Below are 108,215 nucleotides of genomic sequence, written 5' to 3'. Positions count from 1 at the left end.
GGGGGTGACAATAGTGGTAGGTGGATCAGTGGTAGGTGGATCGTTGGTCCAGATCTGCAATAGGCTAACTAATACCTCACATACAATTATTCAAACTGCATCAATTGTCTATATGAAGTCACAAGAACAAATAGGAATAGCTGATAGGCCAGGTGCATCATTGCGCATGAAAGAACAGTGAAGACATGCAGTTTAAAAAGCTCCCTATTGATCTTGTTTAGGAACAATACAATTATTCTACCTAGACTAGCTTACAACACCACAATGCAATGAATAATTGCATTATTGTTTTCAAGTGAGTACAAAATTGGCTAGTACAAATTGAGTACAAAATGGCGCAAAAGCCATGTGATTTGAATGTTTAATTCAAAATGTATTGCCTTTTATATGTGGCATAAACACAACCAGTGACAATGCTTTAGTTTGATTAGGCTACTTCAAAAGTCTCCTGTAAGCATGCACACGATCGTCCAAAATTTTATTTCAATTACCATCCAACCTTTTTATGTGAGTGAAGTACATGTTGGATAAAAAATGTAATGACATCATGAAAAGCATGCAGCTTATTACATATTAAATAAATTATGGTTAACTTCACAGGATGGTGAAAGTACACAGTGATGAGATTGATGCTCCTTTCAATAAATATTGAGAGTCTTATTTTGGTGACATGATGATCGATGCTTGGCTGCCGTTTGACAAATAAAAATAATGTCACACTGTTGTACATGATAATCTCATCATCTCGGCTATACTCAAGGGCGTAACTTTGTCATATTAGGTGGGTCTGGGTCAGTGGGTTTCAGGGTCAGCAACCGTCTAGGGCGGTCCAGGGGCATTACTTTTTTTAAAAGAAATGTGAAAATGTTGTTTCTGGTGAATTTTTAAGGGAAATTACATCCCAAACTTTCCTGATAATTGGTCAGTATATCCCAACCGCAACTGAAATATCAATCATTTCTGTATTACTGTAAACTAACTCTATCAGTTCAGAAAGTAACCACGCTTGGTCATTTCTTTGTAGAACAACTATGAGAAAGTCAGTTCTGGGGTTTGTTCGGTTCAATTGAACGTTTGCTATGTTGCATAACGGGTTGTACTAAATGACACGTTTCCCAAAAGTATCATTCAGCGTTCTTAAACAAACTTTCAGGTAGTCTACGTTTCCTCTGTTTGATGGGTGTGGCGGGTTGTAGCTTGAAGCAATGAGTGGTGTATTTTCAAGAGCAGTGGTGCATTTTGAGCCCACAACCCAACCCCTCCCCATTTTTCAACTGGTCGTTCAGAGCAGCTGTAAAAAAAAAAAAAGACCTTCTGAACCTGACTGGCCTTCAGATCTGTCACCTATCTCATTTCCTACCAATCATTGCACTTGGACGTACTCCACGGCTCCACCCCGTGCACCTCAAGTCAGAGACACCTCAAGGAGACTCCCTGTCCAGTCGTGGAGCCACAGTCAGTCGCTGCCATGGGAACTGTTCTGGCTGCCGTTTCAGAGTAGTCCTCTACTCCCTTTGAGGAGTCCCTGCTAGTTGAGGCAGATGCCCAAGGTTCAACTGTCTGCTATCCTGGAACTTTCAGCCACAAAGACGCCACCTGTTATCCCTCAGGAGCCCCTCCCTGTTCCTTGCCCAGAGCCCAAGCCCCCCAGGTTGGAGCCACAGCCTGCAGCTAAAGCAGAGGTCTAACACAGTTCCCTTCCTCCCTGGCAGGTCCAGAGTCAGTTTCCCTGTTGGGTCCAGAGTCGCTTTCTCTGTCAGGTCCAAAGTTTTCAGCACTAGGCTTCCAACCCTATAGTTTCGCTGTCTCCAACTCTAGTCGGCCCTCAGTTCACTGCTCCATCAAGCTATACGTTCACTGCCCAACTAGGTCAGCAGCCTCTGGCCTCAGTTGATCAGTCGGCAAGCAGTCAGCTCCTTCAGGGCTACACATCAAACCTCCTGCCCTAGTTCTAGGCCCTGGGTCTCCTGTCCCACTAGGCACCCAGTCACCTGGCTATAGCGCTTAGCTATAAGTTCCCTGCTCAGCTAGGTTTACAGCCTCCCGCCATACCTGGCTTGCAGTCTTCAGTCTTAGTAGTGGGTTCCAAATCCGCTGCCCTGTCAGGCCCTTTCCAGGCCTGCTAGGCCCTCAGCCCCCTGTCCTGGGGGACCCACCATTCCCTGCCACTGAAAAACATCCCCACAGCATGATGTTGCCACCACCATGCTTCACCATAGGGATGGTGCCAGGTTTCCTCCAGACGTGACATTTGGCATTCATGCCAAAGAGTTCAATCTTGGTTTCATCAGACCAGAGAATCTTGTTTCTCATGGTCGAAGAGTCTTTAGGTGCCTTTTGGCAAACTCCAAGTGGGCTGTCATGTGCTTTTTACTGAGGAGTGGGATCCGTCTGGCCACTCTACCATAAAGGCCTGGTTGGTGGAGTGCTGCAGAAATTGTTGTCCTTCTGAAAGGTTCTCCCATCTCTACAGAGGAACTCTGGAGCTCTGTCAGAGTTACCATCGGATTCTTGGTCATCCCCGTGACCAAGGCCCTTCTCCCTCGATTGCTCAGTTTAGCTGGACGGACAGCTCTAGGAAGAGTCTTGGTGGTTCCAAACGTCTTCCATTTAAGAATGGAGGCCACTGTGTTCTTCGGGACCTTCAGTGCTGCAGACATTTTTTTGGTACCCTTCCACAGATCTGTGCTTTGACACAATCCTGTCTCGGAGCTCTACGTACATTTCCTTTGACCTCATGGCATGGTTTTTGATCTGACATGCACTGTCAACTGTGGGGCCTTATATTGACAGGTGTATCCCTTTCCAAATCAGGTCCAATCAATTGAATTTACCACAGGTGGAGTTGTAGAAACATTTCAAGGATGATCAATGGAAACAGGATGCCAGTTCTGAGTCAATGTGCAGGGGTACAAGGTTGTTGAGGTAATTGAGGTAATACAGTATGTACATGTGGGTAAAAGTGACTAGGCAATTAGGATAGATAATAAAAATAGTAACATCAGCGTATGTAGAGTTTGTCTATGTGTGTGTGTGTGGCGTCAATATGCATGTGTGTGTCAGTGTTGTATGTGTGAGTGTGTGGGTCTAGTGAGTGTGCATAGACCCAGTGTTGTATGTGTGAGTGTGTGAGTCTAGTGAGTGTGCATAGACCCAGTACAAAACACTTAATATCAATAAATAAATAATAAAGGGGTTTAATGTAAATTGTCCGGGTAGCCATTTGACTAATTGTTCAGCAGTCTTATGGATTGGGGGTATAAGCTGTTCAGATGCCTTTTAGTTACAGACTTGGTGCTCCGCCACCACTTGCTGTGTGGTAGCAGAGAGAACAGTCTATGACTTGGGTGGCTGGAGTCTTTGACCATTTTTAGGGCCTTCCTCTTACACCACCTGGTATAGAGGTCCTGGATGGCAGGGAGTTCGGCCCCAGATGCCGAGCAGTTGTCATACCAAGTGGTGATGCAGTCAGGCAAGATGCTCTCAATGGTGCAGCTGTAGAACACATAGTTGTGTTCTGTGGGTGCCACTGTGTAGGCTGATACCCCATTTCATGGGTGCGCAATCCATAGGTAAGGCTGTAGAGTTCAATATGAATGTTCAATAACCACAATAGACTGACTAGAAAAGTGATTTTCCGCAGTCGAAGTCCTGCAATAATAGCTAAGACATTAATATTTGTGTAAACTCTACATAGTTATGTTCTGTGAGTGTCACTGAGTAGGCTGATACCCCCATTTACATTGTTGCACAATACATAGGTTAGGCTGTACAGTGCAATATGAATATTTAATACGCACAAAATACAGTACTGCAATAAGAGCCATTTTTTCAGTTTAATGTCGAACTAATTCATTATTGTATTCCATTAAAAATTAGGTAACAACATCCCAAACTTGTTTAACATTATCTAGTCCAAATATGGCATGATTCCACTATTTGTATCCGTTTACATCACAATTAATGAGGGACTTTAATTTTGAAGGCGAACCGCACATTCCTGGAAAGCCCCACGATTGAAAACTTTTTTTCGGCAGGGTCAGCACACGCCGACCCCTCCCACCGCTGACCCCGCCCTGTTTCTCCAGACATTTCTGCTCTTGGGTTCTATTTTAAATTGGTCGTACTTACTGTGTGATTCGTGGGTTACCTCATGTTGATAATTCACTCATTTTTAAATAATGTGCAAGTTTTGGTAGGCAGAGACGGTATAGAATGTATTGAATTCCTTCAAAATCTCTGTTACAAGGTAGCCTAGCATAGCCTATTAGCCTAAATACAGTACCAGTCAAAAGTTTGGACACACCTACTCATTCTCGGGTTTTTCTTAATTTGTACTATTTTCTACATTGTAGAATAATAGTGAAGACATCAAAACTCTAAAATAACACATATGGAATCATGTAATAACCAAAAAAGTGTTAAACAAATCAAAATATGTTTTATATTTTAGATTCTTGATTTTAGAGGCTTTATTACTGCCACATTTAGTGAGTTTGGTACACATCCGGTGGATAGAGATCCGCTTATTATGTTCAACATAGGAGGGCCAAGCACAGGAAGCAGCTCTTTCAGTAGTTTAGTTGGAATAGGGTCCAGTATACAGCTTGAAGGTTTAGAGGCCATGATTATTTTCATCATTGTGTCAAGAGATATAGTACTAAAATACTTGAGTGTCTCTCTTGATCCTAGGTCCTGGCATAGTTGTGTAGACTCAGGACAACTGAGCTTTGGAGGAATAAGCAGATTTAAAGAGGAGTCTGTAATTTGCTTCAAATGATCATGATCTTTTCCTCAAAAAAGATAATAAATGTATCACTGCTGAAGTGAAAGCCATCCTCTCTTGGGGAATGCTGCTTTTTAGTTAGCTTTGCGACAGTATCAAAAATAAATTTAGGATTGTTCTTATTTTCCTCAATTAAGTTGGAAAAATAGGATGATCGAGCAGCAGTGAGGGCTCTTCGATACTGCACGGTACCGTCTTTCCAAGCTAGTTGGAAGACTTCCAGTTTGGTGTGGCCCCATTTCCGTTCCAATTTTCTTGAAGCTTGCTTCAGAGCTCAGGTATTTTCTGTGTACCAGGGAGCTAGTTTCTTATGACAAATGTTTTTTGTTTTTATGGGTGCTACTGCATCAAGGGTATTGTGCAATGTTAAATTGAGTTCTTCAGTTAGGTGGTTAACTGATTTTTGTACTCTGACATCCTTGGGTAGGCAGAGGGAGTCTGGAAGGGCATCTAGGAATCTTTGTGTTGTTCGAGAATTTATAGCACAACTTTTGATGATCCTTGGTTGGGGTCTGAGCAGATTATTTGTTGCGATTGCAAACGTAATGAAATGGTGGTCAAAAAGTTGAATGAAAAAAAGTTGAGTAAGGGAAAAACTAAAAATATAAACGGCAATGAAAAAGTAAAAACCGTAAAGTTGTCAGGTAGCAAAGTAAGGTTATTTGTCAAATGATAGTCAAGCATCGATCATCATGTCACCAAGATCAGACCCTCAATATTTATTGGAAAAGAGCATCAAGATCACTGTGCGCTTTCACCACCCTGTGAAGTTCATCATAAGTTATTTCCACTGTAGTTTAAAAAATATATGTTTTTAACCTTTATTTAACTAGGCAAGTCAGTTAAGAACAAATTCTTATTTTTAATGACGGCCTAGGAACAGTGGGTTAACTGCCTGTTCAGGGGCAGAATGACAGATTTGTACCTCGTCAGCTCAGGGATTTGAACTTGCAACCTTTCAGTTACCAGTCCAACACTCTAACCACTAGGTTACCCTGCCGCCCCAATGAAGACATATATATATTTAAGGGTGACAACACAACACTACATAAAGAGAGACCTAAGACAGCAACATAGCAAGGAAGCAACACATGACAACACAGCATGGCAGAAATGCAACATGACAACTACATGGTAGCAACACAACACACAGCACAGACAACAGCACAAAGGGCAAGAAGGTAGAGACAACAATACATCATGCAAAGTAACCACAACTGTCAGTAAGAGTGTCCATGATTGAGTCTTTGAATGAAGAGATTGAGATTAAACCGTCCAGTTTGAATGTTTGTTGCAGCTTGTTCCAGTCACTAGCTGCAGCGAACTGAAAAGACAAGCGACCCAGGGATGTGTGTGCTTTGGGGACCTTTAAAAGAAAGTGACTGGCAGAACGGGTGTTGTATGAGGAGGATGAGGGCTGCAGTAGATATCTGCAGTAGATTTGAATGGTCAAAACCATTCATCTTGAGGTAACGGGGGAGTGGAGTTCCAAAATGCAATAATATGGCACGCAATTTGACCATTTATAAAATGGTAATATCTTTTTTTTCATACAGACTATCTCAAAAAGAAGTTAAACTTGACCTATTAACCTATTTTAGGTCACAACTCTTGAAGAGGAAGAAACTTGCAGGTGTGTCTGATTAATAAACAATGCAATACTGATGGGTGGTAACATTTAAATAAAACCTAGCCCTGAAAAGAAATTTAGACTTAAAAGTATTTGCACATCAACTTGTAATATTTGATATCCACTTAGTGTACAAAACATTAGGAACACCCCACTAATATTGAGTTGCACCCCCTTTTGCCCTCAGAACAGCCTCAATTCATCAGGGTGTTGAAAGCGTACCACAGGGATGCTGACTGATGTTGACTCCAATGACTCCCAGAGTTGTGTCAAGTTGGCAGGATGTGTTTGGGTGGTGGACCATTCTTGATACACATGGGAAACTGTCGAGCATGAAAAACCCAGCAGTCTTGCACTTCTTACTTCCTACCATACCCCGTTCAAAGGCACTTAAATATTTTGTCTTGCCCATTCACTCTCTGAATGGCATACATACACAATCCATGTCTTAATCGTTTTAAGGCTTAATAATCTTTCTTTAACCTGTCTCCTCCCCTTCATCTACACACAGATTGAAGTGGATGTAACAGGTGACATCAACATGGGATCATAGCTTTCACCTGGATTCACCTGGTCAGTCAAAATGTGTAGAATTACAGGACATTTGCTTAAAAACAGCAAAATTCTCTCTCAGTCTCATTCTCCCTCACCCAACCTGTTTTCTTAAAGGGGGGTGGGGGGGAGCCCCCTGGAGGTTGGTGCCCTGGGTCCCCAAATGCGGTAGTCCAGCCCTGCAGCAAATGCATTCATATGTTCTAACTGCCATCTTATTCTGATTAGGCCTATCTTCACCAAAGCTTTATACAGAAGATAATTATTTTGATTTAAAGTTAGCCAAGGGCGTCCATTGAACTCCTCTACACACCCCGTTCAGCTCTGGCCCTCTGGCCCTGTTTCTGTAATGATCTGCAGCCTTAGTATATAACTGTACCAATCGGCTTTGTTTGGCCGACTGAATGCCAATAATGTCTGTCTTCACCCAGCAGGTGTCAGTAAAGTTCCAGTTGTGTTTTGAATTGATGCACAAACAGTGCCTTCAGAAAGTATTCACACCCCTTGACTTTTTCCACATTTTGTTGTCTTACAGCCTGAATTTAACATTTATTAAATACATATTTTGTGTCACTGGTCTACATACAATACACCATAATGTCAAAGTAGAATTATGTTTTTAGAATTTTTTTACTAATTAATTAAAAATGAAAAGCTAAAAATGTCTTGAGTCATTAAGTATTCAACCCCTTTTGTTATTGCCTAAATAAGTTCAGGAGTAAAAATTAGTTAAACAGGTTATATAAGTTGCATGGACTCTGTTATATACGTTGCATGGACCCACTCTGTGTGGAATAATAGTGTTTAACATGATTTTTGAATGACTACCTCATCTCTGTACTCCAAACATACAATTATCTTTAAGGTCCCTCATTCGGGCAGTGAATTTCAAACACAGATTCAACCACAAAGACTAATGAGGTTTTCAAATACCTCACAAAGAAGGGCACCTTTTGGTAGATGGATCTTTAAAAAGCAGACATTAAATATCCCTTTGAGCTTACTAAAGTTAATAATTACACTTTGGATGGTGTTTCAATACACCCAGTCACAACAAAGATACAGTCGTCCTTCCTAACTCAGTTGCTGGAGAGGAAGGAAACTGCTCATGGATTTCACCACGAGGCCAATGGTGACTTTAAAACGGCTGAAACAGAGTTTAATGCCTGTGATAGGAGAAAACTGAGGATGGATCAAGAACATTGTAGTTACTCCACAATACTAACCTAAATGACAGAGTGAAAAGAAGGAAGCCTGTACAGAATACAAATATTAAAAAACATGCATACTAAAGTTAAACTGCAGAAAATGTGGCAAAGAAATTAACTTCATGTCCTGAAAACAAAATGTTATGTTTGGGGCAAATCCAACACAATACATCACGGGAGAGACGAAGGTTGAAAGTCATGCGTCCTCCGATACACAACCCAACCAAGCCGCACTGCTTCTTAACACGCGCATCCAACCCGGAAGCCAGCCGCACCAATGTGTCAGAGGAAACACCGTGCACCTGGCAACCTTGGTTAGCGTGCACTGCGCCCGGCCCGCCACAGGAGTCGCTGGTGCGCGATGAGACAAGGACATCCCTACCAGCCAAGCCGTCCCTAACCCGGAAGACGCTAGGGCAATTGTGCGTCGCCCCACGAACCTCCCGGTCGCGGCCGGTTACGACAGAGCCTGGGCGCGAACCCAGAGTCTCTGATGTCACAGCTGGCGCTGCAGTACAGCACCCTCAGAGGAATCCCGAAAGTCCCTATTGTCTCCATTACCAAGAGAATCTGAGGTTACCCGAGTTCCCTCGGGAATCACCGAGGTCTGCTGACTCACCTCCTCCGGAGCCTATGTAACTTGGCAGAGCTAGATTGTCTCCTGCTGAACATTTAAGCAGACTGAACGCCAAGAGATGTCTGTATTGTGGTTCTACCGGTCATTTAATTTCTACCTGTCAACTAAAAGACCAGGCTCATCAGTAATACCTGAGGTACCTGAGGTACCTCTACCTCAGCCTCTAATGTGTTAGTGATGGCTATTGAACCGTCTGATGGCTTGAGATAGAAGCTATTTCTCAGTCACTCAGTCCCAGCTTTGATGCACCTGTACTGACCTCACCTTTTTGATGATAACAGGGTAAACAGGCAGTGGCTCGGGTGGTTGTTGTCCTTGATGATATTTTTGGCCTTCCTGTGGCATCGGGTGCTGTAGATGTCCTGGAGGGCAGGTAGTTTGCCCCCAGTGATGCGTTGAGCAGACCGCACCACCCTCTGGAGAGCACTGCAGTTGCGGGCGGTGCAGTTGCCATACCAGGTGGTGATACAGCCCGACAGGAGGCTCTCGATTGTGCATCTGTAAAGGTTTTTGAGGGTTTTAGGTGCCAATCCATATTTCTTCAGCTTCCTTAGGATGAAGAGGCGCTGTTGTTCCTTCCTCACCACACTGTCTGTGTGGATGGACCATTTCAGTTTGTCAGTGATGTGTACGCAGATTAACTTTAAGCTTTCCACCTTCTCCACTGCAGTCCCGTTGCTGTGGATAGGGGGTTGCTCCCTCTACTGTTTCCTGAAGTCCACGATGATCTCTTTTATTTTGTTGACATTGAATGAGAGGTTATTTTCTTGGCACAACACTCCCAGAGCCTCGCCTCCTCCCTGTAAGCTGTATCGTTATTGTTAGCAATCAATCCTACTACTGTTGTGTCGTCTGCAAACTTGATAATTGAGTTGGAGGCGTGCGTGGCCATGCAGTCATGGGTGAACAGGGAATACATCAGGGGGCTGAGTACACACCCTTGTGAGGCCCCAGTGTTGAGGATCAGTGAAATGGAGATGTTGTTTCCTACCTTCACCACCTGGGGGCGGCCCGTCAGGAAGTCCAGGACCCAATTGCATAGGGCAGGGTTCAGACCCAAGGTGTCGCGCTTAATGATGAGCTTGGAGGGTACTATGGTGTTGAATGCTGAGCTACAGGCAATGAACACACTTCTTACATAGGTATTCCTCTAGTCCAGATTGGATAGGGCAGTGTGCAGTGCGATGGAGATTGCATCGTCTGTGGATCTATTGGGGCAGTAAGCAAATTGAAGTGGGTCTAGGGTGTCAGGTAAGGTCGAGGTGATATGATCCTTAACTAGCCTCTCAAAGCACTTCATGATGACAGAAGTGAATGCTACGGGGCGATAGTCATTTAGTTCAGTTACCTTAGCTTTCTTGGGTACAGGAACAATGATGGACATCTTGATGTGTGTGGGGACAACAGACTGGGATAGGGAGAGATTGAATATGTGCGTAAACACTCCAGCCAGCTGGTCTGCGCATAGGGATGCAGTCTCGGCCGGCAGTCTTGCGAGGGTTAACACGCTTAAATGTCTTACTCACGTCGGCTATGGAGAAGGAGAGCCCACAGTCCTTGGGAGCGGGCCGCGTCAGTGGCACTGTGTTATCCTCAATGCGGGAAAATAAGGTGTTTAGCTTGTCCAGAAGCAAGGCGTCTGTGTTTGTGTCAGACCCTGCCACATACGACTTGTGTCAGAGCCATTGAATTGCGACTCCACTTTGTCTCTATACTGATGTTTTGCCTGTTTGATTGCCTTACGGAGGGAATAACTACACTGTTTGTATTCTGCCAAAATCCCAGTCACCTTTCCATGGTAAATGCAGTGGTTCGAGCTTTCAGTTTTGCCAGAATGCTGCCATCTATCCACAGTTTCTGTTAAGGGTAGGTTTTAATAGTCACAGTGGGTACAACATCTCCTATACACTTTCTGATAAACTTAGTCACCGTATCAGTATACTCATCAGTGTTATTCTCAGATACAACCCGGAACATATCTCAGCCCGTGTGATCCAAACAATCTTGAAGCATGGATTTCGATTGGTCAGACACCAGCATAGAATAGTCCCTAGCATGGGTACTTCCTGTTTGAGTTTCTGCCTACAGGAAGGGAGGAGCAAAATGGAGTCGTGATCAGATTTGGGGGAGGGGCTTGTAGGCATCCAGGAAGTTGGAGTAGCAGTGATCGAGTGTTTTAGCAGCGCGAGTACTGCAGTCAATATGTTGGTTGCGTTTTCCTCAAATTTGCTTTGTTCAAATCCCCAGCTACAATAAATGCGGCCTCAGGATATGTGGTTTCCAGTTGGCATAAAGTCCAGTGAAGTACTTTGAGGGCCGTTGCAGTAATATACACGGCTGTGACTATAACCGAAGAGAAGTCTCTTGGGAGGTAATATGGTCGCAATTTGATTGTGAGGTATTCTAGGCCAGGTGAACACAAGGACTTGAGTTCCTGTATGTTATCACAATCACACCATGAGTACTGTGATTGCTAGCACAGACTGAAGTATGTTCCAGGATTCCTCCAATTGCATTGAGGAGTACACAACATCAGTCATTGGCTTCATCAATAAGTGCATCGATGACCCCGTCATCCGCTCAGTGACCATACGTACACCCCAACCAGAAGCAATGGATTACAGGCAACATCCGCACTGAGCTTAAGGCCAGAGCTGCCACTTTCAAGGAGCGGGACTCTGACCCGGAAGCTTATAAGAAATCCCGCTATGCCTGCCAACGAATCATCAAACAGGCAAAGCGTCAATACAGGACTAAGATTGAATAGTACTACACCGGCTCTAACGCTTGTCGGATGTGGCAGGGCTTGCAGACCATTACATACTACAAAGGGAAGCACAGCTGAGAGCTGCTCAGTGACACAAGCCTACCAGATGAGCTAAACTATTTCTATGCTCGCTTCGAGGCAAATAACACTGAAACATGCATGAGAGCACCAGCTGTTCCAGAAGACTATGTGATCAAGCTCTCCGCAGCCAATGTGAGTAAGACCTTTAAACAGGTCAACATTCACAAGGCCGCAGGGCTAGACGGATTACTAGGAGGTGTACTGCGAGCATGCACTGACCAACTGGCAAGTGTCTTCACTGACATTTTCAACCTCTCCCTGTCTGAGTCTGTAATACCAACATGTTTCAAGCAGACCACCATAGTGCCTGTGCCCAAGAACTCTAAGGTAACCTGCCTAAATGACTACCGACCAGTAGCACTCACGTCTGTAGCCATGAAGTGGTTTCAAAGGCTGGTCATGGCTCACATCAACACCATTATCCCAGAAACCAAAGACCCACCCCAATTTGCATACCGCCCCAACAGATCCATAGGTGATGCCATCTCTATTGCACTCCACACTACACTTTCCCACCTGGTCAAAAAAAACACCTATGTTAGAATGCTATTCATTGACTACAGCTCAGCGTTCAATGCCATAGTGCCCTCAAAGCTCGTCAATAAGCTAAGGACCCTGGGACTAAACATTTCCCTCTGCAATTCGATCCTGGACTTCCTGATGGGCCGCCCCCAGGTGGTAAGGGTAGCATACAACATATCCACCACACTGATCCTCAACACAGGGGCCCCTCAGGGGTGCGTGCTCAGTCCGCTCCTGTATTCCCTGTTCACCCATGACTGCACGGCCAGGCACGACTCCAAGACCATCATTAAGTTTGCTGATTACCTGATCACCAACAACGACGAGACAGCCTATAGGGAGGAGGTAAGAGACCTGGTTGTGTGGTCCACTTCCCCAACAAACTAACGTGGTCGAAGCACACCAAGACAGTCGTGAAGAGGGTACGACAAAACCTATTCCTCCTCAGGAGACTGAAAAGATTTTGCATGGGTCCTCAGAACCTCAAAAGGTTCTACAGCTGCATCATCGAGAGCATTCTGACTGGTTGCATCACTGCCTGGTATGTCAACTGCTCGGCCTCCGACCACAAGGCACCTCAGAGGGTAGTGCGAACCGCCCAGTACATCACTGGGGCAAAGCTTCTTACCATCCAGGACCTCTGTACCAGGCAGTGTCAGAGGAAGGCCCTAAAAATTGTCAAAGACACCAGCCACCCTAGTTATAGACTGTTCTCTCTGCTACTACATGGTAAGCGATACCGGAGCTCCAAGTCTTGGTCCATGAGGCTTCTAAACAGCTTCTACCCCCAAGCATTAAGACTCCTGAACACCTAATCAAATGGCTACCCAGACTATTTGCATTGCTCCCCCCCCCCCCCTTTTTACACCGCTGCTACTCTCTGTTATTATTGTCTATAGTAATTTGAATAACTCCACCTACATGTACATATTACCCCACACATTGACTCTGTACTGGTACCCCCCTTTATATAGTATCGCTATTGTTATTTTACTGCTGCTCTTTAATTACTTGTTACATTTATTTATTGTTCTTATCTGTATTTTTTAAAACTGCATTATTGGTTAGGTGCTCATAAGTAAGCATTTCACTGCAAGGTCTAAAATTAGATTTACAGTGCCTTGCGAAAGTATTCGGCCCCCTTGAACTTTGCGACCTTTTGCCACATTTCAGGCTTCAAACATAAAGATATTAAATTGTATTTTTTTGTGAAGAATCAACAACAAGTGGGACACAATCATGAAGTGGAACGACATTTATTGGATATTTCAAACTTTTTTAACAAATCAAAAACTGAAAAATTGGGCGTGCAAAATTATTCAGCCCCCTTAAGTTAATACTTTGTAGCGCCACCTTTTGCTGCGATTACAGCTGTAAGTCGCTTGGGGTATGTCTCTATCAGTTTTGCACATCGAGAGACTGACATTTTTTCCCATTCCTCCTTGCAAAACAGCTCGAGCTCAGTGAGGTTGGATGGAGAGCATTTGTGAACAGCACTTTTCAGTTCTTTCCACAGATTCTCGATTGGATTCAGGTCTGGACTTTGACTTGGCCATTCTAACACCTGGATATGGTTATTTTTGAACCATTCCATTGTAGATTTTGCTTTATGTTTTGGATCATTGTCTTGTTGGAAGACAAATCTCCGTCCCAGTCTCAGGTTTTTTGCAGACTCCATCAGGTTTTCTTCCAGAATGGTCCTGTATTTGGCTCCATCCATCTTCCCATCAATTTTAACCATCTTCCCTGTCCCTGCTGAAGAAAAGCAGGCCCAACCATGATGCTGCCACCACCATGTTTGACAGTGGGGATGGTGTGTTCAGCTGTGTTGCTTTTACGCCAAACATAACGTTTTGCATTGTTGCCAAAAAGTAAAATTTTGGTTTCATCTGACCAGAGCACCTTCTTCCACATGTTTGGTGTGTCTCCCAGGTGGCTTGTGGCAAACTTTAAACAACACTTTTTATGGATATCTTTAAGAAATGGCTTTCTTCTTGCCACTCTTCCATAAAGGCCAGATTTGTGCAATATACGACTGATTGTTGTCCTATGGACAGAGTCTCCCACCTCAGCTGTAGATCTCTGCAGTTCATCCAGAGTGATCATGGGCCTCTTGGCTGCATCTCTGATCAGTCTTCTCCTTGTATGAGCTGAAAGTTTAGAGGGACGGCCAGGTCTTGGTAGATTTGCAGTGGTCTGATACTCCTTCCATTTCAATATTATCGCTTGCACAGTGCTCCTTGGGATGTTTAAAGCTTGGGAAATCTTTTTGTATCCAAATCCGGCTTTAAACTTCTTCACAACAGTATCTCGGACCTGCCTGGTGTGTTCCTTGTTCTTCATGATGCTCTCTGCGCTTTTAACGGACCTCTGAGACTATCTGAGTGCAGGTGCATTTATACGGAGACTTGATTACACACAGGTGGATTGTATTTATCATCATTAGTCATTTAGGTCAACATTGGATCATTTAGAGATCCTCACTGAACTTCTGGAGAGAGTTTGCTGCACTGAAAGTAAAGGGGCTGAATAATTTTGCACGCCCAATTTTTCAGTTTTTGATTTGTTAAAAAAGTTTGAAATATCCAATAAATGTCGTTCCACTTCATGATTGTGTCCCACTTGTTGTTGATTCTTCACAAAAAAATAAAGTTTTATATCTTTATGTTTGAAGCCTGAAATGTGGCAAAAGGTCGCAAAGTTCAAGGGGGCCGAATACTTTCGCAAGGCACTGTAAGTAGTTAATCATGAAACACACCCACACCCTTCTTCTTCCCGGATTGATATTTATTGGTGAACAAACCATGGTTCCTGAAGTCTCTGCGTATGTCACCGCCTGTGCTGCGGCAAGCTCCGGCTGGCCTCCTTTAACCACTCCCTGTTCATCAGCGCCCTTGGTCCCATATATCCCTGGACTTCGTCACTGGTCTCACTCCATCAGATGGCAACACCCCTATCCTTTACGGTGGTGGATAGGTTTTCCAAAGCCTCCCATTATATTCCCCTTCCAAAGTTACCCTCCGCCAAGGAGATGGCCCAGCTCATGGTGCAGCATGTTTTCTGGATCCATGGAATGCCGGTAGACATGGAATGCCGGTAGACATGGTCTCCGATCGCGGTCCTCAGTTCTCGTCCCGGTTCTGGTGGTGTTCTGCACCCTCATTGAGTTGTAGGCCAGCCTGTCCTCCAATTTTCACCCCCAGTCCAACGGCCAGTCGGAGCGAGCCAATCAGGACCTGGAGACAGCTCTTCATTGCCTTGTCTCCGCCAACCCCACCACCTGGAGCCAGCAACTCGTGTGGGTGGAATGCGCAAAAAAAAACACTCTCCCTGCTCGGCCACTGGTCTCTCGCCTTTCGAGTGTTCCATGGGATATCAGCTCCTGCTCTTCCCTGAGGCAGAGATCAGCATACCCTGGGCCCAGATATTCATCTGCCACTTTCGCCGTACCTAGAAGAGAGCCCAGTACGCTCCTCCCAAGACCACTTCCACAAATCGGCAACAGGCAGACCGCCACCAGACCCCTCCTCCCCGCTATCGTCTCGGGCGGAGTCCCGTACACTTTCCCCCCGTTTTATCGTCCCTTTCCCCATCTCTAAGATTCTTAGCCCCTCTGCTGTTTGTCTTCTGTTGCCCTGCACCCTCCGTATACATCTTCACTTTTCATGTGTCTAGGATCAAACCTCTGTCTCACAGACCCCTGTCCCTGTTTGTTCACTGTCTTGTATTACTGACCTCTGCCTGCCCTGATCCTGAGTGTGCCTGCCGTTCTGTCCCTTATTGAAGCTGTCTTGTATTACCGACCTCTGCCTGCCCTGGACCTGCCACTTGCCTGCCCCCTCTTTTGTAATAAACATCTGAGATTCTAACTGTTTGCCTCTAGGTCTTATCCTGAGTCGTGTTATTACCCAGAAAGACTCACAGCTGTAATCGCTGCCAAAGGTTATTACAACATGTATTGACTCAGGGTGTGAATACCTGTGTAAATCAGATATTTACATTTATTTAATTTCAGTAAATGTGGCAAAATTTATAGATGGATGATAAAAAAATGTTTTAGTACATTTTGATTTCAGGCTGTAACACAACAAAATGTGGAATAAATCAAAGGATATGAATACTTTGTGAAGGCACTGTAAGTACATAGTAGGTGTACAGCTAAGCTAAGGAAGGACACACTGCTGTTTTTTAAATTAATTTACACAGACACCGTTCTGAATGATTATTGATCAAATGTACCCATTGATATCTTCTTATTTCAGCTGTCAACTTCCATGAAACTCATGGAGAGAAAATGTAATGGAAGAATGGAAAAAGCCAGAAAAAAATCAAGAACTACATGCTAAATTTAGAGAAAGGAATATAATTAATTTGATGATATTTTCTAGCATTCTGTCAAACTTAAGTTTTGTCTTACTGATAGAGTTTTAGTTTATTCCTGAACATTCACGAAGAGGCGTGGTCACCTGTGACGAAGGTTCCACACCTCTTGTTTGTCAGGCTGCCACAGTTTGCTGTGGGTGAAAGTCCACTGTAGATTACAAACACACCGCATTGGGATTTTTTTACACCGAACACCGTATCTTCAAGGAATCCCCCCATAATTTCAGGTAAAACAGAATGACTTTATCTCCGTGTACTGCGGCTCTTTGTGACTGTATGATTAATTTATCTGCGTTTTGGATAGGCTACCTGCTGCTTTACAGTAGCCTACAGCATGAGTGTACGGCAGATGCGGAAAAAGATCGAGACAATGGACAAATGACGATACTGGTGTTCAATAAAAAGTAGTAGGCTATATAGGCTATACCTAACTGCATAGACGCTGACAGAAAATCAGTTGTTTATCATTGATAGGCTATGCCTATGTAGAAATATAGCCTACTTACAGCAAACGAACTCAAATTGATTACATGCTAGTTGATTTAGTATAGGCTAAACGCTTTTTATAGGAGCTCTGTTAGATGAATTTCCTACCCTGTCACAGAAAAGCGCGTTTGGGACTTCTGTCTAAATAACCGGTGAAAGGCTATCCACTCAAGACAGTTGATCATAATCAATTTAGTGTCTACCTGTTATTCTATTACCAAGACATGTATAGTGGAGTTTAAATGACCATTCTGAGAGGCAAATAGACAAGCCGCCTATGTCAACCTGGTGTCAGAGTGTTTCGTATTATTCTGTACTTAAATCCGAGATACTCCATTTAGTATATGTTACGTTTCATATCATATGTATTAATTTGTGGATATCCATCAACCATTTTGTAAGATATGTTACGAATTACAATTCATGTTATATGTTATGAATTTTCAAAATGTACAATATATTACGAATTTGAAAAACGTATGATATGTTACGAATTCTAGCTAGGTGGCTAACGTAATCTAGCTGGTTAACGTTAGCTAGGCTATGAGTTACTGCATCTTTATGTAATACATGTATCACTAGCCACTTTAAACTATGCCACTTTGTTTACATACTCATCTCATATGTATATACTGTACTCAATACCATCTACTGCATCTTGCCTATGCCGTTCTGTACCATCACTCATTCACATATCTTTATGTACATATTCTTTATCCCTTTACACTTGTGTGTATAAGGTAGTAGTTTTGGAATTGTTAGTTAGATTACTCGTTGGTTATTACTGCATTGTCGGAACTAGAAGCACAAGCATTTCGCTACACTCGCATTAACATCTGCTAACCATGTGTATGTGACAAATAACATTTGATTTGATTTGAGTTAGGGTTAAATTTAGGAGTTAGGTTAAAGGGTTAGGGGAAGGGTTAGCTAACATGCTAAGTAGTTGCAAAGTAGGTAAAAGTAGTAAGTAGTTGAAAAGTTGCTAAAATGCTGAAGTTGGCCGTGATGAGATTCGAACTTGCAAATGTTGGGTTGCTAGACGTTTGTTTCATATACCCACCCACGAGACCAGATAACAGATTAGTGTTTTGTTCATTGTTGTTTATGGGTTACAATGATTTGTGAGTCATAATCAGCCAGCATTGTTAGCATGGGATACCAGGGAACCTCGCATGAGAATCACATCAGAGCACCAGGGACCACAGGTAGATCACATTGATTCAGATTAAATGGACAGGGAGGACCTGATCCCAGCTCAGGACTCCTATTCTGAGACACTTGATACATAGGCCCCAGATCTAACATTACTGGAAAGGTGACAGCAAGGTACCACTTCAAATGCATTCCCACCATTACAGTCATAGAAGATCAAGGATTAGGCCTACCTCAAGGAAGGGAGGAGGAAATTGTACATTTTAGAAATGGAACAAGGGCCATTGTATCATCTAAAAACACAGTGATGAGATTGGTAATGATCAGATTATTACTACTCTCTTCCATACTGAAGGTATCAATGACATCAAGTGCAATCAATGCTACAATTCCCAATTTGATTGGAGAATGTGAAGATAATAATGTTGGGTACTGACTCCATAAATGTTTAACAAATCATTTATTCATTATAAGCAGTGTGTAACTGGTCTTAAAGTTATTCTTTATTCTAGAGGAGGAATAAATCATATCAAATCTAATACTCCAAACACAAGAGGTGTAGACTTTACAGTGAAATGCTTACTTACACGAACGAGCCCGTTCCCATCAATGCAGAGTTAAAAAGTAAGAAATATTTAGAAATATTTTCTAAACAAAAAGGAGATATTAACACAATAAAAACAAAAACAAGGCCATATACAAGGAGTACCAGTACCGAGTCAGTGTCTTGTTGTCTTTTTTGTGTCTCTTCTCTGTTAGCTGCATTCAATAACTTTAATTCATACTTCCTCTTTTGTGTTATCCTCTTCTTTATTTTATACTGTAGAGACCATCAGTGTCATACACAGATTTGTTCCTACTCTTTATTCCATTGAATAAAGGGAAACTATTATTAGTGAATGGTGTTATAGATTTCCATGTTCCAGCTGGGGGAGTGTATTGTTGTGAGAGAAAAACAGTTTACATTCATTAAATTGTTCCCATATATTTTTATTTGACCAAAAACACTGTCTCTCTGCCTCTATGTAAATTCAATGGCAACGACTGTCATCTTTTTCACTAATTGTCACTACACATTTTCACTACACATGTGACACGAGCGCACACACAAGGATTTTATTTGAACTTTTAGAGAAGGAAGGATCATAAATGAAAAAGGATTATAGATAAGAGATGTAGAACTAATCAGGAAGGCTGACACACACACACACACACACACACACAAAGACTGTCTGTGTAATATGGCTTTATACCAAGATGTGAAAGGGGGCTGGATATATTTGTCATTATAAGTTATCTAGCCATCGTTGGTCCTTCATAAAGAGTTCTTACATTCATAATAAAAGGCTTTATATTGAGATGTGAACGAGGGCATCTCGGATGGAGCTGCCTTAGTCATCCAATCTGCCATATCCTCATTAGACAGAGCTCATTGACACACAGTAATTGCCTAATACTCTAAACTCGGTTTAGTGGATGAGTTCTAAGGAATCTCACAGTGGGTCATAGTCAGAATCTACTGTAAATGATGAGTCCCGTAAGCTAATCGCTAATACCCTATGGAAAGGACTGGGGACCCACTCTGACAACCACTGGATTAGCGCGAGGGTAAGAAGCAGCATGGGGTATGTTTTGGGCTGGCAGACTGGCAAACAGGGCAAAGGGTTGATGGGATTATCTTCTGTAGAGAAGTGTAGATGTCTCACCCCTCCCCGATTTTGCCTGTGGTTGCATCATTGAGATTGATCAATTGATGTATTTTTCTCATGAAGCAGTTTACAGGTCAGTAGCCCAATATTATCCACACATCTTGCTGTATGTGTGCAGCATGCAAGTTTGTGTCTGCGCACACATGTGTACTCAATAAAGATTCTTCATACACTTGACTGTCAGAACTAAGACATTGTGTGCTTTATGGACACTTCTTTACACTACCCTGTTTGTCCGTCTGTCTGATGATCCTGGATCCCTCCAGACAGTGAGGAACTGATGAAGACGTTTTCTCCTCCTCTGTCACATCTTTAAGAGTTTTTTTTTTGACAGGCCATCTGAATGCTGGATGGCATTTCCATGTAAAAAGCCCTATGAGCACTAAAGTGAAGTTCATAGGAGCACATCAAATTTGGTGTTAAATGAAAGCTGAGTCTATATTTTTGAGAAATGAAGACATATACATTTTTAACACATTTCCATCCTAAAAATGAGGAATAAGTAAAGGCTTTGATTTATGGTCAAACAGATGGAGAAGGGGTCTTAGAAGTTTGGACAGTACAAATCAAATTGTATTGGTCACATATACATATTTAGCAGATGTTATTGCTGGTGTAGGGACACAAGCATTTCGCTATCTCCAACAGTGCAGTAGTATCTAACAATACACACATCTAAAATGAAAATAATGGAATTAAGAAATATTTTAATATTAGGTTTGGGCATTGTCGGAGTGGCATTGACTAAAATACAGTAGAATACAGTATAACACAAATTAAATGAGTAAACGTTATTAAAGTGAATTGTGTTCATCATTAAAGTGACCAGTGATTCCATGTCTATGTACATAGGGCAGCAGCCTCTAAGGTGCAGGGTTGAATAACCGGGTGGTTGCCGACTAGTGATGGCTATCTAACAGTCTGATGGCCTTGAGATGGAAGCTGTTTTTCAGTCTCTCGGTCCCAGCTTTGATGCACCTTTACTGACCTCACCTTCTGGATGGTAGCGGGGTGAAGAGGCAGTGGCTCATATGGCTGTTGTCCTTGATCTTTTTGGCCTTGTGACATTGGGTGCTGTAGGTGTCCTGGAGGGCAGGCAGTTTTCCCCCAGTGATGTGTTGGGCAGACTGCACAACACTCTGGAGAGCCTTGCGGTTGTGGGCGGTGCAGTTGCCGTACCAAGCGGTGATACAGCCCAACAGGATGCTCTCAATTCTGCATCTGTAAAAGTTTGTGAGGTTCTAAGGGGCCAATACAAATTTCTTCAGCCTCCTGAGTTTGAAGAGGCACTGTTGGTCCTTCTTCACCTCCACTGTCTGTGTGGGTGGACCATTTCAGATTGTCAATGATGTGTACGCCGAGGAACTTGAAGCTTTCACCTTCTCTACTGCGTGCTCCCTCTGCTGTATCCGGAAGTCCACGATCAGCTCCTTCAATTTATTGACGTTGAGGGAGAGGTTATTAACCTGACACCACCCCGCCCAGTCCCTCACCTCCTCACTGTAGGCTGTCTTGTCATTGTTGGTAATCTGGCCTACTGCTGTTGTGCCATCTGCAAACTTGATGATTGAGTTGGAGGCGTGCGTGGCCACACAGTCATGGCTCAACATGGAGTACAGAAGGGGGCTGAGCATAAACCATTGTGGGGACCCTTTGTTGAAGATCAGTATAGTGGAGGTGTTTTTTCCTACCTTCACCACCTAGGGGTGGCCCGTCAGGAAGTCCAGTTACACAGGGCGGGGTTCATACCCAGGGCCCCAAGCTTAATGATGAGCTTGGAGGGTACTATGGTGTTGAAGGCTCATCTATAGTTAATGAACATCATTCTTCCGTCTGGGCTGGCAGCCTTGAGAGGGTTAACACATTTAAATGTCTTACTCACATCTGCCACGGAGAACGAGAGGCCACAGTCCTTGTGTGCATGCCGTGTCAGTGGCACTGTGTTATCCTCAAAGTGGGCATAGAAGATGTTTAGCTTGTCCAGGAGCAAGATGTTGGTGTCAGCAACGTGGCTGGTTTTCCCTTTGTAATCCGTGATTGTCTGTAGATCCTGCCACAAGCGTCTTGTGTCTGAGCCGTTGAATTGCGACTCCACTTTGTCTCTGTGCTGACGTTTTGCCTGTTTGATTGCCTTATGGAGGAAATAACTACACTGTTGGTATTAGACCATATTCCCAGTCACCTTGCCATGATTAAATGCGGGGATTTGCGCTTTGAGTTCTGCACGAATGCTTCCGTCTATCCACGGTTTTTGATTTGGGTAGGTTTTAATAGTCACAGTGGGAACAACATCACCTATATGCTTCCTGATGAACTCAGTCACCATGTCTGTGTATATGTCAATGTTATTCTCAGAGGCAAGCTGGAACCACAGTACAGTAAAAAACTAGAGTAGAGTATAGGTCAGTACAATACAGTACTTTAAAGTTTAGTACTTTACTGAACTGTATGACACTATACTGTACTGAACTGTGCTGTACAGTGATGTCCAACCTTGTGAAACATAGACCTCCATGATTGGCACAAATGTGATGCAGTCCGGACTAGTGGTCGACCGATTAATTAAGGACGATTTTCAAGTTTTCATAACAATCGGTAATCTGCATTTTTGTTTGCCGATTACATTGCAATCCACGTGGAGACTGCGTGGCAGGCTGACCACCTGTTACGGGAGGAGCCAAGGCAAGTTGCTAGCTAGCATTAAACTTATCTGATTAACAACAATCAATCTTAACATAATATTTAGACTTAGGGTTGCCACCCGTTCGATAAAATACGGAATGGTTAAACGTTTTGTTTTCGAAATTATAGTTTCCGGATTTGACCATATTAATGACCTAAGGCTCGTATTTCTGTGTGTTTATTATATTATAATTAAGTCTATGATTTGATATTTGATAGAGCAGTCTGACTGAGCGGTGGTAGGCAGCAGCAGGCTCGTAAGCATTAATTCAAACAGCACTTTCCTGCGTTTGCCAGCAGCTCTTCACAATGCTTGAGGCACAGCGCTGTTTATGACTTCAAGCCTATCAACTCCCGAGATTAGGCTGGCAATACTACAGTGCCTATAAGAACATCCAATAGTCAAAGGTATATGAAATACAAATGGTATACAGAGAGAGAGTCCTAAAATTCCTATAATAACTACAACCTAAAACTTCTTAACTGGGAATATTGAAGACTCATGTGTAAAGGAATTGCCAGCTTTCATATGTTCTCATGTTCTAAGCAAGGAACTTAAACTTTAGCTTTATTACATGGCACATATATTGCATTTTCACTTTCTTCTCCAACACTGTGTTTTTGCATTATTTAAACCAAATTGAACATGTTTCATTATTTATTTGAGACTAAATTGATTTTATTTATTATATTAAGTAAAATAAAATGTGTTCATTCAGTATTGTTGTAATTGTCATTATTACATATATATATATATATATATATATCAAAATTGGCCGATTTTAATTGGTATCGTCTTTTTTTGGGTCTTCCAATGATCGGTATCGGTGTTGGAAAAATCATAGTCGGTCGACCTCTAGTCCAAACCAACCAAATGTGGTCTTGTTTGAGTGCGGAGCTCATTAGAATAATAGCCACTGTGTAGAATAATACCCAAACATGCTATGGAGGTTATTACATTTTTCTACCTTTGTGTACCTATTCAGGATACATCACCATGAAGAGAATGACATTCATAATTATGCATTTCTGTATAGTACAGATCAGGGACCCATGATGTCATTCTGTTACCATAATTATGTTACAGGGTGTTAATCCACCTTACTTACTGTAGTTCAATAACCACAATTTATTTTTTCAAACTCAAGGTGTCATGTCATAGTTGACACCCCGTTCTTTCTGCAGATATCTTTGGATCTTAGTTCGAATTAGATATTTAAAGGTCCAATACAGCCGTTTTTGTTTAAATATCAAATTATTTCTGGGTAACAATGAAGTACCTTACTGTGATTTATTTTTAATACATTTTTTATAAAAATACATTTAAAAAAGCACCTTAGCAAAAAGCAATTTCTCAAGCAAGAACTGTCTGGGAGTGGTCTGAGTGGGGAGGGGGAAACTTAAAACTAGCTGTTATTGAAAGAGGTTTGGAGCTCTCTTTCTAGTTGGTCTATTAACTAATTTACAGCCTGGTGATGTCACTAGGCAGGCCAAAACTCCATCCCGCCAAATTTCAAGCTGTCTTTTCAAACAGCACTTACACTGTTTTTAAATTAAAATCCCTTCCTGAATTGAGTGCCTTCAATTTGAATTGACCCCATCACTGGTTTGTTTAACTTTGCAATCAATGGTTTTTGTTTGGCTTTCATTTGAAGTGAAAAATCGGAGTCTCAGCGTCATTCTGTTAACGTGTAATTGCCCAGCAGCACTCTGTGATTGACTCAGCCTTCCCTCTGTTAAGATAAGAGCTCCTCATCTCTGACAAGCTGACTGATTGGAAACTTTAGGGAAATGATAACAATCAGACTCTCCCTGTGACATTTTATGCACATTTTTTGGGACTATTTGAAAACTATAGCATAATATTATAGCCTTCTATCAGTGGAACTATGTATCTCTTCTAGTATGTTCTATTTATATTCTGTGTGCTCCTGATCTACAGGTATGTTGCTCTACTTCTATGTTCTACACCTGCGGTCTACTGCTTACCTGATCCAGAGGTAGAGAGGTAGCTAGCTACCGCAATGCAATCTGTTGTCATGACAGCATTGTGGAGTGTTGTGATGTTTTCAGATACAGAATCTACAGATGTCTAAAGTGAGATTCTGCAGGCTCCTCTTGGATGTGTGTGTGTATGTGTGTGTGTGTGTGTGTGTGTGTGTGTGTGTGTGTGTGTGTGTGTGTGTGTGTGTGTGTGTGTGTGTGTGAGAGAGAGAGTAAATGGGGGTAAGAGCGAGAGTTCCGGTGGGTTTGTTTTATGGAATGAGAGAGTGAATGATTACACGAAAGAGAGACAACATTAGGAAGGCGAAGACTGAGGGTGTTTATAGTAGTGTGTTTGCGTGTGCATTCGTACACCTGTTTGAGAAAAGTCTGTGCCCTTGAGCAAAGCACTTCATCTTAATTGCTCCAGGGTTGCCGTTGATAATGGCAGACCCTGACCATGACCCCACTCTCCGAGGGTGTCTCAGGGAGAGTTGGGATATGCCAAAAACATATTTCATATTCACACATGCGTATTAATACACACTTGTATGTGTGAAATAGGACAAATATAAGCACCCACCAAATTATTATTATTATTAGAGAGTATATAGTTGTATGTGTGTGTGTGTGTGTGTGTGTGTGTGATGGAGAAGGGAAGATTCCACTCCAGTGTAAAAAATAGTTTTGGTATATCAGATTGTTCTGGCAATTCTCACATTGGAAGGTAGGATGTTATGACATGCTTTTTACATTTGTATTACACACCATTTTTGGGGTAAATAATGATTAAAGTGGACATTTTAGGCCCTTTTTAGACCTATACCTGATACAGACATCTTAATTGTTGTACCTTTATTTAAACAGGGAGTCATATTTACAATAAAAACAGAATAATAAAACATACACATATGTGTATAAAACAATATAATCAATAACGTAAACTTCCTGCGTGGCACCAGCACATGTAACTGCAGTGAACTCTGCAGATTGTTCCACGTATTAGGGCCAAAAATAAACTGCACATTTTCCCACATATGTGGAGACTGAAGGGATCTCTAGTGTTATCCATTCCTGAGAACGGGTCTGGTAACTTATGATTCTTAACTTCATTAATGAAGTTACATACGGAGGCAGTTTCTGTAAGACTGCTTTGTAATGAAATAAAAGAGAGAATGCAGCTCTCTTACAGACAGAGAGGTCCATCCCACATTTTTATACAGACTCCAATGGGTCCTAAAATTGTCCCCTGTGATAAAACATATTGCGGAATGGTAGACTGTGTCCAAGGGTTTCAAAACAGAGGTTGCCGAATGCATGTAAACAATATCGTCAAAATACAATACAGGGAGAAGCGTTGTCTTAACAATCTTTCTCCTATTTTCAATACTGGGGTATGATTTATTTCGATATAAAAAACAATCTTGGATCTAAGTCAGATTTTATATATGCGTTATTAAGGACAACTTGTCATCAATCTATCAAATCACATTTTATTGGTCACATACACATGGCCAGTGATATGAATCTCTATGTACGCAGCAGCCTCTCTGAGTTAGGGATTGCTGTTTAGCGGTCTGATGGCCTTACTGTTTTTCAGTCTCTCGGTCCCAGCTTTGATGCACCTGTATGAACCTTGCCTTCTGGATGGTAGCGGGGAGAACAGGCAGTGGCTCGGGTGGTTGTTGTCCTTGATTATCCTTTTGGCATTCCTGTGACATTGGGTGCTGTAGGTGTCGGGGGGCAGGTAGTTTGCAGACCGCACCACCCTCTGGAGAGTCTTGCGGTTGATGGTGGTGCACTTGCCTTACCAGGCAGTGATACAGCCCGACAGGATGTTCTCGATTGTGTATCTGTAAAAGTTTGTCAGGGTTTTAGGTGACAAGCCAAATTTCTTCAGCCTCCTGAGGTTAAAGAGGCGCTTTTGCGCCCTTTTCACCACACTGTCTGTGTGAGTGGACTATTCAGTTTTTCTGTGATGTGTGTGCTGAGGAACTTAACTTTCCACCTTCTCCACTACGATTCTTTCGATGTGGATAGGGCGGTGCTCCCTCTGCTGTTTCCTGAAGTCCACGATCATCTCCTTTGTTTTGTTGACACTCAGTTACTTATATTGAGAAACAAGCTCAATTTGGGCTCCATTTGTAGCGCAAATATGCAGATCCTCAGGGTCAACATTTTGTGACCTAGAGAACAGCATGAGCTTGGTTTTACTTGTATTTAACACATATTTAAGAACTGTAAGTGATTTCTGAATTGAATCAATGTCATGCTGAAGTTCACGAATGGTCTGCTACACCGAGGTGGCACAGGAATACAAAACTGTGCCATCTGCATAGAGATGAATGTTACAAGTATTAACAGTGTTTCCTATGTTATTAATATACAAGGTGAACAATAATGGACCCAAAATTTAACCCTGAGGAACACCTTTTGTCAACATGGAGTTCTGTCGCTGCCTATTTTTGATAACATCTTCAGCAAAACAGAATGATCAACAGTGTCAAATGCCTTTGACAGGTTCATAAACAAGGCAGCACAGCTCTTTTTGCATCCAAGGCATTGTCAAGATCATTAACAACTAGCGTGGTTGCTGTGGTACTACTATGCCCAGGCCTAAACCCTAATTGGTTTATTTTAAAAATACAAAAATCAGATAAAAAGGAACAAAGTTGTACATTAGCCAAGGATTCAAGAATCTTAGATAAAGAAGGTAGTCTTAAAATGGTGTCATTACACTCCTTACATTGTGCTCTAACATAAGGAGTATGTCTAGATTCTGAAATACACATTTTCACAAATGTATTCAACTTTTAACATATTATTAATATCTCGATAGTACCCTTTTTTTCTCATTTTAAGACATATCGCTTGCAACAATATAGAAGTACATCACATTCCCAGTGAGCTCTCTGCTAATTCGGAAGGTACCATACATTTTATGAGCACCACCAACACAGTGAATGGGAAAATGGATTCAACAGCAACTCTGCTGGTGATTTACGGCATGTGCAATCCTAAAGGAGGACTGGGATTGGTTAATTGTCATATCATTAAAATGACCAGAGAGCCCACTCTGGAAATTGTATGTGTTTGAAGAGTATATTGTTCCTAACAATTTATCTAAAAACACGCTAAATCAAAAGGATACTTTTGAGATATTCATATGTTTTATGTACAGCACACTATATGGAGTATAATGACTCTAAGATGCTTTCTGTGTCAGGGCTATAAATAAATAAAAATACAAGATTGGTAGCACTGGTGCTCACAACTTTAAAAAGTTAGAAATTTAGGAGCACCTGCCTATATTGGTCCTACATGAATTCAATCTACTTTTGAAGCATGTGTTGTGCTAGAATGTAAAACTGTAAATACGTTAGTTTATTATAAAAGTTCAAATGTTGCTACAAATACCTGTCATTGAAATTACAAAGTCCTTTGTAGAATATTAGGTTCCTACATTGTGTAAAATTACTATTTTTCTTATTGAAATGCATTACATAAAAGATTCTACACTGTTTCTTTAAAAAAGTCAAGTTTGTGATGACAACATGCAAGAGACCTGTCATTCATTCATTGCTAGGACCATTGATCTCATGAAGAAGCTATCCCGTTTCCTTTCTTTCTCTCCCCCCAAATACGCTGGGGAAGTTACCAGGTTGTTAGCCATGCAATGAGGAAACATGACTAAACAAAGACTAAACAAATGGTTAACAACGTCGACACGCAAGTCGTTTTAGAAGGCCCACAACATGGTTTATGAATGTAAAATGCCATCCCGGCAATCCGTTATAGGAAGAAAAATAATTGTGCCGTAATATGTGTCCGATCTTTTGATCTGGTTGGTCTAGAAGCAGGCCGTTTTCGTTGTAGTAATGGTGCAACCGTGACTCTAATGAGTCTTCACTAGATTGTTTCTCTAGGGAACTTGGAAACAACAGTACAGTACAGTGAGGCCTTATCATTAGAACAATTATTATCCGGGAGGTTCTTTTCATAGGTCGCACAGTGCTCCCAAAATAAAATTCCATGTCGCACAACAAAATGTTTTGTCGCACTTTAGAGCCCTGGGCCCAGCTTCACAAAAGTGTCTTAAGGCGAAGTTCATCATTAGAACTATTGAGCTCAATGGTTATCACGATTAACTTAGCCTTAAGATGCTTTTGGGAAGCTGGGCCCTGGTCTGTATCATATACGGTTCTTGGCTCATAGGCTCTTACAGGAGGTATGTATAGGTCTAAAAAGGGCCACTTTCATCATGATTTTTTTTTCTGATAAAAAAAATAATAAATGTAAATAGCATGTCAGAGATCCTTCCTCCCAATGACGTTTCTTTGAGAATTGCCAGAACTATCTGAGATACCAAAAATATTTTCAGCCTACACTGGCATAGAATCGCCCAGAGACAGCAAGAGACACAGAAATAGGGAAAGATAAGCACCCTGCTAAATCAGATGAAACAGGGTGAGCCTTGCTCCACAGGAGGGCTACGAGTGTTTTTACAGCATGTGATTCCTTATGACCTAAAGCCATAGAACTGAAGAGAGCTAAAGGGGAAGCTAGACACTTGCTCTATGTTATACTGCACCCATCAAACTACTTTTCTATCTTTCCTCTCCTCTTATTCTAGCAGTCTGTAAGCTATCTCCCCTTCTACTATAGTGGGCAGCAGGATCATTCTATTACTCTCTCTTTCTGTCCTCTCTCTGACTCTCTACGTTCTTTCTCTCCACACAACAGAAACGTCTCTCCTTTGTCTCTCTGCCCTTCTGTCCCTCTGCCCTTCTGTCCCTCTGCCCTTCTGTCCACCTCTCATTCCTCTGCAGCCTGTAGAAACACTTGTAGATAGCTGTCGTTCCTCCGCCTCATCAACCAATGTGAATGTTATATTCTCTCCTTTTCTCTGTGGATTTTAGTGCTTTAACGCTCACACTAATTTCATGCTTCTGGATTTCGATTGCATTCCATCGCTATCTTATCTGTAAGTGTTTACTTGGTTTATTATACATATTACACAGTGATGGTTTCAGGAATACACATGCAATTGATACAGTTATATGGAATAGTAATGATTGCTGTGGTTATGATAATGATTGCTGAATATTTAAATGTCTTAGTGATATTCTGTCCTTTGGAGTTATAAAATAAATCTGACATAGATCAGACTTACAGTACCAGTCAAAAGTTTGGACACACCTACTCATGCAAGGGTTTAATTATTATTGTTTTAATTTTACATTGTAGAATAATAGTGAAGATATCAAAACTATTGAATAACACGTGGAATCATGTAGTCACCAAAAAAGTGTTAAACAAATGAAACTATATTTTTATATTTAAGATTCTTCAAAGTAGCCATCCTTTGCCTTGATGACAGCTTTGCACACTTGCCATTTTCTCAACCAGCTTCATGAGGTAGTCACCTGGAATGAATTTCAATTAACAGGTGTGCCTTGTTAAATGTTAGTTTGTGTAATTTATGTCCTTTTAATGTGTTTGAGCCAATCAGTTGTGTTGTGACAGGGTAGTGGTGGTATACAGATAATAGCCCTATTTGGTAAAAGACCAAGTCCATGTAAAGGCAAGAACAGCTCAAATAAGCAAAGAGAAATGACAGTCTATTATTACTTTAAGATATGAAGGTCAGTCAATCTGGAACATTTCAAGAACTTTGAAAACTTCAAGTGCAGTCGCAAAAACCATCAAGCGCTATGATGAAACTGGCTCTCATGAGGACCGCCACAGGAAAGGAAAACCCAGAGTTGACTCTGCTGCAGAGGATAAGTGATTTAGAGTTAGTTGCACCTCAGTTTGCAGCCCAAATAAATGCTTCAGAGTTTAAGTAACAGACACATCTCAACATCAACTGTTCAGAGGATACTGTGTGAATCAGGCCTTCGTGGTGGAATTGCTGCAAAGAAACCACTACTAAAAGACACCAATAGAAGAAGAGACTTGCTTTGGCCTAGATACAGGAGCAGTGGACATTAGACTAGTGGTAATCTGTCCTTTGGTCTGATGAGCTTTTTGGTTCCAACTGCCATGTCTTTGTGAGACACAGAGTAGGTGAACGGATGATCTTCGCATGTGTGGTTCCCACGGTGAAGCATGGAGGAGGAGGTGTGATGGTGAGGGGCTGATTTGCTGGTGATTTATTTAGAATTCAAGGCACACTTAACCAGCATGGCTACCACAGCATTCTGCGGCGATACGCCATCCCGTCTGGTTTGCGCTTGGGACTATTATTTGGTTTTCAACAGGACAATGACCCAACAGACCTCTAGGCTGTTTAAGGGCTATTTGACCAAGAAGGAGAGTGATGGAGTGCTGCATCAGATGACCTGGCCTCCACATTCACCCGACCTCAACCCAATTGAGATGGTTTGGGATGAGTTGGACCGCAGAGTGAAGGAAAAGCAGCCAATATGTGCTCAGCATATGTGGGAACTCCTTCAAGACTGTTGGAAAAGCATTCCAGGTGAAGCAAGTTACGAGAATGCCAAGAGTGTGCAAAACTGTCAACACGGCAAAGGGTGGCTACTTTGAAGAATCTCACATATAAAATATGTTTTGATTTATTTAACACTTTGTTTTGTTGCAACATTATTCCATATGTGTTATTTCATAGTTGTGATGTCTTCACTATTATTCAACAATGTAGAAAATAGTACAAATAAAGAAAAACTCTTGAGTAGGTGTGTCCAAACGTTTGACTGGTATTGTATGTGTAGATGATACTGGTTAAGTCTAACAGTTATCTTGTTTTTGTGTGTTTTCTCTATAGATGGAACCTGCAGCAAGGAGATGAGCCAGCTGGTTCAGGCTTCAGCACAGAGCGAGAGAGACTTCCAGTGTCTGTTGGCGTGTATGTGGTAGAGAGTATATATGTATGTGTGTGTGTGTCTGCCGAGAGGAGAGAAGACTGCCTTCCAGCGGTGTGTGTGGGAGCAATCGTGTTTCTTTGCTTGAGCTGGTGTGAGTGTGTGAGTTCTTTACTCTGAATAGTAGAAGAATGGCAGCTCGCTAGTGTGTGTTTATGTGAATGCATGTGCATGAGTGTGTGTTTTCCCGAGTGAGTGTGTTGTTTCCACCTCTCTGAGGAGTAGTAGGAGGGCAGCTCTCTCCCCCTGGCTGGGTGTGTGTGTGTGTGTGTGTGGAGATGGCAGTGTGTGTGTGTACTACCCTGCCCGCACTGCTCCTGCTCCTGGGCTGCGGTGTGTGTGTGACAGTGGGATACCCATTCAGACCCCCCATAGACCTGGATGTCACCCCCAGAATCACCATAACTACCAGCGGTAAGCACACACACACACACCTCGGACGCATAGAAGGAAACAATATTGTTTTGGAATCCCCCTCCCCCCATCCCTTCTCTCTCTCTCTCGCCCTCTCTCGGGGAGAGAGAGCGAGAGCTACAGCTTCACTCATCTGTCCAAACTAGGAGAGGTGAACTCTATAACACCATTGTGGGTTTATAGAAGAACAACTGTGACTATTACTTAAACTTATCTCGTCTCCTCCTCTCACTCTCAGGATGTATTCGATTTTTCAGACTAATGTACTCTGGGATAATGACAATGGATTTGATCTTTCTGTATTAGAAAGAGGATGTTTTTATGGGCTCATGAACAATTGTGCTATTTTGTGTATTTGTTTTTAGCTGATCTTAACTTTTTTTGTACATATTGTTTCTGCCATCCTTTCCTATGACCAAAAAGAGCTTCTGGACATGAAAACAGATATCACTAACCTTGATTAAGACAGGGACACTTCTACTTCAGTGAGTCGGAGGCTAAGTACATTCTAGATTTTTCCGGACAAGGCCCAAATCCCCGACACTCGAAGAAGGAGATGGCGCTATAGAGTCCGGTGCGCGGGCACCCTGATGAGATATGGTGGCGAGGGAATAAATCGCCTCTATTCTCTGTTATATTGGCGAATGTGCAATCACTTGAGAATAAACTAGACAAACTCCATTCGAGACTATCCTATCAATGGGACATTAAGAATTGTAATATACTATGCTTCTCAGAGTCATGACTGAACAAGGACATGGATAATATACATGTTGGCAGGACAGAATTAGAGTCTGGTAAGGTCGGGGGGGGGGGTCTCTTTGTTAACAACAATTGGTGCGCAATCTTTAATATTAAGGACGTTTCAAGGTTCTGCTCGCCTGAGTTAGAGTACATGGGATTCACGACCGACGTGCTAAAGGCTGGTCAACATGAAAATACTTTGTCTTTATTTTGTGTGTAACCCAAGTTTTAGCGAGAGATTCCAGCATCTAAATGTGACATCTAGATTAGTGAAATCGAATCGAATCATGAATCGACCAAAAGCACTAACCAGAGAGGAGAAAAACAGACATCTTTTAGGGTGTCGGGAGGACAAAGCCACCGCAAACAGTATAGCAGAGCTGGCTGGAACTTCACCAAACACAGAACCTGTCAAAGCGATTACAGAAAAGTTTATCAATATAATTGATGAGAAATTAAAGACTTTTTCCGCCACCCTTGTTACAGTTGAAACTAAGTTGGATGTTAATGTGAAGAGAATCGAGGAAGGAGAGAAGCGCATTTCCACCGCTGAGGACTTCATGCTAACTGTAAGCGTTACAACACTGGAGAAAACGGTGGAAAACCGGACGGAAACGTTGTCTAATTTTAAGAACAGAAGTCGCAGAGGCAATATTAACATTTCAAATCTGAGTGAAGGAACCGAAGTGGTCAGTCCGATCCAATTCTTTGGTACATGGCTACCAACTCTGCTTGGCTTGGAGACGAAGAAGGGCATCATGAAAATTGACTGAGGGCACCATGGTCCCGGGCAGGTGAGAAGAGACCAACCGAAGTGTGTCTGCATTAAACTTCACAACTACACTGATGAAGAGACAATCCTGTCAGTGGCAAAGACAAAGAATCCACTCTAATACAAGGCGTTGGGATTTCTTTCCAACAAGACCTCTCTGCCAGTGTACGGGAAAAAAACGCCGGGGCTTCAACGGAATCTGTGAGGAGCTGATAAGCAAGAGGATTCGGTTCTCCATGATATTCCCGGCAACCTTAAGCCTGACACAAAAGTGTCACCTTATGACATTTGAATCACCAGAAGATGTACTCTATGTGAGTAGCCTACCACCTTCTATTGACTCAAATTACATTTGGTCTATGAACCATCACCATGCTATAGAATATTTACTATTCTCATTTGTTTTAAATCAACCTGCCTCTAAAGTAGACCTACATGTCGGGGGATGCTTGGGCACATATAGCCCACACCTTTTTATTTCTGAATCGGTCAGTGACGCAGGGGCAGGCATGCATGTTAGGGAGCGGACACACTACATTCAAATGGATATAAAGCACTCACTAAAGACTGAAGGAAATGACAGTCATGACTCATGATGTAATGTTGTGAAGTATGCTGTACGACTACGCACTTCAACTGGATATGATTTATTGGTGAAATAGCCGGTGACTAACGGTGACTATTGCATTCTGGTCACATGCTTCATGTCATTCAAACGGGACGATACAGGCTAACTGCATATACAGTACCAGTCAAAAGTTTGGACACACCTACTCATTCAAGGGTGTTTCTTTATTTGTGCAATTTTCTACATTGTAGAATAATAGTAAGACTTCAAAACTATGAAGTAACACATCTTGTAGTAAACAAAAAAGGGTTAAACAAATCAAAATAGATTTTATATTTGAGATTCTTTAAAGTAGAAATGGGAAGTATGATATTCAGAAAGGCTGTTTAAAATACCCAACCACCTCTTTAATCAAATCAAACTTTATTTGTCACATGCGCCGAATACAACAAGTGTAGACCTTACCGTGAAATGCTTACTTACAAGCCCTTAACCAACAGTGCAGTTCAAGAAGAGTTAAGAAAATATTTACCAAATTAACTAAAGTAAAAAATTAAAAGTGACACAATAACAATAACGAGGCTATATACAGGGGGTACCGGTACCAAGTCAGTGTGCGGGGGTACAGGTTAGTCGAGGAAATGACTATGCATAGATAATAAACAGGTAGTAGCAGCAATGGGGGGGGGGTCAATGTAAATAGCCTTTTTATTAATTGTTCAGCAGTCTTATGGCTTGGGGGTAGAAGCTGTTAAGGAGCCTTTTGGTCCGCTTGCTTTGCGGTAGCAGGGAAAACAGCCTATGACTTGGGTGACTGGAGTCTCTGACAATTTTATGGGCTTTCCTCTGACACCGCCTATTATATAGGTTCTGGATGGCAGGAATCTTTGCCCCAGTGATGGACTGGGCCGTACGAACTACCCTCTGTACCGCCTTACGGTCAGATGCTGAGCAGTTGCCAAACCAGGCGGTAATGCAACCGGTCAGGATGCTCTCAATTGTGCAGCTGTATAACTTTTTGAAAATCTGCCAAATCTTTTCAGTCTCCTGAGGGGGAAAAGGTTTTGTCGTGCCCTCTTCACGACTGTCTTGGTGTGTTTGGACCATGGTAGTTCGTCAGTGATGTGAACACTTGAAACTCTCAACCCGCTCCACTACGGCCCTGTCAATGGGGGGCCTGTTTGGCCTGCCTTTTCCTGTAGTCCACGATCAGCTCCTTTGTCTTGCTCACATTGAGGGAGAGGTTGTTGTCCTGGCACCACACTGCCAGTTCTCTGACCTCCTTCCTATAGGCTGTCTCATCGTTGTTGGTGATCAGGCCTACCACTGTTGTGTCGTCAGTAAACTTAATGATGGTGTTGGAGTTGTGTTAGGCCAAGCAGTCGTGGTTGAACAGGGGGTACAGGAGGGGAGTAAGTACACACCCTTGAGGGGCCCCAGTGTTGAGGATCAGTGGGGCAGACGGGTGGTTGCCTACCCTTACCACCTGGGGGTGGCCCGTCAGGAAGTCCAGGAACCAGTTGCAGGGGGAGGTGTTTAGTCCCAGGGTCCTTAGCTTAATGGTGAGCTTCTTGGGCACTATGGTGTTGAACGCTGAGCTGTAGTCAATGAAAAGCATTCTTACATAGGTGTTCCTTTTGTCCAGATGGGAAAGGGCATTGTGTAGTGCGATTGAGATTGCTTCATCTGTGGATCTGTTGGGGCGGAATGCGAATTGAAGTGGGTCTAGTGTATCCGGGAGGATGCTGTTGATGTGAGCCATGACCAGCCTTTCAAAGCACTTCATGGCTACCGACATGAATGCTACGGGGCGGTAATCATTTAGGTAGGTTACCTTCGCTTCCTTGTGCACACAGACTATGGTGGTCTGCTTGAAACATGTAGGTATTATAGACTCGGTCAGGTACAGGTTGAAAATGTCAGTGAAGACACTTGCCAGTTGGTCCGCGCATGCTTTGAGTACATGTCCTGGTAATCCGTCTGGCCCCGCGGATTTGTGAATGTTGACCTGTTTAACTTCTCTAGGGTAGGGGGCAGCATTCGGAATTTTGGATGAAAAGCGTGCCCAAATTAAACTGCCTGCTACTCAGGCCCAGAAGATAGGATGTGCATGGTAGATTTGGATAGAAAACACTCTAGAGTTTCCAAAACTGTTAAAATAGTGTCTGTGGGTATAACAGAACTGATTTGGCAGGCTAAAACCTGAGAAAAATCCATCCAGGAAGTAGGATTTTTTTGGTTTTGTATTCAATGCCATTACAGTATCCATTGACTTAGGACACAAATTGCAGTTCCTATGCCTCCCACTAGATGTCAACAGTCTTTAGAAATTGTTTCAGGCTTGTATTTTGAAAAATGAGGGAGTAAGAGCAGTCTGAATGAGTGGACCCTGCAGTGTCACAGAGCTTTTTCATGCGCACGACCGAGAGAGTGCCTTTCTTGTTTACCTTTTATATTGACGACGTTATTGTCCGGTTGAAATATTATTGATTATTTAGGCTAAAAACATCCGGAGGATTGAATATAAACATCGTTTGACATGTTTCTATGAACTTTTACGGATACAGTTTTGATTTTTTGTCTGCCTGTTGTGACTGCGTTTGAGCCTGTGGATTACTGAAGAAAACGTGTGGAAAAAACAGATTTTTGGATATAAAGAGACTTTATCGAACAAAACAAACATTTATTGAGTAAATTAATATTTTCTGAGTGCAACCATATGAAGATTATCAAAGGTATGTGATTAATTTTATCTCTATATCTGACTTGTGTAACTCTTCTACTTGGTTGGTTACTGTTTGTAATGATTTGTCTGCTGGGTGATGTTCTCAAATAATCATAAGATATGCTTTCGCCGTAAAGCCTTTTTTAAATCTGACATGGTGGTTGGATTCACAAGAAGTTAATCTTTAAACCTATGTAAAATACTTGTATGTTTTCTGAATTTTGAAATTAGTATTTCTGTATTTGAATATGGCACTCTGCAATTTCACTGGCTGTTGTCGAGGTGCGACGCTAGCATGCTTCAGTGTTGCTTGCCTCGAAGTGAGCGTGAAAGGCAATTAGCTCGTCTGGTAGCTCGCGTCACAGGACAGCTCTCATCTGGGTTTCCCTTTTTTGTCTGTAATAGACCCAACTGACGAGCGTCAGAGCTGGTGTAGTAGGATTCAATCTTAATCCTGTATTGGCTCTTTGCTTGTTTGATGGTGTTGCGGGATTTCTTATAAGAGTCCGGATTAGTGTCCCACTCCTTGAAATCGGCAGCTCTAGCCTTTAGTTTGATGCGGATGTTGCCTGTAATACATTGCTTCTGGTTGGGATATGCACGTACGGTCACTGTGGGGACAACATCATCGATGCACTTATTGATGAAGCCGATGACCGGTGGTATACTCCTCAATGCCATTTGATGAATCCCAGATCATATTCCAGTCTGTGCTAGCTTTGCACACTCTTGCCATTTTCTCAACCAGCTTCAGGACGTAGTCACTTGGAATGCATTTCAATTAACAGGTGTGCCTTGTTAATGAGTTGGACCGCAGAGTGAAAGAAAAGCAGCCAACAAGTGCTCAGCATATGTGGGAACTTCAAGACTGTTGGAAAAGCATTTCAGGTGAAGCTGGTTGAGAGAATGCCAAGAGTGTGCAAAGTTGTCAAGGTAAATGGTGGCTACTTTGAAGAATCTAAAATATTAAATATATTTTTATTTGTTTAACATTTTTTTGGCTGCTACATGATTCCATATGTGTTATTTCATAGTTTTGATGTCTTCATTATTATTCTATATTGTAGAACATTTTTAATATTAAGAAAATTAGTGAATGAGTAGGTGTGTCCAAACCTTTGACTGGTACTGTTAATGTTTTGTGTGGATGAAAATTATATTTAACTATTCATAGATCTGATTTATTTTGGTTCAACGTATGATGCTACTTTTATGTGGAAGTGGGGTTTGTGGGTGCGCTCGTCTCTATGCCTGTCGGGGCGGCCGGCTGGGCGGGGTCTTTCTCATCCTTGGAAAATCCCTTTGGACCCAGGGGGCAGGGGCCTCAGCCGACCAACGGCTCGAGGCGGATGGGGTCGAGCGCACCTATGGTCAACAGTAGTCGATTGTACGAGTCTATTCTGTTTGGATTTTTATATTGATTGGGTGTCTGTCCGCTCTCAGGATAAAGGTTCCAAAGACCCCGCTTTTTTTTTTTTTTACTCCCCATGAAAGGTTCAATTTATTAGGACTATGTTTTTTTATGTTGGAGCTGAGAGCTCAGAGGGATAAAATTACTTGAGCGGTTGGACGACAATCATAATTTGGCCCGAATAATTAAGGTTGATAGATTAATGAGCCACTATAGACTCGCCCTGACTTTGACTGGGATTCAAATATTGAGAGGTTGTTCTGTTTGACTTTGCTGTCTATAATAGGAAGCAGAATGGGATTTGTTCTGGCATTCGATTAAGAAGCCAGCTGTCATGAACAAATCCCTCTTCTTTCTTAAGTCTACTGTGTTCTTATTAAACTAGGAGCTTGTTTAATTAATGGTTTGTAATCATGAATTTTATTTTCTCCTTCCCAGCGCACTATTACTATTATTATGACTTTATCATTAGTATTATTAGGTTATAATAATTAATTCAATATGAATTATCTATCAGCTAATGGCTTTTCTGACTGAATGCAACATTGAATGCAGTTTTAATTGCATTTATATCTACTTCCATTTGGGTAAAGGCCTCATTGGAAGGTAGACGGTACCAGGGTAGCTAATGGTAAAATCTTAACATTTATTTGGACCAATGATGAAGATGCTCATAGGAGACGATGACCTAGACCACGTTATATTTATTTTCAGAAGCAGAAGTGTTTATATTTTGTTATGTAATGTTGGATGTATAAGGTTGGTTTTTCTTTATCTTAATGTTGCCAAATATGTTAAAAAATGATCAGACAGGTTTTATTGCTCTTTCATTGCGTGTTGCGGATTCTGTAACAACAGCAAACCCCCAATGATTTTAAAGATACCTACTATTATTTTGAAAGGAATTCATTCGCCTAAAAAAAGTACTGACTGACTTGGAACATGAGAAATGAAAGCGAGACTGTATAGGCAAAGTCTTTTACTCATCCTATAAGAGAAAAGCAGAGGGGCTGTCATTCTTATTATGAAAGAACATTATATCCAGGCAATATCACAACCGGACTTGATTGGGAGTCCCCATAGGGCGGCGCACAATTGGCCCAGTGTCGTCCGGGTTTGGCTGGGGTAGGCTGTCATTGTAAATAGGAATTTATTCTTTACTGACTTGCCTAGTTAAATAAAATTAAAAAATAATAATATCTCTATATGCAATGAAATGTTGCTATTAATTTCTTACCCAGAAACCTTTATTCCCATTCTTATTGACTTAATTAAGAGGTTTAGCTCCTTTTTCTGATACAAAATGTATTTTTATAAATCAGAAGCTATGCCCCTAGGGAGCTTGAGTGACAACACTTTGAATGAGTTTCCGTTCAAATTGACAATTTTTCTTGTTGAATAAACTTCACAATCTGTCTAATAGCAGCTAACCTGTCTAACAGCAGCTTTGCACCTGTACTTAGGGTTAATGAAGACGTAGATAGGTGGATGGACCTGCCATCATAATGGATGGGTAGAATTCATCTGATTTCAAATGAAGGTTTTCACCAGACTTTTGTTTCTCCAGACGATGCCATTATATATAACAAAATATATATATTTTAATGAACTCAATAAATACCTCTCAGATTTTATATGGCACAACACAGAAAAATACCACAAATTAGTAGTGCAGCTGCAGTATAATTTAGGAGGCCTGGCACTACCTAATTTTCTATTTTATAACTGGGCATGTCGTGCTCGCATAACTGCAGAATGGCTCAGGATGAACATTGCTCTAATTGGGTCAGTAATGACTCCTGTTTCACATCTCCATACTCATTAATCAGTGTTATGACTGGTGATAGAAACTCAGTCAGCACAGAAGTGAAACATAACCCGATTCTTAACAGCACCTTTAAGATCTGGAGAGAGATTTGCAAACACCTTGGGAGAAAGGATTACTTTTCTGTTCTGACTCCCCTTATAAATAACAAGGTAATTCCTCCTGGTATCTCTGATAGCATTTTCCACCTCTGGTACCAGAAAGGTCGAGATGCAGTGTAAGATTATGCAAAGGGTTCATAGGACTCCCATTAAATGTAATAAATTGAAAGCAGAATTCTCTGATACCAGTTGTAAGTGTAAGAAGGAAAATGCGCTCATGGCCATCTGTTTTGAATTTAAAGATGTTCTGAGAAAATGTCAAAACAAAGCTGGAGGGCATGTTCATATAAGAATGGACCAATGGCTATTCTTACTACAGCCACACATTTTGTGACATTCAAATTATGAATTGTATGTAACGAAAATGTTAATTAAAAAAATATTAAAGCAATGAAAAATGAAGAGCAGAGAACTGAAAGGGAATGTGTAATTCTTATTGTTTTTGTATGTTTTTTTATTTGTTTTGGTGTTTGTTGGTTATGATCTGTTTCATTTTGTAATCTAAATATATCTACATATGTAAATATTTGTTTGACGTTGGCCTGACACAAGTAACATTAAATAATAATAATAATAATTACAACAACAACAAAATTATATATACAGTTGAAGTCTGACATTTACATACACCTTAGCCAAACACATTTAAACTCAGTTTTTCACAATTTCTGACATTTAAACCTAGTAAAATTCCCTGTCTTAGGTCAGTTAGGATCACCACTTTATTTTAAGAATGTGAAATGTCCGAATAATAGTAGAGAGAATGATTTATTTCAGCTTTTATTTCTTTCATCGCATTCCCAGTGAGTCAGAAGTTTACATACTGTACACTCAATTAGTATTTGGTAGCATTGCCTTTAAATTGTTTAACTTGGGTCAAATGTTTCGTGTAGCCTTCCACAAGCTTCCCACAATAAGTTGGGGGAATTTTGGCCCATTCCTCCTGACAGAGCTGGTGTAACTGAGTCAGGTTTGTAGGCCTCCTTGCTTGCACACGCTTTTTCAGTTCTGCCCACACATTTTCTATTGGATTGAAGTCAGGGCTTTGTGATGACCACTCCAATACCTTGACTTTGTTGTCCTTAGGCCATTTTGCCACAACTTTGGAAGTATGCTTGGGGTTGTTGTCCATTTGGAAGACACATTTGTGACCAAGCTTTAACTTCCTGACTGATGTCTTGAGATGTTGCTTCAATATATCCACATAATTTTCCTACCTCATGATGCCATCTATTTTGTGAAGTGCACCAGTCCCTCCTGCAGCAAAGCACCCCCACAACATGATGCTGCCACCCCCATGCTTCACGGTTGGGATGGTGTTCTTCGACTTGCAAGCCTCCCCCTTTTCCTACGAACATAACAATGGTCTTTATGGCCAAACATTCAAAAAAAAAATCATCAGACCAGAGGACATTTCTCCAAAAAGTGGGATCATTGTCCCCATGTGCAGTTGCAAACCGTGGTCTGGCTTTTTTACGGCTGTTTTGGAGCAGTGGCTTCTTCCTTGCTGAGCTGCCTTTCAGGTTATGTCGATATAAGATTAGTTTTACTGTGGATAATTCCTCCAGCATCTTCACAAGGTCCTTTGCTGTTTTTCTGGGATTGATTTGCACTTTTCGCACCAAAGTACGTTCATCTCTAGGAGACAGAACGTGTCTGCGTGGTCCCATGTTGTTTATACTTGCATACTATTGTTTGTACAGATGAACGTGGTACCTTCAGGCGTTTGGAATTTGCTCCCAAGGATGAACCAGACTTGTGGAGGTCTCAAATGTTTTTTTTTTAGGTCTTGGCTGATTTCTTTTGATTTTCCTATGATGTCAAGCAAATAAATACATCCACAGGTACACCTCAAATTGACTCAAATTATGTCAATATGTCTATCAGAAGCTTCTAAAGCCATGACATCATTTTCTGGAATTTTTCAAGCTGTTTAAAGGCACAGTCAACTTAGTGTATGTAAACTTCTGACCCACTGGAATTGTGATACAGTGTATTATAAGTGAAATAGTCTCTGTAAACAATTGTTGGAAAAATTACTTGTGTCATTCACAAAGTAGACCAACTTGCCAAAACTATAGTTTGTTAACAAGAAATTTGTGGAGTGGTTGAAAAATGAGTTTTAATGACTCCAGCCTAAGTGTATGTAAACTTACGACTTCAAATGCATATATTTATAAAAGAATACCTCATGATATGCTATAGACCATACTATTTACCAAGAGTTTATCTGTATTATTATTTTCCTTCATACTCTCTTCTGCCTTAGTGAAGCAAAATGCTAGGATTACCCTGACTGGTCTCTGCCTGGGGCCTCCAAATCACTAAGTCCACCCCTAAACTCAGGCATTGTCTCTGCAACACACATTGTCCCCACTCTTAATGACAGGTATGTGTGTGTGTGTGTGTGTGTGTGTGTGTGTGTGTGTGTGTGTGTGTGTGTGTGTGTGTGTGTGTGTGTGTGTGTGTGTGTGTGTGTGTGTGTGTGTGTGTGTGTGTGTGTGTGTGTGTGTGTGTGTGTGTGTGTGTGTGTGTGAGAGAGAGAGAATGGCATTGTCTTTCACAATTCTGCTTACAGAAGATCTCACACGATTCCAGGGGAGAGAATACAATAGGCTCGTAATACTGTCATCCAGAAGTAATGTAATATGGAACCTTTCCTTTGTGTCTGATGAATCTCAATGTTAGTCACTGGGAAGTAAAAAAAACCTGAAGAAAGATAGGATTTCAAACCTAGTATAAGAAATGAAACACAGAAACTTGCCAGTTAGGCTGGGCTGAAGCCGAAAAAGAAAGTAAATTCACATGGGCATCACAAGACCTAACTTCGCACATGCTCTACCAAGGTTTTCCAGCAACGTAGTGTAATACATATAAAACGTATAAGCACAGGAGGTTGGTGGCACCTTAATTGGGGAGCAAAGGCAGGTGATAATGGCTGGAGTGGAGTAAATGTAGAGTAAATGTAATTTCCATGTGTCTCATGCCATTCCATTCGCTTCGTTCCAACCATTAGTATGAGCCGTCCTCCCCTCAGCAGCCTCTACTGCATATAAGGGTGGTTTTCCGTACACAGACTTAGCCTATTTCTAAACTAACAAAGAGTAGAGATTGTACCTTGGAAGTGCTTCTTAGTCCTGGGAAATCGGCCCATAGAGAGTCACTTGTTATTGATAAGTCGCTAGATAAGTAGCTACACAGTACACTCTTTGTAAAAAAAAAAAGTGATTATTAAGAACCTAAAGGGAAAATCATTTTTGGTTCCTTTTCCACATATGGTTCTACAGTGCCTTGCAAAAGTTTTCACCCCCCTTGGTGTTTTTCCAATTTTGTTGCATTACAACCTGTAATTTAAATAGATTTTTATTTGGATTTATGTAATGGACATACACAAAATAGTCCAAATTGGTGAAGTGAAATGAAAAAAAGTATTGTTTCAAAAGATTCTTGTCACGCCCTGGTTGAAGTATTTTGTGTGTATCTTCATTTATTTGGTCAGGCCAGGGTGTGGCATGGGTTTTTGTATGTGGTGTGTTTTGTCCTGGGGTTTTGTTAGGTGTTGGGATTGTAGCTTAGTGGGGTGTTCTAGTGAAGTCTATGGCTGTCTGAAGTGGTTCTCAATCAGAGGCAGGTGTTTATCGTTGTCTCTGATTGGGAACCATATTTAGGCAGCCATATTCTTTGAGTGTTTCGTGGGTGATTGTTCCTGTCCTCTGTGTTAGTTTGCGTTTTTCGGTTTTCGTTACGTTTATTGTTTTTGTACAGTTCATGTTTCATCATTGTTAAATAAACAGGGATCGCAATAGCCACGCTGCATTTTGGTCCGACTCTCCTTCTACCGAAGAAAGCCGTTACAGAATCACCCACCACAACAGCACCAAGCGGCGTGGTAACGGGCAACAGCAGCGAAAGGAGGAAAGGACATGGGAGGACGTAATGGACAGCAAGAGTATGGACTATACTACTTGGGAGGAGATAGACAGGTGGGCGGTCGACCCAGAGAGAGTGCCGGAGCCCGCCTGGGATTCGTTGGAGCAGTGCGCGGAAGGTTATCGGAGAATGGAGTTTGCGAAGCAAGCACGGCGGCGCGGAAGGAAGCCCGAGAGTCAGCCCCAAAAATGTATTGGGGGGGGGGGGCTCAGGGAGAGTGTGGCAGAGTCAGGGTTCAGACCTGAGCCAACTCCCCCTGTTTATCGTGAGGAGCCAAGGAGGAGACCAGAACCAGAGCCGGTGTTGGAGATGAGCGAAGCAGAGACTGTGAAGGAGTTAATGGGGAAATTGGAGGAGAGAGTTATGAGGGAGTTGCTGTGTTGGTGCTTTAGGTACGATATTCGCCCGACGGAGCGTGTCGGGGATTTGATGGCACCTGGGTCAGTGCTCCATACTCGTCCTGAGGTGCGTGTTAGTCGGCAGGTGAAGATTGTGCCAGCCTCACGCACCAGGCCTCCTGTGCACCTCCCTAGCCTTGCACGTCCTGTGCCAGCCCTGCTCTCAAGCTCTCCAGTACGCCTTCACGGTCCGGTCCATCCTGTGCCACCTCCACACACCAGTCCTCCGGTGGCAGCTCCCCGCACCATGCTTCCTGTGCGTGTTCTCGGCCCAGTACCACCGGTGCCAGCACCACGCACCAGGCCTTCAGTGCGCCTCGCCTGTTCAGCGCTGCCAGAGCCTTTCTCCTCTCCAGCGCTGTCGGAGTCTCCCGCCTGTTTAGCGCTGTTAGAGCCTTTCTCCTCTCCAGCGCTGCCGGAGTCTTCCGCCTGTTCGGCGCAGTCAGAGCCTTCCTCCTCTCCAGCGCTGTCGGAGTCTCCTGCCTGTTCAGCGCAGCCAGAGCAGCCAGTCTGCATAGAGCAGCCAGTCTGCATGGAGCTGCCAGTCTGCATGGAGCTGCCAGTCTGCATGGAGCAGCCAGAGCTGCCAGTCTGCATGGAGCAGCCAGAGCTGCCAGTCTGCATGGAGCAGCCAGAGCTGCCAGTCTGCATGGAGCAGCCAGAGCTGCCAGTCTGCATGGAGCAGCCAGAGCTGCCAGTCTGCATGGAGCAGCCAGAGCTGCCAGTCTGCATGGAGCAGCCAGAGCTGCCAGTCTGCATGGAGCAGCCAGAGCTGCCAGTCAGCCAGAATCTTCCAGATCCGCCATTCAGCCAGGATCCGCCAGTTAGCCAGAATCTTCCAGATCCGCCATTCAGCCAGGATCTTCCAGATCCGCCAGTCAGCCAGGATCCGCCAGTCAGACATGATCTTCCAGATCTGCCAGTCAACCAGACTCTTTCAGATCTGCCAGTCAACCAGACTCTTCCAGATCCGCCAGTCAGCCAGGATCTGCCGGATCCAACTACCCGCCTGAGCTGCCCCTCAGTGCCGAGCTGCCCCTCAGTGCCGAGCTGCCCCTCAGTGCCGAGCTGCCCCTCAGTGCCGAGCTGCCCCTCAGTCCCGAGCTGCCCCTCAGTCCCGAGCTGCCCCTCAGTCCAGTGGGATTCTGGGTGAGGACTACTAGGCCATGGTCGGCAGCGAGGGTGGACTATCCTAGGACGCGAGGAGGAGGGACTAAGACATTGATAGAGTGGGGTCCACGTCCAGCGCCATAGCCGCCACCATGGACAGACGCCCACCCGGACCCTCCCTATTGTTTTGAGGTGCGTCCGGGAGTCCGCCCTGGTCGAAGTATTTTGTGTGTATCTTCATTTATTTGGTCAGGCCAGGGTGTGGCATGGGTTTTTGTATGTGATGTGTTTTGTCCTGGGGTTTTGTTAGGTGTTGGGATTGTAGCTTAGTGGGGTGTTCTAGTGAAGTCTATGGCTGTCTGAAGTGGTTCTCAATCAGAGGCAGGTGTTTATCGTTGTCTCTGATTGGGAACCATATTTAGGCAGCCACATTCTTTGAGTGTTTCATGGGTGATTGTTCCTGTCCTCTGTGTTAGTTTGCACCAGTTTAGGCTGTTTCGGTTTTCGTTACGTTTATTGTTTTTGTACAGTTCATGTTTCATCATTGTTAAATAAACATGGATCGCAATAGCCACGCTGCATTTTGGTCCGACTCTCCTTCTACCGAAGAAAGCCGTTACAATTCTAAACAATTAAATACGGAAAAGGGGTGCGTGCATAGGTATTTACCTAAATAAGATCTGGTGCAACCAATTACCTTTAGAAGTCACATAATTAGTTAGATTGCACACAGGTGGGCTTTATTTAAGTGTCACATGATCTGTCACATGACATCTATATATACACCTGTTCTGACAGTAACCAGTCTCCAACACCGCTAAGCAAGGGGCAACAACAAGCAAGCGGCATCATGAAGACCAAGGAGCTCTCCAAACAGGCCAGGGACAAAGTTGTGGAGAAGTACAGATCAGGGTTGGGTTATAAAAAAACATATCTGAAACTTTTAACATCCCACGGAGCACCATTAAATCCATTACTAAAAAATGGAATGAACAAACCTGCCAAGAGAGGGCTGCCTACCAAACCTCACGGACCAGGCAAGGAGGGCATTAATCAGAGAAGCAACAAAGAGACCAAAGATAATTCAATCGCCGCTGTGGAGCTCCTTCAGTGTTATCTGTCCATAGGACCGCATTAAGTCATACACTCCACAGAGCTGGGCTTTATGGAATAGTGGCCAGAAAAAAATAAGCAAACACGTACGGTGTTTTCCAAAAGGAATAGTTATACACGCTCAAGTTTTCAGTTGTTTTGTATCATTTCTTGTTTGTTTCACAATAAAAAGTATTTTGCATCTTCAAAGTGGTAGGCATGTTGTGTGCCTCAAATGATACCAACCCCCAAAAATATATTTTAATTCCAGGTTGTAAGGCAACAAAATTGGAAAAATGCAAAGGGGGGTGAATACTTTTCCAAGCCACTGTACATTAAAACCAAAAGGATTATACCAGGTAAAAATCTTATTTTATGGGACAGCCCAGAACCTTTTTTTTTTATGAGTGTACAGTTATTGTTGATATTTAAGTGTGTGAGTACCTTCACGGGGTGAAGAAATCAGACATTTCTTGTCCACAAGTCTTCTCTTTCCATGAATCAGGATAGGAATGTTGATCTAGCAACAGATTCCCCCTGTCCATGTGATGTTATTAGTTGTGAACAAAAGGCTAAACTGATCCTGAAAGAATTACCACCCTGGGGGAACCTTTCCAGTTCAAAAAGGTTCCTTGAGGAACCCCTCTGAAAACGGTCTTTGATGAATCCCTCTTGTAAAGGTATTATTTTTACCTTTTTAATAATATCTTGTAGAGGTGGCAGCCTATCAGAAGATTGGAGGTGTGGCTTTCATATATGTATTTTTGGCCACCCGTTAGAGTAAATGTAATTTCTGTTCATCATGTTTAAGTTTGTACACTGCAAATTAAAACTTTCCTTAAATATGTACGCATATTACATATTCCAATATAATATTAATAATACTAACATTACTGATTACATATAGTAATAAAGTGGTAACTATTCCAACTTAGTTTGTTTTGCACAGGCTTTTGAGGAACTCAGTGTTCAACCTTAACATGTGATGACAATACAACAGAGCAGATGAACCGGAATGACATTTACTCCACGGGTGGCCTAAAAATATACATCTGAAAGCCACTTTCATTTTGAATTTGAATGTTCTGGCATGTCTGCCTACAGGCCATTTGTTGGGATAGTTGTCTGTCTGAAAAGGACCCTCCCCGGGAACATTTTGTTTTTCCCTTTTAGAATTGACCAAGATAGTCTAGGTGGGATCATGATCCTGGGCACTGCGGTTACTAAGCCCAGCCTTCACACTCTTTATCATTGAGTCTGTGCCTCTGGAAATATTTTTTTTTTTTAGGACTATCATTTTCTCCACCAGGCTAGATGGATGTCATATGGTACAATCTGTTTGTCTCCCCTCTTTCCGTAGGCCTAGGCTATTGGTTACACTCAAGACAAGATTGTTTATAATTATCTAAGTTTGTCTGTGTCATTTTGTTAATTTTTGTGGTATTAAAAAATATTCTACATGTCTCCATGTAATGTGTTTAGAAAAGGAAAAAAAATTCTAGACCTCCTAAAATAATTTACCCCTGGGGCTGAGCCCCGAATGTGCCTCTATTCAGAATGGTCTTTTTAACTTTGTGAGTTCGATGAACTTTTAAGTCGTGAGTTAAATTAACATATTAGGCTGCAGTGACTAGGACTACTATTACCGAATGTAGGCTAGAGAGCCTGCGGGTCCCGACAGATCATTGCGGCGTGGCCGCATGTTTCATGCTGCGGGTGGAGCAGGTCGCTCACACAGACAACTATTTTTGTCCAGCTGATTTGTATGCTGTAGCCTAGGCCAACCAATTGTATTAACCTTTCTAGGGCAGACGGAACCCCTCGACAACATTCCACTGAAAAGTCAGCGCGCGAAATTCAAAAATATTTTTTTCAAATTGCTGGGACCATGGCTGGCAAGCGAGCTGCTTCACATATGCCTAAAATAGCATAGTGCATACCTGTAGCCTAGACCTCCTTATGACATTAGGAATGTTATTTTATTGTTCCTCTGCAAATGCGATGATAGATGCATGCAAGTTTATTATAAAGGTGAACTTTGACTCCCACCAACCATAACCATAGAAATAGAATTCCAAACATTGTGCAGTAAAAAAATCTTAACTTTAATAAAATAAATATTGCGTAACACATAATGCATTCAGGACAAGAAGTTAATTACAAAGTGGCTTCAATATGGGTTATATACATAATAAGTGCTACTTGAAGTCACTATCCATTTCTGAGACGGCAAGGCATTTTGGGACCCTGCTTGGGCTAACTGCTATAGAAACTCAGACAAAGCAACAACAAAAAATCATGAAAAATGTCATGTGAAAATGTCATTGGATGCATTTGCACCATCATTACGATTTTGTTAGTGTTGGTACGGCCTATTATTTGATGGTTTAAGAAAGTTACATTTTGGTTCTGGATCTCAGGCTATTCCTTTTTCTTCCTCTTCATCCTCAAACACCTCCTCCTCAGTGGTGGCATCCTGGTACTGCTGGTACTCAGACACCAGGTCATTCATGTTGCTCTCGGCCTCGGTGAACTCCATCTCGTCCATTCCCTCTCCCGTGTACCAGTGCAGGAAGGCCTTGCGACGGAACATAGCGGTGAACTGCTCAGAGAGACGCTTGAACAGCTCCTGGATGGCTGTATTGTTACCTATGAAGGTGGCGGACAGCTTGAGTCCAGGGGGTGGGATATTACAGACCGCTGTCTTAATGTTGTTGGGGATCCAGTCCACAAAGTAGCTGCTGTTCTTGTTCTGAATGGCCAGCATCTGCTCGTCCACCTCCCTCATAGACATGTGACCCCGGAACACCATCGCCGCAGTGAGGTAGCGCCCGTTACGCGGGTCGCAGGCTGCCATCATGTTCTTGGCGTCGAACGCCTGCTGGGTGAGTTCAGGCACGGTGAGAGCACGGTACTGCAGGCCCCCCCTGTTAGTGAGCGGGGCGAAGCCCAGTATGAAGAAGTGCAGGCGGGGGAAGGGTACCATGTTGACGGCCAGCTTGCGGAGGTCGGCGTTGAGCTGGCCTGGGAAGCGAAGGCATGTGGTCACCCCGCTCATGGTGACCGACACCAAGTGGTTGAGGTCTCCGTAGGTGGGTGTGGGGAGCTTGAGCTTGCGGAAGCAGATGTCGTAGATCGCCTCATTGTCGATGCAGAAAGTTTCGTCTGTGTTCTCTAGAAGCTGGTGAACAGAGAGGGTGGCGTTGTAGGGCTCCACCACCGTGTCCGATACCTTAGGGGAGGGGACCACGCTGAAGGTGGCCATCATACGGTCGGGGTACTCCTCCTGGATCTTGTTGATGAGTAGGGTCCCCATACCAGAGCCTGTGCCCCCGCCCAGGGAGTGGGTAAGCTGGAAGCCCTGGAGACAGTCACAGTTATCTGCCTCCTTCCTCACCACGTCCATCACTGCTTCCACTAGCTCTGCTCCCTCTGTGTAGTGGCCCTTAGCCCAGTTGTTACCAGCTCCACTCTGACCTAGAGCATGGGGGGAGATAAGGTCGTTTGTTATAAGGATAACTTAAGCTGGTTTATGGATGATTTAGGCAGCTATTAATGTACACAGTGAGCAAAATTGGTTTGGTGACATCATCACAAAGCAGAGACCCCCACTGACCGAAGATGAAATTGTCCGGTTTAAAGAGGTGTCCTATGTGTCCGCAGCGCACACTGTCCATTGTTCCTGGCTCCAGGTCCACTAGGATGGCCCTGGGGACATACTTGGAGACTGGGGCGAGACAATCACACAGAGACACATGATTAAGGGAATGGACTGGATAAATGCGCACATTGCTGCATGTAGTTCCCTAATACATTTGAGAGCGCAATGAGAATTACTTTGATCACTGTTACTGCACTAAAACATTTTATTAATACACTAATGTAAATACACAAGGGATGTTTACAGAGATTGACATAGAATGTTGACTCCTGTATTAAAGACACAGAGAGACTCACACGAGGATTCGGTGAAGTAGACACTGATCTTGTCCAGCTGAAGGTCTGAGTCGCCCACATAGTCCCCAGTGCAGTTGATTCCATGCTCCTCACTAATCACCTCCCAGAACTAGACAGAGAGCACAGTCAAATCTAACCAAACACCTCTGAAAAAGTAAATGATATTGATGATAGAAAGAAGGAGAACAAGACAGTGATAGAGAGAGAGAGAGCGGGGGACTGAGTACTGAATTTTTATCTCTTTATATTATACATCACCTTTGCGCCGATCTGGTTGCCACACTGGCCAGCCTGAATGTAAACGATTTCTCGCATCCTTTCCTTTGTGCAATGTGTATTTATCCTCTTGCAGATGTCAGAGAGCCCTGATCCCAGTCTCACACCAAGGTAAAGTGTTTGGGATGTGTTCAATGGACTGTTGACCGGACAATTTATCTTGCACTTCTATTGGACGCCTGTGGGTTTGGCGTGTAGGACTGAGTGGGGTTGCATCCTGGAGCACGGCACAGACTTTAAAATCTATTGGTCTGCATTGTACTCACACAGAGCCTAGTGAGGGATTAGTAGTTAGCACCTGCAGAAGTATCGAACCAGAACCACTGCTAGCTACCCCTCAACTGAACATTGTATACATAGTTCTCGTAGTCCTCTGTGACCCCTCGCAGTGTTAGCGACAGCTGCTAAATTCTGTGTTTGATTCTCAGTGTGAGTAAGCCTCCAACGCTAATTAGCCACACAGTATGGGTTAGCCCGCTAACTTCCTGTACTGCGAGAAATACAGCTGGATAAATTAGGGCTTTAGCAGGGGCCACCCTTTTCCCTATTTGGTGATCTACATGGGTCCTGGTCAAAAGTAGGATATAATAATAACCCTAGGTACATGGGTTACTGCTGAAGCACTTTCAATAAATTATAGGGAAAATGTAATATTTTGTAATGTTCTTCACTTTAGGTCATAATGTGGATCTGACAGGAATCACTCATAGTCAGATGTATGCATGTACCAAGGAGGTAGGGGTAACGATGACAAATCCTAACATTTTAAATGTTCTTGTTTTGCTCTGCTAATATGGAGTGCACCTGTGCACAAAACCTGTGCACAAAACCTGCCTTAAGGACCATGTTTAATTTACAGAACGGGGTAGGCCTACATGGAGGAATATTGGGGAGGGACATGGTTTAAACATTATTTCAGTCTAGGGGAGGGTTTAGTGTTTTTTTATTTCAGTCTAGGGGAGGGTTTAGTGTTTTTATTTCAGTCTAGGGGAGGGTTTAGTGTTTTCATTTCAGTCTAGGGGAGGGTTTAGTGTTTTCATTTCAGTCTAGGGGAGGGTTTAGTGTTTTTATTTCAGTCCAGGGGAGGGTTTAGTGTTTTTATTTCAGTCCAGGGGAGGGTTTAGTGTTTTTATTTCAGTCTAGGGGAGGGTTTGTAATTGATAAAAGTTAAATATTTCCAAATGTTTTAGAATTATTTGCTAATTATTATATCTCTATGTTCCTGATGCCGACCCTAATCACTATGTCTGGTCATTAGTATATCATAGCCTCTCAACTGGAGAACTAATTAGAGCAGATGCTATACTGCTGAGTCAGGTTCACACACACACACGCACCCACAGGCACACGCACCCACAGGCACACGCACCCACAGGCACACGCACCCACAGGCACACGCACCCACAGGCACACACGTACTTTAATAAATGATTATTCATTCTTAACTTTCTCTCTCTCGCTCTCTCTCATCCCTCCTCTCATCCCTCCCGTCCTCAATCTCCCCCCAGGTCTGTTGGGCTGCAGACGTTTCCAGTCCTCAGTAGTGAACTACAGTACTCTGCTACTAGAGGAGGACAAGGGTCTTCTCTATGTGGGGGCCCGGGGGGCCGCGTTCTCTCTCAACGCCACAGACATCTCAGACAGCACAGCTCGCACTGTAAGAGGGAGAGCAAGATTGTGCATACGTGTGATTTCAGGGAACTTACAGTAGAGGATTTAGGATCTTACCACTCCCACTATTTTATACAAAATATCTTTATTGCAAGGTAAACAACCCCACCTTGAGTCATTGGCTAGGTCCTAATTATCACTCCTTCCTCCCAAAGTGTGCACTTGTTCACTTTCCTCCAATGATTTGAAAGACATGACTGATATAAAAAATGTGGGTCATGCCTACACCAATCCAATGCTTTTCAGATTTGTGGGAACTGGGAAGTAGTGAACGAGTGTACACTTCAGGAAAAGGGAGATATTATTAGGACGCAGTGACTGTCTCTCCAAGAACATTAGCCCACTGTCTAGTTATCCTTAAGGGCACAAAATTATGATCTTCTGTCACTTAATCTAGCCACACTAGGACAGAAACTCAACGCCCTGTTTCACATGACACCCTGCCATAAAACTGTTGTAAACGTAGTTAGCCAAGAACCCTTGTTAACGTTCCAGTAACATAGTATAGATGCTCCACAAAGATCAAGTAGTAGAAGTGTGTGATAGATTTGTACAGATTAAACATTTCAAACTGTCATGAACAACACTCCCTTCTTTCTCTCTCACCTGAACTGATCCTTTATTGTCTAACTCTCTCTGTCTCTCTCCCTCTATCGCTGTCTCTCTCTCACCTGAACTGATCCTTTATTGTCTAACTCTCTCTGTCTCTCTCCCTCTATCGCTGTCTCTCTCTCACCTGAACTGATCCTTTATTGTCTAACTCTCTCTCTCTCTCCCTCTATCGCTGTCTCTCTCTCACCTGAACTGATCCTTTATTGTCTAACTCTCTCTCTCTCCCTCTATCGCTGTCTCTCTCTCACCTGAACTGATCCTTTATTGTCTAACTCTCTCTGTCTCTCTCTCCCTCTATCGCTGTCTCTCTCCCTCTATCGCTGTCTCTCTCCCTCTATCGCTGTCTCTCTCCCTCTATCGCTGTCTCTCTCTCCCTCTATCGCTGTCTCTCTCTCCCTCTATCGCTGTCTCTCTCTCCCTCTATCACTGTCTCTCTCCCTTTTTCCCTTTCTCTCGCTCTCTCTCTTTCTCCTATCAGATTGAATGGGAAGCCTCGACGGAGCAAAAACAGCAGTGTCTGAGCAAAGGGAAAGACAATAAGGTAGGTATCTTTATTTCTTCATATCCCAGCTAGTGTGCATCTTCTCCTTAGAGCACAACCTATCCCTCTCTCTCTTTCTTATTCTCTGTGATATGTTTATTATTTTGCAGAGTGCCTTCATCACAACCTCTCTCTTTCTCTCTCCAGCTCTCTTCCTCACCCTCTCTTTATCCCTCTCTCTCCCAAGGAGGTTTAAATCTACTCATCTCAACATTTCTTTCCCTCCCTCTCTCATGTCTCATAGGCTCTCTCTCTCTCTCTCTCTCTCTCTCTCTCTCTTAATGTATTCTCTCTCTCAACAGACAGAGTGTTATAACCACATCAGGTTTCTCCAGAGATTTAACTCAACTCATCTCTACATGTGTGGGACTTACGCCTTCAGACCTCTCTGTGCATACATAGTAAGGAATCGAAGCATACTAAGTCATAGAATGAACATGCATAAAACATGTAATAATAATTTCTCAATGGGTTATTTCTATTCTAGCTATTTAGAAAAACTCCTTCAAGCTATTGTGTCAGTCGATTCTCTCCCCCTTCCACAGTAATTGACACAATATGAAACATTATGCTATACGTGGATGTCGATCTAAGGCAGCCACCCGCACCTCTCTGATTCAGAGGGGTTGGGTTAAATGCGGAACACACATTTCAGTGGAAGGCATTCAGTTGTACAGCTGACTAGGTATCCCGCTTTCCCCTTATAGCACTGTGTCACTAGCTGCCCTAACCTCCTGTTCTCATGTGTAGGATGAGGGGAGGTTTAAAGTATCATCTGAGTTTGAGGAGGGCCGAGAGAAGTGTCCATATGGACCTGCTACAGGCTACACTGGCCTCATCGTAGGTAAGACAACCATTCTTAGACCCTGTATACATGACTACTGTACATCCTTTATGGCGATGTGTTCTGTCACCAAACATGAGAGACAATGTTTTGGCCAGGTGTAGATATAAAAAAATATATATATACATTTTTAATTTGAACACAAATTGTAAAACAATTATTATATATATTTATTTTTGTTTGGGGGGGGGGGTATTTTTCACAATTTTTATTTATGCTCAATGCTGATGTCATACTTGTTCTGAAATGTAAACCTACCAATAACCATTGCTGTTCTTGTATTGGTCCAGACCAGCAGATGTACACAGCGTCTCAGTATGAGTTCCGGGGCTTCCCGGATGTCCGACGTAACTTCCCCTCCCCCACGGTGAGGACAGAGGAGGCACCCACACGCTGGTTACATGGTGAGTACCCTGGGGCTAGAAGAGATCCTTACAAAGAACACACGCTGGTTAGATGGTGAGTACCCTGGGTTTGGATCAAATCCTCTCAAAGGACCTATACCTATGAGCCCCTCCCTCCCGCTCTCCAGGTTCTTTGGCCTTTATGGTCCTTCTCAAAGATCTATTTGAATGCTTATTTTCATGCTCAAGTCACCAGATCTTCAAAGAAGACAAGCAGCACCTTCTGTTCTGCCTGTTATTTAAAAGGATAGGTTTTATTTGCTTGAACAGTTTTAATTCATTTCTAAGTGAAGAGTTGGCATGTTTCATTACGCTGTCTGTGTTTCTTTGTTCCCCAGAGGCTGACTTTGTGGGCAGTGCCCTGGTGAGGGAGAGTGAGGGCAGTACCACCGGAGATGACGATAAAATCTATTACTTCTTTACTGAGAAGAGCCAGGAGCAGACACCATACTACAGCCACATTAGAGTGGCACGGGTTGGACGAGTCTGTAAGGTGAGGAGAGGTGTAAGGGAGTGAGGAGGGTGTGGGTTGGAAGGGAGGTTGAGAAGAGCCAGGAGCAGACACCATGTGAAGCCAGGAGAGAGTGGTGAGGAGGGAGAAAGAGATGAAGGAAGAGCAGGGTAGGGTGGCCCTGTGGGCATTAGGCACTGACTTACTGTACCAGGGCAAGGACTTTTAGACACTGAAGAAAATGTCAAAGTGAGATATTATTTGTTGAGGACAGGTGTCAAATGATCTGATTTGATCAGCTTAGATACCATACCACCTGGTCAACACTTCTGAGCATTGTGCTCCTGAAAAACCGCTTGCCCTCGACTTTAGTAGAAAGAGAGAGTGTGTTTTGATGTCTACGTTGCCTCTGGCTTGCCCTCTGAGCTGTGTGTGTGTGTGTGTGTGTGTGTGTGTGTGTGTGTGTGTGTGTGTGTGTGTGTGTGTGTGTGCGCTTCTCAGCAGCAGATAACACTCTCGAATGCAGAGTGCACCTGATGTCTAGTGTGTATCACCCCTCTCAACAGGGTTGCTAATGGGCTTTCACAGGGCTGTGCTGTTGCTAAGCAGACACAGATGCAAACACACACACACACACACACACACTCCCATGGCTATGCTCTCTGTCTCGTGTCTTAGCTCCGGGGGAGCTGTAGATTGAAAAAGTAAACAACGTTGCAGATACGATAACCTCCCTTGACCCTCCTTTGTGCCCAAGAAAGGCATGTTCTCTGGACTTAGTTTAGGTTGTCCATATGTTGAGTGCTAACCTTATTTCTCCTCCTGTTCCCTCTTCTTCTCTTTCATCCTCCTCTTCTCCCCTGTCCTCTTCTCACTCCCCCCCATCTTCTCCTCTCCCATCCCCCTCTCCCTCCACCCTCCTCCTCTACCCTCCTACTCTCCTCCTCCTCCCCCCTCCCTCCTCCTCCCTCTCTCGTAGGGAGACCGAGGAGGTCTTTTGACCCTCCAGAAGAGGTGGACATCGTTCCTGAAGGCCAGACTGGTGTGTTCCCTGCCGGAATATGACTTCCACTTCAACGTGTTGAGGAGTGTGTACACGCTGTCGGGGGACACACCTCACGACACGCTGTTCTACGGCGTCTTTGGTCTCGAGTGGTGAGTAGTAGTAGAACTAGATGTATATGAGATGTATATGAGATGTATATGAGATGTATGTGAGATGTATGTGAGATGTATGTGAGATGTATATGAGATGTATGTGAGATGTATATGAGATGTATATGAGAGAGAGACTGTAGTTATGACCTCTATGGTCAGGTTACACTTGGCAATGTCAATGATGGGTTGGCTGTGTGTATGAGAGACCGCAATGTCCTCTGACTGTCTGAGTATCAGGTGATATAGTAGCTCAGCTCTGGTCACTAACGCTCTCTCCCAGTCTTTTTTTTCCATTCCCATAAAGGGCCGCATTCCTTCTTTTGTTTACCTTTCCTTCTCTTCTCTCCCACTCATACCTTCTCTTATCCTTCACGCCTACACTCTTCTCATTCTCCCTCTCTCTGTTCACCTCACTCCCTTTTTTACTTGTCAAAGGAGACGTAGAGCTTCTCTTGATTAGCTTTGAACAATTCTCTTTGTCACCATGCCCCCTGCTCTCTCTCTCTCTCTCTCTCTCTCTCTCTCTCTCTCTCTCTCTCTCTCTCTCTCTCTCTCTTCATCTCCTCTATGTCAATCTCTGATCCTGATCTATTTTAGCTGGCGCTGTAGTAACACCTAAGGTTTACTGCTGGTGGTCGTGTGTGTGTGTGTGTGTGTGTGTGTGTGTGTGTGTGTGTGTGTGTGTGTGTGTGTGTGTGTGTGTGTGTGTGTGTGTGTGACCCAGGTCAATGAACATATCCATTGGGAGAGAGAGATGTTTATACCGAATCAGTTTGTGACGTGTCCTCTCTGAGTGCTGTAGTGTTTACAGACCATGTCCCTGGAGACAGCACTGTTTGTATTAGGAACCTAGCTATGAGCTCTCCTGGATTGGGACAGTCACTTGTACCTCTTCACCAGACCTGGTCCAAATAGTATTAGTTTTCTCTCCAATATTTTGGGAATTCTTAATTGAGTGACTTCATTTATCTTGTCCAACCTAATGAAACCAGTGGAATAGATGGAATAGTCCCAAACCCTATTTCTTTATGTGGGATATCACAAACTGTTTAGGGCAACTGTTGATCATATCAACGTCTTCTTATGTTACGGCAACCTTAAATTGTGTGTGTGTGTGTGTGTGTGTACTATAGGAAGAACGTGAAGGCGTCGGCAGTGTGCCAGTTTTCTCTGTCTGAGCTCCAGCGGGTCTTTGATGGGCCCTACATAGAGAACCAGGACTCTGGAGCCAAATGGAGCGAGTACACTGGCAAGGTCCCTGACCCACGACCTGGATCAGTGAGTGTCACACACGCCTTGTCTTTTGCTGTCCAAGCAGACTTCTATATAACAGGCCCAGTCAGGTCTTCTTAGAGTTTCCCCTAATCTATCTCCTCTTTCCCCAGCATCCCAACATCCAATCTACTGAGTCTAAATACTCACATGAAGAACTGGGGAGAGGGAGAGATTGAGACAATAAAGGGTGGGGAGGGAGAAAGGTTGAGGAGTGAGGGGGAGAGAGGGGTTTATAAAAACAGAGTGATAAACAGACTGAGGAGGAGGGACTGGGAAGGAGAGAGAGGAAAGATGGAAAAAGTGATCATAGAGCTGAGTGGCAGCTTCTTGGATGAGGATCAAATGGAAGGAGCTTATGTCGTTGAAAGCCATTTTCTATGGTGATTATTGCTGGGCCGAGACTCTGTGCAGTTATGATGATGACTTATTATAGGTTCCAAAGGAATGACATCATTAATGAGACGGGTCGTGATCCACAGTAGTGTCGTTTCAATGCCGAAAAGCTTAATTTCCGCTCTCCGGGTCTAGCTGTGAAATGGGGTAGAAGAAGTAACGGTTCTGGGTCTTAACTGTAGTGGCAGTGTCAAAGCCTCTTAGCAGAGTTGGCAATGACATCTTACAGAGGACAAAGTCAGAGAAGTTGTTCGCTTAGTCAGGTGGAGAAAGATAAGCAGCTTGCACACACTGACTTTTCAACTCATAGTGGCTAATAGGTCACAGGAGGCTGCTGAGGGGAGGACAGCTCATTATAATGGCTGGAATGGAGTAAATGGAATGGTATCAAACACACGTGTTTGATGAGTTCGATTACCATTCCAGGGCTATATCTTCCACTCATCTCTCTCTATCCATCTACAGTATCTATCCCCATTAATGTATTCATCCATCCATCCAGACCATTTGAGAGCCAGAGGCCTCAACTCTACCTCTTTCTCTCCTCTATCCCTCTCTCTTCTGAATGTATTTTTCTTAACCCCTCGCTCCAGTGTATAGCCGACCCGTTGAGATCTAGAAGTGTCAACTCCTTCCTCTCATCCCCCTCTCTCTCCATCCTTCTCATACCCTCTTCCCTCGTCTATAGTGTATAACAGACCAGTTGAGATCCAGAGGTATCAACTCCTCCACCTCCTTGCCAGACGACGTGTTGAACTTTGTGAGGAGACACCCTCTGATGTCCCAGCAAGTCATGTCTACAGAGCAGCGCCCTCTGTTGTTCAGGAGGACCACAGACTACACCCAGCTGGCGGCTCACAGGGTGGAGGGGCTGGACGGGCAGAACTACCATGTACTGTTCATGGGCACAGGTTGGTGGGGGTGTAGAGAGGGGGAGGGTTATGGTGTGCATGTGTTATGCTGTGTGTTTGCGTACATGTGATTCATTTGTGTGTCACTAGGTAGTCAATTATTGCGATCACCAATCATCCCAGTAATGGAATGGAACAGACTTCAGACCATATGTACAGTACATCCCATTGTATGTGTGTGTGTGTTGTGACCCTGTCTCTGTCTCCTGTTTCAGACGATGGCTGGCTGCACAGGGCTGTGGAGGTCAAGGGCCATCTACACATCATAGAGGAGCTGCAGCTGTTTGACCAACCACAGCCTGTGGATAGCCTGGTCATCTCACACACACAGGTACACACTCACAAACGGACGTGCAGACACGTACACACACGTACACACACGCACAGGTGCACATTTTCACTCACACGGCCAGTATTATGTTTTGTATGTTTTGTTTATTGTCATTCTAAGTGAAGGACCGCTAACCCAGATCCACTGCTGTTGGCTTTTGCTCTAGCCCATTTTCAATAACACAGAGAGGCTCTCTCTCTCTCTCTCTCTCCCCTCTAGATGAGTGTGTATGTAGGTTCTCCCTCTGGTGTGGTCCAGCTGCCTCTCTCCACCTGTAGCAGGTACACCTCCTGTTACGACTGTGTCTTCTCCCGGGACCCTTACTGTGGCTGGGATGGACAGGACTGTGTGGACATCACAGCACAGACTGACAGGTGTGTGTGTGTCATCACGTCACTGTCAGGTGATGGGGTTGAGTAATATCATTTTAGCTGGTGCCCTTGTGTCTGTCTGTGTGTTTGATTTGACTTATCTTATCTTCTATATATCTCTGTCTGTGTTGCAATCTCTGCAATGCATTCACAACTGTTGCGTAATGCTGAACTGGGCGTAATGTTTGTTGACTGTGCTGGTGAACGTGACATGAATAGTTCTGTGTGTGTGTGTGTGTGTGTGTACTTGATGACAGGCTAACAGTCTCTCCTCCTCTCCTCTCCTGTCAGGTCTAACCTGAGTCAGGACGTCCTGTATGGGAACAGAGGATGTGACAGCGACACAGCAGACGGTACACAGACAGGCCTTATCTGACCATACTTAGTTGTATTGTCGTGCAGATGTATTTTATCTGGAAAGTTGAGGGATTTAAGTGTTAATATTTGAAAGTTGGTTATGCATGCTGCATGCTGTCTCTGCAGCACCCTCGTTTCCATAGCACCTCTAATCATATTTCTGATAGGTCTGAAGAGAACTTTCAGAAGAGAATCTGACTTATACATTGATGCACTTTACATACTAAGAAGTTAGAAAATACTATGCAATTCAGGATTTGAGATCCTCAAGCTTTTCTGATTATGATGCAATTGTTTTAAATGGGAGAATGTAACATATTGAATTCTTTATGCACCAGTGATTTTAGAGTCATATATGCAGTCTGATAAGTTGTATAGAAGTTGCATATAACTCCCAAACACATAGGACAATGTATTGGGCCTTTTATTGTCTATTCTGAAAGCCATAACAGTATATCAGTCTTATTTTGAGAGGATACTCATGTTGTATGTGTGTTGCCATTCATTCAGAGCTAGTCCAGCACCGGAACCGGTCTGTGATGGTGGGAGATGACGTGCTGCTCCAGTGTGAACTCAGCTCCAACCTGGCAACCCCAGTGTGGACTCTGGGTGGGTCAGAGCTGCAGGGCTACGGCCTGGACTCCGGCTTCAGAGTGGGAAATGATGGCCTCCTGGTCATTGAGTCCCGACCTGAACAGAGCGGCGAGTACACCTGCCACGCCCTTGAGAATGGCATCCGGGTTGCCGTGGTTACGTACTCTGTGACAGTTCGTTTAGACATGCCCCAACCCCGTCCCCCGCCCATGGACCCCCCCAAGGAAGACTACTCCTACTACACCCCCCGGGACTCTGACTCATCCAGCCTTGACCCCCCTCCTCCACCCAGCGCACCCCCCTCCTCAGAGAGGCCCCTGCTACCCCCTCCCCCGGCCCATCTCCCCCCCACCTCGGAGCTGCTCTCCCCCAGGAGCATGGAGGCTATGTACCTGTCCATGATCACCATCCTAGGGGGTCTGTGTCTGGTTCTCACAGTGGTTCTCCTCTACGTGGGCTTCTGTCTTCGGGGCGGCCACAGGGGGAAGTACTCTCTCCGCGCTGCCGCCGCTGCATCTGCCAATCACACAAACAGGAAGAAAAAACACAGGAAGCAGCATCAGAAACGCCACAGTAGCTCCACCCACCTAGAGCTCAAGACCATCTCCAGCCACTGTAATGGGAATGGGATCTGTAATGGTAACGGTGTCTCCAAACAACCGGGGGACGGTGACGCGCATGAAGGGGGCTTCCTCCAGATCGTCCCTGGGGAGGGCCAGTCCTCCCCCAACAAGGACCCCCCACCCCCTGCCCCTCCTCTCCCCCCGCCTCCTCAGACACCCCACTCTGCCCTCAACCAATCAGAGTGTGACTTGCAAGACTTCCCCAGCCCCAACGGCCTATCGGCGACGTTACCCAGCGTCTTGCGGAGGATGCACGGTAACAGCTATGTGTTGTTAAGACAGAGTGACGCAGACAGCAGTTCTCCTCTCTGCTACTCCTTCACTGAGGAACTCAACAGGATCCTAGAGAAGAGGAAGCACACACAGCTGTTGCCCAAACCGGACGAGAGCTCTGTGTAGTAGAGGGAATCTGTGTCAGGGAGGTAGCTCCCCCTGTGGTGGGAGGACTGAACTGGGACATTAATATAGGCCATTTAGCAGATCCAAAGCGACTTACATCAGTGAGTACATACATTTTGTATTGGTGGCCCCAGCGACAATTGAACCTATGACTCGGTCATTACATGCTGAAGGGCCTGTTGTAAGGCTCTGACTTTATCTCCTTCTCCAAGTCAAGAATAGTAATACTCATCGGGAGGAACTTGAGAAACTGGCCCCAAACCGAGGGGTGCAGAGATAATTTGTGGATGACCCATGCTGCTCACAGAGTAAATGGACTCTAGGCAAGTCTATATAACAGCAGCTAGCCTGATCTGAATTATGAGAGGGAGATAGCCTGCCATTTGTCCTACTTAAAGGCCCAGTGCAGTCGAAATGCTTTTTTCCTGTGTTTTGTAGAATATTGTACAACAGTTGATGAAACGAACACTGTAAAAGTGTGATTTTTTTAAATCAGTGTTATTCCCTAATATTTGCTAGTTGGAAATACAGTCGTCTAATCAACCTGTTTGCATTGGCGGGAGTTTCGGCTTGCCTGGTGACACCCTGGTAAATTAGTTAATGGACCAATAACAAAGAGAGTTTCTAACCTCTCTGCCAATAACAGCTAGTTTTAAGTTTTCCCCTCCCCACACAGACCACTCCCAGACAGTCCATTTTGTCCATTTTAAGGTAAGGTACTTAATTGTTACCTAGAAATGATTGGATATAGATATAAAAACGGCTGCAATGGGTCTTTTTTAAAAGTTTTTGCACCACTGAAAATGGGCACACATCTAATGAGTCGCTTGCATGTGTGTTGGAATAACAACTATGTTTCAAAAGAGGATATTTCTGTACAATATTCAACCTTCCTAGGAGCTATTCTTGTATCTCTATCTCCTGTTTGACACCCAAAGGCATGGGTTACAGTGAGGACTCACGTAAGATACGCCTCTCTAGGAGAGACAGAGAGAACCTACCTCAGCTCTGCAAAACTTAGCAGGCTAGCGCTAACCCAGCTCAAGTCAATACGGCTCAGTCTGGATCAATACAAGACTAGCCCTGGAGGGAGTGATTCAGGGAGCAGGCCTCAGATCTCAGCCCCAGAATAAGGTTCCTCGCTGGGCAGGACACGAGTGGCAGGGACCCTGTGAAGTCTCAACACAGACCATGGTAACAAGGAGGAAAAGGAGGAAGAAGAATAGGCTCATATGAAGTTGTTGTGAATTGTGACAACGGCCTTGAATTGGCTTGTGTTTTAAAATGGAGGCAGATGTCCAAAGAAGGGACCAGATGTGTTGTAATGATGGTGTGCTCTACACCTTTTTAGCAGGTTTCATATTAGAACATTGAGGGGAAAAGTGTATTTGTTTTTATTCTTAGAGGTTCTCATTGTAAATTATCTTTATTGATTACAATGGTAACACAAACTGTAATAACCACATTCAAGTATTATTATTAACATATAGCGACGTCTAACCCAAGACAGAGAGAGTATCCAATTAAAATACCCTTTGAACATTATATTTGTGATAGGAAATATGACAGTATTAACAGTTTTTATGCACTTTCAGTGCCATTTGCTTCAGACATTCCTTGGTTATTATGTACTCAAATCAATGGACACTACAAGCACATCAGGACTATGGGAGATTCAACATCATCATACCCTGTCAAGAGACAACACCATCAACTGAGTTGGAGCTAATGGATTAGCAGCACCCCTACACTACTGACTCTCTTTCTCCTAACCAACTCCAACGAATGTGTCTGAACTGGGGTTGGCAAAATTCCCAGTTCTGAACTCATCACAGCTCAGCCACAGAGGATCAGACATCACTTCCGGTTCATGGCCATAACAACTTATAGGCTACACACCTGAGGTAAGCAGACTGAGTTTTGCTTTCTGATATTTTGTTGGTTGTACAGACAGACACACACAGACAGACACACACAGACAGAGAGACAGACAAAGACAGACAGAGAGACAGACACAGACAGACAGAGAGACAGACACAGACCGACAGACACAGAGATACAGACACAGACAGAGAGACAGACACAGACCGACAGAGAGACAGACACAGAGAGACAGACAGACAGACAGCCATAGACAGACAGCCATAGACAGACAGCCATAGACAGACAGCCATAGACAGACAGACATAGACAGACAGACATAGACAGACAGACGTAGATAGACAGACAAACAGAGCAAGACAGGCACTCTGCCAGCTAGCTGCTTAAACCAGTGTTTCCCAACCCTGGTCCTCCAGTTCCCCAACAGTAATCATTTTGATTGTAACCCTGGACAAGCACACCAGATTTAACTAATCATCAAGCCCTCAATGAGCTGAATGAGGTGTGTTTGTCCAGGGCTACAATGAGAATGTGTACTGTTGGGGGTACACGAGGACCAGGGTTGGGAAGCACTGGCATTTAAACAAGTATATACAGTTACTCAGACAAATTGCAATCTCCCATAAAAGCACTGATGTTAAATGGAAGAGCCGTATAGGCCTACTAAAAGAGAGGAACTAAGGTAAGAACAAACTAGGATTAGTTATATTGATTTTAATAGATATTTGCAGCCTGTGTTACAGCAAAACTGATATGGTGGCCAGATAGTGACATCCAGGGGAGCTCTGCTCTAGTCAGTTCTCCTCTTTTCTTTTAGTGATGGTTGTTAGGAATAGAGAGGGTAGAGTAGAGGGTCCATATTAGTGATGGTTGTTAGGAATAGAGAGGGTAGAGTAGAGGGTCGGTATTAGTGATGGTTGTTAGGAATAGAGAGGGTAGAGTAGAGGGTCGGTATTAGTGATGGTTGTTAGGAATAGAGAGGGTAGAGTAGAGGGTCGGTATTAGTGATGGTTGTTAGGAATAGAGAGGGTAGAGTAGAGGGTCGGTATTAGTGATGGTTGTTAGGAATAGAGAGGGTAGAGTAGAGGGTCGGTATTAGTGATGGTTGTTAGGAATAGAGAGGGTAGAGTAGAGGGTCGGTATTAGTGATGGTTGTTAGGAATAGAGAGGGTAGAGTAGAGGGTCGGTATTAGTGATGGTTGTTAGGAATAGAGAGAGTAGAGTAGAGGGTCGGTATTAGTGATGGTTGTTAGGAATAGAGAGGGTAGAGTAGAGGGTCGATATTAGTGAAGCAGAGTAAGAAAATCTAGCAGCTCCAGGTGAAGGGAAAAAAATGTCCTCTACATGAGATGAAACTGTTCACCATTCTCTGAATCGGATGCTCTCTCTCCATTTCTCGCTCTCTCTTTCTCCACTTGCCGTCTTTTCCCTTTTTCACCATCTCCTTTCTCACTTTCTCTCACACATTTGTCTTGATCTTTTTTCCCTCCTCCCTCATCTTGTCCTTTCTCCTTTGCTTTCTCTTCTTCTCATCTATTTCCTCCATGTCACCACTGATCTCCAGAGTTCTGTCTCTCCTCTGTGAGACGCACAAGTTAATTGGAGCAGGTGAACCTGGCAAGAGCACCTGACCTCTCTGTAGAGAGATTGAAGAGAGAAAGAGGGGGAGAGAGTTCCACCAGAGATTTCCTGAATAGATTTATTTCAGATGCACACTCTGTTCTCAATTATCTTCTTATACCTCTAGACCCTGAAAACGGAAAGTAGCACACACATGCAGACACACACACTCTCTCTCGCTCTCACTCACTCACATGCGCGCACACACACACACACCACGTATGATTGAATCTAACAAGCCAGGACAGGTCTCTAATGTGAGTCTGTGATGTGGGCTGGAGAAGCAGTGAATTGAATGCTGCAGTAAATTCAAAAAAGGCTATAGCTGGTTGGAGACCAAACATCACATGACCGTGGCATTGATGGAGGAGATGAAAGGGAGGAAAGAAAGAAAAAGCAACACAAGCCATTAGAGAAGCCTCCATTAGAGAAGCCTCCATTAGAGAAGCCGTCATTAAGCCCTATTCAGCTAGTCTCTCTAAATATACCCAGGAGTGATGAGACATGGTGACAGTTATTTAGTTAGGTAGGTAAACTATACTCCCAACGGGGTTCTTCTAAATCAAGATTTGGGATACGTTTGAAGAGTTACGGCCCGCTTCATACACACAGGGACAGCTGTGATGCTATCTATAGCACTGTGCTAGCTTTCATCTATTTAAAAAAAAAATCATTTTTCATCCCTTTTTTATGCAAGTTATTTTTGTTTCCAGTGGCTACTGCCCACTGGGGACACCACGTCATTTCAACGTGGATAATTGGGTAATATTTGGTTTACGTTGATCAATGAGATTACAACCTATTGTATATTCACCCGTTCAATAAGACAGACAAAAATGTATTGAATTTCCAATGTGTTATCACTATGCTTTCAACCATCTAAAAGTACAACCAAATTCCAATAGAAAAACAATTAGATTTTTGGTTTCAAATGTCTGTCACTGCACTTTCAACCGTTTAAGAGCACAGCAAAGTTCAAATAGGAATATAATGTCAGATCTTTTGTTTATTTATACAATAGATTAAAGTGTTATCGCTGTGCTTCATTTTGTAGAAGAACCAAATGACCTGGATTGCAGTTGAGATTACATTCAAAGTACATAGTGCAAGTGATCAATGCTGTTTGAGATTCTGCACAGATTATTAGAGCAATTGTGAAGATCTCCACAGACTTGCGATGACCTATGCATGCTGTTCTGAACATGCACGCTTTATAGAATTACATAGGAAGAGATGTTTAGTTATGGTAACCTCAAAATGTGGCCATGGATGTTTTAGGGCAATTCGATGGTAACGGAATTACAATGAGACGCAGATTTTTAAAATGTATACTACTGTATACTATACAACAAAAACAAAAATCTAAATTGAAGGAATCAAATGAAACTTTAAAAAGGGTTTGATTTTGTCCTATTCTTTAACATAGATTTGTGGTTGAGATGGAGACGTGAACCCAACACATCAATTAATAATTTGTAACTGCAAGTAAAGCCAGACTAAGTCACTGGCACAGATGGAACTATCCAAGCAGAAGATAGATCACCTGTTGATATTTTGTTGCGTTGACAACCAAACACAATTCACTATCACTTTTGAAATACAATAAATAGCCTGTTAACAAATACTATGTTCGATTCTCCAACTCAACCAAAAAGAATGGGATCAAACCAGTGGCTTAGATGGAACTATCCAAGCAGTAGATTCATTTCATTAAATGGTGATATTTTGTTGTCAACCAAACACAATTCAATATTACTTTTGTCATTTGACGTCATTACCTTTGGAAATGGATACCTCAGTAAGTAATATAGGTCAATGTCCAGTACAACTACTCTCTGTAACCGGTAAATCCCTGTGCTGTTCACCACAGGATACAGGAGCAAACTGGGGAAACAGGGCTTAGCTACAATATATATATATATATATATATATATATATATATATACACAGTGGGGAGAACGTGTATTTGAAACACTGCCGATTTTGCAGGTTTTCCTACTTACAAAGCATGTATAGGTCTGTCATTTTTATCATATGTACACTTCAACTGTGAGAGACGGAATCTAAAACAAAAATACAGAAAATCACATTGTATGATTTTAAGTAATTAATTTGCATTTTATTGCATGACATAAGTATTTGATCACCTACCAACCAGTAAGAATTCCGACTCTCACAGACCTGTTAGTTTTTCTTTAAGAAGCCCTCTTGTTCTCCACCCATTACTTGTATTAACTGCACCTGTTTGAACTCATTACCTGTATAAAATACACCTGTCCACACACTCAATCAAACAGACTCCAACCTCTCCACAATGGCCAAGACCAGAGAGCTGTGTAAGGACATCATGGGTAAAATTGTAGACCTGCACAAGGCTGGGATGGGCTACAGGACAATAGGCAAGCAGCTTGGAGAGAAGGCAACAACTGTTGGTGCAATTATTAGAAAATGGAAGAAGTTCAAGATGACGGTCAATCACCCTCGGTCTGGGGCTCCATGCAAGATCTCACCTTGTGGGGCATCAATGATCATGAGGAAGGTGAGGGATCAGCCCAGAATTACAAGGCAGGACCTAGTCAATGACTTGAAGAGAGCTGGGACCAGAGTCTCAAAGAAAACCATTAGTAACACACTACGCCGTCATGGATTAAAATCCTGCAGCGCACGCGAGGTCCCCTTGCTCAAGCCAGCGCATGTCCAGGCCCATCTGAAGTTTGCCAATGACCATCTGGATGATCCAGAGGAGGAATGGGAGAAGGTCATGTGGTCTAATGAGACAAAAATAGAGCTTTTTGGTCTAAACTCCACTCGCCGTGTTTGAAGGAAGAAGAAGGATGAGTACAATCCCAAGAACACCATACCAACCGTGAAGCATGGAGGTGGAAACATCATTCTTTGGGGATGATTTTCTGCAAAGGGGACAGAACAACTGCACTGTATTGAGGGGAGGATGGATGGAGCCATGTATCACGAGATCTTGGCCAACAACCTCCTTCCCTCAGTAAGAGCATTGAAGATGGGTCATGGCTGGGTCTTCCAGCATGACAACGACCCGAAACAGACAGCCAGGGCAACTAGGGAGTGGCTCCGTAAGAAGCATCTCAAAGTCCTGGAGTGGCCTAGCCAGTCTCCAGACCTGAACCCAATAGAAAATCTTTGGAGGGAGCTGAAAGTCCGTATTGCCCAGCGACAGCCCCGAAACCTGAAGAATCTGGAGAAGGTCTGTATGGAGGAGTGGGCCAAAATCCCTGCTGCAGTATGTGCAAACCTGGTCAAAAACTACAGGAAACGTATGATCTCTCTAATTGCAAACAAAGGTTTCTGTACCAACTATTAAGTTATACAGACCTCTACATGCTTTGTAAGTAGGAAAACCTGCAAAATCGGCAGTTGTTCTCCCCACTGTATATATATATATAAAGCACATTTTTTGTCCATTAATATAACGTCAAATTGATCAGAAATACAGTGTAGACATTGTTAATGTTGTAAATGACTGTTGTATTTGGAAACTACAGATTTTTTTATGGAATATCTACATAGTCGTATCTGGAGCATCAGCATTTGTGGGTTCGATTACAGGCTCAAAATAGCCAGAAACAAATAACTTTCTTCTGAAACTCGTCAGTCTACCCGCAGTCTCAACGTCAGAAGTGAAGAGGAGACCCCGGGATGCTGGCTTTCTAGGCAGAGTTCCTCTGTCCAATGTCTGTGTTGTTTTGCCCATCTTAATCTTTTCTTTTTATTGGCCAGTCTGAGATATGGCTTTTTCTTTGCAACTCTGCCTAGAAGGCCAGCGTCCCGGAGTCGCCTCTTCACTGTTGACGTTGAGACTGCGGGTAGACTGACGAGTACTATTTAATGAAGCTGCCAGTTGAGGACTTGTGAGGCGTCTGTTTCTCAAACTAGACACTCTAATGTACAGTACTTGTCATCTTGCTCAGTTGTGCACTGGGGCCTCCCACTCTTTCTATTCTGGTTAGAGTTGTATGAGATCTTCAGTTTCTTGGCAGTTTCTCATATGGAAGAGACTTCGTTTCTCTGAACAAGAATAAACTGACGCGTTTCAGAAGAAAGTTCTTTGTATCTGACCATTTTGAGCCTGTAATCAAACCCATAAATGCTGATGCTCCAGATACTCAACTAGTTTAAAGAAGGCCAGTTTTATTGATTATTTAATCAGAACAACAGTTTTCAGCTGTGCTAACATAATTAAAAAAGGGTTTTCTAATGATCAATTAGCCTTTTAAAATGATAAGCTTGGATTAGCTAACACAACGTGCTATTGGAACACAGGAGTCATGGTTGCTGATAATGGGCCTCTATGCCAATGTAGATATTCCATTACAAATCAGCCGTTTCCAACTACAATAGTAATTTCAACATTAACAATGTCTCCACTGTATTTCTGATCAATTTGATGTTATTTTAATGGACAAAAAAAGTAGCTTTTCTTTCAAAAACAAGGACATTTCTAAGTGACCCCAAACTTTTGAACAGTAATATATAATTTTTACCCTTTTTTAACTAGGCAAGTCAGTTAAGAACAAATTCTTATTTACAATGACGGCCTACCCCGGCCAAACCCTAGCCCGGATGACGCTGGGACAATTGTGCACCTCCCTTGATGGGAGACCAAAGGGTAGCTGTAGATAAACCCGTTCTCCAGTTGGATGTGCTGCCCAGCCTGTAGTTATTTTTCTGATAGTGGATATAACGTTGAAGATCTAATGTTGGTTTGAAGGTACAAATTCAACATATTTTATACAAGGTTTGTCTATGTTGAAATTGTGTTGCTATTATTATATAATCCTGTGGTTGACATTTCACCCTCAAAACAACAGTTAAATACTTTTATCAAATCCAATGTATTTTCCGCATAGAGTTCACATACCAATATGTTGACAAATTACGTTGAAACAACATTGATTCAACCAGTTTGTGTCCTGTGGGTGGTGACGCATCAAAACAACACCAGTAAATGAACCCAGAATGTATATCTCTGTTCCTGACTCACAGATGTGTCTCTTTCTTCCACAGACCTGAGAGATGCTATCTAGTTTGGGGCCTGTCTGTTTCAAACAGATCTTGCTCCAGCCATTCTCAAATATGGTGTGATGTCTGGTACCGTGACATGAAGATCTTGCCAACTGGGAATAGTGTAGCTTCAAAATGTCAGGATAATGCCACCGTTTGGAATCAAACACAGCTCCAGTGCAATTGGAAGACAGCAATTATAATCCAGAGTGAGTGAGGAAAAAGTCAAATCCTCCCTTCTACAACCAGTTCACTGCTCTATCCCATCTTAACCTGAGAACTGGAGTTGATATGGATACCTCAGTAAGTAATATAGGTCATGGTACAGTACAACTACTCTCTGCAACCTGACCTGTGTTGTTCACCTCAAGATACAGGAGCAAACTGGGGAAAGAGGCATTTAATGGTCCTGGTCTTCACCTCAGACTACTCTGTCCTCTATAGCCCTCTCTGTAAAGATGACAAACTATCACAACATGGAAGCTTACTAATAGAATGGGGGACCATCATAAACTGTTGTCAGGTTTTAAAAGGACTGCACTATCAGTGCCACTACGTTCTTTGAAGAAAAACCTTTAAAAGGGGAAAAAAAGCCTTTATATTGTGATTTTGTACCAAGTTGCTCTTCTATTGCCGTTGTTGTTTTAAAGCCATTTGTAAGAGGCTCTGATGTGGGTCTCAGTCCATTAGTGTTGCACAAGTAGTCTAATAACACTGTTGAACAGGGGTCTCCAACTCTGGAGATCTATCTCCAACTCCTGGAGATCTATGAGTGGTGCAGGCTTTCGTTCCAGCCCAGCGCCAACACAGCTGATGCAACTTATTATGGTCCAGAGTCAGACTGAAGACCATGATGAATTGATTTTGTTTAGTAGGTATGTTAGTGATGGATTGAAGCAAAACCCTGCACATCCAGATGCTCTCCAGGGCCAGAGTTTGGGGAAACCTGTTGTAGAAGCATGGTAGGTTAGCCAACAGCATGATGAACAGAATATACCACCGTAACTATAAGGCTTAAATTCAAAAATAATAAAATGTGACATGATGAGACTGTTCTCAGTCTTGCCCATTCATCTGGGTTTGTTTAGATAGTTTCTCACGGGTTGTTAAGCAACATCCACAGCGTTCTGTATTTCTCTCTCTCTCGCTCCATATACTGTATCTACCAATGGTTTCTGTCTGTCTTTCTAGCTCTCTCGCTTTGTCTCACACACTCTCTTGCTTTATACAGTATCTCTACCCCTTTCTCTGTCTGTGCCTGTCTCTCTCCTTATTTTTCTCCCTCCCTCTCCATATTTTTTTGTCACGTTATGAATAATATGTCCACACAACAAGATGTCCTCCTGCTTCACTAACACTAACACATTGAGTAGCATCTCACTGACTTCTGGTTCGTTTACATTTCATTTTGATGAGCTGAAATTCTAATAAACAATATGTTTCAACCTCTTCTGTTGTTTATCATTGCTTGTGTGTATATAACTGACACGGTACTCTGGTCAGCCCATATTCATCTCTCTTTAGACCTGTATTGCAGTTCAGAGTGAATCAGTGAACTTCGAGGTAGTGAAGCATTGAAGGAGTGAGGAAGGAAGGAAGGAAGGGAGGGAGATAGGAAGGGAGGAATTGAAACATGGTCTGAGGATTTACATCAGCTAGGCTCAACAAGCCAGCCAGTTAACATTGCCAAACACTCAGTGTGAGGGAGGAGTACATCATGAGTAAAGTATTAGAGTGAGGCACAGGTCTCTGGAGTGTTGTCTGCCTGGGATGGACCAACACTGACAGATGTTTACAGAGTGGTAATGAAGAGGCAGTCATCTAGGCCCGTTTCCTATTAAATGACTTGGTTAGCATCCAGCCTCGTCTCCCACAAATCTCTGGCTACATTGTGTTATACATACACATACTCAGCTAGCAGGGCTGCTGTCTCAAAGTGGTTCTGTTTGTGTTCTGGGAAGCATAAACATCACGGTTGAAAGCATAACCGTGTGTCTCATTAGTCTTGTTTAGAGGACATTTGGGGACTCAGAGAAGAGTGTGTTTCTGTCGGTCTATTCGGTGTTCTAGAGACATTGCCAAAGGCAGGGGCTAAGAGAAAGCACAGCGATTGAAACGGACTACATTTGTACTAGAGGTCGACCGATTAATCGGAATGGCCGATTAATTAGGGCCGATTTCAAGTTTTCATAACAATCGGAAATCGGTATTTTTTAGGCACCAATATGCCGATTTTTATTTATTTTTTAAATTATTATAATTTGTTATTTAATCTTGATTTAACTAGGCAAGTCAGTTAAGAACACATTCTTATTTTCAATGACGGCCTAGAAACGGTGGGGTTAACTAGGGGGCACTATTTTTATGTTTGGAAAAATAACGTTCCCAAAGTAAACGGCCTATTTCTCAGGACCAGATGCTAGAATATGCATATAATTGACAGATTAGGATAGGAAACACTCTAAAGTTTCCAAAACTGTCAAAATATTGTCTGTGAGTATAACATAACTGATATTGCAGGCGAAACCCTGAGGAAAATCCAATCAGGAAGTGCCTCATTTTGAAACCCTTCTGTTCCTATGCATGCCTTTCCTCCATTTAAAGGAATATCAACCAGATTCCTTTCTCTCTGGCTTCCCTAAGGTGTCAACAGTCTTTAGACATAGTTTCAGGCTCTTATTTTGAAAAATGAGCGTGAAAGATCACATTGCGTAAGAGGATAGATGGGGGCTCTCAGAGTGAGTTTTTGCGCTACAGAGTAAAGCCGACATTGTTCCTCCCGCTGTTATTGAAAAACCTACACACTCGGTTGATATATTATCGAATATATATTTTAAAAACTACCTGAGGAATGATTATAAAAAAAACGTTTGACATGGTTCTATGGACATTATGAAGACTATTTGAAATTTCCTTCTGCGTTGTCTTGACACCTCTTTCCTGTAGATTTCTGAACATAACGCGACAAACTAACTTCGGCATTTTGGGTATAAAAATAATCTTTATGGAACAAAAGGAACATTTGTTGTGTAACTGGGAGTCTCGTGAGTGAAAACATCCGAAGATCATCAAAGGTAAAAGGTTAATTTGATTGCTTTTCTGATTTTCGTGACCAAGCTTCCTGATGCTAAGTGTACATAATGCTATGCTAGGCTATCAATAAACTTACACAAACGCTTGGATTGCTTTCGCTGTAAAGCATAATTTCAAAATCTGAGACGACAGGTGGATTAACAAAAGGCTAAGCTGTGTTGTGCAATATTGCACTTGTGATTTCATGAATATGAATATTTTTTAGTAATATTATTTGACTGTTGCGCTATGCTATTCAGCGGTTGCTGACGAAAATGATCCCGCGACAGGGATGGGTAGCGTCAAGAAGTTTTAACTGCCTCGTTCAGGGGCAGAACGACAGATTTTCACCTTGTCAGCTCGGGGGATCCAATCTTGCAACCTTACAGTTAACTAGTCCGACGCAATAACGACCTGCCTCTCTCTAGTTGCACTCCACAAGGAGACTGCCTGTTACGCAAATGCAGTAAGCCAAGGAAAGTTGCTAGCTAGCATTAAACTTATAAAAAACAATCAATCATAATCACTAGTTAACTACACATGGTTGATGATATTACTAGATATTATCTAGTGTGTCCTGCGTTGCATATAATCTGACTGAGCATACAAACATACAAGTATCTAAGTATCTGACTGAGCGGTGGTAGGCAGAAGCAGGCGGTAAACATGAGGCTGGTGTGACCGAAGTGAAATGGCTGGCTAGTTAGCGCGCGCTAATAGCGTTTCAAACTCCACTTGCTCTGAGCCTTGGGGTGGTTGTTTCCCTTGCTCTGCATGGGTAATGCTGCTTCGATGTGGTGGCTGTTGTCGTTGTGTTGCTGGTTCGAGCCCAGAGAGGAGCGAGGAGAGGAACGAAGGCTATACTGTTACACTGGCAATACTAAAGTGCCTATAAGAACATCCAATAGTCAAAGGTTAATGGAATACAAATGGTATAGAGGGAAATAGTCCTATAATAACTACAACCTAAAACTTCTTACCTGGGAATATTGAAGACTCCTGTTAAAAGGAACCACCAGCTTTCATATGTTCTCATGTTCTGAGCAAGGAACTGAAACGTTAGCTTTCTTACATAGCACATATTGCACTTTTACTTTCTTCTCCAACACTTTGTTTTTGCATTATTTAAACCAAATTGAACATGTTTCATTATCTACTTGAGGCTAAATTTATTTGATTGATGTATTATATTAAGTTAAAATAAGTGTTAATTCAGTATTGTTGTAATTGTCATTATTACAAATACATTATTTAAAAAATGTGTAATCGGCCGATTAATCGGTATCGGCTTTTTTGGTCCTCCAATAATCGGTATCGGCGTTGAAAAATCATAATCGGTCAACCTCTAATTTGTACATCTAGAATAGATTCCCCAGGTCAGTGGGGTTCTAAAGTACTGTACCAATGTTCCACCCTGGTGGAGTTTAAAGGGGATAGTTAATTTGAATTCAGCTGTACAGCACCTGTAAGACAATAACTCAGTTGTGGAAATAGGTCATAGAATGTACTGTACATGTGTCAAAACTACCGGACAGGTAAGTCGGTCACCCATAGACGTGCAACCATGTGTGCCTGTCACCCAGAGACCGATATGTCTCCTAAAAGGATTTACGGTATGATACTGTCAAGTAGTCTACTGGTCTACGGGATCACACTGGTAGAGGGAGTCACTGAAAGGTATGGAGAAGACCTGGATCGAACAAGGGTAGTATGACCGTATGGATTCTTGTTGAGATAATGCACACACACACACATACATGCACGTACAGATGCAGGCATGCACGCACAGTCACACATAATCATTAAGTGAAATGCCTTGGACCTTGAATCCATCTTGAAAACCTCAATGTTCCACTGTTACGTAGTAAAGCACACCCTATCCGGTGGCTCACCATACAGTGAGCCAGCAGTCCTCCTTGGTCAGAGAGAAGCTGTACCGACACTCGGCTCACCCTGATGTTGCCCAAAACTCTGACACATGAGGGCCATGTTCATTAGGGCACACTGTTGAAAAATATTTTGCAACATCAGGGTGAGCCGAACAAGTTCAGATAGTACCATTTTGGACTGTTTTCTTACGTTTCGTGCCTACTGATCAAGATCCAATACCAGTCTTTCATTTGTCATGGAGTTCTCACAGGACAGTCAGAGAGGGATTGTGAGAGAGAGAGTCTTAGTTACCTTCTAAACAGGGTTTCTTCACCTCCAGGTTTCAAGGATAACATTCTACCTGCATGTTTGATAAGATTCTTACCAGTTTCCATGTTTCAGAGAAGTGGGGAAATATAATTCGTACTTCTTGTAAACTTGGCTACGACACATTTATTCACTAAGACTGATAACAGAAAGTAGTTCAGAGTGATTAGACATCAGTTATATTGAGTCCTTTGTCTGAAATATTTGAAAGGTTTGATCCGACCCACCACAACTGATTCAGCTAATTTAATTCTTGGTAATATTTTTTTTAGTTGAACCAGGTGTGTAAGTGCTAGTCTAACAAAAATATTCACCACCTATGGATCCCTAAGGAATGGATTGAGAGACTATTTTAGGACCCTTTCCTAGAGTCAGAGGAGATGAGAGAGAGAGGGGTTGAACAGGTGAAACATCATAAAAGTGATTCAGAATAATTAGTATAATATTCCATCTCTTTTATCCTTCACATCTCTCATGTTTCCCTGTTCTCTATGCTTTTCCTAAGGCTAGGGCCTTGGGTGGTTGCATAGCTGTCTCTTGAGAGAGCTGGTTAAACAATACAGACACACATACAAAGAGATGCGCACACACCCAGGGTTGGGGAGTAACTGATTACATCTAAAATATTGTAATCAGATTACAAATACTTTTGGAAAACTAGATTACTTCTTGGATTGCTTTAAAATAATTTCTGTTCTCAATGACTTTCAATTTGGCTTTGAAAAAAGGCAGAAGTTTAAAGGTGCACTTTGCAGAAATAGCTCTGCCATTTCCTGGTTGCTAAAATTCTAATAGTTCACCTAATCCATAGCCCCCAAAAATATATTTTCAACTGTTTGAAGCTGGTTTACAAAACCGAAAGTAAAAGACGCAAAAACTAAACTTTAGACTGGGAAGCATAGAAATAGTGCACCGAACAGATCTACCACTTCTTAAACTTGCTTTCACAAAAAAACGACAGGTCACTTTCTATGTGAATTTGGTCAGGTCGCCCCAAAAAGTTACATAGTGCAGCTTTAAATTTGTTCCTCCTGGGCAAGTCTGGCCACAAGTCAGAGACCACTATGATCACACACCAAATGCTTTTGAGGGGTCATTTTTGTCTTCTTCTAATGCCTCGTTAAGGGAAAGTGATCCAAAAGTAATGGAAAGTAATCAGATTACGTTACCGAGTTTGGGTAATCCAAAAGTTATATTACTGATACAAATGCTGTACAGGTAAGTAGTAACTATAATGGATTACATTTAGAAAGTAGCCTGCACACAAACGAATAAACATGCACACAAAAGAATAAACAAATAATTTATGCACAGACGTTCCAGCATCTTCAGGTAGTTTAGCCTGATGGCTCTGCCACAAAGACAGGGTCAAAAAACAAAGCCAGTATGACATTGTGACTCATCTCAACCAATGCAAGGACACACACTGGTTTCGTAATCATAATACACACTCATTATTCTGACACTACATAGACTGGATATATCATTGTCTTCCAGTACTGCCACATCATTCCATTGAAAACCCAAACACTGCTTGTTAATCAGGTTCTAAGGCTGTGTGTGAGTCATATTGTCGTAAGCAAGCACAGCGCAGACGTGTGATATTTCCAATCTGCAAAGAGTTACCATTAGAGATGGACAGGTAACTGCCAAAATAAAGGAAACACTTGAGTAAATGAGGAATACAAAGTATATTGAAAGCAGGTGCTTCCACACTGGTGTGGTTCCTGAGTTAATTAAACAGTTAACACCCCATCATGCTTAGGGTCATGTATAAAAATGCCAGTTGCCCCTTATTTTGGCTCCCATGGCTAGTGACTTTGAAAGAGGGGTCTCAAACGTTTAAAGGGGGGGTTGTGTGTGTGTGTGTGTGTGTGTGTGTGTGTGTGTGTGTGTGTGTGTGTGTGTGTGTGTGTGTGTGTGTGTGTGTGTGTGTGTGTGTGTGTGTGTGTGCGTGCGTGCGTGCGTGCGTGTGTGTCTCAGTCCAATTGAACACTTATGGGAAATTCTGGAGCGGCGCCTGAGACAGTGTTTTCCACCACCATCAACAAAACACCAAATAATGGAATAATGATTTCGCATCCCCCCAATAGAGTTCCAGACACATTTAGAATCTATTCCAAAGCACATTGAAGCTGTTCTGGTGGCTCGTGGTAGCCTGACGCCCTATTAAGACACTTTATGTTGGACCCTCAGAAATTGATAGCTTGTTACAACATGCATTTGACCAAAACTGGATCACCAAGCATGAGCACAAATCCCTAAATGTCACCTATCCAGTCACCCCAGTCCTTAATTCCCTTCTGAAAGTACATAAGAACCCTGCTCACCCTCCACCGTATTATCAACGGCATAGAATCAGTCACAGACCCCCTTTCGAAATTCATAGATTTTTTTTCAGAAAAATGTTTTTTAAGTTGCCATCCTTTTTAAGACAAAATATCTACTCAACTGCTTAAATGACTGTCAAATTGATTCAGATGTACTACTCATTACTCGTGTTCACAATGAAGACAATAACCCTTTTACCCATATTACGCTAAAGCGCTAAATTGGCAACATCATTTTATTTTGGTGTTTATCTAAAGAGAATCTGGATTACTTTGTTATCTGAACAACACAAGGACTTTCCTCTAATTCACTGTTGAAAGTGACCCCAACAGCATCAACTTCCTAGATCTCAAAATATTCAAGGATGATCAAAATCCACACTACCATCTATCGGAAACCAAGAGAGGAATACTGTCCTCCTCTTCTATAGTAATCATCCGTGACATCTCAAAACAGATATCCTGCCTGGCCAGTTTCTACGCCTGAGTCGCAACTGCTCTACACTCAAAGAGCTGACACAGGTTCCAGAGGATATTGTAGTCCAATCCTCCAGCGCGCCCACCTCCAGGCTCAGGACATGCCCAGACCGTCACTTCTAGCTCAGAAGCCCCAAATGAACAGCATGGCATGACTGTGCATTGTAACATGACTTCAGTCATTGTTCAAATCAAAAATGCCAAAACAGTAGCCTATTCTACAAACTGACTGGGCAAATACTGGTTCAATCAACATTGTTTCCACGTATTTAAACCCCAAAAATAAATGTGTTGAATCAACTTGAATCAACTTGTAAAACTGTTTGGATTAGAACATGAGGGCATTTTGTCATTTTGTAACCCAACTTTTAACCTAAATCTAATTACATGGTAATTTTTTGTTGTTGATTTTACAATGATTTCACGTTAGTTGACAACTCAACCAAAAGTAAATCAAAAATGTGCCCAGTGAGGATGCTCCAGCCTCTGGCGGAAAATCCCCCTCTGTCCTCATATAGAGGAGCACGCACAATCAGGGACACCCTCGTCCAATCTTTCCAAAAGCCTGACCGTTCAAACTGGTTACCTCTACACGGAACTATAAGTGTGGAAGATGTGCTCAATGTAACAACACAGCAAACTGTAAGTACTTCACACACCCTTTACCTGGCCGAAAGTTCTACCAGAGACAGTTCATCAATTGTAACTCCACCAACATTATGTTTATTCTTACGTGCCCATGTGGTACAGCCTACAGTATGTGGGCCAAACAAAAATATGTTTAAAAATAAGAATATCTGAACATAAAACAGCTATCTGCACTGGCAATATTAAATATGCTATGGCAAAACACTACTTAGAAGCCATATGTGTGTATGTATTTGTATATACTGTATAATGTCACCGTTTGTTTTGAATACCACTATGCACCACCCTCACACAGGTCTGGGCAATTAATTATGTAATTATCACCTTGGCACTTGCATAAAAAAAACTGTGGCTTTGGCACATCTCCCAATGAGCTGATGAAGGCATCACTGCCGAAGCATGTTAGCATGCCCAGCCTAAAATAGAAAGGTGAAATGAGGTTAAGTCTTTTTTGTCTTCGAAAATACATAAATTGAGTGAAGCCTTTCCCAATTTCCTTGGGATTTCATTTGAAGTCATTGTCATGTACAGTGCCTTCAGAAAGTATTCACACCACATTTGGTTGTGTTACAAAGTGGGATTGAAATGGATTTAAATGTAGTTTTTGTCAATGATCTACACAAAATACTTAACGTCAAAGTGGAGGAAGAATTATCTTTAATAAGAAAATGAAAATAAAACACTAATATATCTTGATTAGATAAGTATTCAACCCCCTGAGTAAATACCTGTTAGAATCCCCTTTGGCTGTGCTTACAGAGTCTTTCTGGGTAAGTCTATAAGAGCTTTGCACACTTGGTTTGTACAATATTTGCCCATTAGTCTTAAAGAATGTGTCAAGCTGTGTCAAGTTGGTTGTTGATCATTGCTAGACAGTCCTTTCAAGTCTTGTCATAGATTGTCAAGCCAATTTTAGTAATAACTAGGTCACTTGTAATAACTAGGTCATCTTGGTAAGCAACTCCAGTTTACATTTGGCCTTGTTTCAGGTTATTGTCCTGCTGAAAGGTGAATCTGTTTCCCAGTATCTGTTGGAAAGCAGACTGAACTAGGTTTTCCTTTAAGATTTTGTCTGTGCTTTGCTCTACTCTGTTTATGTTTATGAGAATAAACTCCCTAGTCCTTGCAGATAAAAAAGCATACACATAACAGGAAGCAGCCACCACCATTCTTCTAAATATGAAGAGCGATACTCAGTTTTGTGTTGTGCTGGATTGGCCCTAAACATAACGCTTTGTGTTCAGGACAAAAAGTGAATTGCTTTGCCAACATATTTTTACAGTTTTACTTTAGAGCATTACTGCAAACAAGATGTATGTTTTTGAATATTTTTGTATTCTGTACAGGCTTCCTTCTTTTCACTCTGTTATTTATGTTAGTATTGTGGAGTAACTACAACGTTGTTGATCCATCCTCAGTTATTTCCTATCACGTCCATTAAACTAACTATTTTTAAATCACCATTGGCCTCATGGTGATTGCTTCCTGGTGGCTTACTCTGCTAAAGCAGTTGACTCCCAATCAATAGTGCACAGTCTAGCGTGGGTTCGAGCCCCCTTCGCAGCAAGCTTATTTCTTGGGATGCCGAGTGGTGCAGCGGTCTCTGGCACTGCATCTCAGTGCTAGAGGCGTCGCTAAAGACCCTGTTTTAATTCCAGGCTGTATCACAACCGGCCATGATTGGGGTCCCATAGGGTGGTGCACAATTGGCCCAGCATCGTCCAGGTTAGGGTTTGGCCAGGGTAGGCTGTCATTGTAAATAAGAATTTGTTGTTAACTGACTTGCCTAGTTAAATAAAGGTTAAATAAATAAATCCCTGAGCGGTTTCCTTCCTCTCTGGCAACTGATTTAGGAAGGGTGCCTGTGTCTTTGTAGTGACTGGGTATATTGATACACCATACAAAGTGTCAAATTAATAACTGCAACATGCTCAAAGGGATATTCAATGTCTGTTTAGTTTTTTTTTACCCATCTACCAATAGGTTTGCGAACCAAGGGAAAAACTCCCTGGTCTTTGTGGTTGAATCTGTGTTTGAAATTCACTGCTCGACTTAGATTACTCGACTACCCGACTTAGATTGGGTAGTCATTTAAAAATAATGTTAAACACTATTATTGCACACATATTGAGTCCGTGCGACTTATAATGTGACAATTTTACTCCTGAACTTATTTAGGCTTGCCATAACAAAAGGGTTGACTACTTATTGGCTCAAGACATTTCAGCTTTACATGTTTTATTAATTTGAAAACACTTATTAGAACATACTTTCTATTTGACATTATGGGGTATTGTGTGTAGATCAGTGACACAAAATCTCAATATAATCAGATTCAGACTGTAACACAACAAAATGTGGAAAAAGTCAAGGGGTGTGAATACTTTCTGAAGGCACTGTATGGCAGCACAGCCAGCTAAGACAGTGAGGTTGGGCACCTGTTACACACTCCACTTTCTGTTGGTGTTTCCTTAACAACTGTTTGTTGACTAATGTTTTGAATACCACTATGCGTTTCTTTGTATTTTTTTGAAAACATTTAAGAGTGCTGCCATTTCCCAGTGTTCTTGGGATTGCATTTGAAGTCATTGTCATATATGGCAGAGCAGCCAGCTAATGAAGTGAGAGAGCGCACCTGTTACCCACTCCACCGTATGTTGGTGTTTCCTTTGTATGGGAAGTTACCTGTATATGATGGGTCAGTGTCCATAGTACAATTTACTAGCTGGGTCTGTGTGTGAATGAACCATCTACTATTGAGGTTTAACCTGACTACAATACCAAGCATTCACCATCTCTCTCTCTCTCTCTCATACACACACCCACACACACTGACACTCATGCAGTGCACCTCAGGTATCTGTGACTAACTTGACATTAACGTGACATTAATTCCAACAGCAGGGGACAAACTTAACAGATTCTGCTCTACTAAAGCACAACATTGCTGAAACAAGCAGAACATTTCATCTGCAAGTAGCATACTGAGCTATCACAGGAATATATGTATGCACAATGTGCACAAAGGGAAGCCTTCACCGGGTGCCTGCCATCTCTATCTAGAAGAGGGGGGGGGCTGAGTATGAGAAAGTGTATGTATGAATGTTCATGTTTATGCTTATTATTATTATTTCATGAATTTTGAATTATATTCACACTTTCATAATTTCACCCTCTAGTGTCATCATTTGTTCTCTCTTTGTTCCCTCTCTCTCCTCCCCCTGTTCCTGACCACAGGTGACAAACTGCACCTGTGACCAGTGGGGATCCTATACTGAACAAAAATATGAATGTAAAGTGACGGTCCCAGGTTTCATGAGCTGAAATAAGAAATCCCAGAAATGTTCCATATGCACAAAAAGCTTAATTCTCTCAAATTTTGTGCACAAATTTGTTCACAACCCTATTGGTGAGCATTTCTCCTTTGCCAAGATAATTCATCTACCTGGAGTATTTCTGTCTGTAATAGAGCCCATTTGTGGGGAAAAACTCATGCTGGTTTGCTGGGCCTGGCTCCCCAGGGGGTGTGCCTGGCTTCCAAGTTGGTGGGGCCATGCCCTCCCAGGACCACCCATGGCTGCACCCCTGCCCAGTCATGTGAAATCCATTATTTATTTGAATTGACTGATTTCCTTATATGAACTGTAACTCAGTAAAATCTTTGAAATTGTTGCATTTTGTATTTATATTTTTGTTCAGTTTAATAGTGGGATGCTATGGGGTGGGGTGTCTTCTCGAGGAGGCCTGCTTAATCTCACCTTTACCAAGTGTTTGTTATTTTCAGCCTGAAGGCCATGTATTTTGCACCAGAAAACATGGTCCTGGGATTCTCTTCATAGATATAGCCCAGGAAACATGGTCCTGGGATTCTCTTCATAGATATAGCCCAGGAAACATGGTCCTGGGATTCTCTTCATAGATATAGCCCAGGAAACATGGTCCTGGGATTCTCTTCATAGATATAGCCCAGGAAACAACCTGCCTGTGACACACAAGTCAATGAGAAACAAGACATTCTGTATCTACATTCTGTATCTAATGTTTTCTGCGTGTGTGTCACGCCCTGATCTGTTTCACCTGTCTTTGTGATTGTCTCCACCCACCTCCAGGTGTCACCTGTTTCCTCATTAGTCCCTGGGTACTTATTCCTGTGTTCCCTGCTTGTCTGTTGCCAGTTTGTCTTGTTTGTCAAGTCAACCAGTGTGGTTTTTCCATTTCCCTGCTTTTTTTTTGTTGTTGTTTGTTTTCCTTCTCTCTGTTTTGCTAGTCCTCCCAGTTGTGACCCTTGCATGTCTGGACTCTGAACCCACCTGCCTGACCATTCTGCTTGCCCTGACCCCGAGCCTGCCTGTCACTCTGTACATCTTGGACTCTGACCTGGTTTGGATCTTTTGCCTGTCCACGACCATTCTGTTGCCTACCCCTTGAATTATAATAAATATCAGAGACTCAAACCATCTGCCTCCCGTGTCTGCATCTGGGTCTCGCCTTGTGCCCTTATAGTGTGAAGGGAACCATAGGGGGTCTGTGTAGGGCGTGTCATTGTTGTATCGATTATAGTTCCTTTATAAAAAGTGACATTTGTTATGTTGTTACTTGTTTAGAAGTGGCTTGGAAATTATGGTGTGACTGTTCTTGTGTGGGTTGGACAAAGATTATTGTGTAACGATGGACTCTTCTCTTCCAAAACAAACAGTCCCTGTGGCTGTAGCACGCCATGCCAAGAGACGCCTCCCTGTTCCCTCCATGACCGGTTTAACACCTAGACAGCCACGTGCTTCTGTTGTTAGATCAGCTGTCACCTACACACACACACGCAGGCATGTATGCACGCATACACACACACATACGCACACAAGTACATATGCGCACACACGCTTATGCAAGCACGCACTCATGCACTCACACAGTCGCACATACACACACACACTCATACACGCTTCAGTTGTCACACGCGCACACACATTCCTGTCAATCAAGCCTTTATCTTATTTTTGGGGAAATTAGACCATTCCGAAACTTTTCCAGATTGTTTTTTTAATAACAAAAAGCACCGGATTATAACACTGATGGTGATGTCCTAAAAACTTAAAATGTTACAACCCGTATCTGTCTGTCAAAATATACAGTTGGAGGCTTACCACCAGTCTGAGTGACACGAATTCTCTAGACAAACAGGTCACAGTCTCTCAGCCAGACAACTAATCACTCTTGAATCTAGACAAACCGGAAATACTGGGTTGCATCTTAAGTCTAAAGTGGCTTGCTCTCCTCGTCTCTCCTCTCCTTGTTTACTCTTCTATTTTCTTACTGATCTGAAAACACAGGCTAGGTGAATTCACAGACTAGATTGGAACGTGAGGGAGTCCAATCCGGCCCGTGGGTGGTTTGAGTAAAAAACAAAAGGGGAACTCGAAACTTTGTAGAAATTATAATGGACCTACATTCATATAGTTTGTTAACTGTGTCCAGCTTGCTGATAATCACCGAAATTTAAGCTACAGAGAGCATAAAAAATTCCCAAAACGATAGAAGACTACTTTTTGTCAATTTTGACTGCGAGGAAATATAACCAATTTTCAGTGCGATCTTCCAGTCCTCGTTGAAGACCGAAATCAGCCCCCAGGGCAAAAATAGTTTGACACCCCTGATTTAGACTATTAGGTCACACCCCTGGCCAGGTCTCTTAGCGACACGTCACCGTACACATCCACACCTGTCGACTGAAGTGTCATGACATCACACAACCATTCACACTTTTTACTGCCATCTACTTTTGAGATAACCACACATCAATCTAGATGGGAATTTGATAATAGTCTAGGCCTACCACATAGTTTCCACTGAGATTTGGTGACACTGTGTCAAGAGAATGGCGTTTGTTATGCTGATCAGCTGCACTGAGACATGGCTGTGTAGTGTGTAGACTTCTATGTCATACAGCCACCCGTGATACAAGTCAGTATTCAATGTCCATCCACGTCTGAGGATGTCGGGAGATGACATAACAACCAACCACTAGGGGCAACCAGGAGCACTCTTAATTTCAAATATGTTTCCTTTTTGCTAGGGCATTGTAGACGGCGATGGTGGATGGCATCTGCCTGTGGTGCCTGTTTGAATCCAGCGATATAAAAATGTTTTTGAGATTTTTGTTTTAATTAAGCCTATCCCAAACCTTAAACCTTAACCATTCGGAGTTAATACCTAACCTTAAGATTTCTGAGTTACTGGCTAAACGTAACCTCGAAATGTGATGTTTGCAACAACTTAGAAATTTGACGTTTGAGAAATATGGAGAAATATGGATGACATGAGACTGTGAGAGCTAGCTGGATCATAAATAGTAATAATTTGGAGGTTTTCTCCCCACAATGGTCATTCATTGAATATGGAGAAATGTATCTCAAGTATGGGCCTTGGTCAAAAGTAGTGTACTGAATAGGGTGCCATTTTGGATGCAGACAGGGTGTTAGAGACAGATAGAGGGGTGAATCAGGGACCTTTGCACTTCAAATATTGACTGTGAGTCAATAACCCAGCCTCCAGCCCACCTACTGATTCTATCTTTGATGCCTGCCACCTCTGACCCTATAGCCTGTTACACTGGCTGTGTGTGTATGTGGGTGCAGTCACAGTCCAGCCCTACTCAATATATTTGTTTGATAATTACGCCATCTATTGAATTTCCATTAGAATCACACTTGGATGCAGTTCTACAATTTCTCCACTAGAGGTCATATGTGGCTTGGCTATTCTAGAGAGTAGTCAAAAACCAGATGGGGGAGAAAAATGGAGAGAAGCCACTTCAGAACACTATTGAGACACCAGGTCAACAATCTTGCTGTGGTTTATTAGAGGAGTCCCCAGCACAACGTGCACCTGAGTGAAGATCATGCTGTTTAATCAGCTTCTTGATATGCCACACCTGTCAGATGGATGGATTATCTTGGCAAAGAAGAAATGCTCAGGGATGTAAACAAATTTGTGCACAAAATTTGAGAGAAATAAGCTTTTTGTGTGTATGAAAAAGGTATGGGATCTTCAATTTCAGCTCCTGAAACCTGGGACCAACACTTTACATGTTGTGTTTATTTTTTCAAATCACTTGTCCATAGTCTGCCTATAGTTATAATACCATATCCAACCTACTCCCAAATCCCAATGACGGGATGCTTTCTCTCTTGTCAGTCCCTAGAACATAGTATATATATTTTTTGTATTCAGTATGGTATGACGCCCTCACTGCCTGTAGAACAGTCGATGATATAGTTTCTCTTCTTTCAGTATTGTATTCACGCGGTGTCACAGGAAGGTCCAAGAAGATCATTAATGACCTCAGCCACCTGAGCAATGGCCTGTTCACCTTGCTACCATCTAGAAGGTGGAGACAGTATATTGTAGGTGCATCAAAGCTGGGACCAAGAGCCTGAAAAACAGCTTGTATCTCCAGACCAACAGACTGTTAAATAGTCACCACTAGCCGGCCTCCTCCCAGTACCCTGCCCTGAACTAGCCGGCTACCGCCTGGTATTCTACCCTGTACCTTAGAGACAGCTTATGTACAGCACATTTGTAAAGTATTCAGACTCCTTGACTTACTCCACATTTTGTTATGTTACAGACTTAGTGCAAAATGGATGGAGAGAAACAAATCCTCACCAATCTACACACATTTCCCCATAATGACAAAGTGAAACAAGTTTTTAGGAATTTTATAAATGTATAAAAAAAACACACACACAAAAAAAACGTATTTTAAAAAAAAAAGTATTCAGACCCTTTGCTATGAGACGCGAAATTGAGCTCAGGTGCATCCTGTTTCCATTGGTCATCCTTGAGATGTTTCTACAAATTGATTGGAGTCCACCTGTGGTAAATTCAATTGATTGGACATGATTTGGAAAGGCACACACCCATCTATATAAGGTCCCACAGTTGACAGTGCATATCAGAGCAAGAGCTAAGCTATGAGGTCAAAGGAATTGTCTGTAGAGCTCCGAGACAGGATTGTGTCGAGACACAGATCTGGGGAAGGGTGCCAAAAATGTCTGCAGCATTGAAGGTCTCCAAGAATCTCCAAGAACTGAGCAATCAGGGGAGAAGGACCTTGGTCAGGGAGGTGACCAATTACCCGACGGTGACTCTGACAAAGCGTACCTCTGTGGAGATGGGAGAACCTTCTAGAAGGACAACCATCTCTGCAACACTCCACCAATCAGGCCTTTATGGTAAAGTTGCCAGACAGAAGCCACTCCCCAATAAAAGGCACATGACAGCCCGCTTGGAGTTTGCCAAAAGGCACCTAAAGGACTCTCAGACCATGAAAAACAAGAATAACTGGTCTGATGAAACCAAGATTGAACTCTTTGGCTTGAATGCCACACATCAAGTCTGGAGGAAACCTGGCGGTGACGCAGGGTGGTGGCAGCATCATGCTCTGGGGATGTTTTTTAGTGGCAGGGACTGGGAGACTAGTCAGGATCGAGGAAAAGATGAACGGAGCAAAGTACAGAGAGTCACTGATAAAAATCTGCTCCAGAGTGCTCAGGACCTCAGACTGATGCGAAGGTTCACCTTCCAACAGTACAACAACCCTAAACACACAGCCAAGACAAAGCAGGAGTGACTTCGGGACAAGTCTTGTAATGTCCTTGAGTGGCCCAGCCAGAGCTAGAAGGTGGAGACAGTGGAGAGACCTGAAAATAGCTGTGCAGCGACGCTCCCCATCCAACCTGACAGAGCTTGAGAGGATCTGCAGAGAAGAATGTAGGAACTCCCTACCCAAAAAATAAAATAACATTTCATTGGTCACATACACATGGTTAGCAGATGTTAATGCTAGTGTAGCGAAATGGTTGTGCTTCTAGTTCCGACAGTGCAGTAATATCTAACAAGTAATCTAACAATTTCACAACAACTACTTTATACACACAAGTGTAAAGAGATGAATAAGAGTATGGACATATACATATATGGATGAGCGATGGCCGTGCGGCATAGGCAAGATGCAGTAGATGGTATAGAGTACAGTATATACATATGAGATGAGTAATGTAGGGTATGTAAACATTATATCAAGTGGCATTTTTTAAAGTGACTTGTGATTCATTTATTACATCCAGGTGTGCCACATTTACATTTATTACATACAGGTGTGCCACATTTACATTTATTACATACAGGTGTGCCAAGCTTGTAGCTTCATACATAAGAAGACTCTAAGCTTTAATCGCTGCCAAAGACGCTTCAACAAAGTACTGAGTAATGGGGCTGAATACTTATGTAAATGTGATATTTCAATTTTTTTGTTTTTATATAAAAAACAGTTTTTTCTTTGTCATTATGGGGTATTGTGTGTAGATTGATAACGGAAATAAACGATTTAATACATTTTAGAATAAGGTTGTAACAAAGCAAAATGTGGAAAAAGTCAAGGGTCTGACTACTTTCCGAGTGAATTGCATGCATGAACACTGGTCACTTTAATGATGTTTACACACGGTTTTACCCACTTCATATGAATATACTGTATTTTCATCAAGGCTCATCTCAACTACTGCTGTACACACCTTTTATATTCATATACTGTCCATACAATCTATACACACCATAATATACATATAGATTTATATTCCAGTGCTGATATTTCTTGATGTCTTTCTTTACATTTTTAGGGATTAGTTGTTTTGTATGGTTCGGTAATACTGAACTGATGGAGCTGGAAACATAAGCATTTTGATGTACCTGCGATAACATCTGTACCTGCGATAACATCTGTACCTGCGATAACATCTGTACCTGTGATAACATCTGTACCTGCGATAATATCTGCAAAATATGTGTACGTGACCAACAAACTTTGATTTGGTTTGATTTGACCCTAGTAAAGTTTAGGAAAGCTCTCTTAGCCTGGCTGGCTGGCTGGCTGGATGACATCTGTGTGGGCGAGCTGCTCCAGGATTACATTTCTATAATTTTGATGGGAGGGATTTCACATACAACCAGCCAGGACTAATGGACCAGCCATACTACTCACTGTGGTTAATTTAGTAATGAGAAATGGGAGGGAGGGAGGGAGGGGGGAAATGATAAAGTTTTTGACAAATATGCATTTTTTAGACCTGATTTGCTAGTTTTTCTTTAGTCTAAGTTGGATACAAATATTTGTATATATGATTTAACTATTACCATATGTTACACTTTTTTTGTTTCTGTGTTGAGGATAGAAAGCATGTGTGGGAGGCTAAGAGCCACTTGGGTTTATAGTTTGTGTTTGTTTTTTGGGATGTCACTTCCTGCACATGGAGGAGGGTAATACATAAAGTGATGGTTAGATTATGTTTAAATTATGAAGTCAATCTGCATGTGACCTGGATTTAAAAGGAATATCGCAGAGACTGGTGTAAAAATATGGTGAAATGAAACTCTCTGTCACTCATGTTTACACCAAGCCAATGCCTTTTAACGTTAGTAATACATCAAGTTAGAATCAAGTTAGCTACCTAGCTTCTTTCCCTGTTGGCTAGTGATAGCTAGTGATAGTGACACACAGAGCTAGGCCTATTTGAAACATCGCTTGGCCGCATTTACCTGCCAGGATCCTATGGTTCTAATGTTGAATTTAGCCTTAAAATGCTTTTGGGAAACCGGGCCCAGATTAAGTAGCTTGTAAACCACCCAAAGTCTTGAAAACCCAATGGAAAACCCAAATAGATTTTTGTCCAAAGTGTAGAAAAAAAACTAAAACTAAAAAACTAAAACGTGCACGCACGCACGCACACACACACACACACACACACACACACACACACACACACACACACACACACACACACACACACACACACACACACACACATACATAAGGACGACAGATGAAACCTGGCTCATTGTTTCTCTGGGTGTGCAGCAGGACGGAAAGTAAATTTCAGGCCCCAGTGGAGACAATACTTTTAACTGTTGCTCTTAGTTAAACACACGGTGTGCGTGCATGTGTGCGTGTGTTTGTGTTGTGTTTGTGTATTTGTGTTATGTTGACATTTTGAGTGTGTAACTTGCTGTCATTGTTCCTGAGTGGAAAACAGTTTTTTGAGTGTTTGCAGTGGAATGAAATAATGTTGAAGAATTAAACACCGACTGCAAACAGACTTAACATTGTGTAGCATCACATTAAATAAAACACAGACACAAATATATAGATCAGAGGGACAGATGACAAAGATATTTTAGTAAGTTTGTGTATGTGAATGTGAGGCTCCTGTGTGTGTGTGTGTGTGTGTGTGTGTGTGTGTGTGTGTGTGTGTGTGTGTGTGTGTGTGTGTGTGTGTGTGTGTGTGTGTGTGTGTGTGTGTGTGTGTGTGTGTAGAGAAGTTTAATTGAGCTAAAGGATCCTGCTTCAATCCAGGATTAGAGATGATCTCTCTCTCTGTGTTTATCTTCCACTGGACTCTCCACAGAGGTTTAACTCAGTTACACACACACACACACACACACACACACACACACACACACACACACACACACACACACACACACACACACACACGCACACGCACACGCACACACACACACACACACACACACACACACACACACACACACACACACACACACACACACACAGAAAGACACACACCACACAAGTAGGGCTGACCATACTCGTATTCGTAATCACATCCGTAATTGACAGTTCATAGTTGGATCGGATCATACTCGTAATCGGAAAAGACGGAAGTGTTTTAATATGCCTAAATAGATGTTGGCAAAATACCAATCTCTTACATGAATTATGTAATATGCCAGGGAGATATGTATACTCTAGCTAAGAAAGTAATACTAAGTGTATGTTGTGTACGATGTTAGCAGCCCATGTGCCTCACCTTAACAATTTGGTCTATTTTCACTTTTTAATTTAGCGTACTGTTCTGACTTGGTGGTGCACATGTAGCCTATAGCCTGTTTTAGAGAAATGTCATCATCAAATATCCAACCTGACAGAGCTTGAGAGGATCTGCAGAGAAGAATGTGAGAAACTCCTCAAATAAAATAAAATAACATTTCATTGGTCACATACACATGGTTAGCAGATGCTAATGGTCACATACACATGGTTAGCAGATGTTAATGGTCACATACACATGGTTAGCAGATGCTAATGGTCACATACACATGGTTAGCAGATGCTAATGGTCACATACACATGGTTAGCAGATGCTAATGGTCACATACACATGGTTAGCAGATGTTAATGCGAGTGTAGCGAAATGGTTGTGCTTCTAGTTCCGACAGTGTAGTAATATCTAACAAGTAATCTAACAATTTCACAACAACTACCTTATACACACAAGTGTAAAGAGATGAATAAGAGTATGGACATATACATATATGGATGAGTGATGGCCGTGCGGCATAGGCAAGATGCAGTAGATGGTATAGAGTACAGTATATACATATGAGATGAGTAATGTAGGGTATGTAAACATTATATCAAGTGGCATTTTTTTAAGTGACTTGTGATTCATTTATTACATCCAGGTGTGCCACATTTACATTTATTACATACAGGTGTGCCACATTTACATTTATTACATACAGGTGTGCCAAGCTTGTAGCTTCATACATAAAAAGACTCTTATGTATGCTTTAATCGCTGCCAAAGACGCTTCAAAAAAGTACTGAGTAATGGGGCTGAATACTTATGTAAATGTGATATTTCAAAACATTTTGTCTTTATATAAAAAACAGTTTTTGCTTTGTCATTATGGAGTATTGTGTGTAGACTGATAACGGAAATAAACGATTTAATAAATTTTAGAATTAGGTTGTAACAAAGCAAAATGTGGAAAAAGTCAAGGGTCTGACTACTTTCCGAGTGAATTGCATGCATGAACACTGGTCACTTTAATGATGTTTACACACGGTTTTACCCACTTCATATGAATATACTGTATTTTCGTCAAGGTTCATCTCAACTACTGCTGTACACACCTTTTATATTCATATACTGTCCATACTATCTATACACACCATAATATACATATAGATTTATATTCCAGTGCTGATATTTCTTGATGTCTTTCTTTACATTTTTAGGGATTAGTTGTTTTGTATGGTTCGGTAATACTGAACTGATGGAGCTGGAAACATAAGCATTTTGATGTACCTGCGATAACATCTTAGAGAAATGTCATCATCAAATATTGTAAGAGTTTTCATTGTCTGCTTATATGCCACCTGTATTTATCCTACAGTTCTGACTTGGTGTTCTAAATTTTGTCGCTGTACAGCTCAGAAGTGCTGAATAAATTGTTATATTGACTACGTCCAACCTAGCTCGCTCAATAAAGTATTTTTTTTGAAGGGGCTCATTAATTTAATGTCTTAATCAAAGTTACGGATTGCCTCTTATCTTCTCGCCGTCCCCTTATACCATAGTTTGTACATCTCAATTGTCAGTAGAAACCACATTTGTTTAAGCAAGTCAGCCATATCAGCTATGTTTTTTTTTAAAGCTAGTAAAGCCTGAATGAACTGTTTCACTGCTAGACAAGGCTCCACTGTTAGCCAGGTGTAGCAGTGGTAAGGCGTTGGGACTGCTGTTGGGACTCTGCTGTTGGGACAGCTTTATGTAGGCCCTAACAGTTTTTGGGCACCGTTTGTCACCGTTATAGTCCAATTAATGTATTGTTTAGTGTTGTTTCGTGTAGTGGCTTTGCTGGCATGCATCGATTTTTTGTTGTTGTTGAGTTTGCCCCACCAAGATTTACATGCTAAAATCGCAACTGCGTAGCACATTGCATTTGATTGAAAGATGCGCGCAGGCACCATTGATTAGAATGATCATTACCAGGTTTCTGCTCAATACAGGCCCATTAGTAACTCTGTCTGTCTGTCTGTCTGTCTGTCTGTCTGTCTGTCTGTCTGTCTGTCTGTCTGTCTGTCTGTCTGTCTCTGAGTGTGTGTGTGTGTGTACACATGAGGGACAGTGTGTTTGTGTCCATTTATTACAGTTGCTGTAGACTCAACGATGCGTGGCCCAGTGTGATATAGCTGCATTGCAGCAGAGGCATCTTCTCAAACGTTCTCCTCTTTCACAATCAATACCCGGTCAAATTACTAATGAATCACTTATCATGGAGCAAACCATGAACTCTTTTAGCTTGGGAACAAGCATGATCCTTTATAAGCTATCTTAAAAGTGTATTTTACAAGGCAGCAAAATGAGCAAAGTAAAGAAATTGGGCTCATCATTTGCACAATGTGATGTGAAGGGCAGTAACTCTGTTGGTAGACTTGGTACTAGAACACAGGGTAGTCGTTCTGCTACACAAACAAACTACAGAACTCCATATAGTGAAGCATTAAAACAGTGTGAACCAGTGTGTCCAACATGACACAACTTTTAATATGAAATATTATGAAGTAATATAAGTTTAAACAAATCTATGCCCATTTCTCACCTCTACCTCCCTCTAATGTTGCTTTGACTAAATATGTCAGCCTACTTTTACAGGAAGAATGTGTCATTTATCATGAGGCTGTACTGAAGCGTTTGTTATGTAAAGATCAGACAGTTTTTGCCCCTGGACGAACCCCCCCAAAGTGGCGGTTCTGGCTTGTATGGCTCCCTGGACGACCCCCCCCGAAGTGGCGGTTCTGGCTTGTATGGCTCCCTGGACGAAACCCCCTAAAAAGTGTTGGTTCTAGCTTGTACGGCTCCCTGGACCAACCCCCCCAAAGTATCGGTTCTGGCTTGTATGGCTCCCTGGACGAAACCCCCCAAAGTGGCGGTTCTGGCTTGTATGGCTCCCTGGACGAACCCCCCCAAAGTAACGGTTCTGGCTTGTACGGCTCCCTGGACCAACCCCCCAAAGTGTCAGTTCTAGCTTGTACGGCTCCCTGGACGAAACCCCCCAAAGTGGCGGTTCTGGCTTGTACGGCTCCCTGGACCAACCCCCCCAAAGTGTCGGTTCTAGCTTGTACGGCTTCCTGGACGAAACCCCCCAAAGAGTCGGTTCTGGCTTGTATGGCTCCCTGGACGAAACCCCCCAAAGTGTCGGTTCTGGCTTGTATGGCTCCCTGGACGAACCCCCCCAAAGTGTCGGTTCTGGCTTGTATGGCTCCCTGGACGAAACCCCCCAAAGTATCGGTTCTGGCTTGTACGGCTCCCTGGACCAACCCCCCCAAAGTGGCGGTTCTGGCTTGTATGGCTCCCTGGACGAACCCCCCCAAAGTATCGGTTCTGGCTTGTACGGCTCCCTGGACCAACCCCCCAAAGTGTCGGTTCTAGCTTGTACGGCTCCCTGGACGAAACCCCCCAAAGAGTCGGTTCTGGCTTGTATGGCTCCCTGGACGAAACCCCCCAAAGTGTCGGTTCTGGCTTGTATGGCTCCCAGGACGAAACCCCCCAAAGTGGCGGTTCTAGCTTGTATGGCTCCCTGGACGAAACCCCCCCAAAGTGTCGGTTCTGGCTTGTATGGCTCCCTGGACGAAACCCCCCAAAGTGGCGGTTCTGGCTTGTATGGCTCCCTGGACGAACCCCCCCAAAGTGGCGGTTCTGGCTTGTACGGCTCCCTGGACCAACTCCCCCAAAGTGTTGGTTTTGGCTTGTATGGCTCCCTGGACGAAACCCCCCAAAGTGGCGGTTCTGGCTTGTACGGCTCCCTGGACGAACCCCCCCAAAGTGTCGGTTCTAGCTTGTATGGCTCCCTGGACGAACCCCCCCAAAGTGGCGGTTCTGGCTTGTACGGCTCCCTGGACCAACTCCCCCAAAGTGTCGGTTTTGGCTTGTATGGCTCCCTGGACGAAACCCCCCAAAGTGGCGGTTCTGGCTTGTACGGCTCCCTGGACCAACCCCCCCCCAAAGTGTCGGTTCTAGCTTGTATGGCTCCCTGGACGAACCCCCCCAAAGTGGCGGTTCTAGCTTGTACGGCTCCCTGGACGAAACCCCCCAAAGAGTCGGTTCTGGCTTGTATGGCTCCCTGGACGAAACCCCCCAAAGTGTCGGTTCTGGCTTGTATGGCTCTCTGGAGGAAACCCCCCAAAGTGGCGGTTCTAGCTTGTATGGCTCCCTGGACCTACCCCCCCCCAAAGTGTCGGTTCTGGCTTGTATATGGCTCCCTGGACGAAACCCCCCAAAGTGGCGGTTCTAGCTTGTATGGCTCCCTGGACGAAACCCCCCCAAAGTGTCGGTTCTGGCTTGTATGGCTCCCTGGACGAAACCCCCCAAAGTGTCGGTTCTGGCTTGTATGGCTCTCTGGAGGAAACCCCCCAAAGTGGCGGTTCTAGCTTGTATGGCTCCCTGGACCTACCCCCCCAAAGTGTCGGTTCTGGCTTGTATGGCTCCCTGGACGAAACCCCGCAAAGTGGCGGTTCTGGCTTGTATGGCTCCCTGGACGAAACCCCCCCAAAGTGTCGGTTCTGGCTTGTACGGCTCCCTGGACGAACCCCCCCAAAAAACACTGTCATTTTTATTCAGACATTTGGAACAACACAAATAATCATAATATTTAAAACGATATAAATATGAAATTATATACAAAAATAACTCATAAATATAAAAAAAGTAACAAAGACAAATAGAAACAAATTGTAGTATATAAATACAAAATAAAAAAGAGAATCAAATTATTACACTATTGCCCTATTGCTAACAAAAAACACACAAATAAATCTAAATTGCACAAATCCTATATTACACAAATAGAATAGCACCCTTATAAAGAAGAGAACCTGATTATTGCACTAATGCAACTTCAAACAAGAAACACACAATCTAGGGCCGCAAGAGCCGCAGCTTTTGTGGAGTGATGGGTAACAATGCTTCGTGGGTGACTGTTGTTGATGTGTGCAGAGGGTCCCTGGTTCGCGCCCGGGTCCCTGGTCTGTGAGTTTTGGTGGATGGCCCTCTTTTGGCAGGTTTGTTGTGGTGCCATATTCTTTCCATTTTTTAATAATGGATTTAATGGTGCTCCGTGGGATGTTTAAAGTTTCTGTTTTTTTTTAACCCAACCCTGATTTGTACGTCTCCACAACTTTGTCCCTGACCTGTTTGGAGAGGTCCTTGGTCTTCATGGTGTCGCTTGCTTGGTGGTACCCTTTGCTTAGTGGGGTTGCAGACTCTGGGGACTTTCAGAACAGGTGTATATATACACTGAGATCATGTGACAGATTATGTGACACTTAGATTGCACACAGGTGGATTTTATTTAACTAATTATGTGAGTTCTGAAGGTAATTGGTTGCACCAGATCTTATTTAGGGGCTTCATAGCAAAGGGGGTGAATACATATGCATGCACAACTTTAAAGTTTTTTTTAATTCTCAAATTTTTTGCATTTCACTTCACCAATTTGGACTATTTTGTGTATGCCGTTACATTAAATCCGAATAACAATCCATTTAAATTACAGGTTGTAATGCAACAGAATAGGAAAAATGCCAAGGGGGGTGAATACTTTCGCAAGCCACTGTAGATGGGCTACACTTCCTGAGACAGAGGGGCACTGTTTTGTTTGCTCAGATGCTTTCTCCGGTGAGATACATTCAGCCCCTAGCAAATTGAGGTTAATTTATGAAACAGAGAGACGAAGATAAATTATTTATTGGTAAACTTTTTGGAGAAGCCTGGATTCCCTTGGTATCCATGAATACATGCCGCTGACCAATGCTACAAATTATTTCTCCCTCGCCCAACAAAATAATCATCACTTTCTTTTTACACTTTTAACTAGCGCCATGCTACTGTTGTTGCCAGTTTGCCAGCATAAACTAATCCCTTCGTCTCCACACTTGACTCTCAGCTGCACGACATATGTCCTCAATTTGAGCACCATGCGTGTCCGTATAGCCTTTCCCCCTCAAGGCCCACATTCCCCCTCTCCCTCCTTCCCCCTTCCCTTCACTACCCTTCACTGAGTTTCTTATGGAGCAGGATCTCTGTGTGCCACAGGGAGAACAGGAGATTTGACCTTTCACCTTCTCTCTAGTCCACTGGCTTTACCTCCGTGGAGCTGCCTGGGGCTCTTACAGCCAATAGATGTGTGTTTACGTGGAGCTAGGGGCGGGGAAACTACAGCTATTATGTTATGAGAGAGAAATACTGTGTAGAATATGCTAACTTGAATGTGGTGTGTATGTGTGAATGAGTGTGTATGAGCATGAGTGAGTGAGCGCATGTGTGCATATGCGTGCATGCTTGTCCGTGCATGACCTCGTCCTTGTGTACGTGCGTGTCAGAGAGAGACACAGCTGCCGGTCGAAGGCAGTGACGCTTGTGTTTACATACATCACCCCCCCCCCACACACACACACTCCTAACCCGAGCCCCAACCCCTTACCCTAACCTGAATTCTAACCCAAACCCTAAACCTAGTCTCTAAAATTAAAATAGCCTTTTTCCTCGTCGGGAAGAGGGAACATTTTCTCTGTTTTACTATCCTTGTGGGGACTTTTGGGGATTTTAGGTCCCCACGAGGATAGAGGAACAAGACCACACACACACACACACACACACACACACACACACACACACACACACACACACACACACACACACACACACACTTCCTTCTACATCAGCTCCATACTTTCTAATCAAGAAAGCTGATTTTTAATTCATGGCCTATGTGTAAATTAAGCCACACACACAAATGGCTGAGTAGACTTGCCTGTGTATGTGTGATTGTCATCATCACCACCATTATTATCATCATCATCATCATTATCATCATCATCACCTGTGTAACCGTGGCAAGGGGCGTGTTGCTCAACATTGACCTAAAGCTACCCCCACTGACCTAAAGCTACCCCCAAGCCTCTTCTAGGAGGAGGAAAGAGGAGGAGGAGGAAAGAGGGAGGAGAAGGTAAGACAGAGGAAAAGTTCTAAAAACAGATGCTCCCCTGACTGGCCCTGTCTCTTCACGTTAGTGCAGCACACCCTCTCTTTGACTCCTCCTCGCACCCCTCTCTTCTTATCTCTCTCTCCTCTTCCCCTGTCCTCTCAGCTCTGTCCTCTCCCCTGACCTCTCCTGCTCCCTCTCTCACTTCACTTATTTTTCTTCACTGCTCTCTTGTCTCTCAACTCCCAAACTATCTTGCTTGTTAGATACTCGTTTTAGTGGTTCTGTGTACTTAAGCACACATAGGTAGGCATGCGCATGTATGTATGTGTATTCACACGTCTGTTCAGTGTCTGGAGAGTTTTTCAGTGGTACCATCATCTCAGCCAACCATAACATTTCCACAGCTGCTGTTTCAACACATATTCAAAGGTTCAGATTTCCTTACAATGGAAACTGTGTATGCGTGTTTGTACGTAACACATGTACAGGCTGCAGTTCAAGCGCAAAGTAGACAGCCCTCGACCATCAACCCTCAGCCGTTGAATGGCGTTTTACTTTGCAAGATGGCGCCGACAGAGAGGGTCGCCTCGCTTCTAGTCCTTAGGAAACTTTGCAGTATTTTGTTTTTTTTAGGTATTATTTTTTACATTGTTAGACCAGAAAATCTTAAGTGTTATTACATACAGCCGAGAAGAACTATTGGATATCAGAGAGATGTCAACTTATCAGCACTACAACCAGGAATATGACTTTCCCGAAGCGGATCCTTTGTCCGAACCACCCAAAGCATTTGAACTGATTCCAGAGGCTGACCCAAAACAACGTCGCCTCAGAAGCAGTAGACGGAGCAGCCTTCTGATCAGACTTCGGAGGCCCGCACACCACGCATTTCTTCCGAGTATATTACTTGCCAATGCCCAGTCTCTAAATAAGGGCAAGGGTTGCTTTCCAGAGAGACATCAGGGATTGTAACATACTCTGTTTCATGGAAACATGGCTCTCTGGGGATAAGCTGTCGGAGTCGGTACAGCCACCGGGATTCTTTGTGCATCGCACCGACAGAAATAAACATTTCTCCGGGTAGAAGAAGGGCGGGGGGTGTGTGTTTCAATGACTTATTGTTTTACTCCGATGTTTGCAAACAAACTAAATGTAAACAAACACTATATATCTTCAAAACATGGGTGAAACTATCATTTTGATATCACAGATGGTCAGTCCTTGCATCCATAGCTCTGTCTATGAATTTGAGAGTGGTTACATTTCTCCAGCCCCATCCCTCAGCTTTTTACCGGAACAAGGGTTAGGAGACAGCTTTGTTATTGTTTCAACTGCTGCTTTAAAGGCAATATCCCAGACGTTTATGGCAAACGCTGCTGCATATGTCAACTCGAGCATTACCTTCAAAAATAAAATGCAATGCGTTTGTCGACAACACACCTTGGATTGACCAGTGACTCGGACTGGAACCTGAATCACCATGACATGAGTGCATTTAGAGCTACAGTATATGAACACAATTTTATTGAGGTTGTTGTTGATATGTTAGAAGAATGTGTGCTAAAAGGTGATTAAGGAGAGTTGGCTGTACTGTAACCGATGGTGTCTTTGATCTGTTCTGAAGATAGACACATAGCTATGATAATACTACAAGCCTTTACGACACACTGTTCAATGCCTTTGATCTTTAACCTCTCTATCCCTCTAATACACACATGCGTGACTGAAGACACACACACATGCATGCACGCACACACACACACACACACACACACACACACACACACACACACACGCACACACACACACACACACACATTCTGCTCATGTAAAACCAATCTATACCCAAGGCGTAAAAATAAAAGAGAGTGGAGTAAACAAGTGCACACATTGGGGAGAAGAGTAGAGGAACGCAAATTCACCACTGTCTTTTTCTCACTATGAGAATGTGTTGCCCTTTGTGTTGCCTGACTGAAATAGCCATCTGGAGCACACTCTCTCTGGGAAATGTACAGTATAATTCACTGCTATATTTGATGCTTATTATAGCATACACACACACACACACAGAGAGAGAGACTTAGCGCTTGGCTAATCTGGGTCATTGCCCTCCCATCTGAGTGTGTGGATTAATCTAATGTAACATGGAGCGTTCTCCTTACACACAAAAGCAAATATTGCTTACATCCCAGTCCCCCGCTGTGTGTGAGTGTGTGTGTGAATGTGGTGAGTGTGCGTGTGAATGTGATGTGCGTGTCTGTGTTTGTGTGTGTGTGTGTGTGTGTGTGCATGCTACCATGTGTGTGTGTCTGCATATGTGCGCGTGTGTGTGCATGCCTATGTGTGTGTGTGTGTGTGTGTGTGTGTGTGCGTGTGCATGCACCACTAACACTGCATGACATTTGGGACCCCTCATAGGGCCCCATAGGGGAAGGTCAGGGCATCTGTTATGTTGTTTGCAGTATTTATTTACAGTCAAAACACACCAACTGTGGACAGCCCCTTTAAGGAACATACCTACTGTCAACACACACTTACTGTGGACAGCCCCTGTAAGGAACATACACACTGTCAACACACACTTACTGTGGACAGCCCCTGTAAGTAACATACACACTGTCAACACACACTTACTGTGGACAGCCCCTGTAAGGAACATACACACTGTCAACACACACTTACTGTGGACAGCCCCTGTAAGTAACATACACACTGTCAACACACACTTACTGTGGACAGCCCCTGTAAGGAACATACACACTGTCAACACACACTTACTGTGGACAGCCCCTGTAAGTAACATACACACTGTCAACACACACTTACTGTGGACAGCCCCTGTAAGGAACATACACACTGTCAACACACACTTACTGTGGACAGCCCCTGTAAGGAACATACACACTGTCAACACACACTTACTGTGGACAGCCCCTGTAAGTAACATACACACTGTCAACACACACTTACTGTGGACAGCCCCTGTAAGGAACATACACACTGTCAACACACACTTACTGTGTACAGCCCCTGTAAGGAACATACACACTGTCAACACACACTTACTGTGTACAGCCTCTGTAGGGAACATACACACTGTCAACACACACTTACTGTGGACAGCCCCTGTAAGGAACACACAGGTATGCATCCCAAATACCACACTATTCCGTATATGGTCCACCACAGAGCCCTGTGGTCCCTGGGTAAAAGTAGTGCACTATAGGGAATAGGGTGCTATTTGGGACACACAACAAGTTACCTGTCTGTAGCGTGACCATGGGGTGTTTGTTTGTGTGGGAGGAGAGGCTACAGTGGATTATTAGTGTCACACTGACTACTTTGCGTCGGATGTTGTTCTTGACCTTTAAATGTGAGTAAATGAAGATAGACTTGACATCATCGTCAATGTTGATATTTTCGGTTACATCATGTACTGTTATGAGATTAAAGTTCGTTGAAATACCAGCAAGGTCATATACTGTACTTTTCCATTTTGTTTTAATTTTTTTTTAAATGTTCCTCTCATCTGAACCCATGTTGTGTCTGTGTGTGTGTGTTCAATACTGAGAAACTATCAGTCCAAGCCTATTTAGCACACACCACAATGTCATTAGAGGGGAGTTATTCAATACACAGAAGAGAAAACCCCAGAGAGAGGCGGGAACCATAGGATCCTAATAGCCTAATGTTTTTCAAATGTTTCTTAATTAACTAACAATGAAATCTTTTAAAATCATACAGTATTTACGGTTCGTCTTAGTTTTGAATAGCGAGTATGTTAAATCTTTTGTGACGTTGCCGTAGCCCCTTATTATGCTGAATGTTTAATGGGACTCTAATGGTACATTTTACTCCCTATTTCCCTACCTTCCCATATCAATAATAAAGGATTAGAAAGATGAGCTTTTGAAGTTGGTTTCAGTAATCCTGGGAGGATGGCTCTAAACGCTTAATTTTAAGCTCTGGGAGTGAATTTTTTGATCCTGTATTAATCTTCATTTTACAGGTTGAGGCAGTTATTTAGTGCACTTGTGACAGCTTAGTAAGAGCATATTGGTTAGAGTGATTCAATTTCAGAGAAAACTTAAATTGGTAGTAAGTTTTAAGTTCCTCGGCGTACACATCACGGACAAACTGAATTGGTCCACCCACACAGACATGAAGTGTCATGAAGAAGGCACAGCAGCGCCTCTTCAACCTCAGGAGGCTGAAGAAATTCGGCTTGTCACCAAAAGCACTCACAAACTTCTACAGATGCACAATCGAGAGCATCCTGTCGGGCTATATCACCGACTGGTACGGCAACTGCTCCGCCCACAACTGATTTTGTTTAGTGTTTTTCTCACAAACCCTGCTCATAAGACACTATATTGTTTACACATCAAATGCTGTTTCGGTTTTCATAAAAACATTTATTTCAAAAAAGAGAAAATATTGTCCACATCATTTACTGTATCCCAGCCAGGTGCATAGGAGCCGGAGGAACCCCCAATGTTAGAAACTCCTTCTGATGTGCATATTTCTGTTTCAAGACGATTTGATATGCATCTACACTGAACAAAAATATAAACACAGCATGTAGCAATTTCAAAGATTTTACTGAGTTACAGTTCATAAAAGAAATAAGTCAATTTTAATAAATGAATTAGGCCCTAATCTATGGATTTCAGATGACTGTGAATACAGATATGCATCTGTTGGTCACAGATACCTTAAAAAAGGTAGGGTCATGGATCCGAAAACCAGTCAGTATCTGGTGTGACTACCATTTGCCTTATGCAGCATGACACATCTCCTTCGCATAGAGTTGATCAGGCTTTTGATTGTGGCCTGTAGAATGTTGTCCCACTGCTCTTCCATGGCTGTGTGAATTTCCTGGATATTGGAGGGAACTGGAACACACTGTTGTGCACTTCGATCCAGAGCATTCCAAACAGGCTCAATGGGTGGAATGTTAAGTTAGTATGCAGGCCATGGAAAAACGGATACATTTCCAACTGCCAGGAATTGTGTACAGATTATTGTGTATAGATAATAAACTTTTTGAGGATCTGGGAACCCATCACAAATCATTTCAGTCTCCTGAGAGGGAAAAGGCATTGTCGTGCCCTCTTCACGACTGTCTTGGTGTGTTTGGACCATGATAGTTTGTTGGTGATGCGGACACCAAGTATCTTGAAACTCTCAACCTGCTCCACTACAGCCCCGTCAATGTGAATGGGGGTGTGTTCGGCCCTCCTTTTCATGTAGTCCACGATCAGCTCCTATGTCTTGCTCACGTTGAGGTTAGAGGTTGTTTTCCTTGCACCATGTTCGTGAACCAGCGATTTGCAACATTTGAATAGATTTTCTGACCGATGCATGCTACATTTGGATCAGTTTGGGGTCCCCTGGGCCGATGCACTCATTTCTTACATTTTAACTGGGACCGATGTCTATCAGTGAGTCATTACATCACTTGGTGTTTCCCCAACAAAATGTCACCAAAAGCAGGGCCGGCTCTGACTGCATGTGTGGGTCTGGATGTGGGTAAGCAGACCCGAGATGATGAGTTCATCTTTTTTTGTGGCCCCACCCCCATCAAAGTTTCCCGTCTCTACAAGGTGTAATGCATGTGTTAACAGTAGAGAGGCAGCCATGATGATACCCATGGACAGACAGACTGGCAGAGAGGGGGAGAGAGGAGGCCACAAACAGGCAGGTAAGATAGTAAGTGCCTCCAAGCTCATAGAGTTCATAGACTGATGAGCTTTCATAGTGTGAATCAATCTGAATTAGTGTGCAATAATAGTGTTTAACATAATTTTTTTATGACTACCTCATCTCTTTATCCCACACATACAATTATCTGTAAGGTCCCTCATTGGAGCAAGGAATTTCAAACACAGATTCAACCACAAAGACCAGGGAGGTTTTCCAATGCCTTGCAAAGAAGGGCATCTATTGTAAACTATTTTGAATATCCCTTTGAGCATAGTGTAATTATTAATTACACTTTGTATGGTGTATCATACACCCAGTCACTACAAAGATACAAGCGTCTTTCCTAACTCAGTTGCCGGAGAGGAAGGAAACTACTCAGGGATTTCACCATGAGGCCAATGGTGACGTGAAAACAGTTACAGAGTTGAATGTCTGTGAAAGGAGAAAACTGTCCTAAATGACAGAGTGAAAAGAAGGAAGCCTGTACAGAATAAAAATATCCCAAAACATGCATCCTGTTTGCAATAAGGCACTAAAGTAAAACTGCAAAAAACGTGGCATAGAAATTGACTTTATGTCCTGAATACAAAGCGTTATGTTGGGGACAATCCAACACAATACATCACTGAGTACCACTCTTCATATTTTCAAGCATGGTGGTGGCTGCATCATGTTATGGGTATGCTTGACATCTGCAAGGACTACTGAGTTTTTTGGTAAAAAATAAACAGAATAGAGCTAAGCACTGGCAAAATCCTACAGGAAAACCTGGTTCATTCTGATTTCCAACAGACACTGGGAGACAAATTCACCTTTTAAAAATTGCAATGAAATGTGTGGTTTGTTTGTGTGTGTGTGTGTGTGTGTGTGTGTGTGTGTGTGTGTGTGTGTGTGTGTGTGTGTGTGTGTGTGTGTGTGTGTGTGTGTGTGTGTGTGTGTGTGTGTGTTGGTTTGTTTGTGTGTGTGTGTGTATATATATATATATTCCATGTCAGATATATATATATTTTCCATGTCAGATTATATTTTCAATTTTTTTATTCAAATGGTATGGAGTAGAACAGCAAACACACACATGGCCACTGCGCCTGCTACTCCTCCCCATTTCCATATGAAATAGCCATTGGGTGCTGTTCAGGGGAGGGCAGGCCCACAACAATGGCCGGAGTTGAATGGAACAGCACTTCACCTTAGTGATTGTTCACCCTCTGCTCTATACAATACATATCTGTTTATTTTATGTGATGATAAAAGGCTCATACAATACAAATATTTTTTAAATGTTTTCTTTCACAGTGATAGCGACTCCGACTGGGAGCCCCCGGTGCCAAGCTGCTCGCTCTACCTCTGCCCCCAGTGGTGTTCATATGCCACAGTTCATTACTGCAGGCATGACTGTGCCTCAGGGCCAAAAGGGCACAGCATGAAGGCGTCGTTGTGTTCTGTGTCGCATGAAATGCACCACTTGTTCAGTTTGCCTCTGCTTTACATCAGAAAGAGACTGCTATGGGACATGGCACAGGCAGCAAAATATTGTGTCGAGGACTTCCAAAGGGTGTAATGTTTTTTTTTAACATTTTTTTTTGTGTGTGTGTGTGTGTGTGTGTGTGTTAGAATTGCTTTTTGATATGTTGTATATAGTTATTTGCATTATAGTTATTTGCATTATATATAGTTATAGGTCATTTCACCAATTCGGCCACTTGGGTACATTTGGGCAACTTGTGTGGGACACCTGGGTGTCTTCATGCTAAATGTCATGTAGCTCACCCATTCCTGAAGTTATCAGTCTGAGACTTTGCGCACCTACAGTTGCCCTCTTGTGTTATCCATCAGAATTATCTCCAGCATCCTATCTGACTGTGTGGCTATTCTAGTACATGTGAAAGATGATGCTACAACAATAAAAAACAGAAAATGTATGCTCTTTCTTTCTATTTTCTTTCACCAGATCTACTGTGTTATATTCTCCTACATTCAACATTTCCACAAACTTCAGAATGTTTCCATTCAAATGATACCAATAATATGCATATCCTTGCCTCTGGGGCTGATCTACAGGCAGTTAGATTAGGGTATGTCTTCAGGCGGAAATTGAGAACAAAGGGATGCAGCCATAACAGGTTAACAGTCACACTGGTATTCAGTACAGTATGAATGGCCATGGCCCTAAGACTGATTGAACTGTACCAAAGTAAGTCCTCCCTGGTAGGCCCCCCTTCGCCTTGTAAACTTGCCCATTTGTAAGTTAATATTTTTTTACAATCCTGGACCACCGTAACAAAATGTGTGTGTGTGTGTGACCACGCCCCCGATCCAGCCATATATGGATTATTCACTCCCATCTACAGTACATTCCATCTCCAGGGGCATTTTGGGGAAAGGCGCCATTTCCATTTAAACAGTATAGCACTGCAGGGCAAAGCTTTCATATAGTTCATATCCGTCTTTATGAAGGGTGGAGGAAAGTCAGTGTCAAGATGTTCCTGGGGAATGAATTATACTACTGTACCCTGCTGTACAGTACTGTACTCTATGTTCTTAATTATGGTGCTCACTGTATAGGTGAAGGCAGGTGATTGCTGAACTCCATTTCTTGAATTTAAATCAGTGTACTGCAGGTGTGTGGAGCCAGAACAGGGATGGTGTCTGCACACTGCAAAAAAAAAAACATATTTGGACTCAAAACTCCATCAAAATAATAATACAGTAGTGCGTATAGTGCCCAATCCATCCAAAACAACCTCATAGCTTTCCCTATTGCTCTGGATCCTTGATTATTCTCTTTCGGAGATCTGAAAGGATTGTAGTTGGATTGTAATCATACTACAGTATGATGCACACACACTGGCTTTCACAGACTTTATTTACAAAACAAACGTTGGTATCCAACTCAAAGCACTCAAATGGCAGAAGTGCACATCTGTGAACAAACAGAAAAACAGTGTTCAGGAACAGATCTTTGGAATGGAGTTAAGAGTTTTCTGCCCCAATTCTCTCCCTTCTATTCACAGCCATGCAGATAGAGTCTGCAGTGGACAAAAGATTCAATATTGTATGAGCCCAGTGCTGCATGGGGCTAAGAATGCTTGTTTCACGCTGTGATGCTCCCCACTGATTTAACTTTGGAATATGAAAATAACCCCGACACCACACATACACTGTATCCAGTTTTTGTAATTGTATCCGTAAATTACTGCATTAGTCAACAGTATGATACTGTATAAACTGAATACAGTAGATTACCATAGAATGCACATTCAAATACTGCACATTTGTTTTAAAGCATACTGTAAGACCTGTCTATAATTTCAACAGTAATACATTGTAGAATGAACAGTAAAATACCATAAATGTGTTTTACAGTATTCATTTTGGTGCATTGTGGAAGTATATATATATTTTTGAAAACTCTGTTTATTCAGTTTTACACACAAGACAACACAAAACAATATAAACAATATACTCAAATAGAAGAAGAAAAAAAAACTAGCTTTAAAGATTCCATACTTTAGACAAGTTAAACACACCGGGCAGAAGGTTAAAGGGCAATCTGTAGTACAGGGACAGAAGAAACACCTCACCATTGTTCCTGTAAGCAGTCAAGGGATAGGGGTGGAGAAATGCAACCACTCACAGACAGTCATGGCCACAGACCAACCATCCACTGGACCAAATAAAATGTTTACAATGCTACAAAAAGAAGAAAAATAATCATCACTTTATGTGAGCATGAACAAATTGTAAAAGAAAACAACAACATTTAAACGGCAAAACAAGCTCACATTTTAGCATCTGACCGAACAAGGCATCCGCAGGGCACAATCAATAAGCACATCATCAACTTTAATGCCCCCCCCCCCCACACACACACACAAAAAAAATGCTCATCCAGTCACAGGGGAGTCAAATACAGACTTGTTTGTGTTTTAATATGAGAGGATGGACTGCCCAAGCCTCATAAAACAGTTTGGGGTTCCCACGTGTATTGAATTTAAGTTTCAGAGAGCACAACACATCTCTCACCCAATATTTCTAAGATGGGAGAACTGCCATCTTTCAGTTCTGTAGTATTAGCCGGCTAGCTAAAAGAGTTGTATATAATGTCCAACTGGATTCTTGACAGGGGGTAGCTATGGGCAGTACACCAAAAAGGGCTGTAAGGGGAGACGGATCTATAACAGTGTCATATAGTTCAGAGAAACATTTAAATATGAATTCCCAGAAACCTGACAGTTTATGACAGCCCCAAAACATATGCAACAGTGTGGCTGGTTCCGTTTTACATCTGACACAGGTAAGATTAAAATCAGAGAATATTCTTCCAAGTTTGGCCCCGGTCCAGTGGATACGGTGGACCACGTTGAATTGAATGACGCTGTGTCTAGTACTAAAAGAGGACGAATGCACCCTGTGCAGCACAGCTTCCCAGGTGTCTTCCCCAAGTTCCTCCCCCAAATCCTTTTCCTATCGAGTCTTTAAAGGCACCAAAGAAGGGTTTTGTAAGTCATTAATGATTGCATATACATCTGAAATTACGCCCCTATGAAGCTTGTTCAGCTCAAAGATGCTCTCCATAGCTGTATTCGCAGGCTTATGGGGAAATTCAGGTGTGTTAGCTCTGACAAAGTTCCTGGGATTGGGGGAGGTTGAACTTTTCCTGTAGTTGAGCAAAAGAGG

At 42.7% G+C, this 108,215-nt stretch overlaps 2 protein-coding genes across 3 annotated transcripts; one reads left to right on the top strand and one right to left on the bottom strand.

The window, feature by feature from the left end:
- Positions 1 to 16,662: 16,662 nt before the first annotated feature.
- On the top strand, positions 16,663 to 71,710 carry LOC110503108 (semaphorin-4G). 2 transcript variants are annotated; one of them, XM_036960335.1, is made up of 16 exons: positions 16,663 to 16,793; positions 31,369 to 31,879; positions 52,297 to 52,445; positions 53,550 to 53,612; positions 53,915 to 54,013; positions 54,363 to 54,456; positions 54,747 to 54,860; positions 55,199 to 55,353; positions 56,291 to 56,466; positions 57,603 to 57,747; positions 58,826 to 59,048; positions 59,264 to 59,379; positions 59,599 to 59,753; positions 60,042 to 60,103; positions 60,618 to 63,627; positions 70,265 to 71,710. In XM_036960335.1, the coding sequence occupies exons 2-15, from the start codon at positions 31,744 to 31,746 to the stop codon at positions 61,721 to 61,723; spliced, it is 2,793 nt and encodes a 930-aa protein (XP_036816230.1). In that variant the 5' UTR covers positions 16,663 to 16,793; positions 31,369 to 31,743; the 3' UTR covers positions 61,724 to 63,627; positions 70,265 to 71,710. The 2 variants fall into 2 exon arrangements, with proteins under 2 accessions (XP_036816230.1, XP_036816231.1); XM_036960336.1 differs by lacking the exon at positions 16,663 to 16,793 and adding an exon at positions 29,354 to 29,565.
- LOC110502655 (tubulin beta chain-like) lies at positions 48,904 to 51,775 on the bottom strand. Its single transcript, XM_021580863.2, has 4 exons — positions 50,771 to 51,775; positions 50,513 to 50,621; positions 50,172 to 50,282; positions 48,904 to 50,032 (listed from the first exon to the last, which is right to left on the bottom strand). The coding sequence occupies exons 1-4, from the start codon at positions 50,825 to 50,827 to the stop codon at positions 48,972 to 48,974; spliced, it is 1,338 nt and encodes a 445-aa protein (XP_021436538.1). The 5' UTR covers positions 50,828 to 51,775; the 3' UTR covers positions 48,904 to 48,971.
- Positions 71,711 to 108,215: the final 36,505 nt, after the last annotated feature.

The sequence above is a fragment of the Oncorhynchus mykiss genome, chromosome 23, assembly GCF_013265735.2.
Source record: "Oncorhynchus mykiss isolate Arlee chromosome 23, USDA_OmykA_1.1, whole genome shotgun sequence".
Taxonomy (NCBI): domain Eukaryota; kingdom Metazoa; phylum Chordata; class Actinopteri; order Salmoniformes; family Salmonidae; genus Oncorhynchus; species Oncorhynchus mykiss.
Note: the sequence above shows the minus strand (reverse complement) of the source record. Positions and strands in the feature narration are given on the sequence as shown.

Coding starts and splice junctions, on each gene's coding strand:
- LOC110503108 (XM_036960335.1), top strand. CDS start 31,744: ATGGCAGTGTGTGTGTGTACTACCCTGCCCGCACTGCTCCTGCTCCTG. Junction 52,446..53,549: donor CAGACAGCACAGCTCGCACT/GTAAGAGGGAGA, acceptor TTCTCCTATCAG/ATTGAATGGGAAGCCTCGAC. Junction 59,754..60,041: donor ATCACAGCACAGACTGACAG/GTGTGTGTGTGT, acceptor CTCTCCTGTCAG/GTCTAACCTGAGTCAGGACG.
- LOC110502655 (XM_021580863.2), bottom strand. CDS start 50,827: ATGCGAGAAATCGTTTACATTCAGGCTGGCCAGTGTGGCAACCAGATC. Junction 50,622..50,770: donor GCAACCAGATCGGCGCAAAG/GTGATGTATAAT, acceptor CTCTCTGTCTAG/TTCTGGGAGGTGATTAGTGA. Junction 50,283..50,512: donor CTACTTCACCGAATCCTCGT/GTGAGTCTCTCT, acceptor GTCTCGCCCCAG/TCTCCAAGTATGTCCCCAGG.